Source organism: Podarcis vaucheri (genome assembly GCF_965113315.1).
Source record: "Podarcis vaucheri genome assembly, chromosome: W".
NCBI classification, from domain to species: domain Eukaryota; kingdom Metazoa; phylum Chordata; class Lepidosauria; order Squamata; family Lacertidae; genus Podarcis; species Podarcis vaucheri.
In genome coordinates this window covers 35238271-35379168 of record NC_138757.1, presented here as the reverse complement: position 1 = coordinate 35379168, position 140898 = coordinate 35238271, and the positions used below count along the sequence as shown (strand labels likewise).

The 140898-nt window shown below is 48.3% G+C and overlaps 2 protein-coding genes across 2 annotated transcripts; one reads left to right on the top strand and one right to left on the bottom strand.

Annotated features, from left to right (window-relative positions):
- Window positions 1–23771: 23771 nt before the first annotated feature.
- Window positions 23772–81811, top strand: LOC309523276 (inositol polyphosphate 5-phosphatase OCRL-like; the record flags this gene model as incomplete). The annotated part of the gene is made up of 11 exons (XM_082207061.1): window positions 23772–23822; window positions 26081–26188; window positions 26886–26975; window positions 28788–28841; window positions 40398–40507; window positions 72711–72846; window positions 73349–73459; window positions 76264–76429; window positions 78005–78158; window positions 80917–81102; window positions 81580–81811. The coding sequence occupies 11 exons, from the start codon at window positions 23772–23774 to the stop codon at window positions 81809–81811; spliced, it is 1398 nt and encodes a 465-aa protein (XP_082063187.1).
- A 4998-nt stretch (window positions 81812–86809) lies between these two features.
- Window positions 86810–89458, bottom strand: LOC309523371 (tigger transposable element-derived protein 1-like). The gene is made up of 2 exons (XM_082207150.1): window positions 88846–89458; window positions 86810–88385 (listed from the first exon to the last, which is right to left on the bottom strand). The coding sequence occupies exon 2, from the start codon at window positions 87981–87983 to the stop codon at window positions 86934–86936; it is 1050 nt and encodes a 349-aa protein (XP_082063276.1). The 5' UTR covers window positions 87984–88385; window positions 88846–89458; the 3' UTR covers window positions 86810–86933.
- Window positions 89459–140898: the final 51440 nt, after the last annotated feature.

Here is a 140898-nt window from a genome sequence, read left to right as displayed (position 1 = left end):
GTTATGTGGAAGGGAGGAGGAGGAGGGTGGGGAGGTCACAAGGGAGGAAAGAGCTCTGCACCTCAGCTCGGAATTCTTTTGGAAGAGTGGAGGGGAACAGAGAAAACCTTTCTTCCCTTTCAGTCTTTACTCTCCCCCTCCTTTTCCCTTTTCCCTTTCTTTTCTAAGAATATGCTATACGGAATTTCCGAGGGGGAAATTCGCTAGGGATCTCGCCTTCCCCAGAAACCCCTCCACATAGCTAGGGCGCGAGACAATGAGCTCGAGAAAGCCCTTTCCTTCCCCTGTCGCACCAAGCACCACATCTTTTTTTATCAATGAAAGACCCTGCTTCCCTCTTTCTGGTATGAAAGCATTTCAATATGAACGGGGACTTGGGAATGAACTCTGTATTTACATACTGCTGCGTATAGCCCAATCGAAAGCATCGGATTTGGACAGCTAGCCAATAGGGCTTAGCGGATAGCGGCCTCTAGTGGACAGAATCTTTCTCGTGCCACTGCCTGTTTCCGTTCTGCGGAGCAGCGGAGCTTCGCCAGCTTGACTGAGCTCCTGAGTGGCCGCCGGCTGAGAGAACAATGGACTCAGTCCATCAAAAGCCCATTAACTGGTTTCTATTGCCAAAAGTGATCCTTTGTTGCAAGAAATCTGTCAAGACACTTCCCTCATGGACTGCCGGCTTAGGAAAAGCCCCTCACTTCAGAAAATCCACCCCCTGCATCAATTTCCTCCATTCCAACGCCATTCTTGCCTTTAAGGAAAGGACTCTTTCCCCCTCTATCTCCCGCCATAATGCCTCAAGCGTGATGAAATATACTCAGAGTCGCAAAGTGATTTCATGCTCTTTATTCAGCTCATAGTGGTGAGGAGGAATGAAATGAAAGTCCCCTCAAAGTATCTGCTTTATATACATTATTTACACAATGGGCTGCACATGATTGGCTAATTCTGGAATTCTACTGTAAGCCAATCAGGTTGTGGATGATTCACTTATATCTGGAGCATGATTGGGTGGTTCCTGCCAACCAATCATACCACTGCATTGTTCTAGGACCAATCAGACTGCTGCATTCTGAATCCTATTGTTCTAGGACCAATCAGACTGCTGCAATTTGGATCCTATTGTTCTAGGACCAATCAGACTGCTTCAGTTTGGATCCTATTCAACTCAGTACATAACACCCCTCCCCTCTAAGTTCCAGTCCTGCCCGGGAGGTCGCATTCATAGTCCTTGAGGTACGCCGGCGGCCTACGTGTGCGTTGCGGCCTGGGGTGTTCCCTGGTCCGGGGTTCAGGTTCTGGCTCGTGTTCCAAGGATGCTGGCTGTGATGGGGCTGTTTGGTCTGGTGCAACCGGCTCGCTCAGTCGTGGTTCTGGTTCCGGTGTCCTTTCGGCCTCGCGGGTCCTCTCTGTATTTACTGATTCTGCCTCTCCTGCTGGCCCCTCCTGCTCTATGGGCCTCACTGCCCCTCTGTTCCTTTGGGACTCCTCTGACCTTTCCTCCTCCTGGTTTTCTCCCGGGAATCGTCGCAGTATCTGGTCGCAGTGGCGGCGCCAGCATTGCCCCTCATCCGTTAGCACCTCGTACGACACGGGGCCAGTGACCCTGGTGACTGTGGCGGGTACCCATGCTGGGCCTGCCCCAAAATTCTTTGCGTACACTGGGTCCTGGGCCTCGAAGGTCCGGGGGTTCCTGCCTTCCCCCACCACTACCTCATCCTGAGCTCTATCGGGGTGAAGGCGGTCCAATCTGATTGCAAGGCGCCGACCCATTAGTAGTTCAGCGGGGCTCCGGCCAGTCGTTGAGCGTGGCGTGCTGTGCTGTGCTAGGAGGAATGTGGCAAGGCAGTACTGTTTCCTGCTTGGCAGGGGGTTGGACTCGATGGCCCTTGTGGTCTCTTCCAACTCTATGATTCTATGATTCTACTCCCAATCCCCTTGTGTCATGCGGCGAAGGGTGTCCTTGGTGGTCCGCACCATGCGTTCTGCTTGGCCATTGGTGGCAGGGTGGAATGGTGCCGAACGGATGTGGCGGATGGCGTTCTGCGCTGTGAAGGTTTGGAATTCTCCTGACGTAAATGCAGTCCCGTTGTCTGAGACAAGAGTTTCAGGGAGCCCGTGGGTTGCAAACAGCCTGCGCAGTACCCGGATGGCTGCGGATGTAGAAGTGAACGGTACCAGTGCGACTTCCAGCCATTTGGTGTAGGAGTCCACCACTATGAAGAATGTTTCCCCCTGAAAGGGGCCAGCGAAGTCCACATGCAAGCGTGACCATGGTGCTCGGACGGACTCCCAGGACTGGACTGGGGCCCTTGGGGGATCTGGGCGGGATTCTTGGCAGGCCTGGCAGTGTTTGACCCAGGCCTCTATCTCTCCGTCGATCCCCGGCCACCACACATAACTCCTGGCCAGGGCCTTCATTCTTACTACCCCTGGGTGTGTCTCGTGTAGGGCTGTGAGGACCCTTTTGCGTAGGGGCTGGGGAACAATGACCCTGCTTCCCCATAACAGGCACCCCTTGTGGGCCGACAGTTCATGTTTGCGGGTTGTGTAGCTGGCGAATTCTGGCCCGGGGCTGCTGCTGGGCCATCCCCTCCACACCCAGTCCAGGACCCGGGAGATGACCCTATCTTTCTTGGAATGGTGTGCAACTTCTTGTGCCTGAATGGGGCGGTCGGGAAGCAGCTCCAGGCTCATAACCTCTTGTGCAGGTGCTGGGTCGGGGCCTGTTTCCGGTAGTGGTAGCCTGCTGAGGGCGTCCGCATGGCCCATCGCCTTCCCCGGGCGGTGAATCAGTGCATACTGGTAGCTGGCAAGGAAAATTGACCACCTGAGGACGCGAGGAGACAGCACTTGGGGGGTCTGCTTTTCGGGGGCAAACAAGCCAAGCAACGGCTTGTGGTCAGTCACCACGGTGAAGGGCCGCCTGTACAAGAAATCATGTAATTTTTTTACTCCCTTCACGATTGCCAGACCCTCCTTGTCGATTTGCGAGTAGTTCCACTCGGTTGCGTTGAGTGTCTGGGAAAAGTATGCTACCGGTACCTCTCTTCCATCCGGGAGTTGGTGTCCCAGGACAGCGCCAATGCCATAGGGCGAGGCGTCGCATGCTAGCACCACCGGCAGCCTCTCGTCGAAGTGTGCCAAGACCAAGTTTGAGACAAGCAAGTCCTTGACTGCCTGGAATGCGGCCTCCTGGCGCTGGCCCCACACCCAAGGGGCCCGCTTGTCCAGGAGTCTGTGTAGGGGCTCCGCTACCGCCGCCTTATGGGGAAGGAAGGAATGGTAAAAGTTCAATAGTCCCAAGAAGGCCTGAAGTTCAGTCTTGCTCTTGGGCGCTGGGGCATCACAAATGGCCCGTACCTTGTCCCCAGTCGGGTGGACCCCTTCTGCGTCCACCATAAATCATAAAGTCCACCTGAGGCACTCCTAGTAGACATTTTTTCCGCTTCACCTTGAGACCCGCCATCTGGAAACGGTGCAGAACGGTGCGGAGGCGGTCCTCGAACTCCTCTGGTGTGGGCCCGGCAATCAACACATCATCGAAGAAGGGGGTGACGCCAGGAATCCCTTTAAGGAGCGAGTCCATTAGATTCTGGAATATGCCTGGTGCCACACTGACACCGAATTGCAGCCGCTTTACCCTGAACGCTCCTCTGTGCGTCACAATCGTCTGTGCCTCTGCTGTGGCCTCATCTACTGGCAGCTGTTGATATGCTTGGGCCAAGTCCAGCTTGCCAAAAATTTTCGACCCAGCCAGGGTGGCAAGGACATGGCTGACCACTGGCACTGGGTATGCATGGGCCGTGAGGGCCTTGTTTATGGTACATTTGTAGTCTGCGCAGATGCGGACCGAACCATTAGGCTTGACGGGTGTGACGATTGGGGTTTCCCAGGGGGCATTAGGCACCGGCTCCAGCACTCCTTGCTCCACAAGCCAGTCCAGTTCCTCGTCTATACGGGGTTTCAGGGCGAACGGGACCCGGCGGGCCTTGAGCCTGACCGGTCGTACTGCAGGGTCAAGCTGTAGAGCAATGGGGGGGGGCGTATACTGTCCCAATTTCCCATCGAAAACCCCTGGAAATTCCTTGCATATGGCGTCCACGTCCACTTGTAAGGTAGTGTGGTTCACCCCGGTGATGGCTAGCCCCAGTGGTCCAAACCATGCTGTCAGAGCTGCCCTAGGTCCCAGCTCACAAAGGACCAACGCCAGTTCGTTGTTATATATAAAAGTCTTTATTGAAGTTCATTTTCGTTTTTACAGCCGCGGCGTGCAGCTCTACGTCTGAAACTCTAGACCGCTGAAGCTCTGTCTGAGTCTCCTCCCCCCATACACCAGTTTAAGACCCTAGCCTTGCTCCACCTCTTCCTCTGCTCTTTCCTCCTCTGGGTCCTCCTGTCAGCTGGGGTCTCGGCCTTCCTAGACTCTTCTGACGCTGAGTCCCCTGAGTCTTCCCCCTGCCTCCGGCGGGCTTTAGGACCTGGTTCCCAATCCGGGCTTTCTGCTGTCCCGCGCGCCTGTACATTTGAACTTGGCGCACGTGCCCAGCCGGCAACCTTCCTCCTGACCGCTACACTGCTCCTGTCACTGCTTCCCCCTTCGGGGAGGCTGGCTGTACTTGACCTCCCCTCCGTTCCCCCACTCCCCAGTGGAGGTGTGGTCAGTCTCGACTCCTCTTCTCTCCCTGCTGGAGGAGACGCTGGCTCTGACACCTGGGACTCCTCCCCCCCACTACGCTCTGGTGGGGAAGCTGGCCCTGATCTCCAGCTGCTGCTTTGGGAGTCCCCGCTGGCCCCCCTTGCCCTGACCATCGGCGCCTCCTTCTGGGAATCTTCTGATTCGCTGGAGGAGCTCATGGAATCTCTCGGGTCACTGCTATACCCCCCTACGCTGCCCTCCGATTCTTCCCCTTCGCTCTCCATTTCCTCTCTCCCCTGTGCCTCTGTTCCTGAGGCCCTGACACATGCCAATCCCAGTAAGCTAATGTAGGGGCCCTTGACCACAAGCAAGTCCAGTTGTCGTGTCCGCCCTCTGTATTGCACCCTAAAGGTCTCCACCCCCATTGTGGGGACCTTACGTATCTGGAAGTCCCGTAGGGTGAATGGGGCCAGCCTGAGTTTGGGACCCCCAGTAGGACACAGTTTCCTTAAGGTCCTTGCTGAGATTATGGATAGAGTTGAACCCGTGTCAAGCTCCATGCGGCACGGGCCCCCCTCTATCTGTACCTCTACATAAATTTTCTCTACGTTGGGGTGGGGCAACTGGTATACCTGGCAGTCCGTGAGCTCCGTCGAGTTGCCTTGGTGCGTTGGGCCCCGGGACCTGGGGCTCTTGGGTTGGTCATCTGATGTCTGGTGTCGGGTGGGCCGAGCCCGACACACCCGGGCGATGTGTCCCGATTTTCTGCACTGCCTGCACTCTGCGTTGCGGAAACGGCAGGTCCTCCTCTCGTGACTCTCCCCGCAGCTTGCGCAGTTTCCTCCTTCTCGTCGAGGCAGCTGTGGTCTGTGCGCTGCTTGAGTGCGCTGCTGTACTCGGTGCACCTCCTCCCTGTCCTCCCTGTCGGATCCTGAGTCGTCGGTGAGGTCTTCGTGGTGGACCCTCGGTTGGGATGGCAGGCTCGGCCGTGCCTCTTGCGTCGACCTCTCGGCAGCTTCCGTTGCCAGGGCCTCCTCCAGAGCGACATGGAACGTTAGGTCCTTCTTAGCGTAGAGGCGTCGTTGCAGCTTCTCATCCTTCAGGCCACCGACGAGGCAGTCGCGAAGCATGTTCTCCAGCTCTGAGAAGTTGCAGAACCGGGCGGCTTGGCGGAGAGAGGTCACAAACCCAGTTATGGTTTCCCCAGGGGCTTGCCGCTTTGCGTAGAAGGCATTTTGACGAGCCACCACTTAGGGCTGCGGCGAAAAGTGCCCCTTCAGCTGTTCCATTATTGTTTTGTATGGAACAGTAGCGACGTCTTCAGGCGCAAGGAGAGCCCGGGCGATTTCAAATGTCTCTTCTCAGCAGACGCTGAAGAATATCGCCCTCTTCTTGGCGTCTTCTTCGTTGGTGACCCCTTTGGCTTTTAGGAGGAAGGTGAAACGGGAGGCGTACTGTCAGGGCTGCTACCCAGTCCCAGCTCACATAGGACCACGTTAGCCAGCGTTCACGTTAAAAGAGTCTTTATTGGGTTACAGGTTCCATTTCCAAACTGCAATGTGCAGCCCCACGTCTTCTATGTCAGACCGGCGAAGACCCGTCTGAGTCTCCGCCTCTAGCACACCAGCTTAATACCCTAGCCTTGCTCCACCTCCTGCGCCTTTCCTTCCGTCTCTGGGTCCTTCTGCCCCCCGTGGTCTCTTCTTTCCTACTCTCTTCTGACGCGGACCCCCCTGACCCTTCCGCCTCCTTGCGGCGGGCTTTGGGACCTGGCTCACTCTCCGGGCTGCTTACTGCACCAGCTTCCGCTGCATTTGAACTTGGCGCGCGCGCCCAACTCTCTACCTTCCTCTTGATCGTTTCGTCGCTCCCGGAGGTGGGCGTGACTACTCCTGACTCATGCCCTCCCTCCTGCTGAAAGCCTCCGGAACCCGATGTCTGGTCCCCTTTCTGCCCGCTGCTCCCGGCTGGGCACGTGGGTCCCGATCTCCAACTGCTGCTCTCTGATCCCTCTCTGGACCCTTCTTCCTGGGGTGTCCCCCTGCTTCCCCCCCTTGCTCTGACCGCTGGCGCTCCCTTCTGGGAATCCTCGGACTCACTGGACAGGCTCGGTGATCTCGGGTCGTCATCCCCACTCATCCTTCCTTCGTATTCCTCCCCCTCGCTCTCTGTCTCCTCCCTTCTCTGCGTCTCTGCTCCTGAACCCCTGACACGTACGCTTCCCAGTTTCCGGATGCTGGGTTGAACGGCGAGAAGCTGCTGTTGGTTGCCATTCTGAGTTCCTTGTGTCCCAGAGCTGAAGCCTGGATACACGGTGCGAGGCAGCGTTGCGGCAGGTGGCGGTGCTGCGGTGCTCTGTGTGGCAGTCAGCTCAGCGGGATCCCACCTTCGTCGCCAGTGAAATATACTCAGAGTCGCAAAGTGATTTCATGCTCTTTATTCAGCTCATAGTGGTGAGGAGGAATGAATGAAAGTCCCCTCAAAGTATCTGCTTTATACACATTATTTACACAATGGGCTGCACATGATTGGCTAATTCTGTAATTCTACTGTAAGCCAATCAGGTTGTGGATGATTCACTTATATCTGGAGCATGATTGGGTGGTTCCTGCCAACCAATCATACCACTGCATTGTTCTAGGACCAATCAGACTGCTGCATTCTGAATCCTATTGTTCTAGGACCAATCAGACTGCTGCAATTTGGATCCTATTGTTCTAGGACCAATCAGACTGCTTCAGTTTGGATCCTATTCAACTCAGTACATAACACGTGAGGACACGTGTACACCCTCCCCCCCCCCACCCAGGGAAGTGCCCAAAGGTGACAATTACTGAGCAGTTACTTGGCCAAAGAAACCAAGAGCCCATCACCAGACTTGCACCAGGGTATGGATGTGCAGGAGGGACGCGGGTGGCGCTGCGGTCTAAACCACAGAGCCTAGGGCTTGCTGATCAGAAGGTCGGCAGTTTGAATCCCCGCGACGGGCTGAGCTCCCGTTGCTCGGTCCCTGCTCCTGCCAACCTAGCAGTTCAAAAGCACATCCAAGTGCAAGTAGATCAATAGGTGCCGCTCCGGCGGGAAGGTAAATGGCGTTTCTGTGCGCAGCTCTGGTTCGCCAGAAGCGGCTTAGTCCTGCTGGCCACATGACCCGGAAACTGTACGCCGGCTCCCTCAGCCAGTAAAGCGAGATGAGCGCTGCAACCCCGAGTCGGTCACGACTGGACCTAATGGTCAGGGCTCCCTTTACCTTTAGCTTTACTTAAGAGGTGCCTGGACATGTTTGCCTGTGTTAAGCTTGTACTGAGTGAGAAGTCTGGACATGTTTGCCTATGGCCTGTCCACCGTCCCTCAGACCTGTGGGAATGTTCAGGGATGCAGGAGAGGATATATTGTCTGATTATATCCTTATCCAACTTGTCTTAACAAGTTCCACAATTTAGCAGAGTAACATTCCCCTCTTCTAAAATTGGCAGTGGATGCGTTTGCTCAGGCTCGCTAAAGCCTCTATAATAACTGTTCTGGTATTTCCCCCTTTTTCCCTCATAAAAGATAAGACATGACACAGTCTTCTATAAAAGTATAAAAAGAGTTTGCTCGCATTCTGTTCACAATTGGATCCCAGAAGGCAGACTTAGCTTAGAAAAGTAACATACACTTGAAAACTATTCCATAAGAAGACAGTCCCTTTGTCCTCTCTTGGCTGGAGGCCAAGAGGGCATCTTTGGCTAAGCAGATGTTGCTTCTTCGATGCATGTGGTGAAAGAGAGAGAGAGATGGCTGCCCTGCCCTGTGTTTTTGTCGTTACCTGCACAGGTGAGGCCACAACCACCTTTAGTCACATGTAAAGGAAGTTTGTCCCAGCCCAGAAGGAAACAGGAAGTTTACCTGCTGGCTGGACAAACATTCCTCCCCATGTGTAAACATGTGCACTCTAGGAATGTTGTACTTGACTGCTCTTGTGCTTCACATCCCACAAGAGCATGTGGTGGGCCAGACTATATTTTGAAAAAAATAATGAACGGATTCCTATGCCCCACAAATAACCCAGAGATGCATTTTGAGCAAGAGGATACATTCTACTCATGTTAAAACACGCTGATTCCTGGACCATCCGTGGGCTGGATTGAGAAGGCGATTGGGTCTGTACGCAATGTGGGAAGTTTTAAAAGTCAATGTCACCCCATGTTCGGGGTTCTTACTCCTGTGGGAACCTGTTGCGCAACAAAAAAAGATCTTGGTCTCCTGACCGCTGTTTTGCTCCAATTTGTGGCTGGGATCTCCTTCATTTCTGACCGCAAGTACCCGCGGGCTCTGCCCGACGAGTTGGGCTGTTGAGTAGCCTCACACCCCGGAATTTTCCTCATCAATGCCAACTCACCCATAGAGGCAGAAGAGGAAGCCAGCCCTCCAGGACTTGTTCCTCTGCTGTAAACATAGTTAAAGTTGAGCTGCAGCTAGTAAGACCAAGCACTGGGCGCCTCTCACAGAATCAAACGCTAAAATTGGGTCGAGTGCTTCTCTCCAGAATCTCTTTCCAGGATTATGGCTTCACATGCCTCCTTCTAATAGCAAATTCATCTGGGGAGACCCGATAGACGGCGGCCAAACACATGGAAAGTACATTTGGTGGTGGGGAATAAGAGGGTGCTGCTCCACAAACCTTAAAAAGCACCCTCTCCAATGGCATGGCACTTGGATGACCCTGTGGTTCTACCCCTGGGGCTGAGGGTGATGAAACAATTCCTGAGACAGCTAAAGTGCTGGTGGTGAAAAACCCACTTCAAATGGGACCAAACACGGGTTAGAGCTCAACGTCGAGCCTACCAAGTGGCGATAGCGACGGTGAGGAGGACCGTTGTTGCTGGATCTGTTGGTGAAACCAGTACCAGGAGACTCTTTCAGGTGGCTCATAGTCTAACAGAACCACCTTTGCCATCAGGGTCTGATACAGAGTCCAAGATCTCCTGTAATGACTCCTGTCATGAGTTTTTCTGCAGATAAAGAGAGGTAGACTCCACCAAGGTAGGAGGGTGCCAGAGCTCTGCCTAGTCAGAGACATAGGATGGCTTGCCAGTTCCCGGGGCCACGTGGAGGAGGGGGTAGGAGGGAGGGAAGCAGACGGAGTATGCATGCGCATTCGACTGCCTAATGGCGTCCACATCACCCAGGGGATCACAGCCCCAGAGATAAGAAAAGAAGAGCCATCCCATTGTCTGGAGAGGTCACTTACCTGAGCGCATGGACAAGCCGTTGTCATCGGACCCCAGTGATGGAAGCGTGCAGCTGTATTGAGGCACCTCTAACAATTTTGTGCCTGGGGCAACTGCCCCTGTGCCCCCGCAGCCCACTACAACACTGGGTCTAGTCAAGTTGGATGGGATCCATTACAACCTGTTGCCTCTGAGGATGTGGACAGACTTGAACGAGTGAAACCTACCACCTGAAGAAGTGATTGTTCAACTGCTTATTAAAAAGACATATTTGGACCTGGCCATTATGTCCAATTATCGTCCAGTCTCAAACTTTCCATTCCTGGGCAAGGTGATTGAACGGATGGTTTTTGCTATTTTTGGACACCCTTGGTCATGAGCCAAGTGTGATTCTCGAACTCTGAATGCTGACTTTGCCAAATCCATACAGGCCCTTTTCATCTCTCATGCTCAGGAAGTAGCAGCCACAGCTCAGGGAAAACTCAACACTTTTAATCTTGTCTTATTTTTATGCAAATTGGGTGGTCCAAAAGAAGGAGACTTATATCTGCACCCTCTCTTTAGCACAGATGGCCTGCAGGAGAATTTCCTGTCCTTAAAAGTAAAACTGAACTTTTTTTGGCAGTGCAACTGCAGGGAAGGCATTGTCTGCCACGTTTGCAGTTGAAGGCAGAGCTTGGGGGGGCAGGAATGTTCAGCAGAGGGCAACCAAAATTATGTTGTTTTTTTTAAATGATATTTATTACTTTTTCAACATTTCCAACACAACACTACAAACAAAAAAGAAAAGAGAAAAAACAATACAAATACAATACAAAAACGCTACATGGGCTAACAAAACAAAGCAAAAACCAACAAAAACAATTTAAAAACACCTCAAACATTTTCAATATCTTATATTTTATTCACTTATTTCCAGTGACCTCCTCACACCTCCCTTTTTGTATTCCACTTGTATTAATTGTTTCAGCAATTCCTTTCCATCTTACTCTGTTTTCTATCCTATAATTATCTTAACACATTCTTGCCTTATTTTTCCTTTAATTTTCTATTAATCTATTTATACTTAATTCCTTATGACATTTCTACTAAAGCCATATAACTTCATTCCAACATTTTTCTAACATTCCTTAATTTTACAATATTTCTATAAATAGTCTTTAAACTTTTTCCAATCTTCTTCCACCGACTCTTCTCCCTGGTCTCGGATCTTGCCAGTCATTTCCGCCAATTCCATATAGTCCATCAACTTCGTCTGCCATTGTCCAACACTTCAGTGCTTTCAAGAAGCAACCATTCTCTCAACCAGCAAAAAGCAGATGGTTCACAACGAAATTTACAGGTCTGGCAGGGCAGGTCCACCTTCTTCTTTGGCATCCATCAATATCTTAAGTTTTACTCGCGGCTTCCTGCCCTGCCAAACAACTCTAGGAGCATCCCTCTGCCACCTCCTGAAACACTCCATCCCATCCAAAGCTTGCAATGTTTGAAACAAAAGCAACATCCCCAGCAACACAGCAGCCCTCATCCCCACCACAACAACTCGGCCCAACAGTAACAACTTCTGATTTGTCCATATTTCCAAATTCCCCTTCTCTTCAATCCAACATCCTTCACAGTTATCCTTAAACAGATTCACATTTTTGGTGGTCATACTAACCCCAAAATACCTCTCTTTCTCAACCAATGTTAGTCCTGTCGCCTCCTGAAACTCTGTCAAGCTTTCCCCTTTTCCAGTTCAGATAGGGCTCTGGTCCTCAAATTCATCTGTTGTTCTTTAAGTTCAATCATAACGAATGTCAGCTTATGTTCATCTTTGTATGGATGGGACTCTCCTCTCCAGTTGTATTGCTTTAGATTCAGCAGCAAGGGTTTTTCCCCTGACTTCATCTGCAGTTTGCCGTATCAGAGTAGATTCCTGTGTCCTGTGTTTCTGGGTGGTTTCTAAATTGGTATTCACCTTTTGTCCCAAGTTACTTAAACTTTCTACGATTAAGTCAATTTCAATATTTGCAGCATCCATTTTCACATTTATCACGTCTGTTTTCTTGTGAAGTTGTTCCAGCGAATCGTTTATTTTCAATAATGCAGCCACTAAGGCCTCTTCTGTCGATCTCCCGACTGTTTTTTCCTTTCCATTTGCCATAACACTTAAGAGATTCAAGGTCAATTCCGAAGTCTCACACTTTTTTAACTTGCAGCTGGAAATTCCCCTAGCCCAGCTCCTGTAAAGTAACCAATTTCAAAAGCTTCCACTAGGGGAAAACAGTTTCTATTTGTATCGGTCGGTATGTCCTCTTTTAAACACAGTTTCAATAATCCAAAGTTAGTTTCAATTTTCAGTTACTTTCCTCCTTTTTTTGAAAACAACGGGGGACAGTAGAAACAATGTATTCTCTTGTTTAGCTACCTGTCAATGAACGTTCTAAACGCTGTCAATGGACGTTCTAAAAAACATCAATCCTGCTAGCAACCCGTTTCCAGGGTCAGAGTGGCGGTATTTTAACTCTCTTAACTCTCTCCTACAGGCATATTCAGTCCACCACTTCCCCCCTCTTCTCCTGTCTCCAAAAAGGGGGGGTTTAGTTCTTTACTGATGGAAATTTAGTCTTTTACAAAAGGCTTTCCAAGACTTTAGCTTGCAGCCTCCTTGCTTCAGTTTATCTACAAAAGGGGGAGGCGGACTTCCTCCCCGTTTCGATGCCAGATTAAACGTTTAAAAATCCAATTCTTCCCAATTCAGCTCTACTCACGGGTAATTACTTTAGAGTCAAATTGTCCACAGGAAAAAGTCAGTGCTCTCCGACAACAGCTATGTGGCTTCACTCCGTGGAAGAAGCAGACGATTCGAAGCACCGCGCCACTCACCCCACATCGCTCCGGATCCCCGAAACTGGGTTTCCCCGCAAGTAGGGGAGGCGCAAAAGGTGCCCACCGAATCCCACGTTCACAGGTTTCTCCCGCCTGTGATTTTTACGGGTCTCCGCCTTCGCCGTGGCAGTACAGACCCAAATTCCCACGGGGCAAATTCCTCCCGATCAGAGGAATTCCGCCATTGTCGGAGGCACCAACCCGGAAGTCCGTCACAACCAAAATTATCAAGGGGCTGGAGCAACTCCCAGATGAGAAGCTAAAACATTTGGGGCTTTCTAGTTTAGGGGGGAAATGAGTAAGGGAGGACACGGTCAGGGGTATACGCATAGTGTTATGAAAGTGGAATGCGATCAGTTTTTCATCCCTCCATAATTCCAGAACCCAATGGGGCCATCCAATTATGGGTTACTGGGTGGTTGTTGTTTTTATTTTGATTACAGTCGTACCTTGGAAGTTGAATGGAATCAGTTCCGGGAGCCAAAACGTTCACGAACTAAGCTGTTTGAAAACGAAGGTACAAGAGCAAAAAAAGAGGACAGCCTGAGGCACTGCCAGACCGAGCTGGGAAAAGAGGTGTGCGGGGTCGCCACTGCTATGCCCCTTTCCCCAGCTCGGGCTGGCAGGGGCCATGACGGGCAGAGCAGCCCAATCCTGAGCCACCTGAGCCCGAGACCCCAACACCTCCCCCTCAACCTGGACATTTCCTTTAAAATGTAAAAAATCGCCCAGATAGGCATGTTGGTCCCCAAAAAGCGGGCATGTCCGGGTTTCCCCAGACATATGGCAACCCTAAATTGTGGTGGAAGATGACCCTGAAAATACTGGCAAAGCCTTGTATGGTACGGCATGGAAAGGGGAACTAGAATAAAGGACTGAAGGGGCTGCATTAGTGAGGTTGTTAGAGCAAGTTTCCTTGGAATGAGGCTCAGCGGAGACTGTGGTGTCTTTATGATATATGGTTTATTCACACACATATACAACCTGAACTGAAGATGGAGAGGCTCACAGCATTAATGCCCCAGAAGGTCTTGCTTCTTCCAGTTACAGCCTTCGAATGAAGAAGAAATCAGGCATGGCAACTATGGCCCTTGCTTGGTTAATTCAACAATGGAATTCAACAATGGAATCCTCCATTAGATTTTCACCCTTGCAGACTAGCTCCCAAACTCACAAGGCTGAGGGACTAGGCAAGACCAAGGCTGTTTCAAAACCAGTTTTTAGGTGCATGTAGCTTTGTTTTCTATAGCTTTTAGCCCAATATTGATTGATGGGGAATGGAGGCTTATTTTGGGATGGTTTGTGAGCACAGCCCTGTCTTGTCTTGTCCTCGTGTGTGTGTGTGTGTTTCAAGGGCTTATTGCTTGTTCACCGGGATCCTTCAGAAGGAAGAGACAAAAGTTGCAAAAATCTATCATTTGCCCGATAATAAATGTTGGAAATGTAAAGAAACTGAAGGTACATTCTTTCACCTTTGGTGGACGTGCCCAAGGATTAAGGCTTTCTGGGAAATGATATAAAATGAACTGAAAAAGGTATTTAAATATACCTTCTTGAAGAAACCAGAGGCCTTTCTCCTGGGCATAGTCGGCCAATCGGTGTTAAAGAAGGACAGAATTTTCTTTATGTATGCTACAACAGCAGCAAGAATACTCATCGCAAAGTATTGGAAGACACAAGATCTACCCACTTTGGAAGAATGGCAGATGAAAGTGATGGACTACATGGAATTGGCGGAAATGACTGGTAGAATCCGAGACCAGGGAGAAGAGTCGGTGGAAGAAGATTGGAAGAAATTTAAAGATTATTTACAGAAATATTGCAAAATTAATGAATGTTAGAATGATGTTTGATTGAAGTTAAGTGGTTTCTAGCTGTAATGATATAAAAGAATATGGAAAATTGGATTTCTAAATAGGTAAAAATTTAATGTTACAATATATTAAGATTAAAGATTAGGATAATAAGGAGGGAAAGAAATTGCTGAATTAATTAATTGAATTGGAACACAAAAAAGGGAGGTATGAGGAGGTCAGGGAAACAAGGATATGAATGTAAGATATGGAAAGATTGATTTTTTTATTTTTTTCCCCTTTTTTTCTGTAAGTGTATTTACTTTTTTATTCTGTATCTTTCTTGTATTTTTATTTTTGTCTTTTACCTTTGTATTTTTTGTTTTTATGTAATTCCTTTTTTTGAAACTTTAATAAATATTTTATAAAAAAAACACAGAAGGAAGAGACAAAAGAGTAGTGGCATTTTAGGACAACATAACAATAACTTATGCAGGCATAGCCTATTTCATCAGAAGCATAAAGGAGACTGAGAAGGTTGATTGATAGTTTGAGGTATTGGTTGAGGCTAAGGCACCTGAAAAATCATATCACCCCTTATATACCCAATGGATGGCTCTGCTCTGCAGATGACGGCTTCCTGCAGGTACCATCTGTGGGATGTAAACACAGGAGCAGTCAATGACAACATTCCTAGAGTGTACATGTTAGAATATGGGGAGGGATGTCTGTCCAGCAAGCAGGTAAACTTCCTGGGGACGGACTTCCTCCGCATGTGACCAGAGGTGGGTGTGGCCTCACCTGTGCAGGTAATGACAAAAGCACAGGGCAGGCAGCCATCTCTCTCTCTCTGCCATTTTTCTTTCGAAGAAGAAGCATCTAAAGATGCTCTCTTGACTCTCAGCCAAGAGAGGAGGAAAGGACTATCTTGCTATAAGATAGATTCTGAATGTATGTAACCTTTTTAAGGCTGTCTGCCTTCTGGGATCATATTGTGAACAGAACGTGAGTAAACTCTTTTATGCTTTTATAAAGACTGTGTTGTGTCTTGTATTTTAAGAGGGATCAAAAGGGGGAAATTACCAGAGTAATTATTATAGAGGTTCTAGCGAACCTGTGCACACGTTACCGTTGCGAACTTAAAGGGGGAATGTTTATAAACTCTGCTGATATTTTGGAAACTTGTTAGCACAAGTTGGATTAGGATATAATCTCACAATATATCCTCTCCTGCACCCCTGAACATTCCCACACAAATGCCATGGCATCTCAATGGGGCTCCCTTGCCAATTGATGGTAAAGCAAGCCATTGGACAGGCCATCATGCATGAGGACGATTTTTCGAATGGATTTGAATCACACTTGGACTTTTTCCTAATTCAGGATAGTGCCTCACGGAAGCAGGGAGCTTTGCAGAGTCCTTTGGAGACTGTGGAAAAGATTGCGCAAGAGAGAGGCTTGGCACCAGAAGAAATTCAGAACTTGCTGAACATCGCACTCAGTGCCAAGCTTGGTAAAGAAAACATGTTTTGGCTTCTTCTCTTTCCCTTTGGCAGCAAAGTATGTCAACGGAGCTGCATTGCCCTGCCTTCTCCCTTAACAAGAACCGGGGCTGCTTTGAGCTTGTGAGAAATTATCAAGAGTGAAGATGTTCAGAATGTTAAGCAGTGTCTTTCAAGGTCTTGCAGGCACAGTGATAAGCACTAGGCTACTGAAGACTCTGATTCCCATTTCCGTAATAACAGAGGATTCTCTTATTTCCGCTGTGTCTTGGCTCTGTGCTCACAAGTGTTCTAGTGACTTTCAGGTAACTTGGAAAGCATGGTAATGATGTCTTGGTTCTGAAGAATGATATTTTCCCCAGTCTGACTTCGTTATCCTGGTGATGATTCAGCTAGATGTTGTACACGCTGACCATATTCCAGAAGGGGTTTGTTGTCTTGGCCTTGCTTTGGCTTACTGAGATCTGTCTTCTCCCTATAGATGCTCATTCTAAAATGGATAATTGTAACGTTTGACTTCATTGATGAGAAGGAAAATATGAATGCTCTCTATGGTTTCTTCTTCCGCTTCTTACAATATGAGAAATTGGTAAGATAAAAAGGAATTTGTTATTTTGAAGGAACTCGCTTTTATTCTGACATTAACCCAAATCAAAAAATAAAGAGTACTTTCCGACCACACAACAGGACACCATGTGAAAAGTGGGGCCTTACAAAAACCTCTCCCATTTCCTTCCTTTTCCTGTCTTGTTCCTTCCCAATGGGCGCCGGTCGCAGCGCCCCCCAGGTGCACGGCATGTTCAGGCAGGCAGGCAGGCAGGCAGGCAGCTATCGGATGTCGATCCCACCCGTTCCTCCCTCCACCCCCCTCAAAGACAGCCGCACAGGGAGCTATCCGTTGGAGGGAGGGGGGGGGAATCCTGTTCTGCATAGCTATCAATTCGGGTGTGATAGTCTTATGTTTGCATACTTATGGGAAAATAAAACTAATTTATTTTAGAGCTTGTATTTGTGTGTATTCGTGGTATCATTTGTAGACCCAGTAGATGGCAGTGTGGTGTGGAGAGTGTTTTTGGCAGCTCGTGAAAGGATAGAGGGTGGAACGCTGACCGTTCAAAGGCACTATAAGCAATATATATATATATATATAGCTCCACATTTTCCTAGCTACGTTTCCCCATAAAAGTATACACTTGAATACATTTGTATCAAATACATTTGGAACAAGTGATTGTTACACTTACGGAACATTCTCTAGGCGATGAGATTGGGGGGAAATACAAAAACCCATTTAGATACATTTAGAAAAGTACAGCATTTTGAGGAAAAATACATTTCAGTCGAAAAATACATTCATATCCATCCTTAAAGTCAATGAGAAAGATACAGCAAAAAGGCACAGTTGACCTTCTTGTAGGGTGTGAAGGCAGAATACGATCTATTTGATATTGGTAGGGTCCTTCTCCTTCATTTCCCTCTCTGATCCTGACTCTCTTACGACACAGGGACCATCCCAGAGTGTGGGCACAACTTCTGCCAGTCCGGCCTGATCCAGTGCAGCGGGGCAAAAAGGAGGCTGGCTTCCTGTCCTCAAGGCCGAGTTGGAGTCCAGAGAAGGAGCCTTGTCCGCAATCGGCAATTGGCTACCTTTGTCGAAGTAGCCAAGACTCTCAGTCTTCCAGAGGGAAAGGAGGAGTCTGTGAGAAGCACCAGGAGCCCCTGAAACTCTTTTGCAAGGAGGATGAAGCCCCCATCTGTGTGGTTTGGGGCAGATCCAAGAAGCACCAACACCACGAGGTGATTCCTCTGGAAGAGGCTGTCGAGGAATACAAGGTACCTTGAGGGGGAGAAATAGCTGTGTATTCTTCTTGGCAGGTTATCTTTTTAATTCTCAGATCCAAAGTAGGCATGGTATTCATTGGTGGTTGTTTATTACCTTAGAAGCAGCCAAGGGGAAGCCTGAGGGCTGCTGGGATGGCTGGGAGGAGGGAGTCGAAGTCTTTCTCTCTGCCAGGGGGGTCAAGGGATCTTCCCTTGAAATACAGCAGCTTCATGGGACCATGGCAGGGAGAGAAAGGGTTAACCTCATCCACATCCCCCAGCAAGGTTGCTTTGAACATATTTAGAACACTACAAATGTGAATTGCACATGTCTCCTTGGGCTAGCAGGATGCCTCCTCAATACCCTGCCAAGCAGAGAGCAGCAAGGGGTCAGCTGCAAGGGGGTGGGGACTGGGGGCCAGTGTTCTAAGGGAAAAAAGGCTCCTTTTCCCTTCTGGGGTACCTCAGAGCCCATATAGAGTCCTTTCGTAGCTTCTCTATCGGTAGGAGAAAATAACAGAGGCCAACCAGAGAATACTGAGAAGCAAAGCAGCTAGTAAGCCAGATCTTTATTAACTGGTGCTCACCCCCCCACCCCCACGCAGGAGGGAGGAGGAGACCCCGAACCAAGTCCTTATATAGACATTTGAAATTGCCCACCCTGGAGCCCAAGACCACTCCTCCATACATCATACATACATCACAGAAGGGGCGGCCTACAACAGACTCCTGTCTGCCAGGAAACCTCTTGATGGGTTTACCTGGCTGTTCATGGGTTTACCTGCATATTCTTTTGTGATGAGAACTACTTACGGTATTTATGTATGTGTTCTGTACTTTTCTTTCCTCCAGTCAATTACTTTGCTATTATAGCAAGGCCACTGGACCCAAGAAGCCAGTATAACATTCATCTCCTCTCTTTGTGTCTCAATCAAAGCTGAGTTTTCCCTTTTCTTGTCGGGGAGAGATCTGTCGCCGCCTGGAGATTCGGAGGAAAGAAAGAGGGGAAATTCTAGCCTATCAAGCAGACCTAGACAAAGAAAGCAAAGACCTCCTTGGAAGTGTCACTCTTGTTACTAGTGAGGGAACAAGCACTTCAAGAAGCAAGTCCGGACTGAGGAGGGATGGGGAAATCTGCCCATTTCAACTTCTCTCTCCTTTTTCCATATCGGTTTGTTATTTACCGTATTTTTTGCACCATAACACTCACTTTTTTCCTCCTAAAAAGTAAGGGGAAATGTCTGTGCGTGTTATGGAGGGAATGCCTACGGGTGGCATGCCTACGGATTTTCCTCCTCTAAAAACTACGTGCGTGTTATGGTTGGGTGCGTGTTATACAGCGAAAAATACGGTATTTATTATTCTGAAAATGAATCAAATGCAAGGGTGGCTACCTTCTCGTATAAATATTTTGATACGTGCTTTGCCCTCATGAATACATTTTTTTGTGAACATTACCTGGCTGGGTCAACCTTGAGAAATTCAGAGGTGTGAATTTCAAAAGATTGCTGTTTTGGTCTCCATATTTTCCCAAGAATTGTGAATTAGGTAAGTTTGCCTTTGAATGCAGCTAAATGGAGTTTATTTCCCATTGTTGTTTATTATGTGAAAAGCAGTCAAGGAGAAGCCTGAGGACTTGTGAGCTGAGAGGGTGGAAGCAGTTCAATTCAAATCCTAATTCTCTTGCTGATGTTTTGAAGGCGGACCATCTTCCTCACTCCGACCTCCTCAGAACCGGAGAGGCTGAAGACTGTGGAGAAGTTGAGACAACTGTGCCAGTTCCTGGAAGAAAAAGAAGAAGAAAAGCGTCTGCTGAATCATGTGGAAGAGGTGGGGAAGGAGATTGCAGGGAGAAGGGATGAGCAGCTGGTCAGACTCTGCAGGAAACTCTCCTCTCTTGAGAGGATCATCCAGGTGATGGAGGAAAAGGGTCAGCAGCCAGTGAGTGAACTGCTGCAGGTAAGACGGCTCCAGGAAAAGGCTGCCTCCCATCCTTTCTGTGGCCCTTTCATGTACGCAAGGAGTGTAGGGGCTCAGTTGACGGAGCCTCGAGTCAGCTTTGTAATGGACAGGAACACCCCAGAGACCTGGGATGCTGAACTCACCTGAAGGCCGACTAGAGATTCTTCAGTCTTCTTGAGGGAAGGGGAGGGGATTTTCTGCTCCTTGCTGATGATTTGCCTCCGAATGCCTTCCCGCTGGGCAATGCTGCCTTCCTGCCCTGCCCTGGGCTTCGCCAAGGATGCAGTCAGACCTCCTTCTGACATGAGCCAGTCTCTTGACCAAGCTTCTCTTCCCGTTCCCTCCACAACTTCTGGGTTGATCCCCTTCCCCATGGATCCTGATCGACCCAAAATGGTGCTCGGTCACAGTGACCAAAGAGCAAGACAGAGGGACTCATCCAGACTGCGCCACCTTCTCCACTCACAATCCCATATGGCCAGACGTACAAGTGCTTCTGAACGCCCTCTTTAAGGAGGCTAAGAAGGATGACATACTGGCAAAGGCAGGAGAAGCCCTATTACGGAATGATTACCAGATGTCCCCGTCTCCCGGGGACAGTCCCCGGATTTACAAATCTGTCCCCAACAAAATCCGTCCCCGGAATGTCCCCGGATTTCATATAAGGCCCCCAGATTTATATTTTAAGTGTTGTAGATTTATTAGTAGGGAATGAATGTTGCGTGATTGGTTCAACGGCACAAGACACATCATATGGGGACTTCCGGCGAGGCAAAATGGCGGGTGCCAGGGCAATGAGCAGCTCCTGAAGCCAGCCAGAGCCAAGTGCACTACCAGGCTGGCTCCGGGCTACTGAGACTGCCGCTACCGCTGCCACTGCCGAGGGGGAACCAGGGATGCCCGGCGCGTCAACTGGGGCTCTTTCTTACTCCAGCCTTGGCGTGCAGATCCCGGGTTCAGCCCCAGATCTCTGGAGCGGAAAGGCTCTTGGGCGTGAATATGAAAGGCAGCACCTTTCAGAATAGGGCATACTGAGCCAGTACAGATGAACATGACTATTGGTTCGCTTCCTCGGCATCCCAGAACTGTGAAGGTTGCCTCAACTGTTGAGCAGCACAGCTAAGGAAGAAGGAGTGGAGTGTCTCCGGGGGGAGCATAGCTCCCATTCCCTTCCAAACACACAGACAGGACAGTGTGGTGGCACCCAGGGAATAGTTGCAGCAGCCGGATGGCTGGCTGAAACACACACCATTGCACTCTTTTTGGATGGGATTCACTCTGAATCAGCCAGTTAGTGAACTTGGTGCTCCTGTGCAACAAACCCACTACAAAACTGCTCTTTCCCTCACACTTCCAGGTCCCTCCAGCGGGGCTTTTTGAGTGTGATGGGTTTTTCTCACTCCAGAGCAGTTTGTGTTTAAGCTGAAGGTCACCAGGAAAGCAAGGGAGACTAAAAAAATTGCATTTGTTAATATAATAAGGTTTTAATAACTCTAATAATGACTAACTCTGTGGAAATGACTGGAAAAAGAAAAAAAGGAAAATCAAGGCTTTCTACTCTTGGTTTCCTGGAAGAAGATCAAAAGACTCCCCTGGACTAGAAGAGACATCTCATTAACAACTGGAGAAATGCCAAAGAACTTTGGATATCTGCTTGGGAACTTTCTGTTGCAGTATTAATTTAACAAGGAGCCAGGAGTGAAACCGAAAGTAGACTGACCAGCTAGCTGAATCCAATTATATTGCTATGGGGTGGGGGGAACCTCTAACATTTTACTTTTCAATACTTGTACTTCCAGGGTGAATTGAATGGGTGGAGGGGGGGGTGGAGGAGAGGCAGAAAGAAGAGCTAACTTGTCCGTGGCTAGGGGGCGCAATCTGGACGGTTCTGTCGGGGCGCAAGATCACCTAACTACTGCTCTGCGCCTCTGGACCAGGGGTGGATGGTGCTCATTGGGACTGGGAGGGTGGAAGGCAAGGAGGCCAACAGTAGGTGGCGCCAGAGCCAAGGAGTGGCAGAGCAAATGCATTCTGTATCTGAGATGGAGTGGGAAGGGGCTGGCGGCCACCACAGCCATCCCCTGTCTGCCCTCATGGAGTGGCTGGAATCCACTGGGCTGAGATAACCGGCAGAATCCGAGACCAGGGAGAAGAGTCGGTGAAAGAAGACTGGAAGAAATTTAAAGACTATTTAAAGAAATATTGTAAAGTTAATGAATGTTAGAAAGATGTTGGATAGAAATTAAGCGGTTTCCAGCTGTAATGCTTTAGGAGATATGAAAAAAAAAGGATTATAAATGGGTAAAAATTTTATGGTAAGGATTTGCTGTACTAACAAACTGAACTGGAATACAAAGAAGGGAAGTATGAGGAGGTTGGAGGAAATAAGGGTATGGAAGTTATGTTATTGAAAATTAATGTGTGTTTTTAACTGCTTATTATTTTGCATGTTTATTTTTCATTTTTTCTTATATTTAAAAATATTTCTCAATAAATATCTTTTTTAAAAAAAAGAATCCACTGGGCAAATGCTCATCTTGCCAGAGTCTGGGTCTTCTGCTGTTGCTCTCTCAGAAACCGTGCCCAGGTGGGATGTTTCGTTTTTCATAGCTGCTTCATCCCTGAGGAAGTTGGAGGTGACGCAACTCCTGCATCTCTGTCGTGGGAAGGTTTGGGGGTAAAACAAATTCCACCCTTCTCCCTTGGCTCTGTGGAAAGAAGGCATCTTTACATTTTGAGCGCATTTCACAGGCCAGGAGCCAAGCACCGATTCCTGAGGGGGAGAAGAGGCCCAGAAAAGATGAGCCCTTCCCAGCCCAAAGGCGTTCCCCTGAGATTCAGCTTCCGGGCTATGGCTAACCAGGTTAGGAGCAGGAATATTGGGAGCGGGAAGGAACTGATGTCATCTGCCAGAGCAGCTGGCCAATTGAAGGGAATGAGGTGATAACAAGGCTTTCGAATCTGAACTCTTGTTTGCGGCTGATTAGGATAGAGGGAGGTGGAGAACAAGGGCAACCGGAAGCAGACTCTGGGTAGTTGGTTCCTTCTCTTTGTTCGGGTTCCTACGTCACACCAGCAGTTTAAATGGCAACACTCCTTTGCAAGATTGGCCGCCTTTTTAATTCTTTGTTATGGAAAATCAATAAAATGATAAGTTGCCCCTGCCAAAGGGTTGCATGACATCTGGCTGAAGACTTTTTGTGCTAAAAGTTGAAGCTATGCTGGGGTGTGTGTGTGTGTGTGTGTGTGTGTGTGTGTGTGTCTGTCCGTCCATGTGGCCGCTGTGTATTCCACATTCCACCCCCTCCAAAGAATCCTAAGAACCTTACTTTTCCTTTCACAGTGCTACGATTCCCAGCACCCTTAACAAACCATTGTTCCCAGGACTTTTTGGGTGTGGGTGGGAGGAATTGTGCTTTACATGTGCGGTGTGCAGGCATCTCCCAGCGCATGTGTGGGGGGATTCAAGACTAACTCTTATGCTTTTCTTCCTTAGACCAGCTTGAAGTTGAAAAAGAGGTTCTCTGCGTTGAGGAACACAAGCAATTTCACAGCGAAGCAGAACACGGGCCAAATGGTCACTCTGTCATTGCATCTGGTGAAGTCAGACTGGCTTTGCAAAGGAGCTTGCCCCTGAAGCCAGTTGGTTGCCTGCCTCTGGCTGGCTGGCGGCTTGGCACCAGCAAAACACACAGAGACAGCCCCACACAACCTCACACCCAAAGATTTCTGCCCATGCTTCAGACATGCAGCCCTAAGAGCAGCTCTGACTCCCACTCTAGGCCCCTCTGCCCCAGTCTTCCTCCTGATGTAGGCTACAGGATCTGGGAAGTCTGATCCAGCTTTGAGGTGTGGTTCCATATGGCCGTTAGTACTGTTGTGCTTTTGCCAGAGAGCCACGTGGTAAGGAAGATCTCCAAGCACGCTTCCTAGGGGGTCCTCTTTAATCCCCAAATGTGCCCACAAAGGCATGATCCAGCACCCTCATGCCACAGCTGCCTCTGGAGTGACCCTCCCTCCGGTAAGAGGCATGCCTCACAGCTGAGTGCCTGGTTGTTTGCGTAGGACGGAGGCTTGGAAATCTTGTGGGCTCCCAGATATTGCCAGATCTAATGGCCTTCTGCCTCAGCCAGCATGGCCGACAGTCAGGGGTGATGTAATCCAACAACATCTAGAGGGCCACACAATTCCCCATCCCTGGTCTAGTGAATTTGAGGTTCTTGGTTTCTCTCCCTCTGCCCCCTTTTGCCTGGAAAAGCACTTTGTCAGATTCCTTTGGAGGATTTGGGTGTGACAAGCTGTAGCAGCGCACTGAATAAAACAAATTTGAGAAGCTGAAATACCGGGCTGTTTTCTTTTCTAATAAAAATATTCACTGTGCAGTTCACAGGCAGGAAACACAATGTTGATATTGTCCAGGAAATGGGTTTTCAGTTGGAGGGAATGGGTTGCGTGAGAGCATATTATGTGGGATAACCAGTCTCATATAACCAACATGCTTCAGTCTAATTAGTGCATGAAGGGGTTAACATCATAGAGTAAGCTGTCTCTTCCCCTTACCTTGGGAGTCAGTTCTGATCTATTCTGGTATTCACTTCTTCAGCGTTTAATGTACTGTAGGTTTTTCCTGATTTTATGGTTTTATCTTTATGTAAACGGCTTTGATGTTTCTTACCATCTGGTGTGTATAAATTTTATGAAATAAATCAATAATTTTGAATAAATAAACAAACAAACAAACAAATAGGAAGCTGTAAAACCACAACCTCCGAAATGAAAGCTACTGTGCCTCCAAACGGATGTTTTTGCCTGGAGGGGGGCCGTATTCTGCAATGTGCTATCAATGCAATAATAGTGCAGCTTTCTAATGGACTGTCCACGCAAACATCATTCTGCTTTCTCAGTTGCTCTGCAATGCTTCGCCAGGGTTACCACATCATGGCCCCCTGGGGGTGCGCTCCTGTGTTGTAGCTCAGCAAAAGCAGGACAAAATTCCTCTAGTAAGGCTCACAGTGAGGGCTGCTGAGAGTTGGGAGAGATCTCGGAGGCCAAAGAGTTTGCTTTTCTGCTCAGTACAGGGGATCTTGCCAGCTCTTCACCCCTGACTGGCCGAAGATGCCCATCTCTCAGCGTGCCTGGATGATGACTCAGATGGAGCTGGACACACCATTCCTGAAGGATGCAATAATCTTGCAATTGTGGTGGACCAAATACATATCATTTTGTTCTGTGATGCGTCCCCTGTGCAACTATATTATTATCAGCCAGAGGGGCCCTCTTGAGCTATAAAGTGCAACTTAAGTGGGACAAATCCCCCCCCCCATAACATTTAGATGGATTTAGGGGAGTGCAACTGGTTTGGTCACCCTGGCGTGAAGCCTTGCGGGCCCCACAGGGGACACCACAACTATGATGTTGAATAGACGTTGAGAGGTGTGGGGGCACTGAATTTTGGCATCGTACAGGGCTCCCCTGGAATTTGAGATGCCATGGTTCACCACTGAAGAACGTTTGTGGTATGAAAAAGGTACCTGGTTTCAGCTGGAAGTTAGGGGGCACTGGTTGGAAGGGTCGGAGTATGTCTGTCCCGAAAGCTTTGCAGGCACGAACAGTACTGAATACAGTCGTGCATATAACTGCCCTCCTACTGTCATGAATAGAAACAATCTGTTTTACAGAGGCTGTTTAGCTTGCTCTTTTTACCCCTTTACTAGACAGGCTGTATTTCTGTGCTGTTTTCAGAGTCGGGAATGCCCATTCCTTCATGGCCAGCATGGAAACCCAGAAAGCTAGCCATTTAGGAGGTTTGCAAAGAGGACAAGGGTGTTACGGGGTAATCTTCTAGCAAACAAGCTTGGCACAGCAGATCTGAGAGGTGGTTTTCTGCTCCCGGAAAGCCAGCCTGGAAACCAGGTTGCCAGGTGAAGGAAGAATGGAGAGACCAACCAACTCACTTGCCTTCAAAGAATTTCTGGTTGCCTGTGGCTACTGGGATAGTGCTTAGATATCAGGCTGGCTGACACATCTTAAAAAATACAAGGGAAAAGCTTTTTTTCTTTCATTAGCAAAGCTCCTTTGGGGCCCCCGAATAGCTAAGCTGAGGAAGAAGTGGCTGGTCTTACTTGTTTGTTCTTGGTCCTGATCTTGCCTGCCCTTGTAATCCTACCTGCCACACACTCCTGTTGTCTTTCCATATTTAAGCAGCACGTCTGTTCCGATTGGAGTCCTATTCCTGCAGTTCCACATCCTTCTCTTTGGCACTTGGGCATTCGGTTCCAGGAGCTGGACCTGAGCACAGAGGCTTTCTTCTACTTGGACTCGACAAAGGAGCAAGAGTGGCTGACAGCTGTGGAAAAGGCTTTGCGTTCCAAATCCAAGTACAAAAAAGTAAGTCCAACCCCACCCATTTCTTCAGCAGCCAGACAGCTGTCAGGAGCTGGAGTGAGGAGGAGGAGGAGGTCAGCAAGAAAAAACACCTGGTGTCAGTGGTGTTTTATTCAAAAGAAGCCAACATTCTTCATTCAAAGAAACCCAAACCGTGCAGGCCTCGTGATCACAGAAACCTTTCCCAACAGCTCTTGCCCCAGTGAGGTAGTTGTGAAGGCTGAAGGTTGCTACCCTCCCACCACTCTCTGAAGTCTCCTCCTCCCCCAGCAACCTGAGACTCTGACACCTTGCCTGTCTTTGCTCCCTCCTCTTAATTTCTCTGTGTTCTGGGAGACCAGCAGGGAGGGGAGCTGATCGCAGCAGGATGGGGAGACCCCCTGGCTTCTTCAGCAGCCTGCCTGATCTCTGCCTCTTGACCCCCGCCTCCAGCCTCCACTTCTGCCTCGGATTCTGGGCTGCTGTTTGCCACAGAATCTTCCTGCCCTCCTGCCTCTTCAGTTTCCAACACCTCCTCTTGCTCACAGTCTGCTCCCTCTTCTCCCTCGGACGACCCCCCACCAGTTCCCTGGCTCTGAGCCTTCTTCCCTTGGGGGATCCCCAGTTGGTGCCACCTGCCACTCCTATCTGCATCCAGCCGGCCCAGGACAGCAAGCAATGAACAGAGCTGGTAGACATCCCAGTACCTTGCATCTTCTAGGTGCAGCTGGTCCGTCTAGTCGGAATGATGTTGCTCATCTTTGTCCGGAAGGACCAGCTCAGCCGCATCAAGGAAGTGATGAGGGAGACAGTGGGCACAGGCATCATGGGGAAGATGGGGAGTAGACCCTGAGAGCGGAATTCCCTACGTCTATCTTTCTGTCTGTCTATCTGTTTTTCTAATCTCTGCCAACCAGTTTCCCCCTCTTTCCTGCTTGCTCACTAACAGGCATCTTTGCTCCGCCCCTGCAGGGTAACAAGGGGTGTGTGGCCGTGAGGTTTGTCTTCAACAATACCAGCTTCTGCATGGTCAATTCCCACCTTGCTGCCCACGTGGAAGACTTCGGGCGCTGAAACCAGGATTACAAGGATATCTGTGCCCAGATGAGCTTCCTGCCCCCTGACCAGGGTCTGCCGCAGCTGACAATCATGAAAACGAGTGCGTTTCGAGGGCTTGGAGGGAGAGAGCCTTGGCTGATGTAACTTGCTGGTCTCCGATATCTGGAGAAGCAAATTGAGTCATGTTTCTGTAACTTTCCTGCCTGTGTGTAGCTCAGGGTAGGCAGCATTTGTTGTTGTTTAGTCGTTTAGTCGTGTCCGCCTCTGTGTGACCCCCTGGACCAGAGCACGCCAGGCCCTCCTGTCTTCCACTGCCTCCCGCAGTTTGGTCAAACTCATGCTGGTAGCTTCGAGAACACTGTCCCACCATCTCGTCCTCTGTCGTCCCCTTCTCCTTGTGTCTTTCCCAACATCAGAGTCTTTTCCAGGGAGTCTTCTCTTCTCATGAGGTGGCCAAAGTATTGGAGCCTCAGCTTCAGGATCTGTCCTTCCAGTGAGCACTCAGGGCTGATTTCCTTCAGAATGGATAGGTTTGATCTTCTTGCAGTCCTTGGGACTCTCAAGAGTCTCCTCTAGCACCAGAATTCAAAAGCATCAATTCTTCGGTGATCAGCCTTCTTTATGGCAGGCAGCATAGTGCTCTCCAAATGTTGATAGACCAAAATTACCATAATTGCTAAGAATTGGCCTTGCTGACTGGGGCTCATGAGAGTTCCACTTCAGCAACACCAGGAGGGTGCAGTGTCGGCGATCCCTGCTGCTGCAGCTGCAACACTAAGGTTTCTTCTAGAGCAGCCAGTAGAGAGCAAGATAAACCGAGTGGCAGAGATGTATTAGATTAGATTATAGCAAATGTAGGCAACTTCTCCAGTGACCGGGGTGGGAGTTGCAGTTTGTTAAGGGCAGTAACGCAAAAGCAGAGCGGCCATTTTACATGGAGAAGGTTCCAGGCTCAGTCACCAGTGTGTGCAGATCGGGCTGGGCATGATCTCTGCCTGAAAGCTGCTGCCAGTCCATGTAGTCAGTCCTGAGCTTGATGGGTCAATGGTCTGCCTCAATATAAGGTAGCTTCCTATGTTCCTGTGTACTACAGCAGGGTTTGGAGGGCCACAAGCGCCCTGCCCATGAATTCAAGAACCAGGGGAAATTCTAAAAGTCTTTGCTGGAAGGACATCAAATCAGGGGCCAGGTGAACCTCTTTGGGAGATTATTCTGAAAGGTCGGGTGCCATGACTGAAAAGGCCCTGCCATACTTGAAAGAGCAGGAGTTCCCTGGGAAAGGGATTCTAGTCAGTGGAGAGGCAGTGCAAACATAAGTGGGCCTTCTTCTGGTACCCTTTTCCCAAACCTTGAAACACTTGAAAGGCCAAATGGGATGCTCTGAATTGGGCCTGGAAGCAGTACAAGAGCCAGTCTAGTTCACAGAGCACTAGCCTAATATGATCATACTGCCCAATCCTAGTTATCAGTCTTACTACATATTGCAGGAAGTGGCAGCAGGCTGCCCCCCGCTCCCCGCCCCCGTGAGCTAGCCTGTAGCTGTGGTTGCTTTGCTTTTTTCCAGCACTGTCATCTGATCACTAAAAATGAGCTTCAGAGACTTCTGACCTACGACCAGGTGAGAGACATCTTTGTGTTATATGTGGTGGTTTAGGATATTGCCCTGTTTATTTCCTTTGTCTGGGATACCACAGCCTAGGCTAGAGAAACCACTTTCAGACAGGTATTCCGGGCGGCGTCAAGATGGCGATGAGGTAAGACGCATTTGCCGGAGTTCATCTCGAATCCTCTTTAAAATCTGTGTTGTGGCTCCCAGCCTTGCAAGTTTTTGCTGAAGATTGTATCAGGGTGTTGGAGCCCATGCCAGGAGTTCACATTGTTGATAACTGTAAAGCCTGCATCGTAAATCAGCTTTAATGAGCAGATAATTGTATTCTCCGGCAGCCTTGGTAGCAGCCCTCGACTTACTGGCTCTCCGCCAGCTCACATTCAGTTGTTATTTTTATTTCTACCACCTTTTACTACCTTTTAAGCACCGCTATTTTAAAAGACATATAACGATGGGCCAAGGCAAACGCCTAAGGGATTGTGACGAGGCTCTGCCCTCCCCAAGAGCCAAACAATTAAAAACCGACCCCCCCCCGTACCTGGCAAACGGAGTGACCCCATTGAACGCTGCTATAGGGTGAAAACTCAGAACCGTTTCTACCCTCTAACATCTCCAGAAACAACGTCAACACCAGAGGAATTATTTTTACCTCGGATTAAATCTGTGGACGGCAAGCTTGGAGGAGGAGGGTGTGTCCCACTGGGGGTGGTGCAGGACGCCGGAGCTGAGGACTGTGCAAGACAAGAACAACATGAACATCTCCATCTTGTGGTCAGAACCCTTAATTGCATATTCAAGAAGATTGATGTGCTATCCTCCCAGCTATGTAACCTCGAACAGAAAATTGATAACTTCTGGTCAAAGTTTAAACCAACTGTAGATACGGGGGAATTGAAGTGCCAGAGGTCCTTGCCTTCTACCCAAAAAAGAAGTGTGATCCCTAAATACAAACCAAATCCTGCACTGAAACATCAAGCATTGTCCCTGCAACCTAAGAAAATCTGCCTAAACATCGGGGCAGGGTCACCAAGGTGGCTTAAACTGAGTGGGGTTAAAAAGCACCTAAGCAATCTCCTAAACATAGAAATCTCACAATGCGATCTCATTGCAGTATTACCTTTGAACCAGCACCTCGGGCAACAGAAAGTGATGCTTGCGTTTTACTCTCCAAGGATTCCTTCAGCTATCATCAGGCAGAAACCACTCTTGGCTAGGTACGATATCATCCCAACAAGAGTTTTTATGGATAGCATGACCCACCCCCTCCTACTTGCCGGTCACGGCACGGAGTGGACTCTGTCGGAGAGGTCGGGAGTACCTCGGGACATCGAGCCTCCTCTCCCGGAGGATATCCATCCGTACCGAAACTGGACTCACCCTACGTCCCCACGAGCTCTAAAGAAACCCACTGGCGCAAGTAATTCTCTGACCCCGCCGGAGGAAAGAGAGCTTTTAGCCACCTTTGGCGACCTTCCACCGAGAGAACAAGAAATAATTGATAGACTAGAAGTACTTAATCATCAGCTCATACATGTCCAGAAGAACGGAAAAGTCCTGCCCACTTTTCAGGATTACCCTGCCAGCTTTTCGGAGTCGTGTTTTAAGGAAGCAGGAAGTCTTCCTCACCTTAGTCCTGCTCCTAAACCCATTCCTCCCCCATTTGTGGGCAAAACCCACCGGCGCTTGGCAGACCCAGGTCTTGCCCCACAAGTTGGTCTCTCACCTCAACTCTTGATAAATTTTGACTCGCCCTCCAAGAGCCCCCCGCTGAGGAGTGTAGCTCAGAGTTCCTTCCACCAAAACAATTCCTTACCATCTGATCCATCAATGCCAGAACTGGAGTCCTCTTATTCCCCTGAGCGGCATAGACCCGACATACGAACGGTACCAGTACGCCAAGCATCCCCTGTACCTTCACCAGCATCAGGTCATGGGAGTGCTCCACCCACATCAAAAAATGGCCCGGATTTGATTGAAGACCCGGCCGGTCATATAAATCAAATGGTTTCATCGGCGACCTTCAGCCCTCGCGGTGGGGCAGTCTCAGCAAATCCAGTGGAGTTTCCCACTGAAGTGTCCGCCCTTGGGTTACCCAGCGGGAGACCCGTTTTGTCGCCCCAGTCAGAATACTTCACTACCAACTTCAAGACCAGGTACCTTCAGCAGGTGCCTGCCATGCAAAGTAAAATAACTGACTTTTTCGTGGGGTCTGCCTTGCCTCCAAAGGACCCACATCTCTCCCTGAAATGACAGCGAATTGGTCACAACAGGAACTCCCCCCTATCAGTCCTCAGCTGGAACATTGCGGGCTGGAGGGGGAAAAAACTTGACCCAGAATTCTTGGAGTATATTAACCTGTTTCATATCATCTTGTTCCAAGAATCGTGGGAAGTAGAGAGAATTGCCCTAAATGGCTTTGAGCTTCTAGAACTCCCTGCCTGCCCCTCCCTGAAAGGAGGCCGCCCCAAAGGGGGCCTAATAATAGGCATCTCCCTCAACCTACACTCTAAACTTACTCTAGTACAGGCCTTGCCTCCTTACGCCCTTACCGGGCTGATTGCGGGGGAAAAGATCTCACTTCTAGTTACAAATGTTTACTTGCCACCCGGGGGTTCTTCCTCCGAACTGGGCTCTAAATGGGGCTCGCTAGAAGAGCATTTGCTCTCATGCTATGTTAAGTTTCCTAACACCCCGGCCATAATAGGTGGCGATTTTAATGCCCGCACAGCAGCAAATTGGGACTCGCTAACCAAAGCCAAATGGTGGGTTACCCCAAACCTTGATAATTATGAGCTGGAACATATCATGAGGAGAACTTCTAAAGACCAACGAGTTAACGAGGCTGGAGTATTCCTCTACCAAATGGCCATCCGTTTAAATCTGGTCCCCCTAAATGGAACATGCCACCCTGATATTCCAGGGGATCTCACTCATCTGAGCGTTAAATCAAACAGCGTTCTCGATTACCTGCTGGTTTCCAGTGATCTACTTAAGTGTATCTCCACCTTTAAGATCGAGAATGTACAATCTAGTGACCATCTTCCCCTTGTAGCCAAGCTCTCCCTGAACTGGCAGTCGGAGGCTCATAGACATGCGACCCAGATGGTAACCAACGAATCTCTCCAAGTAAGAGGAATCAAATGGTCGGAGACCCAGGCTCAAAGGTATCAGGAATTCTTTCAAAAAGAAATCCTCGGGCCCCATCCCTACATAGACTCTGCCTCAGACGAGTATAGTATAGTGTTGAAACGCTTCCACCACTATACGACTGATCTTACGTCCTTCTTCAGGTTACCACCCAAAATATTAAATCGAAATGAGTATAATTACGGTGCCCCCTGGTATAATTCTCAGTGTAAACAAGCAAGACAGCGCCTCCGTGCTATATATAATGTATACAAGACCTCCGAAGCATCTACTCTGCCAGCTAGTTATGCACAAGCCAAGCAAGTTTACAAACGCACGCAGAAAACTGCCAAACGCGAGTGGCAACACAATCGCTGGCAGGCCTTGATTACTGCTTCAAAATCACATAGATCCAGGGAATTCTGGTCTTTGATTAACAGAAGGGCGAAGAAATACCCAAGGGCAGTCATCCCTGCACCGACATGGGAATTGTTCCTGAAGAAATGTTTCTCACAGGCAGATGCTCCCTCCGACCATCTGATGCATCTGTTTTCCCACCTACCTATTTGGCCTCCCACCGATCCGGACGAAATAGCCAAGCTAATAGCCCAGCTGAAATCGGGCAAAGCCCCAGGGCCCGACCTGATCCCTGCTGAAGCCATCAAACTACACCCAAAATGGTGGGCTGACATCTTGGCCAAAACCTTCGACGCAATCAACGCCTCTGGTCTCATCCCCAAAATATGGAAGGAGGCCATTATAGTACCAATTCATAAAAAAGGTTCTCCAATGGAGCCGGAAAACTACCGTAACATCAGCCTCCTTTCGATTATAGGGAAAATTTATGCCAGCTTTTTGCTGACTAAACTATTGCGATTGGCAGATGAGACTAATCAGATTGGCCACAAACAAGCAGGGTTCAGAATTAAACGTTCTACAACTGATCATGCGATAGTTCTTTACCATCTGGCACGGAAGTACTCCTCCCCCCCCCCCGGGGCTACCTTTGTGCTGCCTTCTTAGATCTAAAGGCAGCCTTTGACAGCGTTCCTAGAAATATTCTTTGGGAGAAACTTGCGAAACAGGGCATTGATAGAAGACTCTTATGGCTTATAAGTCAGCTCCACGAAGGTACCCTTGCCAGAGTGAGACTTACTCCTGCGGGCGACCTCACAAATTCGATACCAATAAACAAGGGAGTGCGCCAAGGATGTATATTGGCTCCCTGCCTATTCAATCTATTCATCAGCGACATGCGAGCACCCCTAGTCAACTCATCTCCAAGTACACATGCGCCTAGACTAGTGGACTCCCGCTGTCCACTCCTTTTATATGCGGACGACGCGGTAATTCTATCTTATACACGTGTTGGACTAACCAGAGCTCTGAAGATCTTTGCCACGTATTGTCAACTCAACCAATTAACCATCAACCATGTTAAATCTAAGATTCTGATTTTCGCCAGAAGTCGGAGATTATACGAATGGAAGCTTGGTGGAGCAAAAATAGAGCAAGTCCTAAAATTTCAATACCTAGGAGTTATTTTTCAGTACAATTTGGGGTGGAAAGCACAAATTCAACACCTCCTTAACAAGGCCAAAACTCTGTCATATGCGCTCCTCCGATTTTTCTTTTCGGATGGAGCTTTGCATGTTCCCTCGGCCCTAAAGGTGTTCAAGGCAAAAGTGGTACCCGTGCTTGCTTATGCTGCCCCGCTCTGGGCCGTGATGACAGATCTTACTCCTCTTGAGACTTTGCAAAACCAATTCCTACGTCGGCTCCTAATGCTCCCCCTGTGCGTAAGCAACGCAGCCATCCGATTAGAATTGAAGATCGCTTATTAATTAACACTTTTTTATGTTTCCTGGCCACGTGTGTCTCCTGAAGACAAATAATATCTAAATTTCTCCTTAATTAATAAACGACTGGGGAATGAATTTGAAACCTTGGATAAGGTAAAAAAAAGAGGGGTGGTGCTGTATATCAGTAATAAAATAGAGGCCAAAACAATGTTCAAAGATGAGGAGGGGAGGATGATAGGGGTCAACATCAATTGGCAAGGGGAAAAGCTATTGATAGTGGGGATTTATGCCCCGAACGGAAGTAAAACCGAATTTTTTAAAAGATTAGAAGAGAAATTAATGGATTATGTGGATCAAAAAATAATATTAATGGGGGATATGAATGCAGTAGTTTCGCTTGAGATGGACAGACTCAGGGATAGAGCAAACAAGGATGGGAAGCTACCAAAGTCATTCTTTTCGATGGCGGAAAACTGCAGTTTAGTGGACATATGGCGTCTGAGACACCCGCTGGAAAAGCAATTTACCTTTTACTCTGAGCCCAATCAGTCCTTCTCCCGATTAGATCAAGTTTGGATTTCAAAAGAACTTTGTCCAAGAGTCAAAACTATAGAAATAAAACCGAAGGTAATATCAGATCATAACCCGGTAGAGATGGAACTTGAGAGCTTAGAGAAAAGACCCTATAGATGGAGACTAAAAGATTATCTGTTAGACGATGAAAAGGTGGTGGAAATGGCAAGGAAAAAACTAACAGAGTACTTTGAGGATAACAGTGACAAAGGAACAAAGGAAAATATAATTTGGGATGCAGGCAAGGCGGTAATAAGAGGGTACTTCATCCAACAAAACGCAATCAAAAACAGAAATAAGGAAAAAAATAAAGAGGAAATTCTAAGACAAATAATGGAAAACGAACGTAAATTAGTCCAAAAACCCAACTGTTCCAAAACAAAAGAGAGAATAAAAATTTTACAAACCCAGTTTGCTACAATAATAAATAGAGAAGTAGAGTGGAATATAAAAAGACTTAGACAAAGAAACTTTGAATTTGCCAATAAACCAGGTAAATGGCTTGCCTGGCAAATTAAAAAAAGGAAAGATCAAGGGACAATAAACAAAATAATGGTAGATGGGGAAGAAAAAAACGACCCCAAAGGAATAAGGAGTGAGTTTATTAATTATTATAGAAATCTGTATAAAGATCAAGAGAAGATAGGTCAAAGGAAAATAGAAAGATTCTTGAAGGAAAAAGGGGGACAAAAAATTTCAAGGGAAGGAAAGCAAAGATTGAATACCCCAATAGAAAACGAAGAAATAGAAGAGGCAATCAGAGATTTAAAGAGGGGCAAAGCCCCAGGTCCCGATGGATTTACTGCCAGCTACTATAAAGAAATGAAATCTGTCCTGGTGGGCCCCCTGAAAAAGATCATGAATATAATATTAAAGAAAAGGGAAATCCCAGAAACCTGGAAAGAGGCGTATATTACGTTTCTCTCCAAACAGGATGCGGATTTAACCCAAGTCAAAAATTATAGACCAATCTCTTTGCTTAATGTAGACTATAAAATATTTGCAGGAATTCTGGCAAGAAGATTAAAGAATGTGCTAGCAGAAGTCATCCATAAAGATCAGGCAGGATTTCTGCCAGGACGACAGATGAAAGATAATATAAGATATATTATTGATATGTTAGAATTCTTGTCTATTAGGATTGACAAACAAGCTACAATGATGTTTATCGATGCCGAAAAGGCGTTTGATAATGTGATTTGGAAGTTTATGCTTAAAAACTTAGAATATATGGATGTAGGCAGTGATTTTTCAAACGCGATGAGGGCAATATATACGGATCAGAAGGCCAAATTGATCGTAAATGGTATAATAACAGAAGAAATCAAGATAAAGAAGGGAACAAGACAAGGATGTCCACTCTCTCCGTTATTATTCATAACAGTGTTAGAAGTCCTCCTAAATTCAATAAGGCAAAATGTAAACATAAAAGGAGTGACATTAGGACAGAATGTATATAAAACTAAGGCCTTCGCGGATGACTTAGTGGTGATGACGGAAGATCCTCTAACATCAATAGGAGAGATAATGAAAGAAATAGAACTATTTGGAGAGGTGGCTGGGTTTAAACTAAATAAGACTAAAACAAAAATGATATGTAAAAATGTAGATTTAAGGACAATAGAAACAATACAACAGCAATCGCAGATAGGAACGGCTAAAAAAGTGAAATACCTTGGCATCTGGCTAACATCTAAAAATATAGATTTATATAAAAATAACTACGAGCCGGTGTGGAGGGAAATAAAGAAAGATTTAGAAAAATGGGGGCGGCTAAAATTGTCAATGTGGGGAAGAATGAATATGATCAAGATGTCTGTTCTATCAAGATTGATGTTCCTATTTCAGTCTATCCCTATAATAAAAGGGGGTAGGACTCTAAAAGAATGGCAGAGGACAGTCTCGAGATTCATATGGCAGGGCAAAAAACCCAGAATCCAATTTAAATTACTAACGGACATAAAAGAAAGGGGGGGTTTTGCCCTGCCAGATTTGAAGCTATACTACGAGGCAGCATGTATAAGTTGGCTTAAAGATTGGGTCAAATTAGAAAATACGGAGCTGCTCGACTTAGAGGGCTTCGATAATCATTTTGGATGGCACGCCTATCTGTGGAAGGATAAAATGAAAATACACAAAGGATTCGGCAATCATATTTTCAGGGGATCGTTAATTGAGGTGTGGGAAAGATATAAAAATATATTAGAACCCAAAACACCACACTGGTTATCACCCCTTGAACTAATCAGCAGGAAAACTACCAACATGGGAGGAAACTGGGCAACATACAATCAGTTAGTGACTAAAGTAGATGGGAAATGGAGAACCAAACCTTACGAGCAGATAAAAGAATATGTTTACGACTGGCTTAACCACCAGCAGGTTAATCAGATGCTTAGTAAGGATATTAAAGAAAGAGGCTACGCAGATAAAGATTCGAAATTCCAAATGGAAATAATAAACAGTAAGGTGAAAAATATATCTAAAACGTATAGGATGCTCCTTGACTGGAATCTAGGGGATGAGGAAATTAAATCAGTAATGATTCGCTGGGCGAAAGACATAGGTCACAGCATACAATATGAGGATTGGGAAAGATTATGGAGTGATGGGTTGAATTTTACAGCGTGTACCGCGATAAAAGAAAATGTCATGAAGATGTTCTATAGGTGGCATCTAACACCTATGAAACTTTCAAAAATGTATAAGGTAAACAACAAGTGTTGGAGGTGTAAAGAGGCAGAGGGTTCCTTCTACCACATGTGGTGGGAGTGTGGAAAGGTAAAACAATTTTGGGAGAAGGTATACACAGAATTGAAAAAGATATTAAAGTACACGTTCATAAAGAGACCAGAAATCTTTCTACTAGGGATATTGCAACAACAGATAAAGAAGGAGGATTGTAGATTGGTATATTATGCAGTCACGGCTGCAAGGATCTTAATAGCCCAGAGGTGGAAACAGCAGGAAACCCCAACGGTGGAGGAGTGGAGATCTAAATTATCAGAATATGCAGAACTCGATAAACTAACGGGGAAAATCAGATACTTAAAAGACCAAGTGTTCATCAAGGACTGGGGAAAGTACGTTGATTATCTGGAAGTTATTAGTGAGGGACAAATAACGCTAGAGGGATTTAGAGATGTACTGTGACAGACTATGGTTATTGTGTAAGGAAAATAGAGAACAAAATCGGACACAACGACAATAAGAACGAGGAAACGTGTAACTTTATTTATGTATTTTGTATGATTCGCGGCTAAGTTGAAGGAAGTCCTCAAAGAAACAACTAAGTTATAGGAGAACTATGAAAATAAGAAAACTTGTGTATTTTTTCTATTTAATCCGTTTGTAATTTCTTTTCTTTTTTTCTCCTTTTTCTTTTCTTTACTATGTTTTGCTTTATCTATGCGCATGTCTGTCTTTATTTTCTTTATGGAAAGAATAATAAAAAGAATTTGAAAAAAAAAAAAAAAAAAAAAGAATTGAAGATCGCATCCTTAGAAACTTGCCTGTGGAAGCAAGTCTTCAATTATTGGTTATCATTGTGGCACAGATTACCAGACCATTACCTTGTCCAATGCTTATGGCGAGATGAATTCTCCAGCCTTTGGACTAGTAGAATTCATGCCAAACTCCTGAGCTACGGAATCTCTCCCTTAGATTCCCTAAAACTAGATCAAATCACTGCTCAAAGACTGATCCGCCAAAGACTGGACGACATCGATTTACAGCGAAATTATACGCTGGGGGGAGGTGTTTGTTCGCCCCAGAACATCGGTATCACTTTAACTTACTGCGTTCCATCATACCTCTCCTCCCTTTCGTCTGTTGCCCATAGGCTGGCCTTCACCAAGGCAAGGTTTAACGTTTTTCCCTCAAATGTCCTGAGACATAGATTCTCAAAGGGCCAAGCCTCCGCCATGTGCGAATGTGATAAGGAGACGCCGGAGTCGCTTCAGCACATTATGTTCACTTGCCCCTTGTTCAATGTGCCACGGGCAAATTTGTTGGGATTAATTATACAGAAGCTAGAGGGTACCCCACCAAAATTCCACCTTGCCCAAATCTTGCAGGATAAGGATATCCATACGACACTGAAAGTGGCTAGGTTCCTGGTCGCTGTCCTTACCCAAAAGCGCTGCCAAGGAGCACTACAAGTTAATTAAGGCGCAGCATGTCATCCCTTCCTTCCATTCCATACTACAGTATTTTATTGTTATAGTGGTGTTTTAGCGGCTGTTTTTCCCCACGTGCAAAAACTGTTATTTATGTCTTGTTTTTATCTGTATGGGCCTATGGCCGCAATAAAATTTCTCTCTTTCAGACAGTTAGGAGCAAAGTGTAGCTATAACATAGGATGACTGCGACTTCTACAAATGCTTTTTAAGGTTGCAGGTTTGTGCAACCTGAATTAGAAGCAAGTCCCAATTAAGTTGGAGGGTTGCCTTGGAATAAGTAGGACTGCTCTGCAATTTCCCAGTTAGAGGGCTTTCCTAGCTCAGCACACGCTCCAGATGTTGTTGGACTCCCATCAGCCCCAGCATAGCTGCTGTCCAGCAATATCTAAAGGTCTAAGGTTTCCTGCTCTAGGTTTTGCATCGATCTGGAAAATCTGCGTTGCTCACATGTTCTTATCAGCAGATACTTCCATTTAGTCCAATTAAATTGCTGATGCTTTTTGTTTTACATTTTTCTCTCCAAGGTTTATGTGTTCATCATGTTGATGACCTTTCTCCCACTTGGCATAAGGATCATTGGTATTTTGTGTTGAAACAGAGGCCTGATTGCTGCACCTTATGGTGGATTTAAACTCTGTGAGCGTAGTCATGCCTTAGCCCTTTGAGAAGGATGCTGCAAGGAAGGCAAGGGGGGGGGGCAGCCTCAGACTTCCAACATACGCAAAACCATCATAAAACATTAAAAACTTCCCTAAAGGCTGTATAGTTACTTATCTCCTTGACATCTGACGGGAGGGTGTCCCACAGGGCAGGTGCCACTACTCAGAAGGCCCTCTGCCTGGTTCCCTGTGACTTCGCTTCTCACAGTGAGGAAACCGCCAGAAGGCCCTCGGTGCTGGACCCTGATGCCTGGGCTGAACAATGGGGATGGAGACACTCTTTCAGGGCTGAGGCCATTTAGGGCTTTAAAGGTTGGCACCAACACTCAGAATTGTGCTCAGAAACGTCCCGGGAGCCAACGTAGGATGCAAGAGGATGGTTTTGCAGTTGCTCATAGTGTCAGGGTGTATTCTGGTGGTTGTTAACAGTTTGTATGGATTATTGGTACATATAACAATGCATATTGTAGGTATGGCTAACCTGTGGTCTGCCAGATGTTACTGAGCTGCAGTTCCTGTTGGCTCCAGCCATCATGGCCAGTAATCAGGGATGATGGGAATTGTAGTTCTGCAGCATTGTGAGGGCCACGTGTCTGCTGCTCCTGAGTTAGAGGATTTTCCTGTTGTGTGATGCAGCAAAGTAATTTAAGATGACATGGGGCAAAAATGCACAAGCATCCTGTACCTTTAATAATTGGGTATAAGATAGGATTTCAGCAGGTATACCCCTTTTTTTGCACTTGGCTAACCTACTAGTAGGGACGCGGGTGGCGCTGTGGGTTAAACCACAGAGCCTAGGGCTTGATGATCAGAAGGTCGGTGGTTTGAATCCCCGCGACGGGGTGAGCTTCCGTTGCTCGGTCCCTGCTCCTGCCAATCTAGCAGTTCGAAAGTGCAAGTAGATAAATAGGTACCGCTACGGCGGGAAGGTAAATGCCGTTTCTGTGTGCTGCTCTGGTTCACCAGAAGCGGCTTAGTCATGCTGGCCACATGACCCGGAAGCTGTACGCTGGCTCCCTTGGCCAATAAAGTGAGATGAGCGCCGCAACCCCAGAGTCGGTCACGACTGGACCTAATGGTCAGGGGTCCCTTTACCTTTACCTTTACCCTACTAGTACTTCACCTTGGTCTTCCAGCACAACAGTGGCTGTTAATAGACTCCATTGTCAGGCAACAGGGGGTCTTTTGCTTCTCTGCTGATAAGCGATTTCTTTTTGGCTTTAGCTAAACATTCAGCGTACCCAAAAGACAGCTTTTGCTGATTTCACAGAGGGAGAGATCAAGTTCATCCCGACGTACAAATTTGACTCTAAAACAGATCGCTGGGACTCCAGGTAAGCCCCTGCTTGATAGTTGAGCCTTTGTAAGTAAGTCCTCTCAATCATTCTTCTGCAAGGCTTGTTTGTTTTTCCTAGTCTGCTGAGATGCTAGTAGTGTCCTGCCTTTCCATCCTCCTGAGCAGGCTAGTAAAACATATATTTTAAAAATGGCTTTGTGCTAAGCAAGCTGTTGGAGGAGGGCTAGAGTTGAGAGCTGGATGGACTTCCTTTCCTCTGCAGCCAGAATGGACATCAAGCGAGACTTCCGGGTTAGCGCGATCGGCCAATGGCGGATTCCCTCTGAGCTCCGGAGGGAATCGGCTTCGTGGAAGACGGGTCCTGCCGCGGCGGCGGCGCGGGGACCCTCAGAAACCACAGGCGCGGAAGCCTGTGGACTTGGTGACTCGGTGGGCACCATTTGCGCCCTCCCCGACCCACGAAGAATCCTTTTTAAAGGCTTCGGAGTGGGTGACGGAGAGTGGCGTGGTGCTGTGAGTAGACCGCTTCTTCTACGGAGTGAAGCCGCGAGCCATGGCCGGAGAGCGCTGACTTCTTCCTTTGAACATTTGGACTGCAAAAGTAACAACCCGTGAGTAGTACGGAAATTGGACTTAAAAATCCTATTTTTAAATTCGGCACGACCGGGGGATGCGTTAAAAGGAAGTCCGCCCCCCGTCTTGTAGACAATTTAAAGCAAGAACCGGATAACTAAGGTCGAAAGACCATCTTTCTCTTTGTGAGACAAAAGTTTCTAATTCCACGATTTGGCACTATAAGCATTTTGCTGGAGGATAAAATCTGATTTTAAGGAGCTGATGTGCAACCCCCCGGGATCCGGGAGCGATCCGTGAGAGAGCCTGTTGAGGAGATACAAAGACTTTGACAGCTGTCAAAAGAGCTGTCAAAGTTAGAAAAATCTGCTTTTGTTATTTCTGCTGGTTATTTTTGATACAATTGACTTTAAGTCGCTTGAAAATAAAGAAAAAATAAAAACAAAGTAATCAGACTGTTGGAAAAAGAATACTAAGTAACCAGAACCCCTCTAGAGGGGGTTCTGAGACATTACAATGGCTGCAGATGGAAAATTACAGGCTGAGCTGGAAAGAATGTTTTTTCTCTTGGGAAAATTACAAGATCAGAGTGAAGCTCTGACCACAGATGTTATGACCTTGAATTCCGAAGTAAATAATCTTGTTGATGGTGCCAAGGACTTTACTCAAGAAAATCTTGCAGCGGAACAAGAAGAGATATGGGCAGACTCAGAGGAGTGGGAAGGAGAAGCTGAAACGTTGCAGGTGAAAAAAGACAACCAGAGGCCTGAAAAAATGGATTACAAAGGAAACAAGACCTGGATGATGAAAATTTGGCTTGAATTTGAGAATGACTGGAGAGATCCCCCTACGGGGAGATCGGAAGATCTATGGATTACAAATTTGATCAAGGTGAAAGTTGGAGCTTTTGGGACATTTGGGACATTTGGACTTAAAAGGAATGAGAAATATGACTTGGGCTCCACTTTTGAATACGGAGGTCTGGTTGGAAGAAACGTAGACCCCATCGGGACAGAGCTTCTCCAAGATTTGATGTTTACCATAAAGGACTACCAACAAAACCGGCAGAGAGGGACTGAAAGATATTTAAGGGCCTCGGACGTGAGGGATCCGGGCTGAGAGCCGATGGATTGATGGATATTTTTTGGGGATCGAAACCGAAAAAGGGGGGGCGAGAGTTTTGGAACCCAAAGGGTCTATAATTATATGTTGTTTTTTGTTATTTTGTTTTGTAAATATGATAAAAATTGGGAAATTCGTGGAAGGGAAATGGGGCCGACCTTAGAAAAATATGTAAAGGGTGTGTATTTTGGTTTAATTGAGGTGTATAAGTTAAATTTGGTTAATTAAGAAGAAGTAAGTAAAATAGTAATAAGGTAAAAGTTGGAGATAAGAACTTGCTGAGTTAATTATTGGAGTTGGGGTGCAGGAAGGGGAGGTGTGGGGAAGTCAGGGAAAGTGGTTAAGAAATTAGGGATTTGAAATTACATGTGTTTGTTTTTGTGTTTGTATGTCTGTGTTGTGTATTGTTTGTGTAAATTGTGAAAACCCAATAAAAATTTATTAAAACAAAAAACAAAAAAACAGAATGGACATCAAGCAAAGGAGGAAGAGAGAGATCCAGCTCTCCTTCACCTGCTCACTTTGCTTGCATGGAACTCCTGGTTGCCAAAGGTGTGGGATGTAAACACAGGAGCAGTCAATGACAACATTCCTAGAGTGTACATGTTAGAACATGGGGAGGGATGTCTGTCCAGCAAGCAGGTAAACTTCCTGGGGATGGAATTCCTCTGCATGTGACCAGAGGTGGGTGTGGCCTCACCTGTGCAGGTAAATGATAAAAGCACAGGGCAGGCAGCCATATCTCTCTCTCTCATCTTCATCTTTTGAAGGAGCAACATGCCCTCTTGGCTCTCAGCCAAGAGAGGACAGTACTATCTTCCTATAAGATAGATTCTGAGTGTATTTTACCCTTTTAAAGCTGCCTGCCTTCTGGGATCATATTGTGAACAGAACGTGAGTAAACTCTTTTATACTTTTATAAAGACTGTGCCGTGTCTTGTATTTTAAGAGGGAACAAAAGGGGAAATTACCAGAGTAATTATTATAGTGGTTCTAGCGAACCTGTGCAGACGTTAGCGTTGCGAACTAAAAGAGGAATGTCATAAACTCTGCTGATATTTTGGGAACTTGTTAGCACAAGTTGGATTAGGATATAATCTCACAATATATCCTCTCCTGCACCCCTGAACATTCCCACAAAGGGTTATTGGCCCCAGTATTGCGTAGAAGCAATGCACCCGCGAGCTGCTGGTAGCTTGAAAGCAAAACATAATGGGAATGTTGGGACTGTCCGTGGGAAAAAGAGGGACAGTAAATTCACAGTGCGAAGCACCGGAATTAGCTCAGAGTGTAATATGAGCTGTACAGGAAGTACAGGAGGTGTTTTTCTCTCGACTGCTGGAGTTTGAAGAGAGCAGTCATGTTTTCTGTAACGCTGCAAAGACAGAAATAAAGGCATGTAAATACGTTTCTGTCTATCTCTTTCCCCTGCCGGGGGGGCAGGAAAGAGAGATGTATTCTTCTCACGCTGAGAAGGATCGCCTATTGCGACCTAGCCTGGATCTTGCTGGGGAATGCAGACAGGGAGGTCAACAGGAGATCAAGCCGGGTGCCTGGGAGAGTTGCCAGTTTCTCCTGATAAAGGCTTGATTCCCGACATCTGGTAGCACGGAGCCGATGGTTTCGATCCATGAAAGCAGCAGAAGAGGTTGATGGATCGTACTTCATCCTCTGCAAGGAGATAAAGGAAGATATGGTAGCGTGCGGATGGAAGCTACCGAAGCAGATGTTTTTGCTGATAAGCCAGGAGCAACGGAACCCCTAAGGTATGCTGAATTATGGGCTAAAAGTGTGAACGTAGATTGATTCTTCTCTGGTTCACAAAAGCTGCTTTTTGGATAAAAAAACAGCACTGAGAGAGAGCCACATTCTTCGCATTCCTGGGACTGATGATGTTGGCTTTTCAAGCCTGGAATGTCCAGTTGCTAAGCAACGAGACGTCAGTTTTTTCAGCTACTTCGGAGATAGTTAGCTTGAAAAGGAAGTGGAAATTTACTAGCCAACGGAAGAGAGGCTGGGACTGTAAGAGGCTGGAAAAACACCGGTAAAAATTCCAGCGTTTGTTTTGTATGCTATCTCACTGCTCTTGGAGGGACTTTCAAAACAGCCTGCGTTTAGCTGCCAAGTGCAACGCAGTGAAAAGCCAGTAGACTCTTGGAAAATACAAGCTCACAGCAGAAAGCTGAGGCTTGAGATTGAGATGGCTTTGTTCTCTCAGAAGCTCCGAAAAGCTTGTGAAGTTGGAGTGAGAAGCAAGAGCCGAAAGTTGACTACCCCAGAAGGGGAGAGCCAAGATGGCGCTGGCCAAATTCCTAAAAGCTCATCGAAAGCTGGGGAGAGCTTTGACCCCAAAAGGGGGAGTGAAGGAACTGTTGCTGTTGATGTTCCTGTTCTTGCTGCAACGGATGTTGCTGACAGGGGGAGTGAGGCTCGGAGTTGTAGCGCCCCCACTACTATTGCAAGAGAAGAGCAAGCTGAAGCTCTGAACGTTGTTTGTTGTCGCAATTGTGGCCAACCTGGGCATCTTCAGCGGAACTGTAAGAGGCCACATCAGCAGAAAGGAGCTAGGGGAAGCTCTGCAAAGCCTGAGGCGTCAGGCAAAAGTCGTACCAAGTCCCAAGTGGAACCAGCTATGGCTTTGATGTCACTAAAAGCCACACCAGAAGTGGAAAACGCTTTTATTTTGGACACTGGAGCGACACAACACATGACGTCACGCCGAGAACTGTTTTCTACGTTTAAGAAGCAAAGCTTCGCTGTGAAACAGGCCAACGGCCAGGAGCTGGAAGCGACCGGGTTTGGAACTGTGTATCTTGAGAGTCTGAACTTGACTATAAAAAATGTGTATTTGGTTCCTGATTTAAAGTTCAATCTGCTGAGTGTTTCGCAGATCACAAAGAAAGGACTGACTTTGTCCTATGATAGAGAAAGCTGCAAAATCTTCAAAGATGGAGAGCTGTATCTTTCTACCAGAGAGAAAGATGGACTGTATTTGTTGACTTTTGAACAAAGTGATTGCATAAATTGTAATGCATCTGAGTCTAACATGATTTCTCTTGCAGGTATGATGAAGGACGTCCAGAAGGCGACCAAAGTTAACAGTGCATTTCAGCGAGTGTATGCTGATGTGATTGGTCCTCTAGCACCATCTAGAGGCAATGCAAGATATTATCTTGTGTGTGTGGATTATTTCTCTCATTATGTGTGGATATATATATTGCAGAAACCACAAGAAGCCTTAGAAAGGTTTAAAGAGTTTTGTGACAAGGTTAAGAATGTTCATGATGCTAACATTGATTGTCTTTTCACAGATGAAAAGCTAGTTTTTCTTTCACAGGTTTTTCAGGATTTCCTGGATAAGAAAGGGATAAGGCACAAGACTGCTGTTTCTGCAGAAGCATGGAACAAAAGTATCTGTGTGCAAGTGAACAAAGAATTGCAAAATGGGATGAAGGCGCAATTGCTGAGTTCACATTTGCCACATGAGTACTGGGCGGAATCGATATTGTGTTATTGTTACACTTGGATGAGAAAGGTTTCAAAAGATTTGAGATGTTCTCCTTTTGAGAAGCTGTTCCATAGAAAACCTTCTGTTGCCCATTTTAAGATTTTTGGGTCTCATGTGAAATCTGATGCTCCAGGTGGAGTAAAGAATGCCAGAGGTATTTTTGTGGGTTATGAAAAGGGTCTCTACAGAGTAATTTTGTCTGAATCTGGTCAGGTGATTCTCACGAAATTTCTAGAGAGTGCTCCTGAACAGCAGAGAGTAATTGTTCAAACATTTCCCACTGAGGACAATTCAGACGATGATGATGATTTTACTGATTACAGTGGTACTGAGAGTAACAGTGATAGCTCGGAGAGCTCAGTTGACACAGTCATTGAGAGAAAATCTCACACAATGGCTAGACCTTCACAGGTGAAGGATGAACCACTGTTTACTATCAGAACTGGTTCTCCAAAGAGTCCTGAGACTGAACCAGTGAGCAGAGAGGAACAGCACCTCATACATAGGTCTGAGAGAGTTACAAAGGGTGTACCACCCAAGAAGTATTCAAAAGAGTTTGCTAAAATTGGAAACTTTAATAAATATCTTATATATATATAAAAGAGAGTTTGCTAACTCAGCTGTTGCATGTGTTACTATTGTTGACAACTCAAGACAGGTTGAAGCTGTGTCTAAGTCAGAGACAAAGACACAACAGAGAGTTGCTAAGCGTAACACTACATTCATAGAATCATAGAATCATAGAGTTGGAAGAGACCACAAGGGCCATCGAGTCCAACCCCCTGCCAAGCAGGAAACACCATCAGAGCACTCCTGACATATGGTTGTCAAGCCTCTGCTTAAAGACCTCCAAAGTAGGAGACTCCACCACACTCCTTGGCAGCAAATTCCACTGTCGAACAGCTCTTACTGTCAGGAAGTTCTTCCTAATGTTTAGGTGGAATCTTCTTTCTTGTAGTTTGGATCCATTGCTCCGTGTCCGCTTCTCTGGAGCAGCAGAAAACAACCTTTCTCCCTCCTCTATGTGACATCCTTTTATATATTTGAACATGGCTATCATATCACCCCTTAACCTCCTCTTCTCCAGGCTAAACATGCCCAGCTCCCTTAGCCGTTCCTCATAAGGCATCGTTTCCAGGCCTTTGACCATTTTGGATGCCCTCCTCTGGACACGTTCCAGTTTGTCAGTGTCCTTCTTGAATTGTGGTGCCCAGAACTGGACACAGTACTCCAGGTGAGGTCTGACCAGAGCAGAATACAGTGGCACTATTACTTCCCTTGATCTAGGTGCTATACTCCTGTTGATGCAGCCCAGAATTGCATTGGCTTTTTTAGCTGCCGCGTCACACTGTTGGCTCATGTCAAGTTTGTGGTCAACCAAGACTCCTAGATCCTTTTCACATGTACTGCTCTCAAGCCAGGTGTCACCCATCTTGTATTTGTGCCTCTCATTTTTTTTTTTTGTCCAAGTGCAATACTTTACATTTCTCCCTGTTAAAATTCATCTTGTTTGTTTTTGCCCAGTTCTCTAATCTGTCAAGGTCGTTTTGAAGTGTGATCCTGTCCTCTGGGGTGTTAGCCACCCCTCCCAGTTTGGTGTCATCTGCAAATTTGATCAGGATGCCCTTGAGTCCATCATCCAAGTCGTTGATAAAGATGTTGAATAAGACCGGGCCCAAGACAGAACCCTGTGGCAACCCACTAGTCACTCTTCTCCAGGATGAAGAGGAACCATTAATGAGCACCCTTTGGGTTTGGTCAGTCAGCCAGTTACAAATCCACTGAGTGGTAGCATAGTCAAGACCGCATTTTACCAGCTTCTTTACAAGAATATCATGAGCACCTTGTCAAATGCCTTGCTGAAATCAAGGTAGGCTACATCCACTGCGTTCCCTTCATCTACCAGGCTTGTAATTTTGTCAAAAAACGAGATCAGGTTAGTCTGACATGACTTATTTTTCAGAAATCCATGCTGACTATTGGTGATCACAGCATTCCTTTCTAGGTGCTCACAGACTGTTTGCTTAATGATCTGCTCCAGAATCTTCCCTGGTATTGATGTCAGACTGACTGCGCGGTAATTATTTGGGTCCTCTCTTTTCCCCTTTTTGAAAATAGGGACAACATTTGCCCTCCTCCAGTCTGCCGGGACTTCGCCTGTTCTCCAGGAATTCTCAAAGATGACTGCCAGTGGTTCTGAGATCACATCTGCCAGTTCTTTTAATACTCTTGGATGCAGTTCATCTGGCCCTGGAGACTTGAATACATCTAAACTAGCCAAGTATTCTTCTCCTTAGTTATTCTGGGCTGTGTTTCCTTTGCTGAATCATTTGCTCCAAATTCTTCAGGTCAGGCATTGTTTTCTTTATCGGAGAAGACTGAGGCAAAGAAGGCATTGAGGAGTTCAGCCCTTTCTGTGTCCCCTGTTTGCATTTCACCATCTTCTCCCCCGAGTGACCCCACTGTTTCTTTGTTCTTCCTTTTGCTACGAACATACCCATAAAAGCCTTTTTTGTTGCTTTTAACCTCTCTAGCAAGCCTGAGTTCATTCTGTGCTTTAGCTTTTCTGACTTTGTGTCTACACGTGCTGGCTATTTGTTTGAATTCCTCTTTGGTGGTTTCCCCCCTTTTCCATTTTTTGTACACATCCTTTTTTAATCTTAACTCAGTTAAAAGTTCTTTAGATAGTGTAGTGGTTGGGAGTTACTCGTGCGTAATCCTGCTCCGTTTGAGCATCGGATTGCCTGGTTAAACCCTCTAGACTACGCAGCCCATATTAGCGTGGCTGCCCTTAGTCACTTGTAGAATCTGTCTGTGGGCGTTTCTTAAAGCGTTGCCAACATAAGAGTTGTTTGACGCCCAATCGTTTCCCCCTCTCACTGTGCGGGAGTCTCCTGCGCAGGGTGGGCGTGGGCAGCGGGGTGCTTGGGCTCTCCTCGCTAACCTCCAACGAAGAGTCCTGGAGCCCCTGCACCTCCCTGTCCCGTTGCTCTCCTGGATCCCTGGTGTTACACTCATTCTCTTCCCCTTCCTCCCGGCTGAGTCTCCCTCTAGCGCTTGGACCTTCCCCTGCAGAATCAGAGACCCTCTCCTTCTCCCGTGCCTCTGATGGCAGTTCCCTGACATCCACCTCCCTCCCAGGGCCCCCTTCACTCCCCCTCCGACCAGGGGGCTCTATTGCAGCCTCTTCTCTGGTCGGCGAGCCAAGGAAACCCCTGAAGGAGCTGTCCTCCTCATCTGTGGGTGTGAACACCTCTTCCCACCTGCTAAGGTTCCCACCCAAGGAATGACTCTCCCAATCCGATTCTTCTTCGGATTCTGCAAATCCCTCGAAACTCTCTTCCTCCTCTGTGGTGCCGAACTGTTCTTCCCAGAATCGCCCTAAGGGCTTGGGTTTATCTGGGAACCGTCGGTGGAACACTTCCAGCATATGCTCGTCGTCAACTGCCTCTGCTGGCACCCACGTGTTTTCTGACCAGGGCTCTCCATCCCACGCCACCAAGTACTGCACCTGCTGCCCTCGCCACCTTGAATCCACTATCTCTGCGGCCGAGCTCTGGTGTTCCCTCTCTTCTACCTGTGGCTGTGGCAAGACTTCTACCTTCCCCCCCCTCGGATTCCCGCCCCCCTCTGTGTGGTGAGAGCAAGGACCTGTGGAATACGGGATGTATTTTCATGTTGTTGGGCAACCTGAGCTTGAACGCCACTGGGTTTATCTGTTGTATAACTTCAAACGGACCCAGTCTTCTGGGCTGCAACTTCTTGCACCCTCCCTTAAAGGGTAACCCTTGAGTGGACAACCACACGCGATCCCCCACCCTAATGGTTTCCCCTTCCCTCCGGTGTTTATCTGCTTGCTTCTTGTAACTGGCCTTTGCCCTTTCTAGGTTCATCTTGAGCTGTTGATGTAACGCTTCCATTTCTTCCACAAACTGTTCAGCTGCAGGCATACTCCAGCTCTGTTCCTCATTGCCCGGGAATGCCCTGGGATGACACCCATAATTGGCCAAGAAGGGGCTCATACCGGTGGACACATGTTCAGCATTATTGTACGCAAATTCTGCTAGCGCTAGTTTCTCTACCCAATCATTCTGCCTTTCGCTAACGTAACAGCGTAAGTATTGCTGGAGTACACTGTTTGCCCTTTCCGCCTGCCCATTGGTTTCTGGGTGCCTCACTGTCGAGAAGCTGACTTCGACTTGCAGTAGGCTCATGAGCTTCCTCCAGAACCAGGAAGTAAATTGTTTTCCGCGGTCAGATAAAACCCTCAAGGGGGCGCCATGCAGCCTAAAAATGTGTTCTACAAACAACCGTGCCGTTTCTTCTGCCGTCACCGCATGGGAGCAGGCGATAAAGTGGCACATTTTGGTTAGCAAGTCGACTACTACCATCACTGCTGTTTTTCCCCTCGATTTGGGCAAATCCGTCATGAAATCAATTGACACCACCTCCCAGGGTTTGTTTGGCGTGGGTAAGGGTTCCAGCAAACCTGCTGGCATCGTGCGTTCCCCTTTGGCCCTCTGGCATCGGTCACACCCTCTTACATATTCGTGTACATCCTCCCTCACCCGTGGCCACCAAAATTGTCGGGTCACCAGCATCATGGTTTTGTGTTGCCCAAAATGCCCCGCTGTGGGGGTGTCATGTAGTTGCTTGAGTACCCTTCTTCTTAGAGCCTCCCCCGGTACGTACATCGCCCCCCTGTAGTACAACACCCCTTCCTTCTCTTCGAACCCCTCTGGTCCTCCCCTCCCCTCTTGGAGTTCCCTGATTTTGGTCCGGGCGAATTCATTGTCCCTCGTAAGTCCTGCCAGTTCTCTCGTGCCCACTAAAGTACCCCCACACACCCATCGGTCCTCAGGTATGACGTGGCGGGTCTCCGGCGGCCCCTCTCCTTCGAAGTACTCTGGTTTCCGCGAGAGAGCGTCTGCTCTCATGTTTTGCTCGCCTGGCACATACTGGATTTCGAAGGAGAACTTGGAAAACTCCTGCGCCCAGCGAATCTGTCTCTGGTTGAGCACCCGTGCTGTCCGCCAATATTCCAAGTTCTTGTGATCTGTGCAGACCTGGATCTTATGCTGCGCCCCTATCAGCAGATGGCGCCACCGACGAAAGGCTGCGTAAATTGCTAGCAGTTCTCGGTCGTACACGGTGTAGTTTTGTTCCGACTTGCTCAGCTTCCTCGAGAAAAAGGCGCATGGTTTCCATTCTTGCTGGTTCAGTCCTGGCTGCAACAGAACCGCCCCGATGGCTCGGTCTGACGCGTCCGTCTCTACCCTCATTGGTTTCTCCAAATCCACATGTAGTAATTGTTCCTCCGACGCGAATGCCTTCTTCAATCTTTCAAAGGATTGCTGGGCTTCCTCCGTCCACACAAACTTTCTTTTACTACTGAGACAGTCCGTGATTGGGGCTGTCAAGTGTGCAAAGTTCTTGATGAACTTCCTGTAGAAATTGCCAAAACCTAGGAACCTCTGCACATCCTTCCGTGTTTTTGGGGTTTTCCACTCCAATACTGCTTGCACCTTGCTTGGGTCCATCGCTAAGCCTTTGTCAGATAACTTGTACCCCAGGAACTCCACCTCTCGGGCATGAAACTGACATTTCTCTAGCTTGACCCACAGCTGGTGTTTCTGCAGACGTTGTAGCACTTCCCTGACATCTCTCAAATGTTGCTCCTCATTTTCTGAATAAATCAAGACGTCGTCCAGGAATGCTACACAGTTCTTGTAAAGCAGAGACCCCAACACGTGGTGCATGAACGCTTGAAAACAGGCGGAGCCTGACTGTAATCCGAAAGGCATAACGAGATATTCAAAGGCCCCCAGGGGTGTGAACATGGTGGTCTTCCATTCATCCCCCTCTCTCATCCGGATTAAGTTATAAGCCCCCCTCAGATCTAGCTTGGTGAAAATCTTTCCTTTCCTCACCCTCGTCAGAATGTCATCAATTCTGGGCATCGGGAAAGTCACAGGTTCTGACACCAAATTTACCCCCCAAAAGTCCACGACCAGTCTCGGTTTATCCGTGTCCTTTTTGTCCACAAAAAATACTGGACTGCCCCCCACTGCCTTTGACCCTCTTATAAACCCTCTCTTTAGGTTCTTGTCGATAAAGTCCCGTAACTCCTTCATCTGTCTGTCTGACATGGCATACAGCTTACCCACCGGCAGCTGCGCCCCAGGGAGCAAATTGATCTGGCAATCGAACGGCCTGTGGGGGGGCAGTCTATCTGCCTCCTTTTCACTAAAAACCTCCTTCAGATCAGCATATTGCGGTGGCACCTTCCCTTTCCCCTCCACTGCAGTGCTTGCCACTCTGGCTATGCTTATCCTTGGCGTTTCCCCTCCTAGGCAGTGCTGCAGGCAATAGTCAGACCCAAAGCTGACAGTCCTCTGATGCCACGCCACCACTGGATCATGTTGCGCTAACCAGCTCATCTCTAATATTATTGGGGGACCCACTAATGAGGCAACGTGACAGGCGATGGTCTCTGAGTGCCTAGAAACTCTCATTCTCATCGGTGGGGTCTGGTGGGTAACTCCCCCCCCCAATCAGTTCCCTCCCATCAATGGTGGTGACTTGCAGAGGTGCATCCAGTGGTAGCAGGTGAAGCTGATGCTCTAAGGCAAAGTCCCTGCTAAAGAAATTGCATGAGCTTCCTGAGTCCAGCATACCTTGCACCTTCACTGGGTGCCCATTTGGGAGTTCAAGCACCACCTCAATGGCAATTGCTGCTGTCAGGGCTACCTCAGGTCCCAGCTCACAAAGGACCAACGCCAGGTTTCCTTTATATACAAAGAAGCTTATTGCAGTTATTTTCCGCTTCACAGCCGAGGTGCGTAGCCCCACGTCTGTTACGCTTAGACCGTAGAAGTCCCCTCTGAATCAGTCCCTCCCCTGCACCAGTTTAAGATGCTTGCTTTGCTCCACCTCCTCCTGACTTTCCTTTTCCGCAGGGTCTTTCTGCCCGCTGGAGTTCCGCCCCTCCTGGATTCCTCTGACGCTGAATCTCCCAATGGCTCTCCCTCCCTCCTGCGGGCTTTGGGACCTGGCTCCTCCCCCGGGCTATCCGTTTCCCCGCGCGCTTGCACATTTGAACTTGGCGCGCGCGCCCAGCTTCTAACCTTTCTCCTGATCGTTACGTCACTCCTCTCACTGCTTCCCTCCCCATCCGGGAGGATAGCTTGTTCTGACCTCTCCTCCCTTCCAGCCGACGGAGCTGCTTCCCCTGATACACTGGAACTTCCCCCCCCCCTCGCTACGCTCTGGAGGTGAAGCCGTCCCTGATCTCCAGCTGCTGCTTTGGGATTCCCTGTTGGCCTTCTCCCCCTGATGAGTCCCCCCTGGGGCTCCTCTTGCCCTGGCTACAGGCGCCCCCTCCTGGGAATCCCCCGATTCGCTGGAAAAGCTCATGGAGTCCCTTGGGCCACAGTCCTCCTCCTCCTCGCTGTCCTCGGACTCCGCCCAATCGTCCTCCCTCTCCTGCCTCCCATGTGCCTCTGCCCCTGAACCCCTGACATCCATCCCCCCTCGAAGCCCCCCTTCCCCCCTCCCACTGCTCGAGAGCTGGTTCCGGGTGCTCCATTGCCGTGGGGGGTAATGCTGGAAACAGTTCATCTCCCCCGGTTTGCCGCAGTCCATTTGGCTCTGGCCAGTCCATAACGACCTCATCGATGCCGATCTCCTCTGCTTCCAGTTCAGTGTATGTGTGCTCGAAACCGGGCTCCTCCCCCAACCCGTCCAAGCCTGCCTCTCCCCCTGGTACTTCGGGCGATGCTGTTTCCCAAGGCCCCCTCAGCCACCTCCTGCCCCACTCCACTTCTGGTTGATCGACCCACCAGTACGAGCGGTCCGTGTCCACCCCCGAACACGATCCCCTTGGAGGGCTCGATTCCGGCGTCGTCTCCTCTGCGGAGGAGAACCCCCGGAACGTGCTGGCTGAAAGTGTGGGTGTAAAAAGCCAGTCGTCGAAATAATCCGCTGGCATGGGTCTGTGTGGGAAGAGTGCATGAAACTCGTCCTTGAGCAGAGGTTCCTCCAAAGCATAGTCCGGCACCCAACAGTTGTCGCTGGCCGGGGTACCTTCCCTGGCGAGGAGGTATTCTACTCCCTCCTCCCCCCATCTCGAGTCCAGAATTTCCGTGACCTCGTTGAGTGTTGTGGCTCTCGGTGACTTCCCCCCCTCTGGTGACCTTCTGCGTGGGTCTGGTGCTGTCCCTGGCTCCTGAAACCTGTGCGGGGCCTTGTAGGGTGTGAGCACCGACCTATGAAAGACCGGGTGCATTCTGGACCCTTCCGGGAGGGTCAACCGAAAGGCTACAGGATTGATCTGGGCTTCTACCTGGTATGGCCCTAGCTGCTTGTGGCCTAGCTAGCTTCTTCTTAGCTAGCGATTTGGCCGGGCCCGCCTGGGCCGCTAACCACACCCAGTCCCCCACCTGGATGTCTTCCCTTGCTCTCCTGTGCCTGTCTGCCTGCACTTTGTAGGCGTGTTTGGCTAGCTCCAAGTGGCGTCGGAGCTCTTCGTGGACCTCCTGCAATTCGGCGGCCAAGTGCTCAGCTCCCTGCGGCTCCCCCTCCGTCGGCATCTCCAACCCCGGGAAGGTCCTAGGATGCCGCCCATTGTTGGCGAAGAACGGCGTCACCCCCGTGGACGCGTGCTTCGTGTTGTTGTAGGCAAACTTGGCTAGCGGCAAATAGTCCACCCAGGTCGCAGGCTTTTGATTGGTGTAACAGCGCAGGTACTGCTGCATGATGGCGTTGACCCTCTCCGCTTGTCCATTGGTTTGCGGATGCCTCGCCGACGTTAAGTTGATCTTGACGTTCAGGATACCCAGCAGCTTCTGCCAGAAACTGGAAATAAATTGGCGACCCCAGTCGGACAGGATGGACCATGGCAAGCCGTGAACTCTGAACACGTGGTCTATGAACAGCTTGGCGGTCTGTTCCGCTGTGGCCACCTTCGCGCAAGGAATGAAATGCGCCATCTTGGTGAACAGGTCTACAACCACAAGGACCGCTGTCTTGCCTCGCGAACTGGGTAGATCAGTAATAAAGTCCAGCGCCACCTTCTCCCACGGCTCTAGTGGCGTCTGCAGCGGTTCCAGCAGTCCCGCTGGCTTCTTGTGCACTGGTTTGGACCTCTGGCAAGTGTCACACCTGGCGACGTAATCCGCGACCTCTCCTCGCATTTGGGGCCACCAAAGGTCCCTGGCCACTAAGTCCGCCGTCTTTTCCTTGCCGAAGTGACCCGCGCTGGGTGCGTCATGTAACTGCTGCAGGACCTTCGCGCGGAGATCGTCCCCTGGCACGTAGAGAGCACCTTTGCGGGTTAGCAGGCCGTCTCGTATCTGAAAATCGGTGTCCTTCGCTGTGCCTCTCCGCAGTTCCTCCATCTTGGATTGCGCGAAGGGATCCGTCTGCAGCGCGCGACGCACCGCGTCCAGGTCCACGGCTGCTGAAGCGCATGCCCATGCCTGCGGTGCGAAAATGTGCCTGGCTGCCACTGGCTCCGCTTCCTCGAGATACTGCGGTTTCCTGGAGAGCGCATCTGCGATGACATTGTTGTCTCCCGGGATGTACTCTATCCTGAAGTCGAAATCCGCAAAGAACTCCGCCCAGCGTATGTGCCTCTGGCTCTGGAGCTTCGCTGTGCGCCAATACTCCAGGTTCTTGTGGTCCGTGCGGACCTGCACGGTGTGTTTTGCCCCGATGAGGAAGTGCCTCCACGCCTTGAAAGCCGCGTGAATGGCCAACAACTCCCTGTCCCATATGGTGTAGTTCTGTTCCGACTTGCTGAGCTTCCTGGAATAGAACGCGCAGGGCCTCCAGTTCCCTTGCGGATCTTCCTGCAGGAGGACGGCCCCCACTGCTCTGTCTGACGCATCAGTCTCAACCCTCAGGGGCCTGCTGGGATTCACGTGTAGCAGCTGTTCTTCGGACGCGAAGAGGCTCTTAAGTTTCCGAAAGGACTGCTCCGCCTGGTCCATCCAGGTGAACTTCTTCTTCTTGGAACTGAGTGTGTCCGTGATAGCCGCCGTCTCTTTCGCGAAACCCCTGATGAACTTGCGGTAAAAGTTGGCGAAGCCAACGAACCTCTGGACTTCCTTCCGATTGCGCGGGCTCTTCCAGTCCAACACCGCGCGGACCTTGGTGCTGTCCATGGCTAGTCCCTTGTCGGACAGCCGGTAGCCCAGGAAATCCACCTCCGTCACGTCGAACTGGCACTTCTCCAGTTTGGCGTAGAGTCTGTGCTCCCGTAGCCTCTGCAGGACCTCCTTTACGTCTCTGTCGTGAGCCTCCTGCGATTCTGAGAAGATCAGGATGTCGTCGAGGAAGCATACGCACTTCTTGTAGAGGAGTCCCGCCAGCACGTGGTGCATGAACGCCTGGAAACAGTGGGAGCCATTTTGGAGACCAAACGGCATAACTCTGTACTCATAGGTGCCCAACGGTGTGAACATGGCTGTCTTCCGCTCATCCCCCTCCCGCATGTGTATGAGATTGTATGCGCCGCGTAAATCCAACTTGGTGAAGATCGTCCCCTTCCTCACTGTCGCGAGCAGGTCGTCAATCTTGGGCATGGGAAAGGCCTTGGGCTTTGTCATCGAGTTCACGGCCCTATAGTCCACAATGAGTCTTTTTTGGGGCGTGTCCTTCTTCTTCACGAAAAACACAGGACTGCCCCCTACTGCCTTGGATTCTCGGATGAATCCCCGCTTCAGGTTGTGATCTATGAACTCCCTGAGTTCCTGCATCTCATCCTCGGACATGGAATACAGCTTCGCAGTCGGCAGCGTTGCCCCTGGCAAGAGGTCAATTGCGCAGTCGTAGGGCCGGTGGGGTGGCAACTGGTCAGCCTCCTTTTCGCAGAAGACCTCCAAAAACCCCTTGTACTTGTGCGGGACCGCCTGCACCATGCCTAGGTGCAGCTGCTGCCCTTCTTCCTGACCCTCCTCCTCCTGACCGGTCTGGATGCAATGCTGTGCGCAGTAGGATGAGCCAAAGGTGAGCTGCCGCTGGTACCACGCTAATGACGGGCTGTGTCTATCCAGCCAGCTCATGCCTAACACTATAGGCGTGTCTGACAGGCGGGTGACGTTGAAACTGATGATCTCGCGGTGATTCCCAATCTGCATCATCATGGGTGGCGTCTGTTGCACCACCTGCTGGTAGAAGTGCTATGCGATGCTGCTTGATGAACTGCACCCCCACGAAGTCTGCATTGCTACCAGAGTCAATTGTAATGGGGACTTCCAGGGTGAGTCCATTGGGTAACTGGAGAGTTGCAGTGAGCTGCACCACAGGCTTGGGTGGCAGGGGGTCTGTAGGCTGCAAAATCGCTGGGGACTGCTTTACTGACTTGCCTGGCTGAGCCCCAGCATCTCTGCTTCCAGCCAGGCATTGCCGTTTCCCTGAAACTGCTCTCCATGGCGAGCTGCCTCTGTTACTGTTGCTAAGGCTGCAGTGTGCTTCTGGAGCCTCTGGGGACACTCTTTGGCCATGTGCTGCGCACTGTCACAGATGTAACACTTCCTGCTCCCTCTAGGAGGCTTAGTCTTGACTGCTCCGGGTGCTGTGGCTCCGGCTGCTGTCTGAGCCTTGGCACCACCAAGCTCCATTGGTTCCTCCCCCTCCCTCAGCGGAGGCGAGGGATGCATACGTCCCAGGTCCCTGGGAAGAAAAGAAGACGCTCTAGCCTGTGCGCGCACCTGGCGACCCTCATCACTGTTCCAAGGGCGTTCTTCGTGGCGCACTCCTATCGTAAGCGCCCTCTGCACGACGTCTGCAAGGGTTTGAGGTCTGTCCCCCCTTGCCAACTCATCTTTTATGGAGCCATTGAGTCCCTCCCAGAACAAGTCTCTCACTGCCAGGGAGTCCTTTTCCCAGCCCAGCACATTCAGCAATGCAAAAAAGCGAGAATGGTACTGTCGTACTGTAGCTTTGCTCTGCCGCAATCCATGCATTTCCCGCCGCGCCATATCCACGTCCACGGTAGATTGGAAGCAAGCGTCCATGGCCGCGATAAATGCGTCAGAATTCCTGCGGGCAGGACCATCTTCGCGCCACAAATTGCGCAGCCAGGCTTTAGCTTCCCCTTGCAAGTGGGACACAATGAAGCCTACTCTCTCCTCCTCATCTCTAAAATCCTTCCGAAGCAAATGCAGCGCATATACGACGTCAGCTCTGAAACTGGGATAATGCTTCAGGTTCCCATCGAAGTGGGCTACTAAACTGCCCCCCCCCCCCGCCGGCCGAGTCCAATTCCCTGCGACCAGGGCCCCGGGAACCCTTCTGTGCACGCACGCTCCCACCTGGCTTGCAGATCCTGGCATCGCGCTTCTGCTTCTTCTCCTTTCTGCTTGGAGACCACTACTGCAGTGGAAAGCTCTGATACTGCGTTTCGCAGGGCTGTCAGTTGCTCCTCAGTAGTCATGTCTGCCAACGTTCGTGAGCTTGCAAAAAAAATTCTGCGTTTTTTGAGAGGGGACTTACTGTTGGGGCTACCTCAGGTCCCAGCTCACAAAGGACCAACGCCAGGTTTCCTTTATATACAAAGAAGTTTATTGCAGTTCATTTTCCGCTTCACAGCCGAGGCGCGTAGCCCCACGTCTGTTACGCTTAGACCGTAGAAGTCCCCTCTGAATCAGTCCCTCCCCTGCACCAGTTTAAGATGCTTGCTTTGCTCCACCTCCTCCTGTCTTTCCTTTTCCGCAGGGTCTTTCTGCCCGCTGGAGTTCCGCCCCTCCTGGATTCCTCTGACGCTGAATCTCCCGATGGCTCTCCCTCCCTCCTGCGGGCTTTGGGACCTGGCTCCTCCCCCGGGCTCTCCGTTTCCCCGCGCGCTTGCACATTTGAACTTGGCGCGCGCGCCCAGCTTCCAACCTTTCTCCTGATCGTTATGTCACTCCTCTCACTGCTCCCCTCCCCTTCCGGGAGGATAGCTTGTTCTGACCTCTCCTCCGTTCCAGCCGATGGAGCTGCTTCCCCTGATACACTGGAACTCCCCCCCCCTTCGCTACGCTCTGGAGGGGAAGCCGGCCCTGATCTCCAGCTGCTGCTTCGGGGTTCCCTGTTGGCCTTCTCCCCCTGATGAGTCCCCCCTGGGGCTCCTCTTGCCCTGGCTACAGGCGCCCCCTCCTGGGAATCCCCCGATTCGCTGGAAAAGCTCATGGAGTCCCTTGGGCCACAGTCCTCCTCCTCCGCGCTGTCCTCGGACTCCGCCCAATCGTCCTCCCTCTCCTGCCTCCCATGTGCCTCTGCCCCTGAACCCCTGACAGCTGCTCTTGGAGAATCTGGTTTGGGCACATTCATTGGTTGTTGGCTCAGCTGCTGTGCCCGCTGATTGGCAGCCAAGCGTTCCCGTTTCCCTGCTCCGGAGTCTGGGGTTCCTCCTCCTTGCCCCCCATGGCCCCCACCATTCCTTGCCAGGCCTTTCTTTGTGGGCAGACTCTGGCAAAATGTCCTGGTCTTTGGCAAAGGAAACATTTCTTGGTCGTTTTTACATCCTTTCCCTCCTTTTTGCGACTCTCGCTGGCGTTTGAAACTTCCTGGGCGCGCGCACCGCCTATTTCCATTGGCTCTGCCGGCGGGGAAGGCTGCCTAGGAATTCTAGGAATGCGGTAGTCATGACAACGCTGCTCTCTCCCTTCCCGCCTCTCTTGAGCCCGCGCTTCCTGTCTTACTCCAATCGCAAGGGCTGCCTTGGTCAGCTGATCCATAGACTGTGGGCGGCGTGCGCGCGAAAGCTCATCTTTGACCGTTGGTGACAACCTCTCCTCAAATAGCATTTGTATGGGTTCCGAGTCCAGCTGCCACCCCAAACGATGAACAATCATGGCAAAACGTGACCAATAGTCTCTAACTGACCCTTCTCCCTGCTTACAGTTCAGCAGTTCCCGTTTGGTCACACTCTGTTGCACATCGCTACTGAACATAGCATCCATCGCCTGAAAGAATTTCGATAGATCCTCCATGGCGTCATTCTGCGTCGCCATAAGCGGTCGAATCCACTCTCTCGCCCCGTCCTGCAAGTGCCCCACAATATAAGCAACTTTGGCTGCGTCATTTTCAAAATCATTTTTCTGCAGCATCAATGCATATTCTATTTCTGTTCTAAACGCCCCATACTCTTGAGGCTTTTCCCCAAACTTGTGCACCAGTCCCGGTACCTTCCTCGCTATGGGGGTGGGTTTCCCCTGAGCATCCAGCGACCGTCGTTCGTCCAGCCTCGCCGTCAGGATGGCTATGTGCTCTTCCAAATCGCGGTTTCTCTCCTCCAGCGATTGGCCTCCAGCCACCCCTCTCGTGGCTCCTGCTCCTCCGGTCTGACTCATGATGCCCCCTTCTGCTTGTCGCGCACGAGCAACCTTCAGGGACAGACAGATTGCTGTAGCGGTTGGGAGTTACTCGTGCGTAATCCTGCTCCGTTTGAGCATCGGATTGCCTGGTTAAACCCTCTGGACTACGCAGCCCATATTAGCGTGGCTGCCCTTAGTCACTTGTAGAATCTGTCTGTGGGCGTTTCTTAAAGCGTTGCCAACATAAGAGTTGTTTGATGCCCAATCGTTTCCCCCTCTCACTGCGCGGGAGTCTCCTGCGCAGGGTGGGCGTGGGCAGCGGGGTGCTTGGGCTCTCCTCGCTAACCTCCAACAAAGAGTCCTGGAGCCCCTGCACCTCCCTGTCCCGTTGCTCTCCTGGATCCCTGGTGTTACACTCATTCTCTTCCCTTTCCTCCCGGCTGAGTCTCCCTCTAGCGCTTGGACCTTCCCCTGCAGAATCAGAGACCCTCTCCTTCTCCCGTGCCTCTGATGGCAGTTCCCTGACAGATAGCCACCCTGGCTTCTTTAGGCACCTTCCATGTTTCCGTCTCATTGGTATTGCCTGAAGTTGTGCTTTTACTATCTCCCTCTTAACAAACTCCCAGCCATCATGAACTCCCTTTCCTTTTAGTATTACTGTCCATGGGATCTCACCCAGCACTTCCCTAAGTTTTATGAAGTCGGCTTTCTTAAAATCACGAAATTGAGTCCTAGTATGCTTGGCTGCTCCTTTCCGCTGTATAGTAAACTTCAGAAGAGCATGATCACTCGCGCCTAATGATCCTTCCACTTCTACCCCACTAACCAGGTCATCAACATTGGTTAGGACCAGATCTAAAATGGCTGTTCCTCTTGTTGCTTCTCCCACTTTCTGGACAATGAAGTTGTCTGCAAGGCCAGTGAGGAATCTGTTTGACCTTATGCTCTTGGCTGAGTTTGACATCCAACAAATATCCGGGTAATTGAAGTCCCCCATTACTACTATCTCCCTTCCTTTTGCATGCTTGGCCATCTGTTCCAGGAAGGCATCATCTATGTCCTCCGTTTGGCTTGGGGATCTATAGTAAACTCCCACAATGAGGTCTCTGTTATTCTTCTCTCCCTTAATTTTGACCCAAATGCTCTCACTTTGGCTTTGAGGTTCTAAATCTTGGATCTCTTCACAGGTATACACATCCCTGACATATAACGCCACTCCTCCTCCTTTCTTGTCTGGTCTGTTTCTCTGAAATAGATTGTATCCCCCCATTATTACATTCCAATCGTGGGACTTATCCCACCAGGTTTCAGTGATGCATTCCCTAGCCAAGGTAATGCAGATGCACTCATTCCTTGGAAGTCAGACAACCAGAGAGGTACACTGGGGAAACCAGTGGCAGGTAGTTCCAAGGGTGGAACTGAAACAAGAGGGGAGTGTTTTATGTATAACAACTGTTTGCTTTCTTCTCTAGATCACGCTTTGCTCGCAGCGCACATTGATTCATATGGGGGAGTATGTTACCATATAGAAGCAATGCACCCGCGAGCTGCTGGTAGCTTGAAAGCAAAACATAATGGGAATGTTGGGACTGTCCGTGGGAAAAAGAGGGACAGTCAATTCACAGTGCGAAGCACCGGAATTAGCTCAGAGTGTAATATGAGCTGTACAGGAAGTACAGGAGGTATTCTTCTCTCGACTGCTGGAGTTTGAAGAGAGCAGTCATGTTTTCCGTAACGCTGCAAAGACAGAAATAAAGGCATGTAAATAAGTTTCTGTCTATCTCTTCCCCCTGCTGGGGGGGGGGGCAGGAAAGAGGGGGGGTGTTCTTCTCACGCTGAGAAGGATCGCCTATTGCGACCTAGCCTGGATCTTGCTGGGGAATTGTTATGTACTGAGTTGAATAGGATCCAAATTGCAGCAGTCTGATTAGTCCTAGAACAATAGGATTCAGAATGCAGCAGTCTGATTGGTCCTAGAACAATGCAGCAGTATGATTGGTTGGCAGGAACCACCCAATCATGCTCCAGATAGAAGTGAATCCACAACCTGATTGGCTTACAGTAGAATTCCGGAATTAGCCAATCATGTGCAGCCCATTGTGTAAATAATGTGTATAAAGCAGATACTTTGAGGGGACTTTCATTCATTCCTCCTCACCACTATGAGCTGAATAAAGAGCATGAAATCACTTTGCGACTCTGAGTATATTTCACTGGCGACGAAGGTGGGATCCCGCTGAGCTGACTGCCACACACAGCACCGCAGCACCGCCACCTGCCGCACCGCTGCCTCGCACCGTGTATCCAGGCTTCAGCTCCGGGACACAAGGAACCCAGAATGGCAGCCAACAGCAGCTTCTCGCCATTCAACCCAGCATCTGGAGACTGGGAAGCGTACGCCTCCCGTTTCACCTTCCTCCTAGAAGCCAAAGGGGTCACCGACGAAGAAGACGCCAAGAAGAGGGCGGTATTCTTCAGCGTCTGCGGAGAGGAGACATTTGAAATCGCCCGGGCTCTCCTTGTGCCTGAAGACGTCGCTACTGTTCCATACAAGACAATAATAGAACAGCTGAAGGGGCACTTTTCGCCGCAGCCCTCAGTGGTGGCTCGTCGAAATGCCTTCTACGCAAAGCGACAAGCCCCTGGGGAAACCATAACTGGGTTTGTGACCTCTCTCCGCCAAGCCGCCCGGTTCTGCAACTTCTCAGAGCTGGAGAACATGCTTCGTGACCGCCTCGTCGGTGGCCTGAAGGATGAGAAGCTGCAACGACGCCTCTACGCTAAGAAGGACCTAACGTTCCAGGTCGCTCTGGAGGAGGCACTGGCAACGGAAGCTGCCGAGAGGTCGACGCAAGAGGCACGGCCGAGCCTGCCATCCCAACCGAGGGTCTACCACGAAGACCTCACCGACGACTCAGGATCCGACAGGGAGGAAGTGCACCGAGTACAGCAGCGCACTCAAGCAGCGCACAAACCACAGCTGCCTCGATGAGAAGGAGGGAACTGCGCAAGCTGCGGGGAGAGTCACGAGAGGAGGACCTGCCGTTTCCACAACGCAGAGTGCAGGCAGTGCAGAAAATCGGGACACATCGCCCGGGTGTGTCGGGCTCGGCCCACCCGACACCAGACATCAGATGACCAACCCAAGAGCCCCAGGTCCCGGGGCCCAACGCACCAAGGCAACTCGACGGAGCTCACGGACTGCCAGGTATACCAGTTGCCCCACCCCAACGTAGAGAAAATTTATGTAGAGGTGCAGATAGAGGGGGCCCCATGCCGCATGGAGCTTGACACGGGTTCAACTCTATCCATAATCTCGACAAGGACCTTAAGGAAACTGTGTCCTACTGGGGGTCCCAAACTCAGGCCGGCCCCATTCACCCTACGGGACTTCCAGAAATGTAAGGTCCCCACAATGGGGGTGGGGACCTTCAGGGTGCAATACCGACGGCGGACGCGGCAACTGGACTTGCTTGTGGCCAAGGGCCCCTACATTAGCTTACTGGGATTGGCATGGTTTGGACCACTGGGGCTAGCTGTCACTGGGGTGAACCACACTAGCTTACAAGTGGACTTGGACGCCATATGCAAGGAATTTCCAGGGGTTTTCGACGGGAAATTGGGACAGTATACGGGCCCCCCCATTGCGCTACAGCTTGACCCCGCAGTACGACCGGTCAGGCTCAAGGCCCGCCGGGTCCCGTTCGCCTTGAAACCCCGTATAGACAAGGAATTGGACATGACTCGTGGAGCAAGGAGTGCTGGAGCCAGTGCCTAATGCCCCCTGGGAAACCCCAATCGTCACACCCGTCAAGCCTAATGGTTCGGTCCGCATCTGTGCAGACTACAAATGTACCATAAACAAGGCCCTCACGGCCCATGCATACCCAGTGCCAGTGGTCAGCCATGTCCTTTCCACCCTGGCTGAGTCGAAAATTTTTGGCAAGCTGGACTTGGCCCAAGCATATCAACAGCTGCCAGTAGATGAGGCCACAGCAGAGGCACAGACGATTGTGACGCACAGAGGAGCGTTCAGGGTAAAGCGGCTGCAATTCGGGGTAAGCGTGGCACCAGGCATATTCCAGAATCTAATGGACTCTCTCCTTAAAGGGATTCCTGGCGTCACCCCCTTCTTCGATGATGTGTTGATTGCCGGGCCCACACCAGAGGAGTTCGAGGACCGCCTCCGCACCGTTCTGCACCGTTTCCAGACGGCGGGTCTCAAGGTGAAGCGGGAAAAATGTCTACTAGGAGTGCCTCAGGTGGACTTTCTGGGATTTGTGGTGGACGCAGAAGGGGTCCACCCGACTGGGGACAAGGTACGGGCCATTTGTGATGCCCCAGCGCCCAAGAGCAAGACTGAACTTCAGGCCTTCTTGGGACTATTGAACTTTTACCATTCCTTCCTTCCCCACAAGGCGGCGGTGGTAGCGGAGCCCCTACACAGACTCCTGGACAAGCAGGCCCCTTGGGTGTGGGGCTAGCGCCAGGAGGCCGCATTCCAGGCAGTCAAGGACTTGCTTGTCTCAAACTCTGTCTTGGCACACTTCGACGAGAGGCTGCCGGTGGTGCTAGCATGCGACGCCTCACCCTATGGCATTGGCGCTGTCCTGGGGCACCAACTCCCAGATGGAAGAGAGGTACCGGTGGCGTACTTTTCCCAGACACTCAACGCAACCGAGCGGAACTACTCGCAAATCGACAAGGAGGGTCTGGCAATCGTGAAGGGAGTAAAAAAATTCCATGATTTCTTGTACGGGCGGCCCTTCACCGTGGTGACTGACCACAAGCCGTTGCTTGGCTTGTTTGCCCCCGAAAAGCAGACCCCCCAAGTGCTGTCTCCTCACGTCCTCAGGTGGTCAATTTTCCTTGCCAGCTACCAGTATGCACTGATTCACCGACCTGGGAAGGCGATGGGCCATGCGGACGCCCTCAGCAGGCTACCACTACCGGAAACAGGCCCTGACCCAGCACCTGCACAAGAGGTTATGAGCCTGGAGCTGCTTCCCGACCGCCCAATCCAGGCACCAGAAGTTGCACACCATTCCAAGAAAGATAGGGTCATCTCCCGGGTCCTGGACTGGGTGTGGAGGGGATGGCCCAGCAGCAGCCCCGGGCCAGAATTCGCCAGCTACACAACCCGCAAACATGAACTGTCGGCCCACAAGGGGTGCCTGTTATGGGGAAGCAGGGTCGTTGTTCCCCAGCCCCTCCACAAAAGGGTCCTCACAGCCCTACACGAGACACATCCAGGGGTAGTAAGAATGAAGGCCCTTGCCAGGAGTTATGTGTGGTGGCCGGGGATCGATGGAGAGATAGAGGCCTGGGTCAAACACTGCCAGGCCTGCCAAGAATCCCGCCCAGATCCCCCAAGGGCCCCAGTCCAGTCCTGGGAGTCCGCCCGAGCACCATGGTCACGCCTGCATGTGGATTTCGCTGGCCCCTTTCAGGGGGAAACATTCTTCATAGTGGTGGACTCCTACACCAAATGGCTGGAAGTCGCACTGGTACCGTCCACTTCCACGTCCGCAGCCATCCGGGTACTACGCAGGCTGTTTGCAACCCACGGGCTCCCTGACACTCTTGTCTCAGACAACGGGACTGCATTTACGTCAGGAGAATTCCAAACCTTCACAGCACAGAACACCATCCGCCACATCCGTTCGGCGCCGTTCCACCCTGCCACCAATGGCCAAGCAGAACGCTTGGTGCGGACCACCAAGGACACCCTTCGCCGCATGACGCAAGGGGACTGGGAGTACCGCCTTGCCACATTCCTTCTAGCACAGCACAGCACCCCCAGCTCAACGACTGGCCGGAGCCCCGCTGAACTACTAATGGGTCGGCGCCTTGCAATCAGATTGGACCGCCTTCACCCCGATAGAGCTCAGGATGAGGTAGTGGTGGGGGAAGGCAGGAACCCCCGGACCTTCGAGGCCCAGGACCCAGTGTACGCAAAGAATTTTGGGGCAGGCCCAGCATGGGTACCCGCCACAGTCACCAGGGTCACTGGCCCCGTGTCGTACGAGGTGCTAACGGATGGGGGGCAATGCTGGCGCCGCCACTGCGACCAGATACGGCGACGATTCCCAGGAGAAAACCAGGAGGAGGAAAGGTCAGAGGAGTCCCAAAGGAACAGAGGGGCAGTGAGGCCCATAAAGCAGGAGGGGCCAGCAGGAGAGGCAGAATCAGTAAATACAGAGAGGACCCGTGAGGCCGAAAGGACACCAGAACCACGACTGAGCGAGCCGGTTGCACCAGACCAAACAGCCCCATCACAGCCAGCATCCTTGGAACATGAGCCAGAACCTGGAGCCCGGACCAGAGAACACCCCAGGCCGCAACGCACACGTAGGCCGCCGGCATACCTTGAGGACTATGAATGCGACCTCCCGGGCAGGACTGGAACTTAGAGGGGATGGGTGTTATGTACCGAGTTGAATAGGATCCAAACTGCAGCAGTCTGATTAGTCCTAGAACAATAGGATTCAGAATGCAGCAGTCTGATTGGTCCTAGAACAATGCAGCAGTATGATTGGTTGGCAGGAACCACCCAATCATGCTCCAGATAGAAGTGAATCCACAACCTGATTGGCTTACAGTAGAATTCCGGAATTAGCCAATCATGTGCAGCCCATTGTGTAAATAGTGTATATAAAGCAGATACTGTGAGGGGACTTTTATTCATTCCTCCTCACCACTATGAGCTGAATAAAGAGCATGAAATCACTTTGCGACTCTGAGTATATTTCAGGAATGCAGACAGGGAGGTCAACAGGAGATCAAGTCGGGTGCCCGAGAGAGTTGCCAGTTTCTCCTGATAAAGGTTTGATTCCCGACATCCTGCACCCCTGAACATTCCCACAAAGGGTTATTGGCCCCAGTATTGCATATTTTTGCGTATTTCTGAAGGATTGCGTTGGATTGTGATTTTGAGTTGAGTAGTATTTTTCTGAGTTAACTTCCTGGTAAGCACATGGTCCTTCGTTCCATTGTGCAGTGGGGATTAAGCAACACCCCCCCCCCCTTCCCTCAGAGTTCACAGTGACCCAAGGCAGTGAAGAATTGTTTTGCATTTTGAGATTTTTGAGATTTTGATTTTAAAATTTTGAGCTTTAGCCAAGATAAGTGCTTGGAGACGCATGAACAGCGAAGCTAGACACATAATTTTGAGTGGACTTCGTGATGAGCAGCTATCATTAATAAATAGTATAGATGATGTGTCTCAAATCTTAAGAGATATTGAGCGCGTGTATGGAGAATCTAGCACAAACTGCTTCAGAAACTTGGTGTGTAAATTAACCAGATTGAGTATGAATTCAAAAGAGGAATTCACAGAGCACATCAACAAGTTTACTGAGATTATTCAAAGAATTGATCTGACTCCCAAAGCTTTTGATGAAGATACAAAGATAGCATTTTTGTTATCATCACTTGGACCACGCTTTAGCCCTTTTGTAAGTTAGATGGACCATAGACAAGGTCTGACTTTTAAAGACTTGATTGGTTATTTAAAAGAAGAATGCATAGATAGAGCTGAATCTCCAGTGAGAAATGCTAAAATCAAGGACAGCAGTTATGCATCTAGGCAATTTACAAAGTCCAAAGAGATGCCTAAGAAAGTGATTTGTTTCAATTGTAACAAAGAAGGACACATTGCAAAGAACTGCAGGGCTCCTAAAGCAAAGAAACCCCACCCCTTTCAGCCAAAAAGGGAAAAGAAGGGATAATGTGAATGCACATGGCTACTGCAAGAAAGGAATTTAGCTGTCCAGAATTGTGAGAATAGACGTAATAAATGGATAATTGATTCAGGAGCGAGCTTGCATTTTTCATACAAGAAGGAATATTTTAATGAGATAAATGATGAAGAAGGATCTGAAATTGAAATTGCAGATGGCAACATTGTCAAAGCAAAAGGTGCAGGTTCCATGAGTCTGAAATGCAATATAAACAATGAATGCATTGAGAACAAAATCTCTAGAGTTTTGTATGTTCCAGAGCTGAGCTGCAATTTAATCAGCATGTCCACGTTGGACAAGAAAGGTTTCCAGATCACATTTGGAAATGGAGAATGCAAGGTGACTAAAAATGGCAAAGTGGTTGCTCAAGCAAAGCTGATAAATGGTGTATATGAGCTTGATCTTTCAGAGAACCAGTCTGCAAAAGTGGCACATTCCAGCCAGAAAGATGAGGCAGATCTGGACCTATGGCACAGAAGGCTTGGACATAGAGATACCAACGTCATTCTGGATCTACAGAAAAGAGATCTTGTAAGAGGTTTGGAGGTAAAGCAGAGCAACAAAGCTCCAGCAAAGTGCATAAGCTGTATTACTGAGAAGGCTGTAAAACCTTCATTTCCACGTTGTGCAGAACAAAGAAGCAACAAAGTGCTTGACATAGTGCACACTGACATATGTGGACCCATGAATGTTCCCTCACTGGAAAAAAATAGATATATTTTAATATTTCTGGATGGCTTTTCAAGATTTTGTGTTGTGTATTTCCTCAAAGAGAAGAGTGAGACAGTGGACAAGCTCCAGGAATACATTGCCATGGTCAAGAATAAATTCCAGAGAGCTCCAGCTGTGTTTGTGAGCGACAATGGAGGTGAGTACTGCTCAAATGAAATGCAGTCTCTCCTGGCCAAGGAAGGAATTGCACACGTAAGCACAATTTCTTACACACCACAGCAGAATGCCATAGCTGAGTCAAAGTTTAGGTCCATTATGGACATGACAAGGTGCATGCTGAAGGATGCATGTTTGCCACAGAAGCTGTGGGCCGAAGGAGTGTACACGTCGGTCTATTTGCAGAATAGACTGCCAACTAAAGGAGCAGAGCGCACACCATTTGAACTTTGGCATGGGAAAGCTCCCAATCTGTCGCACATACGTGTGTTTGGAAGTCCGTGTTACTTTCACGTCCCTAAAGAACACAGACACAAGCTTGACTCCAGGGCAAAAGCAGGTATCCTGGTGGGATACGCCTCTGGAGGCAAAGGATATAGAATTATGGACTTACAAACTGGTAAGACAAATGCATACCATGCGGTTTCTGTTGATGAATATGGAAAAGTAGACACTAAGAACACTGTTGTGGATTCTTCTGATGAGTCAGAAAGGACTGAAGAATTTGTATAGTTCCCTTTTGAGACCCCACAAAGTACTAATCTACCTTCGAATGTTACAGCGTCCCCTACAGGCGACACACCAGAAGACGCAGAGGACCAGAACCCTGGCGGCACCAGAGACGAAGAGGAGGACTCAGATGGGGACATGCCTGCGTTGGAGGAGGATGAGGAAGCCGATGCGGTCACAGAACCAGAGGTCAGGCGCTCATCCAGAACCAATAGAGGTGTCCCACCATTACGGCTGTTCTACTTTGCAGGGTCGGCGTTTCCACAGGAACCTTCCACTTGGGAAGAGATACAGGAGATGCCAGCTGCAGAAGCCAGTCTCTGGAGGAAGGCCGCGCAGGAGGAGATGGATGCACTGCATCAGAACAAGACCTGGACACTCACTGAGCTGCCTCCCGGTAAGAAGGCCATTGGCAGTAAATGGGTTTTCAAGGTTAAGAAGGGGTCAGAAGGAGAGTTGCAGCGCTACAAAGCTAGACTTGTAGCACAGGGATTTTCACTGCATTGTGGTGAAGACTATGATGAAGTTTTTGCACCAACCGTGAGGTACAGCAGCGTAAGAATGCTTTTGAGCATTGCAGCCTCCAAGAAAATGAGAGTGAAACACATAGACATTGCTACCGCTTTTCTACATGGGCAGATTTCAGAAGAAATTTACATGAAACAGCCCAAGGGTTTTGTGAAACCACATGAGGCACATTTAGTGTGGAAACTCCAGAAAGGACTTTATGGACTTCAACAGGCTGCTAGAGCCTGGAACCAGAAGTTGCATAAAATGCTGACGCAACTTGGGTACAAGGAAGGCGATGCTGACAAGTGCTTGTACAGTAAGTCAAATAATGGACAATTCTCATATATCTTAGCTTTTGTTGATGACCTGATTATTGCCACAGCAAGTGAGAAAGACTATACACAAATAGTAAAACACCTTAGCAAAGAGGTGGAGGTCAAGGAGCTAGGAGATGTCCAGTACTACCTTGGGATCCAGGTGGAAAGAGAAGAGGACGGTTCATTTCTTCTCAGCCAAAGACAGAAGATCCACGAGCTAATTGAGCACATGCAGATGCAAGACGCACATCCAGTTGCTACACCAATGGCTACTGACTTCCTGAAGAATCAGCAGGATTTGAAGCAGTTGCCAGACAACAATGACTACAGGTCGGCGATTGGTAAACTTTTGTATTTAGTTACCACATGTAGACCTGCCTTAGCTAATGCTGAGGGGATTCTTAGCAGAAAGGTGACTTCTCCCACTGAGCATAATTGGGCAGGTGTAAAGAGGGTGGTGCGGTATTTGAAGGGTACCATGAATTGTAAATTAAGGTTACCAGCCGTCAGAGACCCTAAGTTGGTTGGGTATACTGATGCAGATTGGGCTGGGGATAATGCTGATTATAAATCAACAAGTGGACATGTTTTCATGTTTGGGGATGGACCTGTTGCATGGGGCAGTTATAAACAGAGCTGTGTAGCATTATCTTCCACAGAATCAGAATACGTTGCAGCAACAGAAGCCTGCAGAGAGATCGCCTGGCTTGATCAACTCATGAAGGACTTTGGGTTGGTGAGAAAAGGGCCTGTCAGCTTGCTAGAGGAAAATCAAAGTTGCCTGAAGCTGACGCAGAGTGAGAAGTTCCTGGCCAGAACAAAACACATTGGGGTTAAATACCACTACATACGCCAGAGGATCCAGGATGGACTTGTGGAACTATCCTACTGCAGCACCCAAGAGATGACTGCTGACATACTGACGAAACCCCTACCGAGAGAGAGTTTCCAGAATCTACGTGTCAAGCTGGGACTCTGGGTGGTTGAATAAAGTTGTTTATATTTTGTGTATCTTGTATTGCCTGAGAAGGGGCATGTGGGATGTAAACACAGGAGCAGTCAAAGACAACATTCCTAGAGTGTACATGTTAGAACATGGGGAGGGATGTCTGTCCAGCAAGCAGGTAAACTTCCTGGGGACGGACTTCCTCCGCATGTGACCAGAGGTGGGTGTGGCCTCACCTGTGCAGGTAAATGATAAAAGCACAGGGCAGGCAGCCATATCTCTCTCTCTCTCATCTTCATCTTTTGAAGGAGCAACATGCCCTCTTGGCTCTCAGCCAAGAGAGGACAGTACTATCTTCCTATAAGATAGATTATGAGTGTATTTTCCCTTTTTTAAGCTGTCTGCCTTCTGGGATCATATTGTGAACAGAACGTGAGTAAACTCTTTTATACTTTTATAAAGACTGTGCCATGTCTTGTATTTTAAGAGGGAACAAAAGGGGAAATTACTAGAGTAATTATTATAGAGGTTCTAGCGAACCTGTGCAGACGTTAGCGTTGCGAACTAAAAGGGGAATGTCATAAACTCTGCCGATATTTTGGGAACTTGTTAGCACAAGTTGGATTAGGATATAATCTCACAATAGATCCTCTCCTGCACCCCAGAACATTCCCACAAAAGGCTGCTAGGCGAGTTGTGAAATGCAAGGCTGTGATATGTTGTCTTCCTCAAGCCATCCCTGCTCTGGAAATGTTTTGGCTCCTTTCCCCCACATTTGTCCTGATAACCAGCATCCTCTGTTTCGTGGTGTGTATAAGCGGTGTTGCAGTTCCTTGAAAGGTGCAGCAGGCTGAATGAGAATCCTCTTTGTGTCAAGGAAGTCTGGGAATGAGACTTGGTGCTCTCTCAAGATGAGTCTGCCAGGGCATAAGAGCATGAGAGCAGCCCTGCTGGATCAGGCCATTGGTCCATCTGGCCCAGCATCCTGTTCTCACATTGGCCAATGAGATGCCTCTCGGGGAGCCCACAATCAGGACCTGAGTGCAACAGCACGCTCCCCTCCTCCAAGCCATACTGCTTCTCTTGGTGGAGTATGTTCTGTGGCCATTATGGCTAGTAGGCACTGAGCCTCACCATCCAGGATTTGGCATATTCTTGTGGTTCTCGACAACTGTCAGAAGCCACCTAGGCCTGCTAGTTTCATTGCTCTTGCTGTGGTAATGGGGAAATCAAAAGGACAGACGGAACATGTAGTGACGAAGCCGGAAAACGGCAGGCTCCTTTGGGCAGCATTTCAGGTGCCAGAAAGGGTCTTTTGGGTCACTGAAAAAATAGTGTCTGAACAAGAATAACGGGGCCCCTTGCTTTGGGGAAGGATCATCATTTGGTGGTGTGCCATATGCTTTGTATGCAGAGTCTCAAGTTGAAAGGCACCTCCACCTGAAAAAGGATTGGGCCACAGAGAGCTGCTGCCAGCCAGAGGAGACTTAATTAATGAATTGTGGGGTTGGAAGGGATCACGAGGGTCATCTAGTCCAATCCCCTGCAATGTAGGAATCCAAACTGGGGGAGGTCAGAAATTCATTCTGACCTGGTAGAAGGCAGCTTTTGATTTCCTGACAACTCTCTCCATGAAGCAAAATGCCTGCACACCTGCAAGGTCCGCCCCTTCAGAAGTTGGACTCCCAAGCCCCATCATCTCCAGCTGTTGACCGTGGTCAAGATCACAGGCCGTGTGTGGAGCCAAAGTTTGACTGTGTGAGCCTTGTGTGTTGCCTCAGCCAGTCCAACAGTCCTGGTGTCTCTCCTGTCTCCTTGCAGTGGGAAGTGCCGTGTGCCAGCATGGTGTGAGCCAATCCTCTGGAGAGGAGGCAGCGTGAATCAGCTCAGCTACCGAAGCCACATGGAATTGAAAAGGAGCGACCACAAGCCCGTCGGCTCCCTCTTCCTCACAGGGGTAACACCTGCCCTGGCCAGGGCTATCGTCTATTCAGGGTTTTTAGTTGCCTGCTATGTGGCACCTCCTCGAATCTGGGCAGGCCCTGACCAACAACCAGGCCCCTTTCCACAGAGCTCCTCCTTGGCCAATGACTTCCGGTGCAAGGAGTGGGCAGGTTTTGGCTCTCTTAAATCCCTAGGCTTCCATTCTCCACTGTTCTGAGTACACGCTGCTCCTGCAGGCATGGCAGACCACATGGGCTGAACTGTATACCTTAACCGTTGGCTCCATTCATGCAATGGAGCTGCTGTGGTACTTGGCTTGGAGCATTTGGCTTCAGCCCATTGGCTCTGGAAGTCACAGCCGCTGCCATCCTGGGGAAGCTCTCAGAGTTACAGTACTTGCCTCTTTCAGGGCTGGGAACAGGGGGGTGCATCAGGCCTTTCTGCTCTTAACTCATGCCCCCCCTTTTAGTCCATAGCCCCAACAAATGTGCTCTGTTCCCCCCCCCCCCCGATAGGTGAAGGTTATGGCTGACCGACGGTACCGGAAAGTGTTTGAGGATATTGTTCAGTTGATGGACAGGATGGAGAACGAATTCCTTCCCTCCCTGGAGGGAGGTAAAGACGAATAGGATCCTCTCCAACCCCTTAAAGAGGGTTTGCTGCAAAAAGACCAGGGGGGAAAGAAGCCCTTGGCCCTTCTAGCTCAGTCTTGATTTCCGGGGGATCTCTCCCAGCCCTACCTGGAGATGCTGGGGATAGAACCTGGGACCTTTGCAGGCAAGGCAGATGCCCTTCCACTGAGCGGCAGCCTCTTCCTCTTCCTCGCAGGCAAAGACTCCAGGGGTAGCCAGCGCGGTGCCCTCCAGATGCTGGACTACAATAATAATAATAATAATAATAATAATAATAATAATAATAATAATAATAATAAATTTTATTTATATCCCGCCCTCCCCAGCCGAAGCCGGGCTCAGGGCGGCTAACAACACTAAAATAGTGCAACATTATAAAAACATCATAAGAATTAATTAAAATCAGAATTGATGGCAACCATAAACTAAAGTATTGTAAGGATTGCCAGAGGAGGGAGTCAGGCTGTGCCCTAACCAAAGGCCTGGTGGAACAGCTCTGTCTTGCAGGCCCTGCGGAAAGATGTCAAGTCCTGCAGGGCCCTTGTCTCTTGTGACAGAGCGTTCCACCAGGTTGGAGCCGCAGCCGAGAAGGCCCTGGCTCTAGTTGAGGCCAGCCTAACCTCTCTGAGGCCTGGGACCTTCAAGATGTTTTTATTTGAGGAGCGTAAGTTCCTCTGTGGGGCATACCAGGAGAGGCGGTCCCGTAGGTACGAGGGTCCTAGGCCGTATAGGGCTTTAAAGGTCAAAACCAGCACCTTAAACCTGATCCTGTACTCCACCGGGAGCCAGTGCAGCTGGTATAGCACCGGATGAATGTGATCCCGCAGCAAAGACCCCGTAAGGAGTCTCGCTGCGGCATTCTGCACCCGCTGGAGTTTCTGGGTCAGTCTCAGGGGCAGCCCCACGTAGAGCGAGTTACAATAATCCAGTCTGGAGGTGACCGTCGCGTGGATCACAGTGGCTAGGTCAGGGCGAGAGAGGTAAGGGGCCAACTGCTTAGCTTGGCGGAGATGAAAAAATGCCGCCTTTGTTATAGCTGCAATCTGCGCCTCCATGGAGAGGGAGGTATCGAAGATTACACCCAAACTCTTAACGGACGGTGCTGGCACTAATTGCACCCCCGCAAGAGACGGGAGTTGCCCCCTCAATCCCATATCACTCCGTCCCAGCCAGAGGACCTCTGTCTTCAAAGGATTTAACTTCAACCGGCTCCCACGTAACCATCCAGCCACAGCTTCCAGACATCTGGTCAGTGTATCTGGGGCCGAGTCAGGATGGCCATCCATCAACAGATAGAGTTGGGTGTCATCGGCATACTGATGGCAACCCAGCCCAAAACTCCGGACAAGCTGGGCGAGGGGGCGCATAAAGATGTTAAAAAGCATCGGGGAGACACACCAAGGAGTGGCGCGATGACAATTCCCCCCCAAGCGCCACCCTCTGTCCCCGACCGGAGAGAAACGAGCGCAGCCATTGAAGGACTGTGCCCTGGATCCCCACGTCGGCGAGGCGGTGGTCCAGAAGTTCGTGATCGACCATGTCGAAAGCTGCTGACAGATCTAGAAGAATCAGCAGCCCCGACCCGCCTCGATCCAGCTGTCTACGAAGACCATCTGTTAGGGCGACCAGAGCCGTCTCGGTCCCATGACCAGCGCGGAAGCCGGACTGGAATGGATCCAGAGCTGATGTTTCATCCAGAAACCTACCAAGCTGTTCAGCAACCGCTCTCTCAATCACCTTACCCAGGAATGGAAGATTCGAAACTGGGCGGTAATTGGATAGATCTAAGGGATCTAATGATGTTTTCTTTAAGAGCGGACGCACCACTGCCTCCTTCAGTTCCCCTGGGAATGTCCCGGTGCCAAGGGACAAATTGATGATATCCCCCAGCGGGGCCCGCACCTCGTCTGGACACGCTCTAATCAGCCAAGACGGGCACGGGTCGAGAGGACAAGTGGTGGGCTTTCCAGCTCGGAGGAGTCTGTCCACATCAGCTGGGGATATCCGGTCAAAGTGGTCCAATACTGGACCCGAGGACAGTCGAGGGGCCTCCAGTTCCTTTATTGTATCCAAATTGGCAGGGAGGTCATGGCGGAGCGACAGGACCTTCTCCGCAAAAAAGCTCGCAAATGCCTCACAGCTGTGTGTCGAATTGTTATTTAAATTTGGCTGTCCATCAAGGGACGTTAAAGACCGAATTATACTAAATAATTGTGCCGGGCGAGAGCTAGCGGATGCAATGGAGGCCGAGAAGTAGGACTTCTTGGCGGCCTTCACTGCCATCTCATAGGTTTTCATAAAAACCCTATAAGATGTTCTTGAGGCTCCGTCACGGGCACCCCGCCATACTCGCTCTAGCCGTCTGAGGTCCCGCTTCATTTTCCGGAGCTCCTCAGTAAACCAGGGAGCCCGGTTTCTGCGGGGTCGCAGAGGGCGCTTAGGTGCGATCTCATTGATGGCTGCCAGGAGCTGGGTATTCCAGCCCTCAACAAGCTCAGTCAATGAGTTGCCAGGGGGAGAAAGGTCCCGCAAGGCTTGACGGAATCTATCAGGGTCCATCAGCCTCCGCGGGCGAGCCCAAATTGGCTCACCACCTAAGCAACTCCCATCATCCCCAGCCAACATGGCCAGTGGCAGGTGCAGCAATATCTGGAGAGCCCCACGTGGACCTGTTGCATGTGCAGTCCCCTAAACGAGAGCCCGGGGCCAAGGACAAACTTCCCCCTGGAGCTCGTTTCCTTGCCTCTGCTGAAGGCAAGCACTCTCTTTCCTCCCCCCCCCCCCTTTTTGCTCTGCAGTTTCTGTTTGAGAATGTAAAGTTCCGGCAGCTGCAGAAGGAGAAGTTCCAGATCACAAACAACGGGCAGCTCACCCTCCACTTCTCCTTTATCCCCAAGCTCAGTGACAGCCAGGATTGGAAGCAATGGCTTCTAGCTGAGCCCTGCAAGGGATACTTGGAGCCCAGCGCGTCTCTCTCTGGAATCAGAGAACTGTAGAGTTGGAAAGGGACCCCAAGGCCCCTTATCTCTCTCGCCCTGACCTAGCCACTGTGATCCATGCGACGGTCACCTCCAGACTGGATTATTGTAACTCGCTCTACGTGGGGCTGCCCTTGAGACTGACCCAGAAACTCCAGCGGGTGCAGAATGCCGTGGCGAGACTCCTTATGGGGTCTTCGCTGTGAGATCACATTCATCCGGTACTATACCAGCTGCACTGGCTCCCGGTGGAGTACAGGATCAGGTTTAAGGTGCTGGTTTTAACCTTTAAAGCCCTATACGGCCTAGGACCCTCGTACCTACGGGACCGCCTCTCCTGGTATGCCCCACAGAGAAACCTACGGTCTGCAAATAATAACATCCTCAAGGTCCCAGGCCTCAGAGAGGTTAGGCTGGCCTCAACTAGAGCCAGGGCCTTCTCGGCTGCGGCTCCAATCTGGTGGAATGCTCTGTCACAAGAGACTAGGGCCCTGCGGGACCTGACATCTTTCCGCAGGGCCTGCAAGACAGAGTTGTTCCGCCAGGCCTTTGGTCAGGGCGCAGCCTGACTCCCTCCTCTGGCAACCTGCACAGAATTTTGCTTAATTGGTTGCCTTCAATTTGATTTAATTAATTTTTATAATGAAATATTTTTAGATTGTGTAACTATTTTACTGTTTGTTTATTTGATTGTTGTTAGCCGCCCTGAGCCCGGCTTCGGCTGGGGAGGGCGGGATATAAATAAATTATTATTATTATTATTATTATTATTATTATTATTATTATTATTATTATTATTATTATCTAGGGAAGGCCTTCCTTTTCTCCTCCTCTTCCCAACCCTCCTCCCTCAAACCTTGGGAGTTTGGTAGAGCAGGGGAGGCTTAACATTTGTGGGCTGCATTGCCCCATGCTCAAGCCTCCAAGGGCCACGCGTCAAAGCAGCTGAGCCCAAAGTGTAAAAGTGTGTGTGACCAGCTTTAAACAAAGACACACACACAAATGAATTGAAGCCAAACAATGCTGGAGGGTCCCAAAACACCTTTTGGCATCGCAGGGAACCAGTGAGAGCATTCCGTCCAAAAATTACTTTTTTAAAACAATGCGTATTTTTATGTTGTGGAGGCACAGAAATATCTTGGGGATCATATAGAACTAGCCAAACTTTTAAAAACTCAATGAAATGTAAACTAACTAAAAAAGAAAGTTACATTGGGGGCGCAAAAATCCTTTCCCTTTTTATATTCTTTTGTTAGGATCACTTTCTCTCACCCCCCAGTATCCTGTCACCATCTTCTGTGCAGCTGCTGCTTTGGAGGACTAGAGAGGAAAGTGGGCTGGGGGTGGGAACTGAGTCGCTTCTTCTCCTAATTCTTGAAGTTAAGGTTTCCCCCATACACCTGTGAGAACAGGATGCTGTACTAGATGGGCCATTGGCCTGATCCAGCAGGCTCCTATTGTGTCCTTCTGTTCAATTCCTCACTGTCTTCTCTTTTAATTTACAGACAAGCCAACTTGGCTGTGCCAAAGAGTGTATCTACCTGACCTCCTCCCGTTTTAGGTGAGACGGGGGACATTTCCCTGGATGTGTGCGTCCGCAAGGAAGAGAAGATTGAGGCTAGCTTTGTCCTTCACCTTGACCGTGGCAAGGACTATTTCCTCACCATCAGTGGGAGCTACCTACCAAGCTGCTTCGGGACCTCCTTGGAAGCCTTGTGCTGGATGTCTACCCTTCCCACTCTGCTTGCCTGCTTGAAAAACAGCTGCTCTTCCACTCAGAAATGTGGGGGCTGGGGGTCCTCCGCTGCATTCAGCTTCAGCTTCTGTAGCTGTGCATCCGCTTCCTGTGTGCTGTTCATGCCCTTTGTTTGCCTTGACTGAGTCATCCCAGGTTCTGGTCCTCCCACCTGCCCTTTCGCAGGGCCACTGAACCGTGTGCATTTCCCTGCCATCTGCCCAGATACTGTTCAGCCAACGGGCTGTTTCTTTCTCTTCTCAGGGCCTGTGCCATTAACACCCTTGGTTGTCTTTTGCTCTTGCCTTCCTCCTCTGATCTCAGGGAGAAGACAGCTTCCTAGAAAAGGTCACAGTTGGCTTGCTATCCTCTAGATGTTCTTGTAGCGGGCTCAAATCAGGTACAGGCAACGCCCCGTTTACACGGGGGTTGCGTTCCGAGGTACCGTGCGTTTAAATGAAATTGTGTATGTTGGGGACAGCATTGGAAAAGCCTGCAAGCACCCTCTAAACTTCCGGAAGCCCTTTTGAAAGGCCTTTTGAAAACCAGCAGCCTCCCTGCAAAACTCCTTGCTCCAACTCTCCGCAGGCCTGAGAGGTCGGTGCCAAAGCTCCTGGGAGGGAGTCGAGATGCTGTTTCCATGCCACTTTGCCGCTTTTGTGCTCTTGGGGGGGGGCATTTTTGCCCCTTCAAGTGCCCCTTCCAGCTTTGCGGCAGTGTGCATGTGCCTCGAAGGCACGTAAATGGAGTTGCCCTTGTCACCGATCAGCAGCTGCTCCATGCAGTGGCAGCTGGTCCCTTAGGGCAAACCAGGCACTACCCCACCAACCTGACTTTCCTCTCAGGCAACCCGCACCTGCCTGCCTTCTGACTCAAATCCAGTCCAGGTGGTGGCTCTAGCTCTCTGCTTTGGTCTCTTCCCTAGTCTCAACGTGGCCCTTGTAGAACTCGGCAGAGGAGAACGGAGACGAAACCAGAATTTGCCAGCACTGCTTGTCACTGATTTCGCGCTGCTTGACTCTGGGTCCGCTTGCGATTGGCAGCACGGGAGGCAGAAAGCCCAGTCTCATGATGCAGGCGCCAGCCCCCTCTGGCCCCAAGAGCCAGTTTTCTCCTTGTCTCTGTGCGCAGCCACTGCTGCACAGGCTATGCCACTCTGGCTTACTCTTACCACCTGAGCACTGGCATTTGGGAAGCGGTAGTGGCTGCTTTGGGGTGGCTCAGGGAAATGTCACTCCTCTCGAAATCAGATCTACTTGGGTGTATTATCCTAGCCACAAGGAGACAGTGGTGACTGTCAATTTGGACAGCTGTAGACATTTAGAACCATGGAGGATATGTTTATCAGTGGCTATTTCTTGCCACTATTATCACAAACCACATGCTTTTGATTACCAGTTTCTGGGGAACATGATGGACAGAGTGCTCTTGTCCCCGTGTCCCCATGGACTCCCAAGGGCATGTGGTTGGCCATTGTGGGAACAAAATGCTGATCTAACCCAGCAAGGCTCCTATGTTCTTTAGCAGGCACCAGCTACTCTTGCACTAAGACTCTGATACAGCATGTGTCATTCCCCACACCAATACACTCTCTCTCTCTCTCAAGACAGGGGCGGGGAGTATTGGCGGGAGGGGGGGAGGGGGGATGAACTGGATCCTAATCAACAGCTGCCCTGGGGATGAGGGGATCAAATTCTCCATCCTTGCCAACTCCTTTTAGTGATGGGCTGCTTGCCACTGCTGTGCACCTAAAGCTCTCTTGCTCCCCCCTCCTCTCTTTCTCTTTCTCTTTCTCTTTCTCTTTCTCTTGAATGTGGTAGCTTGAGATAGAACTAACCACCCTGAACATTTCTGGAGAGGAAGATGGGAAGGAGGCAGGAGGCATGGTTCACCAGCTGCTGTGTGCTGCATTGCCCAGACAAAGTCGTGGGCTGGGGCTCCAGCTGTTGCTCAGTTTCTACCACTGCCTCTGCAACGTGCTCTAGACAAGGGGCGGTGAACATGTGACCCCATCATCTCATCATGCTGGCAGGGGCTGCAGCCCATCAACCTATGAAGGCCCATCCATGTTCTGTTGCTGTTTTTCTTACTTATTTCCTGCCCTTCACCCTAAGGTCCCAGGGCAGGTTCCAGCAATTTAAATAAAATGTTAGCCAAACCTCATGTCCACAGCTGCATATTCAGTAAGCTTTTGGGTGAACTGCACATCCGGAGTGGAAGGATTACTAGCTGCATATTAATAGGGGAGGGGGAGCTTGGATTTGGGGTGCAAGCAATTTGTTTTTTGTTTTCCCCCTTGAGATGCTTGCTGTGGCTAGGGCCAGGCGATATGTCAATATAGATATATTTTCAAATCAGCTTGAAGTCTAGATAGTGAGACTGGTTTCATAATTTCTGACCTGGCAATATATTGTGAATCATGATGTGTGTGTGTGTACTATGCAAAAAACACCATGTGGGGGGAAACTGTGAAGCCAGACAATGCTTCTCGAGATTCCTGCAGCCCCTGTGGACTCTGCCGGTTCAGCTTTCCCCTGCCCTCCTGCAGGGGGCAGCAAAAATCACAATGCGGGGGAAACCGTGAAGCCAGCCAATGCCTCTACATAGCTCCATCTTATTTCAGACATCGTGCTATATTGGTGTATTGCAATGTTTAGCTAGTGATATATCACCGTGTTGAAAGCCAGCTATCGCCCAGCCCTAGTTGTGGCCTCAGAGGGCAAGACTTGTCCACCCAGCTGGAGCAAGGAAAGAATGCATACAGGCACACATTCTGTCAGGCTCTCGTGCCAGTCCCGCTTGTCATTGGACCTCCAGGAGAAACAGTTTCTGGATATCGTACCCCAGGATGGTGATGACTCCACTGAGCGGCCAAGGAGATCTGGCTTTTGGTGGACCACCTCTTCAAGAATGCCTGCCACCAGGTGAGCTGAGGGGGACTGCACCATTGAAAGGATGGGTGTGGGCTGGAATCCAGTACCAGTTTTGGGGTGTGCAGGTTCCAAACATCCCAATTGATTTATATCTTAGCTACCGACTCGCTCTTACAAACTCCTGCTGTGAGTATAGTGGCACCTTGGTGGAGCGGCAGCGGGTGGGACATTCAGCATACGGTCTTCCTTAGAGCGGCTCAGAAGAACCCAAGTGTTCCCAACCATTGTCTGCCTCTCCCTAGCAAAGCGGCTCTCTGATACTCGCCACTAGAAGAAGCGAGGAATGATTTCACTCTCCCATTGCCCCAAATCATGAGAAGGGGAGTAGGAATGCTACTGTGGAAAGCAGGCGGGATACAATTCTCAGCCCTTGTGCCAGCTCTCTTGGTGATGGGCTTCTCTCCATTGTGGCATTCCTCGACCTCACATTATGCACCCCAGGGCTGGATTGTTCTGCATGCTATCCAGGATGTATCTCATCCCTTCCGAACGCATGGGTGATACTCTGCTTCAGGAGGACCTCTCCCAGACCCCAGGCACGCAGGACGAGCTGCAGGAGATAACTGAGTGCCTGGACACCAGCATTCCCGAGACGATCCGTATCCTCTTTGGGGGGCATTGTTGGGGAGCAGGGCTGCTTGGTGGTTTTCTTTCGCTCTTGGCTGGAGTGGACCTCACTTTTATATACCTGGTGGCTTAGGTTCCTAGGCCAGCCCATCCTTAAGGCTCTGGGACACAGCACAATGAAATGCCCACAGTCAAGTCCAGTCATGCATCCAAACAGCTTCACAGCTTTAACCCCCATTTGAAAACATCAGCCTGGCTAGATAGAGCAGAGGTGGGGAATCTTGACAGGCCCACAGGCCCCACATCTAGCATCATATGTCAGGTGTGGAGACAGGTAAAGACATGGCTGCAAAGGAGCTTCAAGGGTGCGTTCAATTGTTCTTTGGCAAGCAGGGTTTCTTCACCGCACTTTTGGAGTTGACCACTAGTATTTGCTGTTTGGATTGAAACCATGCCTGCAGAAGGACATTTCCTCGGCAGATCAGCAGGCAGCTTTGTCAAGAGGGGAGGTGTAGGATCATTACAGTGGGATGGCTCAGTTGGTAGAGCGTGACACTCTTAATCTCAGGGCTGCGGGTTCAAGATGTGGGGTAATAAGCAAAGGATTTTAGGTATACTAAAAACAACAAGACCGCCCATAAAATGTATGCTATTGCCATGCCAATATGAGAGGAAATTAGTTGGAGGGAGGCAAGGGATGGGGCCACGGACCCCTGATTGGGAATAAGGGAACTAGATGGTCCTCGGTGTCCCTTCCAACTCCACAATTCTATGATCCTGTGTCTTAAAGACAAATCTTGAGGAATAGTGTGTGTGTGTTTCTGTTTGAACCTTCCCAGCCTTTGCTTTATTCTGATTTGTGCTTGCGTCCCTACTCCCCACGTGTAGAATTGCTATACCTTTGGATTTTCCTGGACATTCAAGCATTTCCCGCATGGACACTTGTTTCCAACGGCCAAATCCCGGCGGATGGCAACCCTACCTGTTGAATGCTTTCTTTAAATGTAAAGGTTCATCATTGTTCCACTCGATGTGTATGTCTTTAAGGAGCCAGAGCAAGGGCCAGAGCAAAATAACGAGACCCAGCTTTATAGCTGTGAAACATAGCAGGTGCTGCTGAGTTGTGTTAATTAAGCTGTGTCAGCAATTGGGTGTAGTATATAAGGAGCAGCACCTAGCTCTCCCATTACCCTGGGGGATGGGTTGGTGGTTGGGTCATGTTTGTTTGTTGATGTATTTAGTGTAAATGGAGTTTTTGTTTTTCTTATTAAAACCTTGTTTAAGTTATTTTTGAGTCCCTTTTTAATGCATGGTCTCCCCAGCGCGCTCTATGCAGCGCTACCATACTGCAAATAGCCAACACCTTTGGTTATGGGCCCAGCTGCTGAGTGGATGACTGCATATTTTTGGACTCTGAGAAAGGTTTGAAAACTCCTCCTCCTGTTAGCGTAGTTCTGTGGGTCTGGAAGAGTTCCAGAATGGTTGACCGGGTTCCTGAAGCTGAGAAGGCTCTGGTCTTCGCACAGCTGACAGATGAGAACTATAGTTTATGGTCTTTTCAGGTGGAGGCGTTTTTGACCTATGTAACTGATGACCCTCCTGACCTTGTGACTAATGCTTGGTCAAAAGGAGATGCAAAAGCCAGGGCGATAATTAATTTGGCAGTCAGCGACCAGCAAGAAGTCTATATAAGAAATAAGAAAACTGCCAAAGAAATGTGGGACAGTCTTGCAGCAGTGCATGTTAGAAAAGCGTCAGCGTCTGTATTGACGTTTTTCAAGCAGCTGCACCAGATGAAGTTGCAGCCTGGTGGTGATTTGGCAGCACACTTGAGACGTCTGGAGGCAATACACGGGGAATTAATTCGAAGGGACATGGAGATACCTGATATTCAGTATGTTTTTATCATTCTTTGTTCCCTTAATGAGGACTTTGATGGTATAGCTAGCCAGATATCTGCCATTCCACCAGCACAATTAACTGTGGAAGGGGTAACGGCAAGATTAATGGGTGAGTTGGATAGAAGGGAGGCTTGTGCCGTAAGCCCTCGTATTTCCAGAAAGAATGAGGAACACCACATGCAAACCTGTGGTGATACAACTGCATTTAAAGCTGCCAAGCGTTGTTGGTTCTGCAATAAGCAAGGACATTTTGCAAAGGACTGCAGATCCAAAAGAAAGCAAAGTACTCCCAAGTCAGTTTCTGTTCGTCAATCATGGTCATCAGCCCAGCAGCTGACATCGTACCGTAAAGACAGAAACGAGCTGCGAGCTTTTCATGCTCAGACAACAGATCGTAAAAGAATTAAAGATGCCAAGTGGAAGTCTCTTATTGTGGACTCTGGAGCATCTCAGCATATTTGCAACGATCGAAGTTTGTTTATTTCTTTCAAAGAGGAAATTGGTAATGTACATTTAGCCAATTCACAAGTCTTGCAGTCGCTTGGCAGGGGCACAGTTAAACTTGACTCTTTAAACATTACGATAGCGAACTGCATTTACTGCCCATCAGTGGACAATTTATTGTCAGTAAGGTGCTTTGCTCGTCAAGGCATAACTGTGCGTTTCTTAAAGTCAATGTGTGAGTTTTTCGATGGGAACAAACGTTTATTGTATGCCCAGAACTCTGATGGTTTATTTTTTTTTAATAAGATATTTATTAAAGTTTCAGAAATAAAAAGTTACAATAGTAATAATAAGTAAAAGAAAAAGAAAAAGGAAGAATAAAAAAGAAGAGTACAAAATACAAAAAAGTAAAAACAATTAAAAACAAATCAATCTTTCCATATCTTGTCTTTCATTCATTTGTTTCCCTGACCTCTTCACACCTCCCCTTTTTTGTATTCCAGTTCAGTAAGTTAATTCAGCAAATCCTTTCCCTCTTTGTTTTTATCTTAAACCTTTGTCTTAATGTGTAATAACTGTATATTCTCATCTGTTAACAGTCCATTTTTACATACTCCTTATAACATTGCTGCTAAAAACCCCTTAACTTCATTCCAACATCATTCTAACATTCATTAATTTTACAGTATTTCTGTAGATAGTCTTTAAATTTCTTCCAATCTTCTTCCACTGACTCTTCTCCCTGGTCTCGGATTCTGCCAGTCATTTCCGCCAGTTCCATATAGTCCATCACTTTCATCTGCCATTCTTCCAGTGTGGGTAGCTCCTGTGTCTTCCAGTACTTTGCAATGAGAATTCTTGCTGCTGTTGTGGCATACATAAAGAAAATTCTATCCTTCTTTGACACCAATTGGCTGACAATGCCCAGGAGAAAGGCCTCTGGTTTCTTCAGGAAGGTATATTTAAATACCTTTTTCATTTCGTTATAGATCATCTCCCAGAAAGCCTTAATCCTTGGGCACGTCCACCAAAGGTGAAAGAATGTACCTTCAGTTTCTTTGCATTTCCAACATTTATTATCGGGCAAATGATAAATTTTTGCAAGCTTGACTGGGGTCATGTGCCACCTGTAAATCATTTTCATAATATTCTCTCTTAAGGCATTACATGCCATGAACTTCATACCTGTGGTCCATAACTGTTCCCAGTCAGCCATCATAATGTTATGTCCAACATCTTGTGCCCATTTAATCATAACAGATTTCACTGTTTCATCTTGAGTATTCCATTTCAACAGCAAGTTATACATTCTTGACAAATTCTTAACTTTAGGATCTAACACTTCTGTTTCCAGTTTTGATTTTTCCACCTGGAAGCCAATTTTCTTATCCAAATTGTATGCCTCCATTATCTGATAATAGTGAAGCCAATCTCACACTTTGTTTTTTAATTTTTCAAAGCTCTGCAATTTCAATTTATCTCCCTCTTGTTCCAGAATTTCCCAATATTTCGGCCATTTGGCCTCCATATTGAGCTTTTTCTGAGCCTTCGCTTCCATCAGTGACAGCCACCTTGGAGTTTTATTTTCAAGTAGATCCTTATATCTTGTCCAGACATTAAACAATGCTTTCCTGACAATATGGTTTTTAAATGCTTTATGTGCTTTGACCTTATCATACCACAAGTATGCATGCCATCCAAATACATTATTAAAACCTTCTAAATCCAAAATGTCTGTGTTTTCAAGAAGCAGCCATTCTCTCAGCCAACAAAATGCGGCTGATTCATAGTAAAGTTTAAGGTCTGGCAGGGCAAATCCACCTCTTTCTTTTGCATCCGTTAGTACAGTGGTGCCTCGCAAGACGCAATTAATTCGTTCCGCAAGTTTTGTCGTCTAGCGAATTTTTCGTCTTGCAAATCACGAAATCCCATAGGAATGCATTGAAAATCAATTAATGCGTTCCTATGTTCAAAAAAAGTCCAAACAAAGCCAAATTTGGTACAACAACAGTTTATTACCGTATTTTTCGCCCTATAGGACGCTCCGGCCCATAGGACGCACCTATTTTTTTTGGGGGGGGGAATCAAGGGAAAAAAATTGATTTCCCCCTAGGTTTGCGCAGCCATCCCCAAGCTAGAAGAGGGAGAGGGAGCACTTCGTCTCCCTCTTCTGCCTTCAGGGACAGCCTCCCAAGCCTCTGTGGGGCAGCACACTGTGCTGCCCTGCAGAGGCTTTGCGCAACCATCCCCAAGCTAGAAGAAGGAGACGGAGCGCTCTGTCTCCCTCTTCTGCCTTCAGGGACAGCTTGGCCCGCTATCCCGCGAGCTTGTGGGGCTGGAGGGGGGAGAAGCAGGCTTGCTTCTCCCACCCCCAGCCTCCAGATCAGGTCAGGGAATAGCGGGATGGCGGCGCTCCGCCATCCCCCTATCCCCCGAGCTTGTGGGGCTGGAGGGGGGAGAAGCAGGCTTGCTTCTCCCACCCCCAGCCTCCAGATCAGGTCGGGGAATAGCGGGATGGCGGCGCTGCGCCTCCCGCTGTCCCCAGCTTTTGGGTGCAGGCTGCTGCCCGCAAGCCTTGCGAGCCCGCGGGACATCCCGCCGGGCTTGCAAGACTTGGGATAGCTTCCTGAAGCCTGGAGAGCGAGAGGGGTCGGTGCGCACGGACCCCTCTCGCTCTCCAGGCTTCAGCGAAAGCCTGCATTCGCCCGATAGGACGCACCCAGATTTCCCCTTCATTTTTGGAGGGGAAAAAGTGCGTCCTATAGGGCGAAAAATACGGTAACTGCTCTTTAAAGTCACACATACTGTAAAGAGCAGTTCAAAAATTGAAGGGAAAATAAATTAACTTTATAAACATGACAGAAAAACATTTAAAAATCAACAAAGTGCACAGTACAGTACATACATTTTCTAAGACTCTGGGGGACCACTCGAAGAAGGCTCCTCTTCCACTCTTTGCTTCTTGGTCAAAAACCTGTCCATAGTCTGCTGCTTCATCCGCCTTTTCAGCAGCTCCCTGAAAGGCGACATGACCCTCGTATCATAAAAGTTCCCAGCGTCATGTGCCACGTGCTTCTCAGGGTGGTGTAGATCTGCAAAAGTCTGCACCTCCTTCCACTTCAGGCAAATGTCCCTCAGTTTTTCGGAGGACAGCCGTTCCTCAGTTGCTTCCTCCTCTTCCAGTGAGGCCTGCTCCTGCGCAGCCTCTGTCTGCAGTTCGACCAGCTCCACGGTGGTCAGCTCGTCGTCGTGCTCCTCCACCAGCTCGCAGACGTCCTTCTCCGTGACCTCCAGGCCCATGGTCCTCCCCAAGGCAACAATGTCCTGCACCACTGTTGACTCTGGTGCATCAGAGTCACTTGGTGCCACACAGTCCGGCCACAGGCTGCGCCAAGCGCAATTCAAATTTCTCTGGCTGATCCCGTTCCAGGCCGTGGTGATCATCTTCAAACAGGTGACGATGTCGAAGTGGTCCTTCCAGAATTCCTGCAGGGTGATGGTGGTGCAGTCAGTCACCTCGAAGCATCGCCTGAAAAGCTCCTTGGTGTAGAGTTTTTTGAAATTGGCGATGACCTGCTGATCCATCGGCTGGAGCAGTGGTGTGGTGTTAGGCGGCAGGAACATGATGTTGATGAAGCTGAACTCCTCCAACAAGTCCACCTCAAGGCCTTTAGGATGGGCAGGAGCATTGTCCATCAGAAGCAAAGCCTTCAGCGGCAGGTCGTTGTCCAGCAGGTACTGCTTGACAGCAAAGCCAAAAGCAAGATTGACCCAGTCCACAAACAGCACACGTGTGACCCAAGCCTTGCTGTTGGATCGCCACATGACACTCAGCCACTCCTTGTTGATCTTGTGTCTCTTGAAGGCCCGTGGGTTCTCCGAGTGGTACACCAGCAGGGGCTTGATCTTCAGGTCGCCGCTTGCGTTGGCACAGAAGAGCAGGGTCAGACGGTCCTTCATGGGCTTGTGGCCAGGCAACTTGGCCTCCTCCTATGTGATGAAAGTCCTTTTGGGCATCCTCTTCCAAAACAGCCCGGTCTCGTCGCAGTTGAAGACCTGCTGTGGAACGTAGCCCTCCGTCTTCACAACCTCCAGGAACTCCGCTGCAAAGTCTTCAGCCGCAGGAACATCAGAACTGGCAGCCTCTCCATGCCTGACCACTCTGTGGATGCCAGATCTTGTCTTGAACCGTTCAAACCAACCTCTGCTTGCCTTGAAGTCTTCTGGCTCGGCTGATGTTCCTGGCTGCTCCCGGATGAGGTCAGCGTGCAAGGCCTTGGCCTTCTCACAAATGACAGCCTCAGACACTGTGTCCCCTGCACGCTGCTTCTCTTCTATCCAGATGAGCAGCAACTTCTCGACCTCCTCCAGAACAGCCAGCGGCGTAGCGTGGGTTATCAGCACCCGGGGCAAGGCAAGTAATCTGCGCCCCCAAACCCGGGGCAAGGCAAGTAATTTGCGCCCCCTAACACCTAACCATGGTCATTAATACGCCAAGACGCGCGTTGAAGCAGCCAGGGCGGCATGGCAGGCGGCGGCGGCTCCTCGGCGACTCCACGCGGCCAGCCCAGCGCGCTGGCCGAGCCCCGCAGGCGAACGCTGCCCGTGGGTGAGGAGGGGCTGCCTGGCGCGCCCTCCGTGGCCCTGACGCGCGGGGACCGCGGCGAGCGCTGAGAGCCGCTGCCAGCTCGTCGGTTCCACGAGACATGGGGCTCTGCTACAGCCTGCGCCCGAGGCTCTTCGGCGACTCCGGAGGCAGCGAGCGCGCCCCCCCAGAAGTTGCGCCCGGTGCAGCTGGCACCCCTGGCACCCCCCACGCTACGCCACTGAGAACAACTGGGCGGTTCTTCACGATCCTGGTGACTCCCTTGGCTGCATCAGTCGCCAGGATCTTCTCCCTCATCTTCAGGATGGTCCCGATGGTTGATGGATTCCTCCCGTACTCCCTGGCGATGTCCGTCACACACATTCTGCCGTCGTGCTTCCGGATGATCTCCTTCTTCATTTCCAGCGTCACCGTCTCCTTCTTCTCTCACCGGCCACCGCAGCAGCAGTCTTCTTAGATCCCATAGCAGCACAGCTCTTACCTTCGTAAACTCAGAAACAGAAAAAAAAAATCAGTGATGTGCTTCAAATCCAAAAAATACAAAAGCACCCAGCCACCCACCACACAGAAATTAAAACCCAGAACCAAGGCCTTGAATCCCAAGCACCCAAACCCAAAATCCAAAATCCAAAAACCCCCAAAAAAGTTTTAAAAGTTTAGCTTACCAAATGGATGAAAGAGAAGTTCTGGAAAAGCTTCAACAATCAATCACCGAGGTCTTCAGAAACCTCAAATGGCTGCAAAATAAGTTTTGGAAAAGCTTCAAAAATCACCAATGTCTTCAAAAACCTCAACTGCTCCCACAGACACCCACCCACCCACAACAGAGAAATTGCAAACCCCTCCCCAACTGCTCCCCCAGCCCTTCCCCAACTGCTGCAAACCCCTCCCCAACTGTTCCCCCATCCAGACAAAAAAAAATCAAAAAATAACAACATGGCCAGCACTCAGAAATTCAAACTCAGAAAAAAAAATTGAAAATAAACAACCTTGCCCAATGGTCACAGAAAATCATAAAAATTCCAAAAAAACCCCGCAAATGGTCCCAGATTCCTGCAGAAACCTCCCCAACTGTTCCCCCAGCCAGCCAGCACTCAGAAATTCAAACTCAGGAAAAAAAATTGAAAATAAACAATCTTGCCCAATGGTCACAGAAAATCATAAAAATTCCAAAAAAAACCCGCAAATGGTCCCAGATTCCTGCAGAAACCTCCCCAACTGTTCCCCCAGCCAGCCAGCACTCAGAAATTCAAACTCAGGTTCCGGAGGCGGCGCGAAATAAGCAATGGCGGTCCTCTTTGCGCTGCGAAGAGGGGCTCCGCAGAAAAGGGTCGTTCGCTGCGGCAAAGCGACGACCCATTAAGATAAACCACGAGCAGAGTGAGCTCGTGGCCGTGGGACTCGGCGGGCACCTAAAGCGACCCCCAAAACGAAGAAGGGACCCCGGAAGGGGCTCCGGAAGCGCGGAGGGGAAGCGGTGCTGTGGGTTCATCGCTCTTTCTGCGGGAGTGAAGCCGCGCGGCTGTTGCTGCTGAGCGCCGACCTTTCTTCCTTAATATTGGATTACAAATCAACTACTCGTGAGTAAGAGTTACTTGAAATTGGATTACAAATTTATGAATTTGGCTGAAAGCGGGAGACGAGAAAAAGGAAGTCCGTCTCCCGGCAAGGCTTACAGATCAAAGGCAAAGAGCTGACAAGCTGGAGGCAGCGGAAGGGACTTTTTAAAAAAAGGGAATATCGTGCATTTGAAGAGTTGGTATTTGAAAGGAAAGGCAAGTCTTTTTTCTTTTGCTTTTGGGATAACTTAAGCTGGGAACTTTCCTCCCTTTGTGGACTTTGTAACCTTAAGAGTCCAGACCTCGGGCTGACGGAGGGGAAAAGAGCTGTCTTTGCGGATACAGTATATATTCGGATTTGCTACACTGTTACATTTGGGCAATGCTGGAAGAGATAATTAAGTAACTGTAACTTGCACCCGTGAGAAGCAAATAAACTGCAACTTGGAAGGCTCTGTAAGTGGAAAAGCCTGTGGAAAAAGTTTTAAGAACTATTGCAGAGTTATTATTTAAACGCAGGGACTTCAATGGCGGCTAAATTTCTTTCTTTCTTTCCTGAACTGCAACAATACTCCCTCTAGTGGAACTTGGGATTTATTAATTCCTGGGAACTAACTTTGTTTTGACTCTCTGCTGTTTTGATATCTAATCTGAGGAACTGTCCCTCTCATGGAACAATAGACAAGTTGACCTTGGCGCTTTAACAGGTGTGGAATGAGTGGTCCTCCGAAAACAAGAGCTGCAAAAGCGAAAGCAGGGAAAGGCCAGCTTGTGCAAACAACATTGACTTCTCAGTCGCGCAGATCATCAGTCCCTGCGGTCCTTGAATCTTTAACAACAACAGATGTGCTGAAGGAAACTGAACAGCCAACAACAGAGGATATGGCTGCAGGGGGATCTGATACCCTTCTAAAGGAAATGCTACAACAATTTGCAATTCTAAACAAGAAGGTGGATGATCAGACAGCAAAAATTGATTTAGCCACATCCTCTATTACTAAACTATCTGAACAAGTGGCACAACATTCTCAAGCAATTGCGGATTTAAAAGACGCCACTTCTGAGAATCTGAAACTGGCCGAGGCTGCTAGTTTGAAGGCGGACCAAGCGAATCAGAAAGTGGACGAATTGAAAGGAGAGGTAAAGCCATTTCATAAGCACATCAGTGACCAGCAGGCCTACCTGTCATTGGCGGAATTGAGAAATCGGGAAAATAACTTAAGATTACGATCTATCCCAGAGCTTGAAAAGGAAGACCTGACAGGCTATCTGACAACAGAATTTGCTAAGTTCTGGGGTATAGAAGAAGATAAGGATTTCAAAATTACAACTGCGTTTAGACTGGGAAGAGTAGCAAAGAGGGACAGACCCAGAGATTGTCTGATTATTTTGAGGACTAAACAGGAGAGAGACAAAATACTTGACCTCCATTTCAAGAAAGCACTTGAGATCCAGGACAGAAGAGCAGAGATCTACAAGGATATACCAAAACAACTCTTGGATCTCAGAGCTATTTACACTGACCTAGCTAGACTTTTGAGAAGCAACGGGATATCATACAGGTGGGAGTTTCCACAAGGTTTATCATTTAACTACAAAGGAAAGAAAGTTAAAATTAAAACTACAGAAGACAACCAGAAGTTCCTACACGACCACGGAGAAGATCTTCAGAAGGGAGCAGTAGCTTCTTGGCCACCGGCACCGCCTGGAATAGTACCAACACCTACACCCTCGGGTTCGGAAGAAAAGAAGGACACCCCAGAATAGAAACACGAGATTAATCCAGGATGTCTCTGCAGCTATACAGTTGGAACATTAATGGAGCAAATTCCCCGGAGAAAAGGAAAAGGATCTTTCATATTTTAAAAAAAGAACATTTGGACTTAATTTGCTTGCAGGAAACACACGTGACAAGACTCCACAGGAAAGTGCTAATCAATAAAAGACTAGGCCAAGAATTTATCTCATCAGACAGAGTCAAAAAGAGAGGCGTGGTGATCTATGCAAAGGAGAACTTGTCACCGGAATTTTTGTTCAAAGATGAACAAGGAAGAATTCTGGCAATTGAAATACAAACGCAAGGAGAAAAAGTTTTGATATTAGGAATTTATGCACCAAACGAGGGGAAATCGGAATTCTACAAAAAGCTGCATGAGACCTTGCTGGACTATATGGACTATTCGAACATCATTATGATGGGAGATATGAATGGGGTGGTTTCTACCCTTATGGATAAGTCGCAAAATCAAAATTTGACTAAGGATGGCAGACTACCAAAAACCTTTTTTGAACTAACAGACAATATGGATTTGATCGATATTTGGCGGACAAGGAACCCCCTAGGTAAAGAAGGAACTTTCTTTTCTGAGGCCCACCTGTCATGGACAAGAATCGACCAAATTTGGACAACTAGAGGGCTGGCACCAAAGACTATAAGAGTGGAGATCTGCCCAAAGACTTGCTCCGACCACAATGCCCTGAAAATGGAAGTGAGATTTACTCCAGCCGGCTCCTTTAGATGGAAAATGAATGACAGCCTATTTAGAGATCAAGAGTTGGTAAAGAAGGCCCAAAAAACTTTAAAGGATTATTTTGAAATTAATTTGAACACCTCGGTGGAAAAAAGAACGATCTGGGACGCAAGCAAAGCTGTAATGAGAGGGTTTCTGATACAACAAAACACGATTAAGAAAAAACTCTGGAATGGAAAAAAGGATAAAATATTAGAGAAGATAAGAGAGGGAGAGAAAAGACTGAGATCCAACCCAAAATCAAAAGAGATTCTGCGAGAAATTAAATTCCACCAGTCACAATATATGAAATTGATAAATCAAGAAGTGGAATGGAAAATTAAACAAATGAAACAAAGATCTTTTGAGTCAGCTGTCAGAGCTGCTTGAAGATCCTAGCTCACAGAGGATCACGCTAGCCAGCGATCATTAAGTAAAAGTCTTTATTGAATTACAGTTTCCATTCTCACGCTGCTGCGCGCAACTCTACGTCTAGTAGCTAGATCGACGAAGCTCCGTCTGAGTCTCCGCCCCGTGCGCACCAACTTAATATCCTAGCCCTGCTCCACCTTTTCCGCCTGACTGTCCTCCTCTGGGTCCCTCTACCCCCCGGGGCTTCTTCCTTCCGGGATTCTTCTGACGCTGACCCGGACCCTCCTGCCTCCTTGCGCCGGGCTTTAGGACCTGGCTCCCTTTCCGGGCTGCTTACTGCGCCGCCCTCCTCTGCATTTGAACTTGGCGCGCGCGCCCAACCTTCCACTTTCCTCTTAACCGTTTCTTCGCTCCCCGATGGAGGTGTGGCCACTCCTGACTCATGCCCTCCCTCCTGTGGTGAGCTGCCAGCGCTTGCCCCCTGGCTCCCTTCCTCTTCCCTGCTCTCTGGCGGTGACGCTGGTCCCGATTTCCAACTGCTCTCCTCTGAGTCCCCTCTGGCTCTATCTTCCTGGGGTGCCCCCCTAGACTCCCCCCTTGCCCTGGCCACTGGTGCTCCTTTCTGTGAATCCTCTGATTCACTGGAAAGACTCGGAGATCTCGGCTCGTCGTCATCACTCATCTTTTCTTCTGCCTCCTCCCCTTCGCTCTCTGTTTCCTCCCTTGCCCTTGCCTCTGCTCCTAAACCCCTGACATCCATCCCCCCCTCGAAGCCCCCCATTCCCCCCTCCCCTCCTTCCGGTGCTGGAGCTGGGGTCTGCTGTTGCAAAGGGACGAACGTCGGATATCGTTCGCTTCCCGTGGCGGGCCTCCATCTGAAGTCTCGCGGGTCTCCGTCCCTGCTCTCGTCGACGACGGTCACCTCCGCTTCCATCTCTGTGCCGCCGTGCTCGAAACCAGGGTCGTCCCCGAAAACGTCCATGTCCGTCTCTCCCTCACTTCCTCCTGGCGGCGTTGCTCGTCCTGGGCCTTCCAGCCACCTTCTGCGGAACTGCTCCTCTGGTCTATCGTCCCACCAATACGAGGGTTCTGATGCAGATCCCGAGGGTGACCCCTCCGGGGAACGGACGTCTTGTGTCGGGTCCTCGTCCGAGTCGAACCCCCGGAAAGTGCTGGCCGAAAGCGTGGGCGTGAAAAGCCAGTCGTCGAAAAAGTCTGCTGGCATAGGTCTATGTGGGAAGAGGGCATGAAACTCGTCTTTGAGTAGAGGTTCGTCCAAGGCGTAGCCCGGCACCCAGCTGTTCGCACTGGCCGGGGTGCCCTCCTTGGCGAGAAAGTATTCTACCCCCTCTTCCCCCCATCTGGAGTCCAAAATCTCCGTGACGTCATTGATGCGCTCCTTCTGTGCCACTCCCGCGTGCCCCGTTCTGTCTCTGACCGGACTCGGCGCCGTTCCGGGTTCCTGGAACCTGTGCGGTGCCTTGTAGGGAGTGAGCACCGATCTGTGGAACACCGGATGCATTCTGGAACCCTCCGGAAGTGCCAGTCTGAAAGCTACCGGGTTGACCTGCTCTTCGACTTGGTAGGGCCCCAGTTGTTTATGCCCTAGTTTCTTCTTGGCCAACGACCTGGCCGGCACTGCGTGGGCTGCTAACCAGACCCAGTCTCCCACGTGGAGCTCTTCGCCAACCCTTCTGTGCCTGTCCGCTTGTACCTTGTATGCGTGTTTGGCCAGCTCCAGGTGGCGCCTCAGCTGATCGTGGACTTCCTGCAGCTCCGACGCGAACGCATCTGCTGTCTGCGGCTCCCCCTCCCCCATTCTTTCCAGTCCCGGGAAGGTTCTGGGGTGCCTCCCGTTGTTGGCGAAGAACGGCGTGACCCCCGTGGACACGTGCTTCGTGTTGTTGTAGGCGAACTCGGCAAGCGGCAGGTAATCCACCCACGTCGCAGGCTGTTGATTCGCATAGCATCTCAGGTACTGCTGCATGATGGCATTGACCCGCTCCGCTTGCCCGTTGGTCTGCGGGTGTCTCGCCGACGCCAGGTTGATCTTGACGTTTAGGAAGCCCATCAGCTTCTGCCAGAAATTCGAGATGAACTGCCGCCCGCGGTCGGACAGAATAGACCGCGGCAGACCGTGAACCTTGAACACGTGGTCTATGAACAGTTTGGCGGTTTGCTCCGCCGTGGCCACCTTCGCACACGGAATGAAATGTGCCATCTTGGAAAACAGGTCCACCACCACCAGCACTGCCGTCTTGCCCCTCGAGCTGGGCAGATCTGTGACAAAGTCCAGAGCCACCCTTTCCCAAGGTTCGACCGGAGTTTGCAGCGGTTCCAACAGTCCTGCCGGCGGTCTGTGCACTGGTTTGGCCCTCTGGCAGGTGTCACACCTCGCCACGTAGTCTGCGACCTCCCCTCTCATTCCAGGCCACCAGAAATCCCTGGCTACCAATTCCACCGTCTTCTCCTTGCCAAAGTGCCCGGCCGTGGGCGCGTCGTGCAGCTGCTGCAGCACCTTGGCGCGAAGGTCGTCTCCCGGTACGTAGATGGCCCCTTTACGGATGAGCAATCCATCTCGTAGCTGGAAACCGTCGGCCTCAGCCTTGCCCCTTTGCACCTCTGCCATCTTTGCTTGCGCGAAGGAGTCATCCTGCAACGCTCGCCGCACCGCCTCCAGGTCCACGGTGGCCGCGGCGCACGCCCATACTGTTGGTGCGAAGATGTGCATGGCGGCCGCTGGCGTTGCGTCCTCCAGATACTGTGGCTTACGGGAGAGGGCGTCCGCCATGATGTTAGTGTCCCCCGGGACATACTCTATGCGGAAGTCGAAGTTCGCAAAAAACTCAGCCCAACGTATCTGCCTCTGGTTTAGGAACTGTGCCGTGCGCCAGTGCTCCAGATTCTTGTGGTCCGTGCAAACCTGCACCGTGTGCTTGGCGCCGATCAGGAAGTGCCTCCACGCTTTGAACGCTGCATGAATGGCCAGCAACTCCCTGTCCCAGATGGTGTAGTTCTGCTCGGACTTGCTGAGCTTCCTGGAGTAAAACGCTCCCGGCCGCCACACCCCCTGCTGGTCCTTTTGCAGCAGGACCGCCCCCACGGCTCTGTCCGAGGCGTCTGTCTCCACCCTCATCGGCCTGCTGGGGTTGACGTGAAGCAGCTGCTCTTCCGACGCGAAGAGACGCTTGAGTGCCTGAAAGGACTGCTCCGCCTCCTCTGTCCAAACGAACTTCTTTTTCTTGGAGCTAAGCGTGTCTGTGATGGCCGCTGTCTGCATAGCGAAGCCCTTGATAAACTTGCGATAGAAGTTCGCAAAGCCGACAAACCGTTGGACCTCCTTCCGGTTGCGTGGGCTTTTCCAATCCAACACCGCTCGAACCTTGGCGCTGTCCATGGCGAGCCCCTTGTCAGACAACTTGTAGCCCAGAAAATCCACCTCCGTCACGTCAAATTGGCACTTCTCCAGCTTGGCGTAGAGCCTATGTTGCTTTAGTCTGGTCAGCACTTCCTTGACGTGTCTGTCATGCTCCTGCTGCGATTCCGAAAAGATCAGGATGTCATCTAAGAAACAGACGCACGTCTTGTAGAGAAGTCCCGCCAACACGTGATGCATGAAAGCTTGAAAAACGTGGGAGCCATTTTGCAATCCAAAAGGCATAACTCTGTATTCGTAGGTACCCAGTGGCGTGAACATGGCCGTCTTCCACTCATCTCCCTCCCGCATGCGAATGAGGTTGTACGCCCCTCGCAGGTCTAACTTGGTGAACACTTTTCCCTTCCGCACCTTCGCCAGGAGGTCGTCGATTCAGGGCATGGGGAAGTCCGACGGCTTGGTCCCATTGTTTAAAATGCGATAGTCCACGACCAGTCTTTTTTGGGGCGTGTCTCGCTTTTTAACAAAGAATACAGGACTGCCCCCCGCTGCCTTGGACTCTCGGATGAAACCGCGCTCCAAATTATGATCTATGAACACTTTGAGTTCCTGCAGCTCGTCCTCAGACATGGAATACAGTTTCCCTTTAGGCAGCGCCGCCCCCGGCAGCAGGTCAATTTTGCAGTCATATGGTCTGTGAGGGGGTAGCCTGTCCGCCTCCTTCTCGCAGAAAACTTCCAAAAATTCTGCGTACTTGTGGGGAATCGCTTGCAGCGTGCCTAGCAGCAGCTGTGACTCCTCTTCCTCTCCTTCCTGCCGGGGCACTATGCAGTGTTCAGCACAAAAGGAAGAGCCGAAGATCAGCTGCCTCTGGTACCAAGCCAGCGTCGGGCTGTGCTTGTCCAGCCAACTCATTCCCAATACAATGGGCGTATCCGATAGTTGAGTGACATTGAAGCTGATGATTTCTTTGTGATTCCCAAGTCGCATCGCCATTGGCGGCGTCTGCTTCACCACTTGCCCCCCTAGCAACTCCCTGCCATCCACCGTGACAACCTGCAGGGGCAGTGTGGCCGGCAGCAACTGTATAGCGTGCTTGTCGACAAACTCCTGCCCTATAAAGTCCGCGTTGCTGCCCGAGTCGACGGTAATTGGCACGTCCATGGTGATTCCATTGGGCAGCTGGAGAGATGCGGTGAGCCTCACCACTGGTTTGGGCGGGAGGGGGTTCACGGGCTGTAAAATCTCTGGGGACTGCGTCACTAACACGTCTGGCTGGGCCCCAGGGCCTCTTCCTCCAGCCAGACTGCTTCGTTTCCCTGCTGTGGTCCTCCTTGCTGCGTTGCTGCAGTCACCATTGCTGAGGCTGCAGTGAGCTTGTGGAGCCTCTGGGGACACTCTTTCGCCATATGCCCTGGCTCCTCACAGACGTAACACTTCCTGTTCCCTCTAGGAGGCTTCGCTTTCACTGCTGCCGGTGCTAGGGCTCTGGTTGCTGACTGAGCCCTTGCACCTCCAACCTCCATAGGTTCGGCTCCTCCTCCTGGCGGAGGCGTGGATTGCGCCCGCGCTGCTTCTCTGGGAAGGAAGGAGGGGCCCCTGGCTGGTTCGCGCCCTCCACGCCCTTCGTCCCTGCTCCACGGACGTTCTTCCAGCCTCACCCCCACTGCCAGTGCCCTCTGAACGACCTCCTGGGTGGTTCGGGGTCTCTCCCCCCTCGCGATCTCATCTTTAATCGAGCTGTGCAGCCCCTCCCAAAAGAGGTCTCTTACCGGGGCCGAATCTCTGTCCCATTCCAGGGCACTGACCAAGGCGAAAAAGCGGGCATGGTACTGTCTGACGCTGGCCCTCCCTTGTCTTAGCCCATGCACCTCCTTCCGGGCAAGATCCACGTCAATACTTGATAAAAAACACCCATCCATCGCTTTAATAAAGGCATCTGCATTCTGGAGCGCCGGATCCTTATCTCTCCATAAATTGCGTAGCCATGCTTTAGCATCCCCATGCAAATGGGACATGATGAATCCCACTCTCTCTTGCTCATCTCTAAAGTCTTTATGCAGCAGTTGCAGTGCGCACAGTACGTCTGCTCTAAAGTTGGGATACTGTTGCAGGTTCCCATCGAAGTGAGAGACCAGCCCGCCTGTTCGTCTCGCCAACCCAATTCCCTCCTGCCGGGGTGTCTGCTTCGTCAGCACGTCTAACCTGACCTGGAGATCCCTGCAGGCGGCAGCTGCCTCCTCCTCTCTCTTCCTGGATGCGAGAGCCTCGGCATTCAGTTGTGCCACTGCTTTTCTGAGTTCCTCTATCTGCTGCTCAGCCGTCATGTCGTCTGCTGTTCGTGAGCTCACTAGTAGGCACCTGTTTCTCTCCCCTCCTCGGGGCTGTAGATGCCCACAATTTGGAGACGGAGCTTACTGTCAGAGCTGCTTGAAGATCCTAGCTCACAGAGGATCACGCTAGCCAGCGATCATTAAGTAAAAGTCTTTATTGAATTACAGTTTCCATTCTCACGCTGCTGCGCGCAACTCTACGTCTAGTAGCTAGATCGACGAAGCTCCGTCTGAGTCTCCGCCCCGTGCGCACCAACTTAATATCCTAGCCCTGCTCCACCTTTTCCGCCTGACTGTCCTCCTCTGGGTCCCTCTACCCCCCGGGGCTTCTTCCTTCCGGGATTCTTCTGACGCTGACCCGGACCCTCCTGCCTCCTTGCGCCGGGCTTTAGGACCTGGCTCCCTTTCCGGGCTGCTTACTGCGCCGCCCTCCTCTGCATTTGAACTTGGCGCGCGCGCCCAACCTTCCACTTTCCTCTTAACCGTTTCTTCGCTCCCCGATGGAGGTGTGGCCACTCCTGACTCATGCCCTCCCTCCTGTGGTGAGCTGCCAGCGCTTGCCCCCTGGCTCCCTTCCTCTTCCCTGCTCTCTGGCGGTGACGCTGGTCCCGATTTCCAACTGCTCTCCTCTGAGTCCCCTCTGGCTCTATCTTCCTGGGGTGCCCCCCTAGACTCCCCCCTTGCCCTGGCCACTGGTGCTCCTTTCTGTGAATCCTCTGATTCACTGGAAAGACTCGGAGATCTCGGCTCGTCGTCATCACTCATCTTTTCTTCTGCCTCCTCCCCTTCGCTCTCTGTTTCCTCCCTTGCCCTTGCCTCTGCTCCTAAACCCCTGACATCAGCGAACAAGTGCGGGAAACTGCTGGCATGGCAGTTGAAAAAAAGACAAAAAATGAACTATGTTACCAATCTAGAGGTGGAAGGGAAAAATATCCAGAAACCAGTTGAAATTAGAAGGTGTTTCCAGAAGTATTTTAAAAAGTTGTTTGCTCAAGGGCCTGAGGAAATATCTGAGATAGACCAGTTTTTGAAACTTAATGGCCTACCTAAACTATCTCAGGAGAAGAGATCAATCTTGAACTGTAAGATAACACAACAGGAAATTGAGGATGCCATTCAGAATATGCAGTTGGGCAAGTCTCCAGGCCCAGATGGACTTACCTCCAAGTACTATAAGACATTGAAAGACTATTTGATACAACCACTAATGGAGGTGTGTAACCAGATTATGGGGGGAGGAAGGGCACCGGAAACGTGGAAAGAAGCCTTCATCACATTGATACCCAAAGTGGAAACTGAAAAGACTCAACTAAGAAACTACCGTCCCATCTCACTCCTAAATGTGGATTACAAAATATTTGCAGACATTTTGGCAAATAGATTTAAAAAGATTTTAAATGAAGTAATTCATAAGGACCAAGCAGGCTTTCTCCCTGGTAGACATTTGTTTGACAACACTAGGAATATTATAGATATTCTAGAACTTTTGCAAACAAATATTAACACCAAAGCAGTCTTAATTTTTATTGATGCAGAGAAGGCCTTTGACAACATTTCTTGGAAATTTATGAAGAAAAACCTGGAAGGGATGGGAGTGGGACGGGGGTTTGAAAATGGCATAGAAGCAATTTATTCAGAACAAAAAGCTAAGTTGATAGTGAACAATGTGGTGACAGAGGAGATCCACATTGAAAAAGGAACACGCCAGGGGTGCCCTCTATCCCCTCTATTATTTATATCAGTCCTGGAGGTGCTGTTGAACATGATCAGGAGGGACCGGCAAATACAAGGGATACAGGTCGGAGTGAAACAATACAAACTGAAAGCATTTGCAGATGACTTGGTTTTGACATTACAGGAGCCAGAATCTAGTACAAAAAGAGTTTTAGAACTGATTCAAGATTTTGGTCGGGTGGCAGGATTTAAATTGAATAAACAAAAAACTAAAGTTTTGGGGAAAAACTTGACACCTTCAGAAACAGAGGGGTTTCAGAAGGAAACAGAGTTAACTGTGGTTAAAAAAGTGAAGTACCTGGGGGTAAACCTGACGTCTAAAAATTTGAATCTGTTTAAAGATAACTTTGAAAAATGTTGGTTAGAAATTAAGAAAGATTTAGAAACTTGGTCACGATTGAAGCTTTCCTTGCTGGGCCGAATTGCGGCTGTAAAAATGAACGTTTTGCCAAAGATGTTGTTTTTGTTTCAAACCTTGCAGATCGTGGACAGAGTGGAATGTTTTAGAAAGTGGCAGAAGGATATTTCAAAGTTTGTTTGGCAGGGCAAAAAGCCCCGAATTAAGTTTAAAATACTAACTGATGCAAAAGAAAGAGGGGGGTTTGCCCTGCCAGACTTAAGGTTATACTACGAAGCTGCAGCCTTCTGCTGGATGAAAGATTGGATTTTATTAGAGAACACAGATGTCCTAGATCTGGAAGGTTTTAATAACTCGTTAGGCTGGCATGCGTATTTGTGGTATGGCAAGGTAAAAACACATGGAATGTTCAAAAACCATATTGTCAGGAAAGCAATTTTCATGGTCTGGATGAAATACAAAGACTTATTGGAAAGTAAGACCCCGAGGTGGCTGTCACCAATAGAGGCCAAGGCTCGGAAAAAACCCAATATGGAGGCCGGATGGCCGAAATATTGGGAAATAATAGAAAAAATTGGAGATAATTGGAGGTTGCAGAGCTTTGAAAAATTAAAGGATAAGGTGCAAGATTGGTTTCACTATGCCCAAATTAATGAGGTGGTTAAGCTGGACAAAAAAACAGGTTTCCAGGTGGAAAAATCGAAACTTGAGACAGAGTTGTTAGAACCAAAGACCAAGGTTTTATCGAGAATGTATAACTTGCTGCTTAAATGGAACACTCAGGATGAGACAGTTAAGTCAGCCATGATAAAGTGGGCTCAAGACATTGGGTACAACATTATGTCTGATGACTGGGAAAAGTTATGTACCACTGGTATTAAATTTACGGCATGTAATGCCTTGAAAGAAAATATTATGAAAATGATATATAGGTGGTACATGACACCAGTCAAGCTTGCAAAGATATACCATCTGTCTGATAATAAATGTTGGAAGTGCAAGGAGGCTGAAGGGACATTCTTTCACCTATGGTGGACTTGTCCAAGAGTGAAGGCCTTCTGGGAAATGATCTATAATGAGTTAAAAAAGGTGTTTAAGTACACCTTTCCCAAGAAACCGGAGGCCTTCCTCTTGGGCATTGTGGGCCAAAAGGTGTTAAAGAAGGATAGAACATTTTTTATGTATGCAACCACTGCAGCAAGAATTCTTATCGCTAAACATTGGAAGACTCAAGATTTGCCCACACTGGAAGAGTGGCAAACGCAATTGATGGACTACATGGAATTGGCCGAGATGACTGTCAGGATTCGAGATCTGGGAGAAGAAGCAATGGAGGAGGACTGGAAAAAATTTAAGGATTATTTGCAAAAATTTTATAAGTTATATGAACTATAGGAATTTGCACGATCCGGAAGGTTAGCCCCAGCAACGAGAGTGGAATATATATGAAATTAGATAATAATTATGAAAGAACCAAGGTTTAAAGGTTTTTTTTTTTTTAAAAAAAAAGGATGAGTAATTTGGATAATAAGTAATTTAAACCTAAAATGTATTTGAAGTTACAAAAGAAACACACGAAATAAGGTTATAATTTGCTGTCAAATTTATTGTTGAGAATGCACTGTGCGGGAGATGTGGGGAAGTCCGTTGGTGGATTGAAAAAAGATTTGGAAATGGTCTGTTCTTTTTTTTTTTCTATCTTCTCTTTTCTTGTTGATTTCTTCTGTGCTGTTTATTTCTATCTGAAAAAATGCAATAAAAAATATTATAAAAAAAATAAACATATAATCCAGGACTACCAGAAAAAAAAGGAAAAAAAAGAAATTCAAACTCAGAAAAATTTTCAAAAAAAAATAAATCTTGCCCAATGGTCACAGAAAATCATAAAAATTCCAAAAAAGGCCCACAAGCCCACAGATTCCTGCAGAAACCTCCCCAACCGTTCCCCCAGCCAGCCAGCACTCAGAAATTCAAACTCAGAAAAAAAAATTGAAAATAAACAATCTTGCCCAATGGTCACAGAAAATCATAAAAATTCCAAAAAAGGCCCACAAGCCCACAGATTCCTGCAGAAACCTCCCCAACCGTTCCCCCAGCCAGCCAGCATTCAGAAATTCAAACTCAGAAAAAAAATTGAAAATAAACAATCTTGCCCAATGGTCACAGAAAATCATAAAAATTCCAAAAAAAAACCGCAAATGGTCCCAGATTCCTGCAGAAACCTCCCCAACCGTTCCCCCAGCCAGCCAGCACTCAGAAATTCAAACTCAGAAAAAAATTTTTGAAAATAAACAACCATGCCCAATGGTCACAGAAAATCATAAAAATTCCCAAAAAAACCCCGCAAATGGTCCCAGATTCCTGCAGAAACCTCCCCAACCGTTCCCCCAGCCAGCCAGCACTCAGAAATTCAAACTCAGAAAAAAAAATGAAAATAAACAATCTTGCCCAATGATCACAGAAAATCATAAAAATTCCAAAAAAAACCCCGCAAATGGTCCCAGATTCCTTCAGAAACCTCCCCAACTGTTCCCCCAGCCAGCCAGCACTCAGAAATTCAAACTCAGAAAAAATTTCAAAAAAAACCCATCTCGCCCAGTGGTCACAGAAAATCATAAAAATTCCCAAAAAAGGCCCACAAGCCCACAGATTCCTGCAGAAACCTCCCCAACCGTTCCCCCAGCCAGCCAGCACTCAGAAATTCAAACTCAGAAAAAAAAAATTGAAAATAAACAATCTTGCCCAATGGTCACAGAAAATCATAAAAATTCCAAAAAAACCCGCAAATGGTCCCAGATTCCTGCAGAAACCTCCCCAACTGTTCCCCCAGCCAGCCAGCACTCAGAAATTCAAACTAAGAAAAAAAAATTGAAAATAAACAATCTTGCCCAATGGTCACAGAAAATCATAAAAATTCCCAAAAAAGGTCCACAAGCCCACAGATTCCTGCAGAAACCTCCCCAACCGTTCCCCCAGCCAGCCAGCACTCAGAAATTCAAACTCAGAAAAAAAAATTGAAAATAAACAATCTTGCCCAATGGTCACAGAAAATCATAAAAATTCCCAAAAAAACCCCGCAAATGGTCCCAGATTCCTGCAGAAACCTCCCCAACTGTTCCCCCAGCCATCCAGCACTCAGAAATTCAAACTAAGAAAAAAAAATTGAAAATAAACAATCTTGCCCAATGGTCACAGAAAATCATAAAAATTCCCCAAAAAGGTCCACACGCCCACAGATTCCTGCAGAAACCTCCCCAACCGTTCCCCCAGCCAGCCAGCACTCAGAAATTCAAACTCAGAAAAAAAAATTGAAAATAAACAACCATGCCCAATGGTCACAGAAAATCATAAAAATTCCCAAAAAAACCCCGCAAATGGTCCCAGATTCCTGCAGAAACCTCCCCAACTGTTCCCCCAGCCAGCCAGCACTCAGAAATTCAAACTCAGAAAAAATTTCAAAAAAAAACAATCTTGCCCAATGGTCACAGAAAATCATAAAAATTCCAAAAAAGGCCCACAAGCCCACAGATTCCTGCAGAAACCTCCCCAACCGTTCCCCCAGCCAGCCAGCACTCAGAAATTCAAACTCAGAAAAAAAAAATTGAAAATAAACAATCTTGCCCAATGGTCACAGAAAATCATAAAAATTCCAAAAAAAACCCGCAAATGGTCCCAGATTCCTGCAGAAACCTCCCCAACTGTTCCCCCAGCCAGCCAGCACTCAGAAATTCAAACTCAGAAAATTTTTTGAAAATAAACAATCTTGCCCAGTGGTCACAGAAAATCATAAAAATTCCAAAAAAAGGCCCACAAGCCCACAGATTATCGCAACCCCCCCCCACAACACCAAGTCCTTGAATCCCAAACACCCCAACCCAAAATCCAACCCCCCCAAAAAAGTTTTAAAAGTTTAACTTACCAAATGGATGAAAGAGAAGTTCTGGAAAAGTTTTGGAAAAGCTTCAAAGGTGAGCAAAGTCTGAGAAAAGGCTACCAAACCACGTGCTAACAGTTGCTCCTCGAAGTCAAGTCGCAACTGCAGCTCTTCAAGCTAAGCACCCTTGGTTTTAACGGTTTTTAGACAAAGGAAACAAAGTCGCGAGACGTTTTCGTCTTGCGAAGCAAGCCCATAGGGGAATTCGTCTTGCGAGGCAAATCGAAAACAAAAAAGCCTTTCGTCTAGCGAGTTTTTTGTCTTGCGAGGCATTCGTCTTGCGAGGTACCACTGTATTTTGAATTTTATTCTGGGCTTCTTGCCCTGCCAGACAAATCTGGAAATATCTCTCTGCCACTTCTTGAAACAGTCCATTTTGTCCAAAATTTGCAGTGTTTGAAACAAAAACAACATTCTTGGCAATACATTTATCTTTATCACAGCGATACGGCCTAGCAGTGAAAGCTTCAAATTTGACCATATTTCTAAGTCTTTTTTCACTTCAGTCCAACATTTTTCATAGTTATCCTTAAATAGATTCACATTTTTAGCAGTCATGTTAACCCCCAAATATTTCACTTTCTTAACCAATGCTAATCCTGTCTCCTTCTGAAACCTCTCTCTCTCAATTGGTTTTAAATTTTTCTCTAAAACCTTAGTTTTTAACTTATTCAACTTAAATCCTGCAACCTGACCAAATTCTTGAATCAGTTCTATTACTCTTTTAGTACTAGATTCTGGCTCCTGTAATGTCAATACTAAGTCATCTGCAAATGCTTTCAATTTATACTGTTTTGCTTCGACTTGTATACCCTTAACCAATTGGTCCCTTCTAATCATATTTAAAAGGACCTCCAGGACTGATATAAAAAGCAATGGGGAAATTGGGCAACCTTGTCGTGTCCCTTTCTCTATCTTAAATTCCTCCGTCACCACATTGTTAACAATTAGTTTGGCCTTTTGTTCAGAATATATTGCACTTATACCATTTTCAAAACCTTGACCAACCCCCATCCCCTGTAGGTTCTTCTTCATAAAACTCCAAGAAATAATAATAATAATAATAAATTTTATTTATATCCCGCCCTCCCCAGCTGAGCCGGGCTCAGGGTGGCTAACAACAATCAAATAAACAATCAAATAATCACACATTCTAAAAATTTTCATTATAAAAATTAGTTAAAATCAAATTGATGGCAACCGAAATGTTGTCAAAAGCTTTCTCCGCGTCCACAAATATAAAAACTGCCTTGGTATTAATGTTCACTTGTAATTTCTCCAAAATGTTAATTATTTTTCTCGTATTATCAGACAAGTTTCTGCCCGGGAGAAAGCCTGCTTGATCTTTATGTATCTCTTCCACTAATACTTTTTTAAATCTTTTAGCCAAAATGTCTGCAAAAATTTTATAATCCACATTAAGGAGAGATATGGGGCGGTAGTTCTTAAGCTGTGTCTTCTCAGACTCAATTTTCGGTATAAGTGCGATGTACGCCTGCTTCCACGACTCTGGTGCTTTTTCCCTTCCAAAATTTCATTACAAACTTCCTTTAGTGGTTGTATTATCCAACTTTTCAGAGATCTATAGTATCTTGAAGTTAAGCCATCCGGTCCTGGAGATTTACCCAATTGCATATTCTGGATGGCACCTTCTACCTCCTGTTCAGCTATTTTGTAATTCAACATTAGCTTGTTTTCTTGAGAGATTTTTTGTAGTCCATTTATTTTCAAAAATCGATCTATGTCAATTTCTTTCTGTGGCCTTTGTGTATATAATTGTTTAAAGTACCTCTGGAAACAATTTCTAATCTCCACTGGGTTCTGTATATTCTTTCCTTCCACTTCCAAATTTGTAACAGTATTAAGTTTTTGTCTTTTTTTCATTTGCCAGGCCAGCAATTTCCCACATTTATTAGCCGATTCAAAAGTCTTTTGTCTCACCTGTTTAATTTTCCATTCTATTTCCTGATTCATCATTTTCATATATTGTACTTGATGTAACTTTATTTCTCTCAAAATCTATTGCGAATTTAGTTTTGCTCTCAATTTCTTCTCACCTTCCTTTATTATCTCCAGAAATTTATCTTTCTTCTCATTTTGGGTTCTCTTCTTTATTGCATTCTGTTGTATCAGGAACCCTCTCATGATCGCTTTACTTGCGTCCCAGATTACTCTTTTTTTCAACAGTTCAACTTTTTTTCAACAGTTTTTCCAAGCTGCTGAGTGCCCAAAGTTAAATGGGCAAAACTATAAAACCTGGGCAAAGGGGTGTGAAAGTTTGCTGCGTCAGTATGGAGTGTGGCATACTGTGAGTGAGGCCCCTCCGGTTCCTCTGACAGAGAAATGGAAACGCCAGAATTTGAAGGCCATTGACGTAATAGTCCTGTCCGTCTCTCTTGAGGAAATTAAGACGCTTGCTGGCAACACCACTGCACGTAAGATGTGGAATGCTTTGAAAAAAGCTCACCAGCCAGTCATCCCAGCCCAGAGTTTGACTGCATCGGAGGTCCTGGCTGTTTCCCAGAATGCGAGTGAATGCAGGGATGCTGAGGGCACCGGTTGCAGGCTGCAGGGGGAGCTGACCGTCACGTCATCCCAGGCAGCATTCCAGCCTCCAGGGGGAGCCAAGGAGTCGGCAGCTGAGAGCTCTGTTTCCCGTGGGAACGAAGGTCATCCCCTTTGCAGATGCCGGAAAGGCAAAGGTAAACAGAGGCAGACGCCTGCAGATGGCCAGAAGCAGAGGGAGGGTGAAGAGCCCACGCCAGTGGAAAACAAGGTTTTGTTTGCTGGCACAGCTTCACCAGAGGCTAAAGGCACGTCTGCTGACCAGAAGCAGGGGGGCAAGCTGCAAAAGCCCACGCCAGTGGAAAACAAGGGTTTGCTTGCTGTAAACACTGCTCCAAAAGCCAAAGGCAGGTTTATTGTGGATTCAGGTGCGAGCCGCCACCTCACGAAGGACCGCCACCTGTTTATCTCCTTCACACCTCAAGAAGGTGAGATCCACCTGGCTGACGGAAAGACGTTGCAAATCGCAGGAGAAGGGACTGTGAAACTGGCAAGTCTGCACATTACCATCAAAGGTGTACTTTATGTTCCGGGAGCTGCAAGCAACTTGCTCAGTGTCCCACAGCTTACTGGGCGTGGTTTTCAGATTTCCTTCAAGAGGAGCGTCTGTGTCATCAGAAAAGGCAAAGAGGACTATTTGCACGCAAAGTTCATGGATGGTTTGTTCCATATAAATTATGACGACTCTAGTGCTTTTGTGTCTAATGCTGATTCTTGTTGTGTTGCACAAACTAACAAAGTTCTTCATGCAGGTTGCATTCACGATGCACATCGAAGATTTTGTCACCTCTCTTGGAAGGCATTGGCCAAGATGCCAGAGGTGGTTGAAGGTTTGACCATCAAACCCTGTAAATTTCACATGAAATGTGTATCTTGTGCAGAGAACAAGGTGAAGGTTGCTCCAAAAGGCAAGGAGTCTAGCAGGCAGGCTTCCAAACCCTACCAGCTAGTGCATGCGGACCTGGTTGGTCCACTTGCGCCCTCTTTGGGGGGAGCAAGGTACTTCATGGTTCTGATTCTTTTTCCAGGTACATTCATGTGTTTATGCTCGAGCAGAAATCGCAAGCGTTTCCGAAGTTTAAGGCATTCTGTGTTTGGTTGGAGAATGTTCATGGTAAACGTATTGGCTGTCTGTTTACTGATCGTGGCGGGGAGTTCACTTCTCAGCAGTTTGAAGCTTTCCTGACTGAGAAGGGAATCCAGCATGACATGTCAACGCCCAGATCGCCATGGATGAATGGGCTTGCGGAGCGAGCAAATCAAACATTGCTGCAAGGAATGAAAACCTTGTTGCATGATGCCAATCTCCCTGATATGTTTTGGGGGGAAGCTCTGAGGAATTTTGTTTACACTTTTAATCGCAGATTGTCATCACCCATTGGCTGTACCCCCTATGAGAAGATGTTTGGTAAGAAACCCAACATCAAGCACATGAGAATCTTTGGTTCTGACATGTGGGTACACACCCCACAAATCAACAAGCTTGGGAAGCGTGGGGCACATGGTTTGTTCATGGGGTACGAAAAAGGTGCATACAGGGTATGGATGACTAACTCTAAGTCCATTAAGTTCACAAGGAGTGTTGAGTACAATCCTAAGTGGGGGGAAAATGTGGGAATTTTCCAGAGTTACCCAGAGGAGGATGAAGGTGATGTCAAGCAAGCAGCTAAAGCTGAGGAAGCTGCTGCTGAGGATGATGATGATGATGCTGCTGCTGATGATGATCAGAGTTTGGATTCCAGTTCAGTGGGCAGCGCTGCTGCTGGTGTCAGTAACAGTGATGACACAGCAGACTACAAGAGCGCAAAGGCCTCAGTCAGACCATCTGATGCATCTGACAATGAACTGGAAGAACCACTGTTCACCATTGGTCACTTTTCTCCTAAGAAAGAGGAGATGAGTCCAGAAGACTTGCGTCTAGTACGCAGATCTGAGAGAGCCACGAAGGGCAGACCTCCAAAGAGATATGCTGATGAGTTTGCTAAGACGGCAACTGCTGTTCTTAGTAGCTCAGAGAAGGTGTGGGAACCTTCAAGCTTCAAAGAGGTTCAGGAGTTAACCTCTAAAGATGCTGAGCCTTGGCTTAATGCCATGAAGGCTGAAGTTGATTCCTTGAACAGGAACCAAACTTGGGAACTGGTACCGGTAGTCCCAGGAATGAGACTGGTTGGCAGCAAATGGGTCTTCAAGGCCAAGACAGACCAGAATGGCAAGGTAGTCAGACACAAAGCCCGATTGGTTGCCAGAGGTTTCTCACAGGTACCAGGACAGGATTACCACGAGACCTACTCACCCACTGTTAAATATGAGACCATTCAGCTGATGCTCAAGATCGCTGCGGAGGAGAAACTGCATGTTTCCCACCATGACATTAATACAGCTTTTTTGTACGGGATTTTGGGGGAGGAGCTGTACATGCTTCCACCTGATGGGATGCAGATACAGAAGGGAATGGTCTGTAAACTGCGGAAATACTTATATGGTCTCAAGCAGAGTGCCAGGTGTTGGAACACGAAACTCACTGAGACATTGCTTTCTCTAGGTTTTCACCAGGGCAAAGCTGATCCATGTGTGTTTGTCAAGGAGGAGGGGCAAAACAAACTGTATTGTTTATGTTTTGTTGATGATCTTCTGACGTTTTGGAAGAATCAGGCTTTTTATCAAAGCACCCTAGCTCAGCTGAAGGAGCACTTTGACATGAAGGATCTTGGTGAGGTATCCAACTATCTTTCTCTGCAGGTGGAGAGGGACCAAGCAGGTAATTTTCTGGTACACCAAACACAGAAAATTGCTGATGTGTTAACCAGGTTGAATTTGGTTGATGCAAACCCAGCAGACACACCGATGGTGACAGGTTACCAGGTAGACAGTACTGCTGAAGCGTTTTCTGACACAACGCTGTACAGATGCATTCTAGGCAAGCTGAATTTCATTGCCAGATGCTCAAGACCTGACATAGCTGTAAGCTGTAACCTGCTTAGCAGACATGCCAACAATCCTACGGTTCAGGATTGGAAAGCTCTGAAGCGCATAGCCCGCTATTTGAAAGGGACTATGCACTACAGGCTGAGGTTCACCAGTCAGAAGACTGGAGGTCTTGAAATCTTTGCAGATGCAAGTTTTGGAAGTGACACCACGGATGGTACAAGCACTTCTGGAGTATGCTACATGTACAACCACTGTCTGTTTGACTGGCTGTGCAAGAAGCAGACGACAGTGAGCCTAAGTTCCTGTGAAGCAGAACTCAATGCTCTGTCATTTTCACTCATGGATTGTGAATGGTTGATGCAACTGTTTAAGGACATCAGAGTTTCTGTGAAATGTCCTATACAAGTGTATCAAGACAATAGATCCTGTTTGGCTTTGCTGAACTCAGAGAGGTGCAAGCAAAGAACCAAGTACTTGCCGATTAAGCTACATCGTGCAAGGGAGTGTATTCAGAAAGGACTCATTCAGGTGTCCTACATGCCAGGAAATGAAATTCCTGCTGATCTGTTGTCTAAGGTTGTTAACAGAGAACAACTAAAGGTTTACGTACAGATGTTGCAATTGGGTTGAACCACAGGTACTACAGGTTACACAGAAAGGGGGTGGATGTTAGGATATTTCCGTTCCACCTTAAAAGGGAGCAGGATGTTTGTGTCACAGCCTGCGTATTTCCTGTTCACAGGATGTTTATGTTTTGCTATTGCTTTCGTTTCTCAGTCTGTCGGAGACTCTGACGCAGGACAGTCAGTCTCTCTTTGTTCTGATCAACACTGAATAAAGCTTGTAAATAATGCTCTTCTGCAGTGCAACTTTTGGCTGTGCTTTATCTGCTGATAAAGAGTGTGCACGAGCCCTGGAATGTGGCAGGAAACTCGTGTCGCTAGAAGCTGCATGACTACAGAGGTCGATGGATCGTCCGGCAGCCGGCTTGGGGCCATGATGGACTATATCTCCCTGGCAGTATCCCAACAGTATTCATGATAATCTCTCAAGGTTTTTTGGGCCTTCTTGATCACTTCTTCATCCCTAAACAAGGTGTCATTCATCCTCCATCTGAAAGAGCCAATTGGTGTTAGTTTCATCTCCATCTTTACAGCATTATGGTCGGAGCAGGTTTTAGGGCAAATTTCCACTTTTCTTGTCTTTGGAGCCAGTCCTCTAGTTACCCAAATTTGGTCAATTCTTGTCCATGTCATTTTGGCTTCAGAAAAGAAAGTTCCCTCTCTGCCCAAGGGGTTCTTTGTTCTCCAAATATCAACTAGATCCAAATTGTCAGTCATCTCAAAGAAGGTTTTCGGTAGCCTACTGTCCTTAGTAACTACCTGTCTCTGTGCCTTGTCCATATTTGTGGATACCACTCCATTCATATCCCCCATCATAATCACATTGTAATCCAAATAGTCCATCAGAGTCTCATGCAACTTTTTTAAACAAATCTGATTTCCCCTCATTTGGTGCGTAAACTCCTACTATCAAGAATTTCTCTCCTTGTAGTTGAATTTCGATTGCCACGAATCTTCCTTGGTCATCTTTAAATATAAATTTCGGTGATAGACTTTCCTTTGCGTAGATCACTACTCCCCTTTTTTTGACTTTGTCCGATGAAATAAACTCTTGACCCAGTCTTTTATTAATCAATACTTTTCTGTGCAGCCTTACAACATGTGTTTCCTGTAAACAAATCAAGTCCAATGGTTCCTTTTTTAATAAATGAAAGACTCTTTTCCTTTTTTGGGGGGGGGAGTTCAAACCATTAGTATTCTAGCTTAAAAGTTGCAAAGCCATGATGTAATTACTCTGCTTTTCCTCCAACTGCACCAAGTGTTTGTTCTTGTTCTGTCAGTGGTGTTATTGTCACTTTCTCTGAGCAGTCCAATCCAAAGGGTAATGTAGCTATATCTAGTATTCCTCTTTTTAATAGTCCTTTGTCCGATGCTTTTTGTTTTGGTCTTCTGTCTGTCGGTTCTCTGTCCAATGCACTTAGCTCTTCTCCAGATTCTTTCTGCAAGTCTTCTCTGTGGTCTTTCAAAAATCATTCTTTGTCGTCCACTGATCTTATTTTTATCTTTCTTCCTTTAAGGCTAAAGGATAGACCTTGGGGGAATTCCCACCTGAAAATGATTCTGTTGCTTCTCAACAGGGCGACCAAGTCACCGTAGTTGGACCTAAGATCCAAAAGGTATTTCGGAACTCTGATGGTTTATATAGACTGTATTTTCGCACCTACTCACAATCGCCTATAAATTGCACAGCAGCACAGTCAAGCCAGGGGTTGAGGAATGTAAGGCCACATTCCGGGTGTGTCCATGAGGCACACAGAGTTCTAGGACACCTGAATTTTGCTGATGTAATTAAGACAAAGAATATTGTTAATGGCCTCAACTTAAAACCATGCAAATTCTTTATGCAATGTCTATCTTGTTGCAAGAATAAGATTAAGGTTGCACGCAAGGGTAGGTGCTCAGATAGGAAAGTAACTGAGCCATTTGAGCATGTACATTGTGATTTAGTTGGGCCACTCCCACCATCATTAGGAGGTTCTAAGTACTGGCTCAATCTGATAGACCAGTATAGTAGATATTGTTGGACTTATGCAATAGCTGAGAAGTCCCAAGCATTTGAGAAGTACAAAGTTTTTTGTAGCTGGGTAAAAATGCACTTTAACAAACCAATTAAGAACCTGTTTTCTGACCGGGGCGGGGAATTTGTTTCTGAGGATTTTGAGAATTTCCTGGAAGCGCAGGGGACTACTCATGAGTTATCTTGCCCCCGAAGTCCCTGGCAAAATGGGCTTGTTGAAGTTGTGCAGCGTGACCTGCAGGCAGGGGTTAAAACTTATCTGCACGATGCTAATCTGCCCAAAGACTTTTGGGCTGAAGCGCTTAATGCGTTTTGTTATGTTAGAAATCGCAGTTATCATTCTGGTTTAGATGTCACCCCCTATGAGAAGTTGTTTAAAAAACGCCCTAATCTGAAATACCTACGCATTTGGGGTTCAGATGTAATTATGCATTATCCCGCTAAGCAGAAATTGGGTGAGCATAGTGTTCAGGGAAAATTAATGGGCTACCAGCAGGGGGCGTACAGAATTTACATACCAGCAACTGGCAAATTTCATATTACCAGAAGCATGATACAAACTGTAAATTGGAATGGGGTTGCTGTTTCCCAAGATACTAACGGTATAAATGATACTGATGAAGAAGAGGAAGAAGCAGCAGCAGCAGGAAATGGTGCCTCTGAATTAATGGAAAGAGACGAAAAGCCTGTTGAATCTGATAATTTGCTTGAGGATTTAAAGTCACAGGCACCCGAGGGGAGGTTAGATTCTCTTGAGCTTTCTGACCGTGAGCTTAGCCAACAGGCATCTCTTCAATCTGGCAGTGATTATTTACAACCTGAAACTAGTAGTTTACTTAGTCCCATTAAGTCTGAGGAGTCTGACTCTCCTTCCGGACTGAGACGTTCAGACAGAAAGAGACAGAAGCCACAACGATTTGCAGATGAACATTTTAATACTGTGTATGCCAATAAGGCGGTTTTTGAGCCAAAAAGCTACAATGATGTTCAGAACTTACCTAAGCACCAAGCTGCAAATTGGTATAAAGCTATGAACTCTGAGATAGCGTCTTTAAAAGAGCACAACACTTGGTCTCTTGTACCACAAACCCCAGATATGAGACTTATTGATTCAAAATGGGTTTATAGAGTTAAAATGAATGACAAAAATGAAGTTGTAAGGTACAAGGCTAGATTAATTGCTAGGGGTTTTCAACAAATTCCAGGCGAAGATTGTGATTTGTGTTATTCACCAAGTGTAAAATATGAAACAGTTAAGCTTTTGTTAAAAGATGCATCACAATGTGGACATTCTGTTTATCACCTAGATATAAAAACTGCATATTTGTTTGCAGATTTAAAAGAACAAATTTTTACGCGTGTTCCTGAAGGCATAGACGCCGCTGAAGGTTTGGTATGCAAATTAAATAAATCCCTTTATGGTCTGCACCAAAGTGGAAGGAATTGGCACCAAACTTTAGCAAAAGAATTGCTGGATATTGGTTTTTCGCAAGGAAAGGCAGACATTTGTGTGTTTATAAAGGAAAGGGCAAACTCTGTAACAAAAATATGTGTGTATGTAGATGACGTGTTAATTTCTACCAAAACTATACAAGAATATGAACAGGTAGTATCAGTTACAGAAGAAATTTGATGTGGTGGAATTAGGCATAGCTAAGAATTATAAGGGACGCGGGTGGCGCTGTGGGCTAAAGCCTCAGCGCCTAGGGCTTGCCGATCGAAAGGTCGGCGGTTCGAATCCCCGCGGCGGGGTGCGCTCCCGCTGCTCGGTCCCAGCGCCTGCCAACCTAGCAGTTCGAAAGCACCCCCGGGGGCAAGTAGATAAATAGGTACCGCTTACCAGCTGGAAGGTAAACGGCGTTCCGTGTGCGGCTCTGGCTCGCCAGAGCAGCGTTGTCACGCTGGCCACGTGACCCGGAAGTGTCTTCGGACAGCGCTGGCCCCCGGCCAATAGATGTGAGATGGGCGCACAAACCCCAGAGTCTGTGTCAGCAATTGGGTGTAGTATATAAGGAGCAGCACCTAGCTCTCCCATTACCCTGGGGGATGGGTTGGTGGTTGGGTCATGTTTGTTTGTTGATGTATTTAGTGTAAATGGAGTTTTTGTTTTTCTTATTAAAACCTTGTTTAAGTTATTTTTGAGTCCCTTTTTAATGCATGGTCTCCCCAGCGCGCTCTATGCATCACTACCATACTGCAAATAGCCAACCCTGCCCACTTGTGCCAGATTGCCTGGCATACATTACAAGCATCTAGTCACATAGATTCTCCAGAATCCCGGGGCTAGCCCACCTGACGGGAAGAGTCCGCGACCAGAAGGAGGAGGAGTACCAGGAAGAATGGACAAAATTCAAAGATTCTTTAGCTGAATATGTCAAGATAACCTAACTGGAAAAGCTTGCAAAGATGAGATAGGCTTAGGATTTAAATATGTAAGGATAGGAATTGAGATGTTTCAAGCTAGATTAGAAAGAATGAAAGATGTGAAGTGATCAAGTTAATTTTTTATTTTTTTTTAAGAAGATTGATTTTGGAAAACTGTTAAAATGAAATACAATGAAATTCAACCAGGGGGATTTGAGGAAGTCACTTAACAATGTTATCAAGATTGGTTTAATTACAATTAGGATGTTTGTTTGTTTGCTTGTCTCAAATATTTTTTGGAAAATTAATTTAAAAATCTGAAAAGAAAAACACCATAGATTATCCAGAATCCCAAGCAGCGACATTGTGAAACTTTCATAGGAATAAAAGGTAGGGGGGAAGGAGGCACAATGTCAAGCAGGCAACAGAATAAACCCGAGCACTGTGGGTCTAAAACCGGCCCCTGAATCTCTTGCTCCCCACTCTGCCCTTCTAACAAGAACATTTTTTTGCTTGCTGGATGGCTGTGTGCAATGAGAGCTCAGTCACTGAGGAAGGGTGCTGGCCCGTGGGAGAAGTATGTGCTTGGCATGCAGGCGATCCAAAAATCCATTCAAGCCCAAAATTCCAGTTCTCGTGTTTTCTGTCGAAATGGCTAATTTAAAGGGGAATAGCATGGTGCCTTCCACAGAGTCAGCCCATTGAGCCGCCTAACTCCTTAAGGGAGGACCAGAGCTCGCTGGTGATGCAGGTCCCAGAACAGTCTCCAGCATCTCCAGGTGAAACTGAAAACATCACCTGCCTGGAACCTTGTAGAGCCACTGCCAATCAGTACAGACAGTGCTGAGTTAGGTAGCGAGGATCCATCCACCATCACCCTTTGCCCGAAGCAAAGGCACATCGGGAATAGCATGGTGGGAATAGCATGGTGCCTTCCACAGAGTCAGCCCATCGAGCCGCCTAACTCCTTAAGGGAGGACCAGAGCTCGCTGGTGATGCAGGTCCCAGAACAGTCTCCAGCATCTCCAGGTGAAACTGAAAACATCACCTGCCTGGAACCTTGTAGAGCCACTGCCAATCAGTACAGACACTGCTGAGTTAGGTAGCGAGGATCCATCCACCATCACCCTTTGCCCGAAGCAAAGGCACATCGGGAATAGCATGGTGGGAATAGCATGGTGCCTTCCACAGAGTCAGCCCATCGAGCCGCCTAACTCCTTAAGGGAGGACCAGAGCTCGCTGGTGATGCAGGTCCCAGAACAGTCTCCAGCATCTCCAGGTGAAACTGAAAACATCACCTGCCTGGAACCTTGTAGAGCCACTGCCAATCAGTACAGACAGTGCTGAGTTAGGTAGCGAGGATCCATCCACCATCACCCTTTGCCCGAAGCAAAGGCACATCGGGAATAGCATGGTGGGAATAGCATGGTGCCTTCCACAGAGTCAGCCCATTGAGCCGCCTAACTCCTTAAGGGAGGACCAGAGCTCGCTGGTGATGCAGGTCCCAGAACAGTCTCCAGCATCTCCAGGTGAAACTGAAAACATCACCTGCCTGGAACCTTGTAGAGCCACTGGCAATCAGTACAGACAGTGCTGAGTTAGGTAGCGAGGATCCATCCACCATCACCCTTTGCCCGAAGCAAAGGCACATCGGGAATAGCATGGTGGGAATAGCATGGTGCCTTCCACAGAGTCAGCCCATTGAGCCGCCTAACTCCTTAAGGGAGGACCAGAGCTCGCTGGTGATGCAGGTCCCAGAACAGTCTCCAGCATCTCCAGGTGAAACTGAAAACATCACCTGCCTGGAACCTTGTAGAGCCACTGCCAATCAGTACAGACAGTGCTGAGTTAGGTAGCGAGGATCCATCCACCATCACCCTTTGCCCGAAGCAAAGGCACATCGGGAATAGCATGGTGGGAATAGCATGGTGCCTTCCACAGAGTCAGCCCATCGAGCCGCCTAACTCCTTAAGGGAGGACCAGAGCTCGCTGGTGATGCAGGTCCCAGAACAGTCTCCAGCATCTCCAGGTGAAACTGAAAACATCACCTGCCTGGAACCTTGTAGAGCCACTGCCAATCAGTACAGACAGTGCTGAGTTAGGTAGCGAGGATCCATCCACCATCACCCTTTGCCCGAAGCAAAGGCACATCGGGAATAGCATGGTGGGAATAGCATGGTGCCTTCCACAGAGTCAGCCCATTGAGCCGCCTAACTCCTTAAGGGAGGACCAGAGCTCGCTGGTGATGCAGGTCCCAGAACAGTCTCCAGCATCTCCAGGTGAAACTGAAAACATCACCTGCCTGGAACCTTGTAGAGCCACTGCCAATCAGTACAGACAGTGCTGAGTTAGGTAGCGAGGATCCATCCACCATCACCCTTTGCCCGAAGCAAAGGCACATCGGGAATAGCATGGTGGGAATAGCATGGTGCCTTCCACAGAGTCAGCCCATTGAGCCGCCTAACTCCTTAAGGGAGGACCAGAGCTCGCTGGTGATGCAGGTCCCAGAACAGTCTCCAGCATCTCCAGGTGAAACTGAAAACATCACCTGCCTGGAACCTTGTAGAGCCACTGCCAATCAGTACAGACAGTGCTGAGTTAGGTAGCGAGGATCCATCCACCATCACCCTTTGCCCGAAGCAAAGGCACATCGGGAATAGCATGGTGGGAATAGCATGGTGCCTTCCACAGAGTCAGCCCATCGAGCCGCCTAACTCCTTAAGGGAGGACCAGAGCTCGCTGGTGATGCAGGTCCCAGAACAGTCTCCAGCATCTCCAGGTGAAACTGAAAACATCACCTGCCTGGAACGTTGTAGAGCCACTGCCAATCAGTACAGACAGTGCTGAGTTAGGTAGCGAGGATCCATCCACCATCACCCTTTGCCCGAAGCAAAGGCACATCGGGAATAGCATGGTGGGAATAGCATGGTGCCTTCCACAGAGTCAGCCCATCGAGCCGCCTAACTCCTTAAGGGAGGACCAGAGCTCGCTGGTGATGCAGGTCCCAGAACAGTCTCCAGCATCTCCAGGTGAAACTGAAAACATCACCTGCCTGGAACCTTGTAGAGCCACTGCCAATCAGTACAGACAGTGCTGAGTTAGGTAGCGAGGATCCATCCACCATCACCCTTTGCCCGAAGCAAAGGCACATCGCTGGTCCAAATCTTTGAAAGACTTTCCCTGCTCACCAAGCCACCTGCCCTCCTTTATGCATTGCGGATGGCTTATCAAAGGGATCCTCACTGCAAGTCTCATCAAGGCAGACAGCTTGATGAAATCTTGGCGCCCTTTCTTTCAAAATGCTAACAGGGACAATGGCACCAGTGGACCTCTGAACTCACAGGGTGCAGCTTACTTGGAGGCCATCAATTGTACACATTTGGAATGGCCCTTGAGAAATGATGGTCTGCCTATATTCAGCAGCTTACCACCTTGTTGTTTGTTAAAAACTTGAATAAAAAGCATGCTTAAAACAAAACAGGAAAAATGAAATTTTGCTGGCTTCTCGAGAAAAGAATAATGCCTCATTATTTGTATCTGCTTTTAAATGTTGTTTCTCTTCTCTTTGTAATGAGTTTTACTGGGTCTGTGGTCATTTTAAGTTGCTTACCTTCTCTAAAATATATAAATCTACTCGACAGGAAACTTTTATTATCCAAATACAAACCCTCTTTTCTTTCTTGGAATGTCCTCCATGGAAATGAGATGAGCAACTGGATAGCAAAATTCCTGGAGTGGGGAGGAGGGTTCAGTGTTCTAATAGATTAGATATGGACAGTCCTTCAGTACAGCAAAACTTGACACTTTGAAAGCTTTGAGTCCTTTCCAAAAGGACTTCACCCACTATTTAGGGGGGAAGTATGTCAGAACTGACCTTCTGCAGTACTGATTCCACATTCTTGGACTCCTAATCTTACACGTAAGTTAGAGCTGGAACCATCTCAGGCCCTATGGCTCTTGAAATGACCATGACCTATTGAGCAAAACCACAGAATCCACCTCTCTGGTGACTAAACCCCACTTGCTTTTACAAAATAAATTAACAACAGAGGAAAATCATGGAAGAAATAAAATGGCCTTTGAAATTAACAAAGGCGATTCCTTTTATCCACATGTATTACGGGACATGTTCAAAGCACCCCTCAGGAGAAATTCTGTAAGCAAAGGTAGCAGATACACAAGGACACGTTGCTAAAAGAAACAAAGGGATTTGGAGGGACCATGAGTGAACAGGTAGTACCAGAATGTACAGAATTGTACCTAGAAAAAGGTTACAACTGGATTACCTTTTTGTAAACAACAACAACAACAACCCCCAAAATAAAACTCGGAAGCAGCAGGACTCCTTAGGAACTCTTCAAAAAACAAAACACAAAACTGCATATCCCTACCTAGTCACCAAATGTGAGGGGAAACGTAAACCAGCGTCTTACACTGCTTCAAATGATAGCCAGAGTCTGCAATTTTTTACCACACCAGAAGTAAAAGCACGGGGCATTAATAAGTTTTTGAAAAATCATGCACTTCATTTGTAGGCAAGGGAAAGCTTTCTGAAATGTACAAAATCTTACTAAGACACACAATCTGTTGAAATGACCAAGCAGCGGACGAGATTCAGGGACAGTGGTGTGCCGCCTGGGGAAATGTTCCTTTCCATTCACCTTAAGCAAAGTTGTGGTGACCTTGTGCATCCATAAATAACTTTCAGAAATGTATTTCATTGCTTCCCAAAGCTTCTCAATGGGCTACCAAATGGCATTTCTTTCTATTTGGGATGAAACTGGGGAAGCAGCTTTAGAAGAAGGGGTTGCTGACATTCACTGGCCTGGAAAACACCTGATGCCAATATGATGGCAAATTGTGGGTGGTGCATTGATGGAGAAACTAAGGCAACAAATGGGGACATGACGCCACCGGTGTTCTAAAGATACATTTCATGTAAAGATTATGATGGGCTTCTTCAAATGCCCATAGCCTCTTACAAGCAGAGGTTTTAGATCAATTTTCTGTAAACCTCTGTCATAAATAGTTGTCACTGAAAATACGACCCAACAATGCAATGCTGGACTCATCCCTCCCGTCAGCGTGCCTGGAAAGCACGGGTCCCAGTAGTTTCCGCCTTACTCTGCTCCTTTCTCTGTGAAAGGCTGCTCTTTAGCTTTCACATCGGAGCAAACCTCAACCCACCCCCTCCCAAAGAAACCTTTTTTATGAGCCCCCCTACTCTGCGTGTGCTTTCTTTGGCTCCTGTCTCAATGTGCAGAAATTGAACACATGAATTTTCCAGCATCGGGAGTTTCCCCCAAGACAGTGTCGAGATCAGGCCTGTTTGTGTGGCTCCACGCTTGCAATTATTGGGGCTTTGGCTAAGAGGAGTGCATGCACTTTCAGCAAGACATAGCTAGCTAGCTAGACAGTTTACATCCCTTTGCTACAGTTTAAATTTCTGCATGCCATCTGCTGTTGTGGAACAAGTCATCCCCATGATCCCTTTAGCCCAGTGTTCTCTAGGGCGGCCCACAGAAGCTCTCAAGGGTTTCAGACAAAACATTTGTTCACTTCAGCATATAGCAGTCCAAAGAAATGTATGCTCTAGAAGGTCACAGGCTCCCCCGTCTTTGGGGTAGAGGTTTGACTTCTGAGACTAGATCTGCAGGACTCATAAACATTTCACTCTGAGCATAGGAGGAGGGGGTGGGGGTGGAATACAGGGCTGAGAAATAGAAGAATGCGTTCAATCTCCTACACGAAGCCAGAGCCAATTATGAAGATTGACCAGTTGCTTATAGATCAAATGCATGAATCATGCAGCTGCAAAGAGGTCTACCCAGCCGCTCCCACAGGCAACATGGAATTCTTCTGTGCAATTTACTGTGTTGTTGTTAAAGATGTAAGACAAGCCTATATTGCACTTCATTTAAAATGCCAGGTCACTTCACAACAATATACTGATGGACTCAGTAGAATCAGCAATCAGTACTGGGGCAGGGGCCTTGGCTGGCACCCTGCAATGCACGGCCCCTGCGCCAGTCCTGAGGAGGCTCAAGGCCAGGGGTCAGCAACCTTTTTCAGCCGTGGGCTGGTCCACCGTCCCTCACAGCATTTGGGGGGCCGGACTATATTTTGGAGAGAGAAAATTAACGAATTCCTATGCCCCACCAAGAACCCAGAGGTGCATTTTAAATGAAAGGACACATTCTGCTCATGGAAAAACACATTGATTCCCAGACTCTCCGTGGGCCGGAATGATAAGACGATTGGGCCGCATCCGGACCCAGGGCCTTCGGTTGCCTACCCCTGCTCAAGGCAATCACTTCCTGCACTTCACGTTAACGCAGAAGACGGCCCAGTTGTGCTCAGATGCTCAAAATTCCCTTTTCACCTTTGAATCTTTGGAGGGTCTGTTTCAGTTGGCATCGGGACAGCTCACCTAGCAGTGCAGCTGCCTTTATTGCAGAGGCAGGAAGTTCCCTTCCTTTCATATTCAGGATTTCTGTACTCTCATAGAAATAATAAAATGGTTTCTGCTGTTTGTTAAAAGTCATGAATGAACTCTCACAACTCGTTGATAAGGTAGCTTGCTTGTGTTTCGAGAAATCGTATAAGAGGAGCATTCATAGGAAGTTGCACTTGACAGAGTCAATCTAGCCTAGCACTGCCTACACTGACTGGCAGCAGCGCTGCAGGGTTTTCAAACAGGGGACAGTCCCAGCCCTGTCTGGTGGAGATCCTGGACTGAACCTGGGATCTCCTGCATGCAAAGCAAGGCCTCCCTCAACTCGGGAGGCGTGAGTTCTCTACTGTATTTCAACAAATGCTTTCACTTTATCATTTCATTTTCATCTGTATATTTTGTGCACATATTCTCCTGTATATTTTAGACAGAGAGGAGTAGCAATAGGGTTAGAGGCAAGGTTCAGAGTTAGTGTTGTGTGAGCATTTTAAAGCAGTTGAGTTTAAACAGGAGCGGATTTCACCTGAAGAGATGGCCAGCATCGTGAATCTGTAAGTAGGATTTCGTCTGCTTCTTTTTTGTAATCTTCTGGGGCGAGAGCTTGGGGTCCCCCACACGGCCAGCATCCCCATGGGATTCAACCCCTTCCTGAACAGCTTAACTTCTCTTCCCACCCGCCTTCCCATTCTCCCTCAAATCTCATTGCAGCTCAGCTGGTTAGAGGGAGCTGCAGATAGCACCAAGGTTGCAGGCCCGATTCATAGCCCACTTTTCATCCAAGCAGTTCAAGGTGGCATTTATGCTTTCCTTATCTTTGCTTTGCTGGGGGTGGGGGGAGTGTTGGAATCCCCCCCCCATACATGAGATGCACCACTGTGTTCCTGTGGAGAGCAGTTTGGGGTCTGTGGGTGCATAAAAAAACAAAAAGAGCCCTATTGCGTGGCGAGTTCCCGCCCCCACCCCCCAAGTGGAAATAAAGACACATGACACAATTATTTCAGGTTAATGGGCTAAATATGGCCACAACTTTATTGGTTACAGGTGATGAGTGGTATTGGTATTGGCTTAGGCATTGGTCCTAACTGACTATCCGGCTTCAGCCCGTCCGCTTGAAGTCCGGGAAGGGTTAACCACCAGTAGGGGGAGTCCTGCTGATGCACATCAACTCGGAACACCCCCCCCCCGGGGGTCACCGCTCAGGGGCGTGCCTTAGACGCTCACCTCCATAGGCTTTGGACAGGGCCAAGCCTCCCGGAACCCTTTATCGGACTACCTTTCAATATGCGGGGCAGGTGATGGCGCTTCCTCCCCTCTTCCATCTACAGAACAATACCAATACCAATGCCTAACCGCCAATACCCAGAAAGTTGTGACGATTTGCTACGAGGTAGGCGAAAAACCAGCCGCGCCAGCGATAAATAGGGCTGGTCACGCCCCCTGAGCCAGCCGATTGGCTGTCCAGGGGCTGACGCGGCCGGGGATTCCCTCAGTCGCCCGCAACTCCACCTCCTTTGTATTTTTTTAAATAAAATATTTATTGAGATTTTACACAAAAGAAAAACAATGTGACAAACAATACAAAAAAAAGACATTCAAAAAAGTAGAAAAAGAAGAAAAAAGAAAAAATATCTTAAAAAATAATAATAATCCATTTTTCAATATCTTTAGGTTCTTTTGCTTATTTCCTTGACCTCCTCACACCTCCCCTTTTTGTATTCCCGTTTACAAAGTCCTTTCAGCAAATCCTTACCCTCTTTCATTTATCTTTACTCTATATTCTTAACCTATTATAACTATAAATTCTCATCCAAATAACTATCTATATTTACATATTCTTATAAGCCTTAATACCAAAACCACTTATTTTCAGTCCAACATCACTTTAACATTCATTAATTTTACAGTATTTCTGCAGATAGTCTTTAAATTTCTTCCAGTCTTCTTCCACCATTTCTTCTCCCTGGTCTCGGATTCTGCCAGACATTTCTGCCAATTCCATATAATCCATCATCTTCATTTGCCATTCTTCCAGAGTGGGTAAATCTTGTGTCTTCCAATACTTTGCAATAAGTAATCTTGCTGCTGTTGTGGCATACATAAAAAAAGTTCTATCCTTCTTTGGCACCAATTGGCTGACAATGCCTAGAAGAAAGGCCTCTGGTTTCTTCAGGAAAGTATATTTAAATACCTTTTTCATTTCATTATAGATCATTTCCCAGAAAGCCTTAATCCTTGGGCACGTCCACCAAAGGTGAAAGAATGTACCTTCAGTTTCTTTACATTTCCAACATTTATTATTGGGCAAATGATAGATTTTTGCAAGCTTGACTGGGGTCATGTACCACCTGTAAATCATTTTCATAATATTCTCTCTCAAGGCATTACATGCCGTAAATTTTATACCTGTGGTCCACAACTGTTCCCAGTCAGCAAACATAATATTATGTCCAACATCCTGTGCCCATTTAATCATAGCAGATTTAACCATCTCGTCCTGAGTGTTCCATTTTAACAGCAGGTTATACATTCTTGAAAGTATCTTTGTTTTAGGATCTAACAATTCTGTTTCCAACTTTGATTTTTCCACCTGGAAGCCAATTTTTTTGTCTAAATTATAGGCCTCTCTTATTTGGTAATAGTGAAGCCAATCTCGCGCTTTATCTTTTAGTTTCTCAAAACTCTGCAATTTCAGATTATCTCCTTCCTGCTCCAAAATTTCCCAATATTTTGGTCACTTGGCCTCCATATTGAGCTTTTTCTGGGCCTTTGCCTCCATCGGTGACAACCACCTTGGGGGACAATGGTCCATGTATTCATAGTCTGCCACCTGGCATTGCCCGGAGGAAAGGCTTGGCAGAGCGATTTGACAGGATTAGGGTCTTCCTGAGTACGTGACACCTCGCTTGAGGGATCATGGAGGGCAGGGGAGGTGTCATGGAGTCCTGGAGAGACTGAGCCGATTGGCACCAAAAGCAAGAAAATCGGAGTTGTGGTTGATTTTATACGAATTTTTAAAGATTTTAGTCCATTTTATATTGATAATTGAGGTCGGAAACAAAATAGATACATTGTTGCAATATTTGACACTTTTATGGGTTCATGAGTTTCGGTTCCATTGTTCTCTCAGCCGGGAGCCGTCAGCAGCTTGTCAAGAGGTTAAATGAGGCGTGCAGGAGCTCGCTGAGCTAGCTCTGCAAAGCGAATGCATGGTTCTGATTGGGTAGAACGCAGCCATTGAAAGGAATAGGGAATACAGCTTCGTACGGTCAACCCATAGTAAAGATAGAGCGGGAGGAAAGGCATAAGATTTTGGGCTTATTTCGCCCATAATAGCGGATCGGTGTAGGAAAGGGGAAATGGCACTTTACTTATGGGGCTTGGGGTAGAGTGTGGTGCTTGTGCATCGGTGTGGGGGCTGAGGGGTCCACCTGGGGCTGGGTACCCTTGAGGTCATCGCCTCGGACCCTCTGGTGACCGGCGGAAGGGTGAAGAAAGGCATGCCCCCCCTTCCATATCAGTAGTTGTGTTTTCTACAGATCTCGGTCTCATGTGTCTCATCTTTCTCTTGGCAATGCCCCATAGGCTTGACAACCATATGTCAGGAGTGCTCTGGTGGTGTTTCCTGCTTGGCAGGGGGTTGGACTCGATGGCCCTTGTGGTCTATTCCAACTCTATGATTCTATGATTCTATGATTCTCTATGGGGTTCAGGTCAGGCGAGTCTTCTGGCCAATCAAGCACAGTAATCCCATGGGCATTGAACCAGGTTTTGGTACTTTTGGCAGTCTGGGCAGGTGCCAAGTCCTGCTGGAAAATGAAATCAGCATCCCCATAAAGCGGAATATTGGAGGAACATTTTATTCTTTGTCACTCCAAACACCCCAATATACCCAATGTTATAGCAGGGGATTTCAATGCTCGCATTGCAACAAACTGGGAGTCCTTAATCAAAGCCAAATGGTGGATAACCCCTGAATTCATTAATGACCTCTCCCTCCATAATCAAAGACTCTCCAAAGACAAAAGGGTAAATGAAGCAGGAACCCTTCTTTACCAACTGGTACTACGTCTAAACCTAGTGATTCTAAATGGGAACTGCCCACCTGACATACCGGGTGAGTTCACACACATAAGCTCCTCTGCAAACAGTGTCCTGGATTATATGCTGGTATCTCATGATATATTCCCCAAATTTTCCCATTTTAAAGTTGAAAATATTCAACTGAGCGACCACCTACCGTTGGTCGCCACAATGACTATAGACTGGACCCCAGATGGAGACAGACATCCAACACATTTGAGTACGAACTCGGTACTGCAAGTCAAAAGTGTAAAATGGTCCGAACTACAGGCTCAAAAATTCTCAGCATATTTACAACTAGGACTAAAACAAGCATATTCAGGCTTAATTGAGGATTATCATGATTATGACCAAACCCTAAGACTATTCTCGAATATGTCGGAAGATCTAACGTCTTTTTTCTCTGTCCCGTCGCATAAAATAAATCGAGCACAAAGGAAGACAGGTGCATTGTGGTTCAACAGTGCTTGTAAACAGGCTAGACAACTTCTTGGTAACATCTACAAAGAGTATAAAGCCTCTGGGGCAACGGTCTTGCCAAAAGAATATTTCCAAGCAAAATCGGCCTACAAGCAAATTCAAAAGGGTGCCAGACTTGAATGGCAAGTGAATCAATGGTGGGCAATTATAGAAGCTTCATCATCACGGAACACCAGACAATTTTGGCTCCTGGTAAATAAAAGAACTAAAAGATACCCTTTAACTATTATTCCCGTCCCGGTTTGGGAATCCTATTAAAAAAATTACTTTGCCACAACTGACTGTATCGTTAACACAAGAGACGAATTTCAAGATCAGCTTCCCCTCTGGCCCCCTACCGATCTGGAAGACATCCATGACTTGATCGTCAATCTCAAAACAGGGAAAGCGCCTGGGCCAGACCTGATCCCGGCAGAAGCTATAAAATACCACGCGGACTGGTGGGCCAAGGTCCTGGCGAACATCTTCGATGCAGTTAACAACTCTGGAATGATTCCGGAAGTATGGAAGGACGCTGTTATCGTTCCAATCCACAAAAAGGGCTCACCAGATGATCCGGGGAACTACAGGAACATCAGCCTGCTCTCAATAGTGGGTAAACTGTATGCCCGCTCCCTGTTGAATAGACTTATTCAATGGGCCGAAGAGAGAAAATTAATTGGGCCCGAACAAGCTGGATTCCGCCCAAAACAGTCAACAATTAATCATATTCTAATTTTACAGCACCTTGCCTGGAAATATTCCACCCCAAAGGGTGGCCAACTCTGTGTGGCATTCATTGACCTAAAGGCAGCATTCGATAGTATCCCCAGGAGCACCCTCTGGGAAAAACTCACCCGTTGGGGCATTGACAGAAGGCTTCTCTGGCTAATAATCAAACTCCACGAGAACTCAGCGGCCAGAGTGAGATTCACCCCGGAGGGTGATCCCACAAATTCAATTCCCATTAACGGAGGTGTCCGACAGGGCTGTATATTGGCTCCACTCCTGTTCAATCTGTTTATAAGTGACATGAGGACTTCCCTAATAGAGGCCCAAGAAAGGATTCATGCACCCCGCCTAGCACTTTATCGCTGCCCCTTGTTATTATATGTGGATGACGCAGTCATTCTTTCTTTTTCTAGAGTAGGTCTCAGGAGGGCCCTAAAAAAATTTGGATCATACTGTAACGCAAATTCCCTTACAATTAATTATGGAAAATCTAAGATCCTGATTTTCTCAAAGAGCCGGAAACTCCATAATTGGAGAATTGATGGGAGAGTCATTGAACAAGTCTATAGATTCCAATATTTGGGAGTTTGGTTACAACATAACCTCAGATGGAAGGCCCATGTAGCCTATGTTACAAATAGAGCCAAAGCTAGCTCCTTGGCGATCTTGCAATTCTTCTTCACCGATGGGGCCCTTCATATCCCATCAGCGTTGAAAGTCTTCAAGGCCAAGGTGATCCCGACAATTGCTTATGCCATCTCAATCTGGGGGATCTTTGTCAACCTATCGCACCTGGAGGTCATTCAAAGTCAGTTTTTAAGAGGGATACTGAAACTGCCCAACTGTGTAAGTAATACAGCGTTACGCATGGAACTTAATATTGTATCCCTGGAAAATGCTCTGTGGAAGCACATACTTTGTCACTGGTTATCTCTATGGCACAATCTCCCAAACTTGTACTTGATACAATGTATGTGGAGAGATGATTTCCAGAGCCCATGGGTAAAAAAATTACAGCTGAAAATAACGGCAATGGGAATCTTCCCATCCAAATTACTAGAGCAGGATATAGTCCCAGCTAAAAGAACAGTAACCTGTAAGCTAGAGGAGATGGACTTACAGCAGAAAATGATCTTGGGCAATGGTACCTGCTCACCTCTAAATCTTGGTTTATTACCCCTCTTAAGGCTCCCAAACTATTTGAATTCCTTAACTTCCTCAGCTCATAGATATGCCTTTGTAAAGGCAAGATTCAACACCTTCCCATCGAACGTGCTGAGAAATAGATTCTCCAATGGACAGATATCGCTCTTATGTGATTGTAATAGTGGGGCACCCGAATCGTTGCATCACATAATTTTTGACTGTGCCTTTCACTTACCGGCCAGGAGCAAGTTTCTTGCTCAATATCTTAAGGGAATTGCCGATGATACGATTGAAGCCAAACTGAGATACTTACTAATTGATGATGACCCCCTAAAATCACTCATGGTTGCCAGATTCCTGATCAGCGTCCTATCCCTAAAGAAGAGAAACGGTCTCCTGTGTGATTCGGACAACCCCTTTAAACCATGACCTGTGTTTTAGGTGATATCACCACCATTGTTTTAAACCATGATCTATGTTTTAGGTGATATCACCATTGATATCCCTGATTAATTTATGAGCAGAGGGCGATGTATAGGTTACAAAATTATTGTAATGTATGATGGCGGTTTCTGTTTGTATGATGGTGGTTTTTGTTTTTGTTTTGCTTCGGTTACTGTTTGTCTTTTGTAAGTTTTGGCGATTTTAAATTTGGAGGTTTAAGTATAATATGTCGGTGTCAGGGAACTGCCATCGGAGGAACAGGTGGGGAGGGGGCTCACGGAGGCTGGGAGGGACTCAACAGCTGAAGCAGGGACCAGCAGGGGGAGAGATGGGTCTCTGGAGGAAAGTCAGTTCACCAGAAAGGTACCAGGATTGGTGCAGAAGTTTTGGGGGGGGGACCCCAAGGACTACCATGCCTTTAGAACAGAGATGCAATATGCCCTCAATGTGCAGTTTGATGAATTCCCTGACGAGGAATCGCGAGTGGCTTTTGTGATTGGGCATCTTGAAAAAGGGGCGAGGGACTGGGTTAGACCCCTGATGGCAACGCATAATGACGTCCTAAAGAACACCATGAAGTTCTTTCGTGCAATGGATCTCATGTTTTCCAGCGATATTGAGGAGGGAGTGGTGTGCAGACAGCTAATGGCTTGCAAGCAGGGAAGCCGATCTGTCCGTGAGTACTGGACTGAGTTCACCATGCTGGTTCACAGATTGGGGTGGGACTTATCGGCGGCACCCATTCAAATGCTATTTGAAGAAGGGCTTGCTTCGGCTGTGAAAGACGAACTTTCCCGGGGTCCTAGGGCGGATTCTATGGATCAGCTGACTAAATCTGCGCTGACCATAGGAGCGCGCCAGGAGGCGAGAGCTTTGGAGAGGCGGGAAGGGAAGGGGGAACGTTGGAAGGAGTTCCGCATTCCTGACATTCCAGAGACAACTTTCCCGCCGGCAGAGCCGATGGAAATCGGAACAGCGCGCGCACGCGCAGTTTCAAAGCCCAGTGAGGGGGGAAAGAAGGAGGGAAAAGGCGCCCGGAAATGCTATCTCTGCCAACAGCCAGGTCACTTTGCCAGAGTCTGCCCCCAGAGGAAGGAATGGCAAGGGATGGTGGGAGCTGTTGAGGGAAGAGAGGAGGGAAAACCGGAGCAGGTAAAAGCCAACGCCTGGTTGCCACAGTCGGGGCACAGCAGCCAGGCCAAAGAGCAGTGAAAGTGCCTGTGCCAGAAGCTCCTAAACCTGCCCTAGTGATAGAAGTGTCGCTACAGCTGCAAAATGGACACCCCCTAAAGATAAAGGCGCTGTTGGACTCAGGCAGCTCCTGCAATTTCATGAGCAAAGAGTTTGCAGCTGAACACCAGATACAGACTATCCCTTTAAGCAACCCCCTGCAGGTGACCACGATCGATGGCAGGGAGTTGTTGGGAGGAGAAGTCAGCTTGCAGACCGTCCCAATGATAATGAAGGTGGCAAGGCACACAGAACTGATAGCGTTTAATGTGGCCACCTTGGGAGGAGCTCCTATTATTTTGGGGATGAGCTGGCTAGCGTTACATGATCCGCTGGTGGGCTGGCATCAGAGAGTGGTTTCCTTTGGTTCAGCACATTGCTTAGAACACTGCAAAGGGGAAAAGGGTTCAGCAGGGGCCCAAGCCACCCTAGCAGGGACGGAAGTAATGGAGAAAGTGAAGGTACCACCACAATACGCAGATCTCAGCGACGTGTTCAGCGAGAAGGAAGCTGACCAACTACCCCCGCATAGGCCCTTTGACTGTCAAATCAATTTACTCCCTGGGGCACAGCTTCCTGTAGGCAAGTTGTATGCCATGTCAGACAGAGAAATGCAGGAGCTAAGAGAGTTTATTGACAAGAACCTGAAGAGAGGCTTCATCAGAGAGTCCAAAGCAGTGGGGGGTAGCCCAGTGGTTTTTGTGGATAAAAAAAACACGGACAAGCCGAGACTTGTGTGTGACTTCAGGGCCTTAAACGCAGTGTCAGAACCCTTGGCTTTCCCTATGCCCAGGATTGACGACATTTTGACCAGGGTGCGGAAGGGAAAGATTTTTACAAACCTGATACGTATAAGGAAAGGGGATGAATGGAAAACCACCATGTTCACCCCTTTGGGGGCATTTGAATATCTCGTTATGCCATTTGGCTTACAAGCAGGCTCGGCGTGCTTCCAATCGTTTATGAACCATGTACTGGGGCCTTTGCTTTACAAGAATTGTGTGGCCTTCCTAGATGACGTGTTGGTGTATTCTGAGAATGAGGAGCAGCATGTGAGAGACGTCAGAGAAGTGTTGAGCAGGCTGCAAGCCAACAGGCTGTGGGTGAAACTGGAGAAGTGTCAGTTTCATACCAAGGAGGTGGAATTCCTGGGGTACCGCCTGTCAGACAAGGGATTGGCCATGGATCCCGGCAAGGTCCAGGCAGTGCTGGAATGGAAAACACCCAAAACCAAGAAGGATGTGCAGAGGTTCCTAGGGTTTGGGAACTTTTATCGTAAGTTCATCCGAAACTTTGCACACCTGACGGCGCCCATTACGGACTGTCTCAGCAGTAAGAAGAAATTTGTTTGGACTGAGGAGGCGGAGCGAGCTTTTGAGGAACTGAAAAGGGCCTTCGCCTCTGAAGGACAACTTCTGCATGTGGATTTACAAAAAAAGATGAGAGTCGAAACAGACGCATCAGACAGAGCCATAGGGGCGGTGCTTCTTCTGCAGCCAGGGAAGGAGGAGTCAGAGTGGAGACCGTGTGCCTTTTTTTCGCGAAAGCTGAACAAATCCGAGAGGAACTACACAGTGTACGACTGAGAACTTCTTGCTATTCATGAGGCTTTCCGGAGATGGAGGCACCTGCTAATTGGCGCACAACATAAGGTGCAAGTGTGCACTGACCACAAGAACCTAGAGTATTGGAGAACGGCACGAGTGCTCAACCAACGGCAGTTGAGATGGGCCCAGGAGTTCTCCAAATTTAACTTTGAGATTTGTTACGTGCCAGGCCCAGAGAACGTTAGGGCGGACGCTCTCTCACGCAAACCTGAATATTTGGAGGGGGAGGGAGCACCCGAAGAAAGACATGTCATTCCAGAGGACCGCTGGGTGTGTGGGGCGGCATTGGTGGGGCAAAGGGAACTGGTAGAGGGAACGGTGCATGATGAATACGCCCAGGACAAACTCAGGGGTCTCAGGAGGGAGGGAGATAAACCCGGGGGTTTTGAGGAGAGAAACGGGGCGTTGTATTACAAGGGAGCGTTATATATACCTGAAGGTGATTTGAGGGAGAAGGTACTCAAGCAACTGCACGATAGCCCCACAGCAGGGCATTTTGGGCAACACAAAACCATGTGGCTGGTTACCAGGGAATTTTGGTGGCCCAAGGTCAGGGAAGATGTGCGGGAGTATGTGAGAGGGTGTGACCAATGCCAGCGAGCCAAGGGGGAGAGGTGGGCACCAGCAGGGTTATTAGAACCGCTACCCACACCTGAAAGACCATGGGAAGCAGTGGCAATAGATTTCATGACTGATCTGCCAAAGTCCAGAGGGAAAACAGCCATCATGGTTGTGGTAGACCTGTTAACCAAAATGGCCCACTTTATAGCCTGCTCACATGCTGTCACGGCAGAAGAAACCGCTAAATTGTTTGTAGAAAATGTGTTTAGGTTGCATGGCGCCCCCTTGAGGGTGGTTTCAGACCGAGGGAAACAATTTACTTCCAGGTTCTGGAGGAAGCTCATGAGCTTACTGCATGTAGAGGTCAATTTTTCGACTGCCCGGCATCCTGAAACCAACAGGCAGGCGGAAAGAGCCAATGGCATCCTCCAGCAATATTTGAGGTGTTATGTCAATGACAGAGAGAATGATTGGGTGGAGAAGCTGGCGTTGGCGGAATTTGCCTACAACAATGCGGAGAACGTGTCCACGAGGATGAGCCCCTTTTTGGCTAATTACGGGTGCCATCCCCGGGCTTTCCCAGGGGGGGAAGGGGAGAACTGGAGCGTTCCAGCTGCCGAACAGTTCGTAGAAGAAATGGAAGCGATCCATCGCCAGCTCCAACTTAACTTAGACAGGGCCAAGGAGGAATATAAGAGGCAGGCAGACAAAAACAGAAGAGAAGGTGAAACCATTAGGGTGGGGGACCAGGTGTGGCTGTCAACCCAAGGGTTACCATTCAAAGGGGGTTGTAAGAAGTTAAGACCCAAAAGACTGGGCCCATTTGAAGTCACGCAACAGGTCAACCCAGTGGCTTTCAGACTCCGGTTACCGAACCACATGAAGCTGCACCCAGTTTTCCACAGGTCATTGCTGTCACCGTATAAAGGGGACAGAGAAGGGAGGGTCACTCGGGGACCAGCAATGGAGGAAAGGGAACACAGCTACCATGTAGCGGAGATCCTCGATTCCAGGTGGAAGGGAGATCAAGTAGAGTATTTGGTAATGTGGGAAGGGGAACCGGAGTCGGAAAACACCTGGGTCATGGCAGAGGATGTCAATGACGAGGTTTTAATAGAAGCTGTAGCGAGGTTCCGGAGGGAATACTTTGCCACCACCGACGAAGAAGAGGAGTTGGAGGGGTTCACAGATTCCGAGGAGGAGGAGGATTCAGCGAGCTGGAACGGCGACCGATGGAGGGAAATGTTCGAGACGTCTGAAGATGAAGAGGATTCTTTTCGGGGTTTTATCTCCTCACCACCCAGAGGAGAGGGAACGGGAGGGGGTGAAGGGGGCCCTGGAGGGGAGGTGGATGTCAGGGAACTGCCATCGGAGGAACAGGTGGGGAGGGGGCTCACGGAGGCTGGGAGGGACTCAACAACTGAAGCAGGGACCAGCAGGGGGAGAGATGGGTCTCTGGAGGAAAGTCTCACGGAGGCTGAGAGAGACGCAGCAGCTAAAGCAGAAACTAGCAGGGTGAGAGGAGGATCTCTGAGGGAAAGCGAGCAAGAGGGAGGGCTCAGGGACACGTCCAGCGAGAACAGTGGGGAGGTGTCAGAAGCTCCCATAGGGAGACCCATTCCTCGCAGGAAGCTGTCACGCCGCGAGTCCCGAAGACGTGTTTCCGTTAAGGAGCTTTTATGCTGGAAGCGCTTCCGAAAACAACCACTGTCGGAATCTGCAAGTGATTAGAGCAGACATGTCTGAGGAGCTCTGTCACAGACAGAGGTTTGTGGAGTTGCACAAACTCTGAGGGACTACGATTTTACGCACAAGCAGCTCATCATCCCATCACAGTCGGTATGGGAAACTGTCGTGTAACGGGCCAATGGCCGTAATAAAGATCAATCCAATCCATCCCCATAAAGCTTGTCTGCAGAAGGAAGCATGAAGTGCTCCAAAATCTCCTGGTAGACTGCTGCGTTGACCCTGGACTTAATGAAGCACAGTGGACCAACAGCAGCTGATGGCATGGCTCCCCAAATCAACACTTCACACTGAACTTCCAGCATCTGGCATTGTGTGCCTCCCCATTCTTCCTCCAGACTCTGGGTCCTTGGTTTCCAAATGAGATGCAAAAGTTGCTCTCATCAGAAAAGAGGACTTGGGACCACTGAGCAACAGACCAGTTCTTTTTTTTTTTTCCTTTAGCCCAGGCAAGATGCTTCTGACGTTGTTTCTTGTTCAGGAGCAGCTTGACAAGAGGAATATGACATTTGAAGCCCAGCTCCAGGATCCTTCTGTGTGTGGTGGCTCTTGATGCACTAACTCCAGCCTCAGTCCCCAACACGTTTGAATGGTCTTTTCCTGACAATCCTGTCCAGGCTGTGGTCATCCCTGCTGCTTGTGCAACTTTTTCTTCCACACTTTCCCCTTCCGCATAACTTTCCATTAATGTGCTTTGATACAGCACTTTGGGAACATCCAACTTCTTCTGCAATTACCCTTTGAGGCTTTCCCTCCTTATGGAGGGTCTCAATGATGGCTTTCTGCACAACTGTCAGGTCAGCAGCCTTCCCCATGATTGTGCTTCCTACTGAACCCATTGCAGGTGTTATGGATTGAATAGCTACTGCACCTTTTCACAATATTCTAATTTTATGGGATTGTTAATTTGGGTTTTTTATCAGCTGTACCCCATATTCATCACGTTTATAACAAATAAAGGCTTGACATATCTTGCTTTGCATGTCATGAGTCTATCTCATATATTAGTTTCACCTTTTTAAAGTTGAATTACTGAAATAAATGAACTTTTCCACGATATTCTAATTTCCCGAGTTTCCCCTGTATGTGTGGGGTTTTGTGTCAGCATCACTTGCGTGGGTTCACTTACTATTCCCTTGTTGCATTTCCTTGGTGGTGAGAGAGGTTGGGGGTGACCTAGGGTGTGGTTGGTGGTCTTTGGTTGGCTGCAGGGAGATTTGTTTTTGTGTGTGAGTGGGCACCTAGGGTACAAATAACCAGAAACCTCATCAAACTATACCTCCACAACTACAACCCCTCGTGGCGACAAATCAACAAATACCCGAGGAGATGCAACAACACCACATGCTCCTTTCCTTGTTGATACGATGTCCCGCAGCCGAAGTAGTGTGTGAAATGATATGGGTCTGCCTGCAACTGTTAGGCCACCCGTATTTGTGTTATGGCTATGCTGCAAAGACTCCCTGCCTTCTCTTACACACACACACCCCATTTTGGTTGTAGGCTTCTGTCTCAGGTTTTGAAATGTGTTGGGGAGGGGGCTTTACTGGGTTGTTTTTCACCTTTATTATGCATTTTGTGTTTCTATATTGCGATTTTTATGTTGTAACCAGTGCTTTTTCCTATTAAAAAAATGTTTGGGGTACTCTCATTTTGACTCAAGAAAATCACCATTTTATAGTTCAAATCGGAGAAAATAAATGCAGTACAGTAAATGGACAAAAATGCAAAGATTCACAAAATGTTTTGGGGTGTGCGTACCCCTGCATCCCCCCAGAAAAAAGCACTGGTTGTAACTGAGACCTGTGGGTATAGGGCGGTATAACAACAACAACAAGGTCTGCCCCTCTCCTTCTCTTCTAGGTTCAGGCGACTGAGGGACATGGCAGCCCGCAAGAAGAAGGGGACCCGCAAAGTCCCCAAGAAGTCCAGGGTTGCTGTGGGCCCACGTGAGCAAATGCTTCCTTTTCATTTTGGAGTGTAAGGAGGGCTGGCCTTAATACTCTAATACTCAACTGTGGAAAATAAGTAGAAATGAACTAACCTGCCCCCATGTCCTTTCCTGCTTCTCTTGTTGCAGATGGTTCAGAGACTGGCAGGGTCTGGGCATCGCCTGTGGTTAGTATTTGAGAAAACAGCACAGTACATACGAAATCCCTCACCCCCCCCCAATCCACCAGTGCTGTTTGTACCCCCATTTTGGCGGTCTCAGATGCAGAGAAGCCCTCCTGGCATGAACTGACAGCCTGACTCTTGCCATTTCAGCAACTGGAGAAGGATGAGATGTTCCTCTGCTGTGTGCTGGCCACTTGCTCGGAGGCCCGCCAGAGAGAAAAGGACAGGTTGAGGTACTCCAAGAAGATGGCCGCCAAGGCAATTGCGGTGAGTGAGAGGTTGCATGAGGTATCCAGGGGTGAGGGGGGCAGTAGAGCTGGGGATGGGATTAGGGGGATGCTGGGCAGAAGGAAGGCCTAGAATCATAGAATCATAGAATCCTAGAGTTGGAAGAGACCACAAGGGCCATCGAGTCCAACCCCCTGCCAAGCAGGAAACACCATCAGAGCACTCCTGACATATGGTTGTCAAGCCTCTGCTTAAAGACCTCCAAAGAAGGAGACTCCACCACACTCCTTGGCAGCAAATTCCACTGTCAAACAGCTCTTACTGTCAGGAAGTTCTTCCTCATGTTTAGGTGGAATCTTCTTTCTTGTAGTTTGGATCCTTTGCTCCGTGTCCGCTTCTCTGGAGCAGCAGAAAACAACCTTTCTCCCTCCTCTATGTGACATCCTTTTATATATTTGAACATGGCTATCATATCACCCCTTAACCTCCTCTTCTCCAGGCTTAATAATAATAATAATAATAATAATAATAATAATAATAATAATAATAATTTATTATTTATACCCTGCCCATCTGGCTGGGCCTCCCCAACCACTCTGGGCGGCTTCCATAAAAACCAAAAATACAGTAAAATATCACACGTTAAAAACTTCCCTGAACAGGGCTGCCTTCAGATGTCTTCTGAATGTCAGGTAGTTGTTTATCGCCTTGACATCTGCTGGAAGGGCGTTCCACAGGGCGGGCGCCACTACCGAGAAGGCCCTCTGCCTGGTTCCCTGTAGCTTTGCTTCTCGCAATGAGGGAACCGCCAGAAGGCCCTCGGCGCTGGACCTCAGCGTCCGGGCAGAATGATGGGGGTGGAGACGCTCCTTCAGGTATACTGGACCGAGGCCGTTTAGGGCTTTAAAGGTCAGCACCAACACTTTGAATTGTGCTCGGAAACGTACTGGGAGCCAATGTAGGTCTTTCAAGACCGGGGTTATATGGTCTCGGCGGCCGCCCCCAGTCACCAGTCTAGCTGCCGCATTCTGGATTAGTTGTAGTTTCCGAGTCACCTTCAAAGGTAGCCCCACGTAGAGTGCATTGCAGTAGTCCAAGCGGGAGATAACCAGAGCATGCACCACTCTGGCGAGACAGTCCGCAGGCAGATAGGGTCTCAGCCTACGTACCAGATGGAGCTGGTAAACAGCTGCCCTGGACACATATTTGACCTGTGCCTCCATGGACAGCTGTGAGTCCAAAATGACTCCCAGGCTGCGCACCTGGTCCTTCAGGGGCACAGTTACCCCATTCAGGACCAGGGAATCCTCCACACCTGCCCGCCTCCTGTCCCCCAAAAACAGTACTTCTGTCTTGTCAGGATTCAACCTCAATCTGTTTGCCGCCATCCATCCTCCAACCACCTCCAGACACTCACGCAGGACCTTCACCGCCTTCACTGGTTCTGATTTAAAAGAGAGGTAGAGCTGGGTATCATCGGCATACTGATGAACACCCAGCCCAAACCTCCTGATGATCTCTCCCAGCAGCTGCATGTAAATGTTGAAAAGCATGGGGGAGAGGACAGAACCCTGAGGCACCCCACAAGTGAGAGCCCAGGGGTCTGAACACTCATCCCCCACCACCACTGTCTGAACACGGCCCAGGAGGAAGGAGCGGAACCACTGTATAACAGTGCCCCCAGCTCCCAGCCCCTCAAGACGGTCCAGAAGGATGCTATGGTCGATGGTATCAAACACCGCTGAGAGATCCAGCAGAACTAGGAAACAGCTCTCACCTTTGTCCCTAGCCCGCCGGAGATCATCAACCAGTGCGACCAAGGCAGTTTCAGTCCCATGATGAGGCCTGAATCCCAACTGGAAGGGATCCAAATGGTCCGCTTCTTCCAGGCGTGCCTGGAGTTGTTTGGCAACCGCTCGCTCAATCACCTTGCCCAGGAATGGAAGATTTGAGACTGGGCGATAATTAGCCATCGTGGCCGCATCTAAAGATGGTTTTTTAAGAAGCGGTTTAATAACCGCCTCTTTCAGCGGGTCTGGGAAGGCTCCCTCATGGAGGGAAGCATTCACCACCCCACGAAGCCCATCGCCCAGTCCTTCCTGGCTAGCTTTTATAAGCCAGGATGGGCAAGGATCCAGGAGACAGGTGGTTGGTTTCACTCGTCCAAGCAGCCTGTCCACATCCTCGGAGGTAACAGATTGGAATTGATCCCACACAACTTGACTAGACAGGACTCTAGCACTCTCCCGCCCTGGCCCTGCTCCCACGGTGGAGTCTACTTCTTCCCGAATCTGAGCGATTTTATCTGCAAAAAACTTTGCAAAATCATTGCAGGAGAACATGTGGCCCGTACTGGGCCCCGGTGTTGCAGGTGGTTCCACTAAATTGTGAACCACCTGAAAAAGTCTCCTGCTGCTATTTTCTGCAGATGCAATAGAGGCGGTGAAGAAATTCTTCTTTGCCGTCGCTATTGCCACTTGGTAGGCTCGACGTTGAGCTCTAACGTGTGCCCGGTCAGATTCGGAATGAGTTATCCGCCACCGGCGCTCTAGCCGTCTCAACGATTGTTTCATTGCCCAGCTCCCTTAGCCGTTCCTCATAAGGCATCGTTTCCAGGCCTTTGACCATTTTGGTTGCCCTCCTCTGGACACGTTCCAGTTTGTCAGTGTCCTTCTTGAATTGTGGTGCCCAGAACTGGACACAGTACCTGGTGGGATCTGGCCAAGAGAAGGGTTGTGCAGGCATTTGGCATTACATTGCCAATTCCTGCACTGAGTTTGGGGTTGGAGGAATCCACCTGATGTCCGTAGGGAACTGACGTTTTCCCCCTCCGCCCTCTGTTCTCTATCAGGATCTCATGGGACGGACTTCGTGCTTTACGCAGCCTGAATTGGTCCTTGCTACGGCACTGGAAGCCCTTTACCAACTGAGGTATACCGGGTTTTTTGAGCTTGACAAGGAGCTGGCGGGGGGGAGGGGAGCAGAATGTGGAAAGGTGTTACCAGACCTTGCCACTGCAGTGAATTCGATTGGAAGAATTGCTTACAATTTCTTGGTTTTTTATGCGTTCAAAAAGCTTTATTCATGCAGCAACAATTTACAGGATGAGTGGAGATGTGAGAGAGAAAATAGAAGCTATATTGTCTAGAGATGACTGTGAAATGGCTCAGCTTTTAGGGGTGGGATTAACTAAGACCTAGAGGCTTGCAACCAAGTGCCAGGTAGACTGCCGCATAAACAGTGCCCTCGTGTGTTTATTTTAATTTTACCTTTATTCATTTTTACCCTGTAAAATCTATACGCTGCTTGATTGTCAAAAGTGGTGTGTTTTTTTTTAAAAAAAGATATTTATTAAAAGTTTTTAAGATATAACAAGAAAAAAGAAAAATAAACATACAAAATAAAAAACAGTTAAAAACACACATTAATTTTCAATAACATAACTTCCATACACTTATTTCCTCGGACCTCCTCATACCTCCCTTCTTTGTATTCCAGTTCGATTTGTTAGTTCAGCAAATCCTTACCATTAAACTTTAACCCGTTTGTGAATGTCAGCATCGCCCTAGAGCCAGCGCACCAACTGGACTCATGCACCTCAACCCCGACTGGGCTAGGCGAGCTGGGTAGCACCGCCAGAGACCTCCTTTCTCACAGGAACAGGTCACGGTGCTGTGGACTCACAGCTTAGAGCTGAGAGCACCGGATTCACTGTCTCAATACTACAGTCGTTGCGCAGCAGAGTTGCGCAGCAGAGTCTTGCAGAGAGCAGCTCTGTAGAATATCTTCCTTTTATTCTATAACTACAACTATGATACAAAACTATATACAGAGCTGAATAGTCTAAGCATAAATCAATGCTACACTGAGAGTCTGCAGCTGCACTTAGCAGCAATCTTATCTCTAGGATCTCCAACACACTCACTTTCTCCGATACACTGACTGACTGACTGACTCTCTCTCACACACACAGAGATGTTGCTGGGCAGAATAAGTAGATAGGCAGGACACGCCTCCTCCTCTCTGGAGAGTCAGCAGAGACCATCAGGAGATCATCAGGAGATTCTTGGGTATGGGAGGGGTGAAATCTCCTCAGTGAAACCTCTTTTTTTTCATATCTCTTAAAGCTGGAAACCACTTAGTTTCTATCCAACATCCTTCTAACATTCATTAATTTTACAATGTTTCTGTAAGTAGTCTTTGAATTTCTTCCAGTCTTCTTTCACCGACTCTACTCCCTGGTCTCGGATTCTGCCAGTCATTTCTGCCAATTCCATGTAGTCAATCACCTTCATCTGCCATTCTTCCAGGGTGGGTAGATCTTGTGTCTTCCAATACTTTGCAGTAAGTATTCTTGCTGCTGTTGTAGCATACATAAATAATGTTCTGTCTTTCTTTGGCACCAATTGGCCGACAAAGCCCAGGAGAAAGGCCTCTGGTTTCTTCAGGAAGGTATACTTAAATACCTTTTTCAATTAATTATATATCATTTCCCAGAAGGCCTTAATCTTTGGACACGTCCACCAAAGGTGAAAAAATGTACCTTCAGTTTCTTTACATTTCCAGCATTTATTATCGGGCAAATGATAGATTTTTGCAAGCTTGACTGGGGTCATGTACCACCTGTATATCATTTTCATAATATTCTCTCTTAAGGCATTACATGCCGTAAACTTCATACCTGTGGTCCATAACTGTTCCCAGTCAGCAAACATAATATTATGTCCAACATCCTGTGCCCATTTAATCATAACAGATTTCACCGTTTCATCCTGAGTATTCCATTTCAACAGC

Excerpts from the sequence above, each read along its gene's own strand:
- LOC309523371 (XM_082207150.1), bottom strand. The coding sequence starts at position 87,983 with ATGAAGGACCGTCTGACCCTGCTCTTCTGTGCCAACGCAAGCGGCGAC.